This window comes from Sarcophilus harrisii, chromosome 3, assembly GCF_902635505.1.
Source record: "Sarcophilus harrisii chromosome 3, mSarHar1.11, whole genome shotgun sequence".
Lineage (NCBI taxonomy): Eukaryota > Metazoa > Chordata > Mammalia > Dasyuromorphia > Dasyuridae > Sarcophilus > Sarcophilus harrisii.
The window spans coordinates 301028884-301142454 of NC_045428.1; the positions used below are offsets into that span (position 1 = coordinate 301028884).

The window sequence follows — 113571 nt, forward strand, 5'->3', positions numbered from 1 at the left end:
CATACAATTAGTAAATGATGGAGCCAGGATTTGGACATAGGTCTTTTCACCCTCTTACAGTGGATCATATACTGGGTCTAATTTAGGAAGACTTGCATCCAAATACAGCCTCAGACACTAATTGTACTGAACAAGTCACAACCTCCATCTATCTCAGCTTCCTCAATTGTATAATAAAAATCATAATAGCACCTATTTCCAAGGTTGTTGTGAGAATAAAATGAGAACCTCTGTAAGTGTTTAGCCCAATGGCTGGCCCATAACAGATGCTTAATAATAGCTTCTTTCCCTTCCTTACTCCATTTCTCTCCACTATGTCATCCTCCCTCCTTGAAAGCATCAGTCATTTTATTTTTTTGTAATAATTACCATCTCTCAATTGTCTTTGAGAAGAAATAATAATTTAGCTATAAACTTCAGGGTTATCCTTATATGATTGCCAAAACATTTGTGAAAAGATCATGAATAAATTCAAAGTTCTGTGCCATGTGCTGTTTGTATCACCTTTCCATGACTTGACTACTGCCTACATAAAATAATACACTTAACATATAAAGAAAAAATTTCAAATAGTCACACATATTTTCAGAAAATGTTATTTTCTTTTAAAAATTTAATAGACCTTGTTATAGTTATTCAGTGATGATCATGATCCCATTTGGGATTTTTTTGGTAAACATCCTGCAGTGGTAGATGAGAAAACTGAGGCAGACAGGGTTAAGTGACTTGCCCAGGGTTATACAGCTAGTAAGTTTTTGAAGCTGTATTTTAACTCAGGAACATGAATCTTCCTAATTCCAGAGCAGGAACTCTACCAATGAGCTACTTAGCTGCCCTTTTAAGCCTGGTTCTCCCTATCCACCCAGGCTGGAAGTTCAGGGGGTGATTAGGAGTTTTGACCTCTTTCTGAATTGGGCCCATTTGCTCCTCCTTGGGCAATTTGGAGGCTTCTTGATCATATTGGTGCACAAATTAATATTGACAGCCAATCAGTGAAAAGTTCTACTTTTCTCTACTCTACTAAGTGAAAAGTTACTGAGCTCAAGAAATGTACTCAGCCCTCTAGTAGCAGAGATTTAGAAGCACCTGCCTCCTTGCCTGGCTGAAGAACACTTTGTAAAGCTCTACTAAGTGAAAAGTTACTGAGCTCAAGAAATGTACTCAGCCCTCTAGTAGCAGAGATTAAGAAGCACCTGCCACCTTGCCTGGCTGAAGAACACTTTGTAAATCACTTCCTTCAATATTAAATTATGAGGTAAGTTGGGCAAATATTGTTACCTTCTCTGTACAGATGAAGACATGGAGACTGAGAGAGCTTCAGTGACTTCTTCAAAGACAAATGGCAGACTCCAATTCACATTTCACATCCCCTTGTTTTAGAATAATAAGATTATTAACAGCCAAATGACCTGAGGTTTTGCGGTCCATAAGATGTCATGACAATATTTACCAAATTATTTTAGCATTTTAGAGTTTGAAATATATTAGCCAAATTCATAAATTCTAAGCTAGAAGGCATAGAAAACAAGCAAGATGAGAGTCAAGGAATTTTGGAGTAAACTAATCCATTTTTATATTTTGGAATTTTTAATGTTGCAAGTTGTATTTATAAATGAATTTAATTTATTTCATATAATTTAATATTTTTAAAGGAGAAATATTGCTAACTTTGAAATTTTCTCATTGAACTACTGCTCTCAATAAATGTCATGTGAGGGCTTGACAGAATATAGGTTAGGAAATACTGCATTAAGGGAATAGAATCAATCTTGATGGTAACTCAATTCCCCTGAACTATTCCCATCTCAAAAAGAAGATTGAAAAGTCATTTCTGATTTCTAAATCTAGCAATGTGTTTTTGGTGTTTGGTAGGCTATTAAATATTGCATTAAGTAACATAAAAATTCCCTAAAGGCAAATGGAAAAGTGTGGGATATTTACCCTCAATTAATGGAATTAGAAATCAGTCCATCAATAAACATTAATTAAGTGGGAGGAGGGAACCTTCCAGAGGTGTGTTTTTAGGCCTGAACTGTCATTATGACTGGCATCCAATTTTGTGCTGTACCTGCATTAACTTTAGACACTTCATTACTGATGCTCATTAGTTTCAGAAGCCAGTTATCACTGACCAGCAGGTAGCAGGCTGACAGCCAGCAATTTTTGGACTCAACAAGGTAAATGAAGCAAGATAGCCTAAGAGAATACATACACAATTCCTTAGTTATTATAGCTTAGGATCTGTACTGCACCATTCCCAAGATCAAACAGTCTGGGTTCTACATCATTTCTGAGAGCTGCATCCCATTGGTATGTCTATAGATTCATACACGGCCTCAAAGGGATCTTGGAGGGCATCAAATTCAATTTCCTCATTATACAGAGGAGGAAACTGTAATCTTGGAAGTGTAAGCCTCAGCACTTATTAGCATACTGCTTGAAGTATAGTAAATAAGTGCTTTTTAAATCAGTTGTCTAAGCTGTCAAGAAAATTAATGAGCAAACAGATCTGCAGGGATTTGGTAGATGTGGTAATGGAAAATTCACAAGTAAAAAATTTCACATAAAGCCATAATAATACCAGCTATGAAAAAGAGTGAGCAACTAAGTAGTGAAATGGATAGAGTGCTGGGCATGGAGTCAGGAAAACCTGAATTCAAATCTGGTCTCAGATTTACTCACTGTGACACTGGGATAAATCACCTAATCCTCTCTACCTCAGTTTCCTTGTCTGCTGAAAGAACTGGAGAAAACAATGGCAAAACACTCCAGTATCTTTGTCAAGAAAACCCCAAATGGGATCAGAATCAGACAGAACTGAAAAAACACAACAACAAAAATTTAAAAAAATTAGTCAATAGAACTGATTCTGGTGATTATTAACAGACAAGCTTGTTGTTCTGGGGAGATAGTGATTATGGAACTGTGTATGTGTCTTGGCCTAAAAAAAAATTAGTTTCTGTTCTTAAGATAATTCTGTATCCCGTCCTTTTCTTTTACCTTACATATGAATTTTGTGGGGCTTTACAAAATAGGAATCTCTCAGAGAGAATTAGTTTTGCCTCACTGACTTCCAAGAAAGGGGATATCTCAGAAGAACCTTCATTTGTCTGTATGTCTATATTGTTAAGGGAATGAGTCAAAAGGATGTTTTTTTTTAAAAATAATAACTAGCAGATATAATATTTTAAGGTATGCAAAGAGCTTTACATGTTAACTCACTGATCCTCACAATAATTTTCCGAGATAGATGTTGTTGTTCCTATTTTACAGATGAGGAAAAGAAATTAGCTGACTTCCTCAAGTCACATGGCTAGTAAAAGTCTGAGGCAGGATTTAAACACAGGTCTCCTCATGTGTCATCTGTTGCACAGCCTAGCTGCCACAAAGATGACCTGATCAGAGAGTAATTTCTAAATTATTTTAGAGATTGTCTACAAAGATAACAAAATCTAGTTTTTCCTCACTGATTCTCAACTTGTTCTGCAATTTTTATTTTCCCTTAGCTAGAACGTTATGAACAACTGGATAGAGTATTGGACTTGAAATCAGGAAAGCACATCTTTTTGATTTAAGACAGCAAGTCACTTAACTTTACCTCAGTTTCCTCATCTTTAAAATGAGATGGAGAAGGAAATAGTAAACCACTATCATATCTTTGTCAAGAAAACCCTAAATAAGGTTGTAAAGAGTTGGAAACAACGAAAAATGACTGAACAATAATAACAAAAGGAAAAGTATAAAGGGAAGAGGGAACAGTAGCTGAGAAATAGTGAAAATGCACTCTTTGCACAAACACACTGTGCTTCAGAATGACCCTTCTGTTTTGAAGAACACTGCCAGTAGAAAATAATAAGCTGGGACAGCTAGATGGCACAGTGGATAGACTACCAGTCCTAAAGTCAGGAGGAACTGAGTTCAAATCTGATTTCAGACACTTAATACTTCCTAATTGTGTGACACTGGGCAAATCACTTAACCCCATTTTTCTCAGCCAAGAAAGAAAGAAAACAAAAGCAAGAAACTGCAGCAAAGCAAGAAACTGCAGCAAAGAGCTGGGGATGGGCATTTGGTAACAATACAATTCTAGGGTGGTTTCTATAAGTCGCTGAGGAATAGACTGCTTAGACAGATAACCAGTCCTAGAGTTGGAAGGATAAGTTAATCTAACTTCTACCCTGTGAATAAATCCCTCTGTGAGATCCTCAACAAATGGATATGTAGATAAATAAAAATACCATTCAATTCATCTATAATCAAATGATTATAATAATTCAAAAACCTAGAATGGAGGAAATTCAATTTTAGTGATCAATATAGTCACAATAAATAGTAACTTTGATAATCTTTTCTCCAGAAACTAGCAGATACAACACTAGCTTTCAATGGCTACCATGGTGCTGTGTATTTTAATGGGGAGATGGGACACAATGTGGAAAATGTATAAAATATATGACTTGAGAAGAAGGAAATGTGTGAATGAATGTGGTGAGATAGAGAACAATTGATCATAAGATGTGAGAGCCAGGAAGGCAAAACTGAGAGGTCTAGAAAGTTTGTCTCTGCTGACATTCCATTGACTTTTCAGAACTTTCATCTGTAACATGAGCAGGAGAAGAAATGGCAAACCAGTACCTTTGCCAAGAAATCCCCAAATAGGATCATGAAGAGTTGGACACTACTAAAATGACTCAACAACAGCAACCATTTGTCAGGGATGTTACACAGGGATTTATTCAGAGAGTGGGAAATTAGACTGGATTTTTGCTATGTCGCTCTGTGCAAGTTCTCTGTTCACCTCTTCGGGCCTCCTTTAAAGTGGTGGGGTCAAACTCAAATAGAAACACTGGGCCACCAAATTGTATATGAGGCAATCTGTGGACCCCGTATTGACTTAAAACCACAAATTATCATTATCTATGTTTTATTGTATTTTTATTTATTTTGTTAAATATTTTCCAATAACATTTTAATCCTATTGTTTTGGGTTTCTTTCTTTTTTTTTTGGTGAGGCAATTGCCCAGGATCACACGAATTGGAGGCCTGATTTGAACTTGGATCCTCTTGACTCTATGGCTGCTGTTCTGTCTACTGTGTCATCTAGCTGCCCCTCCTGTCCTACTATTGTGGGGCCAGCTGCTTGGGACTAGATTCGAATTTCCTGCCCATCCCCCTACCTCTCAACATTCTGTTTGTGTTTTGTTGTTGTTTAACCATTCTAGGTTACCCAGTTTTAACTCCTACCTCATGCAGGCATCCCTTCTACAAAACACATAAAGGCAACTGCTTCTATATATTGTTTGAAGACACAAAGAAAGTCCTTCGTTTCAAAAATGTTTCCCTCACCATTACAATACCTACCTTTCTATTTTGGGACTAAGAAGTCTCAGTCTCTAAGAGTCTCTTGTTGAGGGACTCTTGCAAAGGCTCCTAGGAGGAGCTGCTCTTATGTATCAGCAGCCCACATTTAATACCTCAGCAGTTTGGGGATTAGGTGAGAAAATTTCCAGAGCAGTGAGTCATAGGACTTTAATCTGAGAAAGCAAAGTGAGGTGAGAAAGGAGAGGCAACAAGGTAGCAGAGGAAGATCTCTAGACTTCCTCATTTTTCCTGCTCTACTCCCCTGTCTTAAAATCAGTAGATCTCCAGCTCAGAATCATGTTTCAATTCTTTTACTACATTCATATATTTATTTCTTTTCAAGCAACATATATTCCCATTAAATTGTACAAAACCATACATAGAAAAGTTGTTGAAAGGTATTGTTGTGGAGGCAGTCGAGAGATGGAGAATCGACATTTTTGCCCAGTTTGCCCAACATACATCCTCCACAACAACCTAGAAAATCTTCCAAACCAAATTCCTATTGGGGAAACCAATAAAAATTGGCAATGCATCATTTTCCCCCCAAACTAGGACAGCTTAGGAAGGTAGAAGTCTGTGGACACTGAGGAGAAGACTGGCCAGGAGTAGCTATGGACCCAATGATGGGGAGCAGTGTAGTGCTTAGGGATCGAGGAGACTGGAACTTAACACCAGGACTGGAAGCAGTGCAGCAGAAAGAGATCCTAAAGGCCCCCTAAACCAGATCTGGGAATAGGAACAAGTACCAGCTGGCAATTCCGTTGTCCTTTACACAGTTCCAGTTCATCATTCCAGGATAGAGTAATGGTTATGAGTGAGAGAGATATTCTTGTATGCAGCAGATATGAAGAACAGAGTGGAAATTCAGTTCTAACCTTTGACCAAAACTAGGGCAGGAAACCAAAACTACAGGGGAGTCTTACAGTTCACTCACTCTGAGCCTGCAGAACTTCCCAGGAGGTTCACCGTGAGTAAAATTCAACAACATACAATCCAACAGGTCCACACAAATCCAGCGCTCAAGAACTCTAAGGGCCCATAACCTCTCCTTAGATCATACTAACTTGGAGGCCCCAGAAGCTTGTAGATCCTCAGGGTGAGCTATGAAAGTAGCAGCACATAAAAAGATAGAAACTCAGGCCAGAAATTCCACCCTCCACACACAACAGGCCCAGAGTCCTACACTGATAAAAAACTCAAAAGTCAAGAAATAAAAAATTCAAAACTGATTTAAAAAATAGGGTAGAATATAGAATGAAATAACAAAAGACCACAACCACAAAGAGCTACTTTGATGATAGGAAAACTCCAGACAATAATAGAAGACAATGACTTAAGAAACCTATACACAGAGCCTCAAAAAAAAAAAAAAAATGCAGAATTGACTCAAGCCCAACAAAAAGTTCTTAGAAGAACTAAAGAGGTTTTTAAAAAAAAGTGATAAAAATTTTTTGAAAATCAAAAAAGAGTCAGAAGGGGGTGGAGCAGTGGGAAAATAAACGAGACTTACAAAGAACATTATTTGTAAGAAAATGTGTGAAAGAGGTAGGTGGTGCAATGGATACAATGCTAGTCCAGGAGTGAGAAAAACTCATCTTCCTGTGTTCAAATCCGGTTTTAGATACTTACTAGTTGTGTGATCATGGCTGAGTCACTTAACTTTGTTTGCCTCAGTTTCCTCACCTGTAAAATGGGCTAGAGAAAGAAGGGACAAACCACACCAGTATCTTGTCAAGAAAACCTCATCATCAAGAGTCAGATACAACTAAAACTACTAAAGAGCAACAACAACAAATTATATAAAATATATGATATAAAATACTTGGGAGTCTACTTGCCAAAACACACTATATAAGTAAAATTTTAAAATACTTTTCACAAATAAGCATTTAAATAACTGGAGAAATGGTAATTGCTTAGGCATAGATAGAGCTATACTATCTATATTATATAGATAGTATAATAAAAATGATATTAATTAAATTTACTTATTTAGAACCATATCAATTAAACTACCAAATAATTACTTTTATAGAAGAGAAAATAATAACAGAATTCATCTGGAAGAACAAAAAATCAAAAATATCAAGGGAATTTTTTTGTGGGAGAGAATGGAAAGGAAGTTTGGTACTGGGTAAAGAAATAGAAAAGTTGATCAATAGAACAGATTAGATATATAATGTATAGAAACAAGTGAACACAGTAACCTAATGTTTAATAAACCTAAAGATTCCGGATACTGAGGCAAAAAACCACACTATGTGGCCAAAAAAAAAAAAAAAAACTGGTTGGAAAACTGCAAATTATGTAATAGGAACTAGACACAGACCAGTATCTCACTCTGCATATCAAGAGAAGCCCCAAAATGGGTACATAATTGAGATATAAAAGCTGATGTCATAAGAAAATTAGTAAAGCAGGTAAGAAATTGTCAGAACTGTGGATAGGGGGGCAGATGGAAAGGTTCAGGGGAGGTAACATGAATAATTTTTATTATATAAGATTTAAAAAATTTGTAAACAAAATTAATGCATTTAAAACTAGAAAAGAAGCAGGAAATGGGAGTAGAGACAAAGAAATCTTTGTAGTAGATTTTTCTGATAAAGATCTCACGCATTTCTAAAATATATGGAAATAGAGTAAAATTTACACAAATAAGAGTTAAAATTTGGAACTATGTCCAAAGGGCTATAAAACCATACATATGCTTTGATCCATCAGTGCCACTATTGGGTCTGTATCCCAAGAAAATCATAAAGGAAGGGAAAAGACCTACTTGGTCTTTTGTCGCAGCTCTTTTTGTGGTAGCAAAGAATTGGAAAATGAGTAATTCCCATCAATTGGAGAATGTCTGAATAAGTTGTGATATATGAAAGTAATAGGATATTATTGCTCTATAAAAAAAGATGAACAAGCTGATTTTAGAAAGGCCTGGAAAGATTTACATGAACTGATGCTGGGCAAAACAAGCAGAACCAGGAATACATTGTACACAGTAACAGCAAGATTGTGTAATGATCAGCTATGAAAGACTTGGTTCTTTTCAGTGATTCAATGATCCAAAGAAATCTCCATAACTTTGGATAGAAAACACCATTAGCAACCAGAGAGAGAGAGAACTTTGCTGAATGTAAATCTGCATGCTGTATTCATTTCTTTTTTTTTCTGTTTTTTTTTCTTGTGCTTTTTTTCTTTTAATTTGATTTTCTCTCCTAATATGATGCATAAAGAAATGTGGATTAAAAATGAATGTATTTGCATAATTAGAAAAAATAAAACAATAAAAAAAGAATAAGAACCAATACCCAATTGATAGTTGGAGGATATGAAAAAGCCATTTTCAGAAGAAGAAATCAAAGCTACTTATAGTCATATGAAAAAAATGTTCTAAATTACAAAAAATTCAAGAAATCTAAATTACAGCAACTCTGTGATACTACCTCAAACTCTTCAGATAGCTAAGATGACAAAAAAATGCTGTAGGGAATGTGGAAAAACAAATATACATACTTTGTTAGTGCAATTGTGAAATAATTTGACCATTTTAGAAGACAGGTGTATTCCTCAAATGGCTATTTAATTGTGTGTACTCCTTGATCTAGCAATACAATTACTAAGCCTATATCTTAAAAAGATCAAAGAAAGAGGAAAAGGAATCATTTGTACCAAAAATATTCATGGTAGGGTTTTTTATTTTTGTTGTTATGGTGGCAAAGAATTGAAAACAAAGTATGCAAGTTATAGTATATTAATGTGATGGATTCCTATTGTACTATAAGAAATGATAGAATGGTTTCAGAAAGTTCTGGGAAGACTTTAATGAACTGATATAATGTGAAGTGAGCAGAACCAGAAGAATAATCTTCATAGTAACAGCAATATTGTAAAGAAAATCAATTTGGAAAACCTTCCAAATAAAATACATCATTCACCTTCAGATAGAAATCTGATGGACTCAGAGTATAGACTGTAGCTTTTTTTCTTAGAATTTAATAGAGCATGTTTCTTTTTTAATAATAGCTTTTTATTTTTCCAAATAATGCAAAAATGATTTTTAGTATTCACCTCTGCAAAACCTTGTATTCCAAAGTTTTTTTTTGTCTCTTTTCTCACTTTTCCTAAATAGCAAGCTATCCAATATAGGTTAAACATATATAGTTTTTATAATATATTTCCACATTCATCATGCTGCACAAGAAAAACCAGATCAAAAGGAAAAATTAAATTAAAAAAATAAAACAAGCAAACAAATAACAATAACAACAACAAAAGGTGAAAAGATTATGCTTCGATCCACATTCAGTCTCCACAGTTTTCTCTCTGGATGCAAATGGCACTTTCCATGACAAGTCTGTTGAAAATGCCTTGAATCCCCTTGTTGTTGAAAAGAGTCAAGTCTTTCACATTTGATCATAACACAGTTTTATTGTTGCTGTGTACAATATTCTCTTGGTTTTACTTACTTTGCTTAGCATCAATTAATGTAATTCTCTCCAGGCTTTTCTGAAGTCACTCATCATTTCTTATAGAACAATAATATTCCATAACATTCATATGCCATAATTTATTCAGTCATTCCCCAACTGATAAGCATCTACTCAATTTCTAGTTTCTTGACATTATAAAAAGTGCTACTACAAATATTTTTGCAATGTGGATTTCTTTGGGTTACAGGTCCAGTAGAAACACTGCTGGATCAAAGGGGAATGCACTTTGGGCATAGTTCTAAATTGTTCCCCAAAATGATTGGATCATTTCACAATTCAACAACAATGTATTAGTGTTCCAGTTTTGCCACATTTCCTCCAACATTCATCATTATCTTTCCTGTTATTTTAGCCAGTCTGAGAGATGTGAAGTCATACCTTAGAGTTGTCTTAATTTGCATTTCTCTTGTCAATGGTGATTTTGAGTATTTTTTCCCCAAATGATTAGAAATAGTTTTGATTTCTTCATCTGAAAACCGTGTATTCATATCCTGAGATTGGAGAATGGCTTGTATTTTTATAAACGTGAGTCAATTTTCTATGTATTTTTAGAAATGAGGCCTTTTTCAGAAACACTGGCTATAAAAATTTGTTCCCAGTTTTCTGCTTCCCTTCTAATCTTGGTTGCATCTGGTTTTTTTGTACAAAACCTTTTTAATTTAACATAATGAAAATTATTCATTTTGCATTTCATAGCATATTTAAAAATATGTCCTTTTTATTTCTTTTTAAAAATGATTAATGCAGAAATTTGTTTTGTAAGACTACATGTTTGTAATGAGTTTTGTTTTTCTTGTTTTTACATTAAATGGGGGAGAATATTTGGAACTGAAAAAAAAGTCTCTGCTTTAAAAAAAAGATAATGTTGTTCAACTCTGAAAAATTTTAGAATTCTGATCAATCTGTGATCATTCATGAGCCCAAAGGGTAAGAAGATTACTACCTCCTGGAAGAGATGTATTGAACTCCAGAGGATGAGTGATGTCAGAGAGATGGACTGAATTTTATGTTTAACCACATATATTTGTTACAGGGTGTGGTTTTTTTTACCCCCAGTGGGGCAGAAGTTGAAGATGAGGGGAAGGAAAAACAAATGCTTTATAAATGAAAAAATATTAAAAGAAAATTATTGTAGTTTTTCTTGGTTTCTGGAGAATAAGAAGAGAAGCCCTGAAGTGGGAAAAAACTTTTGTATCAAACATTTTTGATAAACATTTATTATCCAGATTTATACAAATAAGATTAATTTTTCATTTAACAGAGCACTGTTAAGATTTGAAAAAGAGTGTGATATATGTTTTCTCATTTGATTCTACAATGTCATTGTGAGATAAGTGTAAATATTAGCTTGATCAAATAGCTGAGGAAACAGAGGTGCAGAAAGGTTAAAGATCTTCCTAGGGCCACACAGTAAATGTATGAATCAGAATATAGATCCCAGGTTTTCCAGATTCTAGGTCCAGAACAATACTGTTCCATTTCCCTCCTCACCTCCTCAATAAATTAGTGAAATAATTTTCAAAAAGAAGAAATGCAAACTTTCTTTTTTTTTTTTAATTTAATAGCCTTTTATTTACAGGATATATATATATATGGGTAACTTTACAGCATTAACAATTGCCAAACCTCTTGTTCCAATTTTTCACCTCTTACCCCCCCACCCCCTCCCCTAAATGGCAGGATGACCAGTAGATGTTAAATATATTAAAATATAACTTAGATACACAATAAGTATACATGACTAAAACATTATTTTGCTGTACAAAAAGAATCAGACTCTGAATTATTGTACAATTAGCTTGTGAAGGAAATCAAAAATGCAGGTGTGCATGGTGTGCACCCACATGGACAAAATGTTTGTGGCAGCCCGTTTTATAGGGGCAAGGAACTGGAAACTGAGTGGATGCCCGTCAGTTAAACAATGACTGAGTAAATTGTGGGATATGAATGCTATGGAATATTAGTGTTCTATAGGAAACAGCCCACAGAATGATTTTAGAGAAGCCTGGAGAGACTTACATGAACTGATGCTGAGTGAAGTGAGCAGAACATTGTACACAGCAACAAGATTCTGACGGACGTGGCTCTCTTCAATAATGAGAAGATGCAGGCCAGTTACAATCGTCTTGTGATGAAGAGTCATCTATACCCAGAGAGAGGACTGTGGGAACTGTGTGGCTCACAACATAGTATTTTCAACTTTTCTGTTGTTGTTTGCTTGCATTTTGTTTTCTTTCTCATTTTTTCCTTTGTGATCTGATTTTTTTTTTTTTTTTGTGCAGCATGACAATGGTGGAAATATGTATAGAAGAATTGTACATGTTTAACATATATTAGATTATTTGCCATCTAGGGGAGAGGATAGAGGGAAGGGGGGAATTTGGAACACAAGGTTTTTGCAAGGGTCAATGTTGAAAAATTATCCATACTTATATTTTTAAAATAAAAAGCTTTAATAAAAAATAAAGATCTCTAAAAAAAATGGGGGTAATAATTGCACCCACTTCCCAGATTGTTGTGAAAATAAAATGAGATGATACTTGTACAGTATCATTAGAATAAAATATACTTTTCTTTTTCTCCATAGAAAAGAGGTATATTTTATTCTTATGATACTGTACAAAAATTGGTCATTGCATTTATGAATTCTAATTTGATATCTTTTAATATGTTCCTTCATTTACATTTTTATGTTTATGATGGATGAATGGAAACAAGCATTTATTAGATGTCTACTGTGTGCCAAGCTTTGTGCTAACTATTTTATAAATATTTTCACAACAATCTGGGAGGTATAGAATGAGAATGATGTAAACATGACAGCCATAAATAATTCTGTGGCTTAAGTTTGCTTACCTTTTCTCCTTTCTTATATGGCTTTGAAGAGATAGTTACTGGGAAATAACTGCTGAAGAAGCATCAATAAAATATAAATATACAAGCAAAATAAAGAAGGATATCAGAATTTCTCTTCACCTGTTGCTCTCTTGCCCCCTTTAAAAAATGAAATTCATTCACTTACTATTCTCAATTTTGGCTTCTAAACTGTCCATAGTATTATTAAAATTATAAGACCTACTTGTAGGTAACCAACATTGTAAGGAGACCTACCAAAGAAGCATATAGCAAATGATAATAAATTTCCAGATCATTACTGAGACAGTTATTGAAGTTGCTATGTAATTTCCATGCCCAAGAGTCATTATAACAAATTAAGAAAGTTGTGATTGTTTTTGTTTTTACTACAATAACAACAAAATAAAACACCACACAGAGTTGTCAGTCTGAAGTCATAAGAGGGTAGCATTTTCTCAGGTTCTTTGGCAGCTTTTCTAAGTGATGAACTGCCAAGTCCAGACTGCCTCTTGTTAGGGGATAGAGACTATCCATTATTCCCTAAGGGTGTGGGAGCTATATATAGTATCTCTGAGTATCTACATGTTCATTCATGTCTTAACTTTGGTTATTACTAGAATTTAGTTCTCAACTCAATCTACCTTGTCAATAATTTTTATCATATTTCTCAATCTGAACTTCATTCTCGTCAAACAACCCTCCCTTACCTCAAAACAAAAAGTTTCAGAAATAACAACTAAATTAAGTGATTCCTCAGATAATTATCTAATCATGTCAACCACAAGTCTCTTCCATACTTTTTTTAGTACCTAAGAAGTCATGTAAAAGTGAATTTTGAGAAATGGAAGGAATTTACCAAGGGAAAGAACTCGTTTTCTCAGCTTTTGTCAGTGACTCACCGTGGTTGGCCCTACAGCTTGAGTAGATTTGGAAATGGAGTTGCAATCTTTTTTTTCCTCAATAGTATTTCATTTTTCCAATTAAAGAAGTTTTCAACATTCATTTTTGTAACATTTTGAGTTCCAAAATTTTCTCCCTTTCTTCCTTACCTCCTTCCTTCCCAAGACAGTAAGCAATGTGATATAGATTATCCATGAACAATCATTTAAAACATATTTCCATATTAGTTATTTTGTGAAAGAAAAATCAGAACAGAAGGGAAAACCACAAGAAGAAGCAAAAAAAAGTGAAGATAGTATGTTTTGAGTCCCCATGTACATTTAGTCTCCATAGTTCTCTCTCTGGATGGAGATGGCATTTTCTATCTGAAGTCTATTGAAATTGTCTTGGATCACTGTATTAATGAGAAGAGCTAAGTCTATCATATATATAATCTTGCTGTTACTATGTACAATGTTCTCGTGCTTCTGCTTACTTCACTCACCATCAGTTCATGTGAGTCTTTCCAGCCTTTTCTGAAATCAACCTGCTCATTCTTCTTTATAGAACAGTAATATTCCATTTCATTTTCAGTTTCTAGCGACTGCAAAAAGAGCTTCTGCAAACAGACCCAGTAGTGATATGCAGGGGCAAACTTGATATCCTTTCAGAAGTTAGAAAGATATAAAACTTAAAAATAATGTCTTTTAAAATTTTGGGGGGAGTTGATTAGTTTTTGATATATGTGCAGAATTAGAAATCTGAATAAAGATAATTTTTAAGTGGAAAAAAATGACAAGATTCTTATAATTACAGGAGACAATTAAAAATTTTCTGCCTAGAACCAAACCTTGCATTAGCATAAAAGTCCTATATGGTCTTTGATATTTTATTGGTCTTATCTAACTGTCTTTCTGGAGCCCTGACATTGTTTCACTCTCATCTCTGGTAGTGCCCTGTTTCTTATATACCTTGCTTTTGATGACCTGTTCTATCTATAGATTCTTCTACCAGCCTACTTTTTATATCTGGTGTCTTCTGTCTGTCTTTCCCCACCATATATCCCCACATTCACCCACTACCTGTTTACTATTTGCCTTGACTTCTGGATTTCTGGATTCCTTCCACATTGCAACTTTCCCCATTGCAGTTTAGATATATTATAGGTTGGCCTAAGAAATTAAATGGGAATTTTTGGAAGTTTTGCAGAGGCTATAGACAACATGCAAAGGCCAGCAGACAACAAAGAAAAAGTTTGAAAACTCAAAAATAGGTGTATAGTATTGCATAATATCAACATATTTTATCTTTTACTACTGTAAATACCCCCATAAGAGAAAAAATTCAGACTTCTTCTTTGTTACAAAAGGAGGGCCAAAAAATTTTACCTGGATTTTCCAGATTGAAGGGGAGGGTGTGTGTGGGTATGTTCCAAGTCACTAACCCCCTATGCAGAAGGGAAAACTGTTACCTAGTGATTCCCAGCTGCACTTGCCTTAGACCTCACTGGCCTGGGTCTGGTATTTTATATATATATATATATATATATATATATATATATATATATATATATATATATATATATATTTTGTTTTTTCATTATCTTCGCTTCCCCTAGTCCAATTGTGACACATCCCTTCTCAGATAGCCAACTTTCCATGACCTTGTTTATGTCTGAGTGATAGGTCTCCTATGACTAAGTAGTGGGTCACAAAACAAAGGAGAAGTAAGATGAACAATCTTTTTTTGAGTTTGACTCTAATCCTTTACCATAAGATATTCTGATCAACAAGTTAAGTAAATAGGATCTTGGCAAAACTAATGTTGGATGAATAAACATTTGCTTTATAGGTGATACTCTATGGTTTAGATGCTAAAATTGATAAATATCCTGAATAGATCTGTCTTGCAGGCAAATTTATTTATTATCTCATTATATTTACAAGTGACACTAAACTGTGCTTATATTCTGAAAATTCATATTATCTAAATAGGAAATGACTTTATAAGAACAAGATAAAATTCATTTGTGATAATTGAAGTGTGAGATGCTTACAAAAAGAGCAATAACAACAACAACAACATGTAACACAAAAACAGTTTGTGAAGAAGCTTTTTTCTTTTGGTGTAGAAGAAAAAAAGATCCAGTGTCCTAGTTGAGCATTTATTCGTTCATTATTTAATGGACTCGAGCTGAATGTACTTTTTTGCAAGATGTTGAGGGGACTATCAGAGAATTAATATTGTTTTACCTTTGTAGAGTTTATAGTTTTAAGGGGAGATCTGATTTGATATGATTCGATACAACAAGTATTTGTTAAATAAATATTCTGTGCACAGTTTTGGGTTAGATATTAAGAATACAAAGGAAAAAATGAATCAGTTCTTGCCTACAAGGAGTTTTCATTTTACTGGATGGAAATAACATGCGAATCAATGAGTAAAGACAAAGTATAAACAAATTAAATACAGAATCATTTATATAAATAATTGGGGAACCAGGAAAGGCCTTAGGGGGTAGTCAGGTGGCATAGTGCCCTGTGGGTCAGGACCCTATATGGATTATAGCTGAATATAGGGGTCACAAAATTATGATTTATTATCAGTAAAAGTTTGGTTTGCATACCTATTTCCTGGGGTCATGTAAAAATTTCTTGGCTGAAAAGGAGCACAAATGGAAAAGGTTTAAGAAGCCCTAGTGTATTGGATAGAGAGATAACCTGGTATTCAGGAAAACTGAAATTTAAATTTAACCTTTGACAGAAATTAGTTGCGTGATCCTAGTAAGTCACCTAGCAGGCTGGGTGCCTCAATTTCCCCATCTGTAAAATGGAGATAATAATAATAATACTTATATCTCATAGGATTATTTTGAGGACCAAATGTGATGTTTATACATAGAAGGCACATTATAATGGTTTCTTTCTTTTCTCCCATTGGAGGTAATACCTCTGAGCTGTACATTAAAGGGAGAAAGCATTCTAAGAGAAGGTGGTAAAGAGGGAGAGCATTCCAAGCATAGGGGAACAGAAGGGAGACTCATACACAAACATCCATGACGCAAGATAGAATGTAAGAATTCAGGAAAAATAGGGAGGTGGAAGAATAGAGTAATAAGATCTTTGAATTTGGAGTGATGGGACTTATAACTAACTGTTGCCCTGCCACTTTTTGACTTAGATTCAGTCTCTTCTTTGATAAATGATAGAATCTGAACTAGATGAACTTTGAAATGCTTCAAACTTCAGATTAGGAGTTTTCTAACCATTTTTTTATGTCATGGATTCCTTTGGCAAGTCTAGTGAAGCCTATAAACCCCCTTCTCAGAATAATATTTTTAAAAGCATAAAATAAAAATGTATATAATTATAAAGTAAACCAATTATATTGAAATAGTTATCAAAATATTTTTTAAAAATTCATTTACCTCTTGAATTCTAGTCACATGGATCCAGAACCCCCAAGTTAAGAATCTCTGGTCTGTATCCATGACCCTATAATTCTAGCACTTCTGGGTAATAGGAGCTCAGAGAAGCTTTCCTGAAAAATATGGCATTTGAACTGGACTTGGAAGAAAATGAAACTGGGTAGGCACAAAATGAGGATGAATCAAGAGAATCATGTATGCCATGAGAAAGTGATGTACAATAAACAAGAAAGGACCTTTATGAATTATTAATATTCAAATTAAAATAGTGAACCAGTTTTGAAAAAGTTTTTTTAAAAAGGAAAAATCGAAGAGGAAGCTGGGAGAGCAGCAAACATTGCTTTAGAAATAGTGAAAGCAATCAGAATTAGTTGGTCTGGAGTAGAGAAGGCAAAGGAATGAGCTGATTACTTTCTTCAGAGATAGGAAGGATTTTTATGAGGAAGATGTGCTGAGACTGTTTTTAGTTCTGTGGATGATTATATAAGAGGAAATGATCTTAAATTAGCTCAGAAGAGATTCCGGTTGTACTGCAAGAAAGTTTTCTTTGGATAAAACACTTAAACAAGCCTTCAACAGAGGCGGGGTAGCTTTGATCTCTGGAGAACTTTAAGAGCATATGGGTAAGGGTGTTCCACCCTCAATAGCTAAGGTTACCTTTCGGCTCTAGATTGGAGCAGAAGAGCTCTGGATATTTTTTACCTTGGGTCTTGTGTGATTCAGGGTTTATTCACAAGCAACTTACTTAACCTTTCTTAGTCTAGGTTTACTCAACTGTAAAATGGCAGTAATAATAGGACTTACCTCTCAGGGTTGTCATGAAAATCAAATGAAATAATTCACATAAAGTACTTTCTAAACTCTAAAGCACTATGCAAACATGTTATTTATATAATGAATATTAATATAATGTACTTTATATTTAATAACTTATTATTATTATGTTTAAACAGATTTTATTTCCCCCCCAAATTTTTATTTTTAATCCTTTTAGAGAAACAGTTTGAATTTTGAACAAAAAACATTAATCGCTTTGCTCTCTCAAATATGATGGTCAAAAGGATGAAATAATTAATTCTTTTCTTCCATCTGGCTTCATTCACTGCTAAAAAGACTCCAGCTTAGTTTAATTTAGTTTTTATTTAAATATGGATTTGCTTCAGAAAAGCTGACACAGTACAGAGCAGTGATAGGATTATTATGTTACATCTCATTAATTGTTACTTAATGAAAGTTTTATTTGAATGTATATAAAGAAATGAATGTCAGCTCTATTGATCCACAAACATGTATAAAACACTTATTATGTATGTCCAGTTTCAACAGATTTTAACAATGAGTTACCCCTACCTTTACAACCCAATTCATCATCAGAACTAAAATCTCATTTTCAAATTTTGTCTTTTGTATTTTCTGGCTAAAGGGCTGAGTAATCAAGAAACCCAAAAATCAGACAGTAGAAGAAAGATTTGAAGGATCTACAAATTAGATGATTAGGCTCCAAATAACTTAGAGGACATCATCATTATAATTATTATAAATAATATATAGGATCTACAACATGCTAGGTATTATGCTAAATGTTTTAAAATTAATATCTCATTTGGTTCTCCCAACAACGCCAGAAGGTAGGTGCTATTCCCATTTTACTCTTACTATTCCCATTTTATAGATGAGGAAACTCAGGAAGGCAGAAGTTAAGTGACTTATCTCAGTTACATAGATAATAAGTGTCTGAGGCAACATTCGAATTTAGGAGACTTCCTGACTCCAGGTTCAGAACTCTTGTTACTTCACACATTCCCAAAGTTCTCAATATTAAATTAAAACTACATTTATTTTTTTTTTTCTGTATGCTTGGGGGGTATTCTTGCTAGAGAAATAGGATTACAGATTCAGGACCAGAAGGAATTTTTATAGAGTGTCTGATCCAGTCCTCTGATTTTACAGATGAGGAACTGAGGTCAGACTAGCTTTTAGTGACTTGTTCAAACTCACACAGATAGGAAGTAACAGAGGGAAGTTTCAAATCTGATTCCATTATACTAAGCTGAATCTCTATGGTAGACTGCCATTCTGGAGCTTACCCGTTGAGATCCAGGGAATGTCGCCTACTAGCTGATTTACCTCCCATAACAAAGATATTTGTAAATGTTAAAATACAATATAGTATGTGGACTACTATGATTACCTGCCTACCCTACTCCAGTTTTCCAGTCTGTAAAATGAGGACACCTTCCCATTCCCTCTTCCCCATCTTTCCTTAGAACTGTTGCAAAATTTTTTATTTTTCTTCCCGGGTTATTTCTACCTTCTGAATCCAATTCTCCCTGTGCAACAAGAGAACTGTTCGGTTCTGCACACATATATTGTATCTAGGATATACTGTAACCTATTCAACATGTATAGGACTACTTGCCATCTGGGGGAGGGGGTGAGGGAGGGAGGGGAAAAATCGGAACAGAAGTGAGTGCAAGGGATAATGTAAAAAATCACCCTGGCATGGGTCCTGTCAATAAAAAGTTCTTTAAAAAATAAAAAAAAGAACTGTTGCAAAATGAAAGGTTGTTTGCTTCTTATGAAAAATCATTAAGAACTGCTTCTCCAGATTCAATTCCTTTCATAAAATAAAAGTGAAATTGCTCTAAGATTGAGTGTATTGAGAAGAGAATGGGAATTTCCCCGGGGCCTCTATCATTATCAGACAAGGTAACCAAACCCCTTCTCAGAAGAGATAGATAATGCCTCTATTTGAAGATGGAAAAGGTATATAATTCCATGGATCTTTTCCCTCTCCTACAGAACCTCCCCCTGACACCCATAGTTTTTAAAGTAGATGCACTTATTTTAGTAAAGAACCACATCATTAAAAACAGAACTTGAATGAGTAGAAGGTAAAAAGGATAGTTTCAATTTGAGTCTTTTTCTGGAGTTTAAACTAAAAATTCTCAAGAGACAGAGCAGTGGAGTAGCTTCCATAAGAACCTCAAAGAAGGGGTAATAATGTCTCCCTCGGCTGCGATTCTGAAAGTGCTGGACTTCCCAGGGGCTGTGGATTGTAGCCTTTCCGCCTTCCTTCCAAAGAGGTTTAGAAATGAATTATGAGACCTCACGTCTTGCTAGTTATATGAATAACACCATTCTTTCAGAGGCAGAAGGAAGAGAGGACTAGAGTGGCTAATTAGACCAACTAAATGTTGCCCCTTTAAACTCCTTTTCTGTGTTCCCTCCACTTTTTCTCTCCCAAGATTCTTTAAGGAGAGACCAGATGAGATATCCATCATTTCTTTCTGGGGATTGATCAGTGGAAGGTCGAGCAGGGAGACTCTTCCCTGCTCTTTGGCCAGAGGACAGGGTCTTGAGAGATAAGAGCCAGCAGTGGTAGTGGTCCCCAGTCTTCTACTTTCATTTCCCCAAAAGTCTTGAGATTGACCGCGGGGTGCGTGTGTGATGGCAGTGAGGTAGTGGGTGGTATAACAGTGAAGTCCCTGAGGGGTGAGGGGAATGCTGAGGGTAAAATCCTGGTGCTGAGCCAAGAAGGGCCATTCCTGTTGGTTCCCTTCCCTCCCCATGGGAATCCCAGAAGATGTGGAAGATTGAGGCTTGGTGGAGACAAACCACTTGGACATCTACCAGGTAAGTCTTTGAGATATTGTGGTATATCCTAATATAATGCTTAGGGGACCAGTGATGAAGAGACGAAAGAAGGAGACAAAACCTAGAGTGGATTTCCCCCAGACTCTCAGTGCATTAGAAATGAGGACAAGTTCCCCAACTATTTTTTCTTACTGCTACTTATAGAATTGGAAAGGGCCTTAGTGGTAATTTAATGCCCACCCACCCCATTTATGGCTAAGAAAACTAAGACCAGGATTATTGGTAAGTGACTTACCCTAGATCTGTGATTCTCAAAATGTGGTCCAGAGAAAACTGGGGGGTCTCTGAAACCCTTTTGGAGAGTCTACAAATTCAAACTTAGTTTTTATTTCTAATATAGCATATATCTTTAAATATAACTAACACAAATAAAAACTCTTTAGACAAATTCTCGATAATTGTTATAATATGATATTTTTACATAATACAATAGTATAAAGATATTGAGAATAAAAGAAATGCCTTCTAGAATACAGGTAATGAGAATCAGATGTGTCATTTGACTTCAGATCCTCAGGCTCTTTAATTCCAGCCCTTTATTATACCATGCTGCTTTCTAGCCATCTCTTTAACCATCTTCCCCCTCTAGGATTATCTCTGATTAGACAAAATTTAAGGAACCCTAGCTCAGGGCCCCAGCGTTCAATGAGTCTTGGTTTTCTTCTGACTTTGTATCTCAGGTGTAATAATGAAATTCTTACCTTATCTGTTGTGATCAAGCCACTGGTTTATATCTTACTTCTGATAATTGGAACTTGATTTGACCTGTTTGGGTTGAATTTCTTCCTTAGCTGTTAGACTGCTTTGCTTATCCTCAGTTCCTTGGCTTCTTAATCCCTGAATTCTTGTCCTTATGTCTGGGTTTAGCTACTTTTAACATCTGCATCTCTCCCACCTCCCACCCCATGTTTTTATATTTATTCTTGTAGGAGCACAGGGTCTCTATGATGACAGATTTTTTTCCCACCGCATTACATTTTTAAAAATGAAACCTCTTGCATCAGCTCCTTCAATGCAAAGATGACCAGACATTTCATTTTCCTAGATTATGCTGTTCTCTCACACTTTTAGCTGGCATTCTTAAAATCATGCTTTAAAAAAAAACTCTGATGTGTATGGCGATATACATATACACCTAATGTATAAGGTGATTCAGACCAATTCCAATAGACTTGTGATAGAATCATCTGTATCCAGAAAAAGGACTATGGGGACTGAATGTGGATCACAACATAGTATTTTCACCTTTTTTTGTTGCTGTTTGCTTGCTTTTTTTCTCTAATTTTTTCCCTTTTCGATCTGATTTTTCTTGAGCACATGATAAACTGGAATTATATATAGAAGAATTGCACATGTTTAACAAATATTGGATTACTTGATGTCTAGGGGAGAGGAGTGGAGGAGATGGAGGGAGAAAAATTTGGAACACAATGTTTTACAAGGGTAAATGCTGAAAACTATCTTTGAATATATTTCGAAAATAAAAAGCTATTATTTTTTCAAATCTATTTTTCTCTACTGTTTAAGTTTTTTTTTGTAATGCTATGACTTGGACAAGTAGAATGAAAAAGAAAAGGAAGACAATTAAGGCATGATCTATATATAGTGTCCAGGGACCAATGCAGATGGAATACTAAAATATAACTGGTTACAAAGGGGAGGCAGAAAAAGATGTGATAGAAACCATGCTTTCATAAAATGACCCTGACATACATCAGTGTGCACTATAGAGCAGAGCAAAGAGAGCCCAGAGTAAGATAAGTCAATTCTAAATCCAAATTCAGCATCATGACACTGGGACTAGAGAGATGAGAAGGAAAAGCAAATCTTTAAAACTATACTATATACTATTCTTTCACATGTTGGGGAGACAGAATGAAACAATGTATAGAAAGCGACCTACTCTCCCAGAAGGCCTGATTAACTTTGACTTCTCTGCAACCAGAATATTAGGCCCCTAATATATCAATACCCCAGGTAACTCTATGAAACTACAAATTACAAAAAAGGCATATTTTCAGAGATGATTTTTCACCAGAAGCTTTTACCAATAAAATTGATAAAATTGCAGATCCAGTAAATAAAATAAAACAAAACACTAACAAACCAAAAACTTTTAGACCAGCTGATCCTTCTAATTTTGAAATCATGACTTCAGACCCTTTTTCTCCTCCCTCTGTCCTTCCCCAAATCCAAATCTTCCAAATGTAAGCCATGTTTAAATCAAATGAATTTGGAATTAGCTGCATCTCTTTGCATTAATATACTAAATTCCTAAAAACCAGATTATTCTCTAAAAGTAGGTGAAAGGTAGCAATATTCTTGTTTATTCTATTAATTTGTGCACAAACCATTTCTTCACAGATATCACAAAGATCAACTTTGAAATTAACATAAATTTCAAGTTATAAAGACTTTTAAGTAATTAGATTTTACAAATAGTTTTGGGAATCACATCATAATAAAAGAGATTTAGTGTCTATAAAACTTAGATTCCAATCTTTTTTTTTATTTTATTTTTCAAAAATTTTCCACTTACTAGTATTTTATTTTTTCTCCAATTACATGTAAAGAGAGTTTTCACTCATTTTTGTAAGATCTTGAATTTGTATTCCAATCTTGACTCTGACACTGACCATTTCTGAGGCCATAGGTAAGAAACAAACCCTCTGAGCTTTGGAAAACTGTAAGACTACAAATTAGAAATGAGTTGCCATCAGCATTAATGGAAAGATAAAATCATTTATGTGTTACACCGATAAGTTAAATTTTAAGTTAGGTCCTTAATATATTTTAGTTTCTATACATTGTCTTCTTTTTTGGCTTGAGCTATGGTTTTAGTGGTACGGAGAATTCCCAATGTGTAAATGCCCTCCATAAATGCAACTCTTGTGTAACTCATAGTCCTAGAGTTGCCTGGATCATAGAGAAGTTAATTACTTTGACCAAGGCCCACAGCTAGTCTGTGTCAGAGGTATTACTTAAATCCTGTTGCTTCTCAAAGATTGTCCTTAGAGAATTTTTAATAACTACTATTTCTGAGACCATTGATAAGGGGAATTTTTCACACATCAGGTTTCAGTTAATCTATAGTTAATTTCCATGAAATTATTTTGGGAATACTTATTTGCTTTAGATTCCTTACTGGAGCACATATTACTAGGATGGAACAAGGTCTCTATCTTAGGATGTTAAACTCAGTTAACTACTGCAGCACTTCAATTCCTCCATCTAGATAAACTGGAGAGAATAAGTAATTAAAATTGAAAAGTAAGAGATATTTGATGCCTTGAGGTCTCTGCTAATTTTGTCTTAAAGACTGGGGAGTGGGGATGGGGAGAAGATGGTGGGGAAGTATTTTATGCTTTTTGCCCTGAGTTCATTTCATGAAGCTTTCTCCGGGACACCAAATTTTCCAATTACATCTCTGCATTTTGATCTTGCAATTTTGTCTACTTGAGAGACTGGATAAAAACTACCACACATCAGAATGCATTTTTTAGAAGGTGAAACATACTTATGAAGCTAGTGATAAGGCCTTCATTTTTAAAAGATGCTTTCTAAATAAGAAGTTTATGATTAGATATAAAACTACTAATTGAGTTAAAATGTATTTTTATAATTTTTTTATAATTTATAATTCACTTCAGTAAACATTTAATTTGGTAACCGTTATAGTTAGTATAAGTGTTTACTAGTAGAAAAATCTCACTTAGTTCTATTTTCCCTAACAGGTTTCTGCAAGTGGGAGTGAGTTAATTCATTGAAACTAAGACACCATTTGTGTTTCTATCAGGATTCTGAGAAACCAAAACCTGGCTATAATGTGCTATACTAGGTAAAAAGCAAAAACAAAAAACAAAAAACTTGATCTATATCTGCTGTGTGAGTTACATAAGGTCACACAGCAGATATCTATCAAGTTTTTATGTAACTCAACCTTCCAGGGTTCTAGGCAACTCTCACTTACAGAAAAGTTGCCAATTGTATCTAGAGAGACTTATCTAATGAGAGAATTCCCTATAATAAAATAACAGGGACAGGTCTTATCTCTAAAAACCAAAGTCTGGATTTCAAAGTTTTCTGAATAGCTTTGCCCATTTTGGGGGTTGGAGGGTGAAAGGAGGGGAATGCAACCTGTTATCGTTTCATAAAGATGAAATTCAAGTGGTTTTATTTCAAGACAGCAAAGATATTTAAAAAACATTTAATTTCAGCTCTCTAGTTCTGAAGACTCTTCTAGACTCTACTCCCAAGAGGGTTGGGTAGGGGTGTGTCTGAGGGAAGGTCTGGGGGGGCTTCCTTATATGTCCCATTTCTCCTTATGTCCACCAACTCCACCATCGTGCCTTTAGTTGTGTTATTCTCTCTTCTTGGAGTTTTTTCTTTATTTACCCCATGTCTCTTTTAAGAGTCAATATCATTTTCAGATGATGTGAAACTTAGGTTGGTTAATTTACTGGATGTCAGAGTCAGGATCCAAAGTGTGTAAGCTAGGAGGATGTGGTTGAATTATTTCAGTTGCATCTGAGTCTTGGTGACCCCCATTTGGGGTTTTCTTGGCAATGATACTTTAGTGCTTTGGTGTTTCCTTCTCCAGATCATTTTACAGATGAGGGAAGTGAGACAAGCAGGTGACTTGTCCGGGGTCACACAACTACTAAGTGTCTAATGTCAGGTTTGAATTTGGGGTTTCCTGACTCCAGGACCAGAGCTCTATCCACTGCATCACTACCTGCCCTATGCTAGAACCATAGGTGATTTCTAAAAAAGTGAAATGCATTAGGAATAAATTCAAAGTCCCATCCTTGGGTTAAAAAAAGACACACTTTCACAAGTACAAATGGCTGGAGACATAGCCCAGATAATAGTTCTGGGGAAAGGAATATGGAGTTTGAAACTGAATGTTTGAGGGGAGTCAGTAATGAATTATAGCAACCAAAAAAGCCATTATAATCCTAGGCCACATTAAGAGAAGCATGATGTCCAGTTCTTTGCACTTTGCCCTAGTTAAATAATGTCTAGAAAATAAAATTAGGTTTTGGGTCCCTCATTTTAGATATAACTATGAATAGAGGTAAGGAGACTCGAGACATCGAGATCAGCTGAAAAAAATGGGGATATTTTGTGTGGAGGTAGTCATCTTCAAGTATTTTCAGGATTTTTCTTCATTTAGAAGAGGAAATAGACCTTTTCTATTTGCTTGCAGAAGGCAAAATGAGGAGCAATGGGTAGACATTGCTGAGACAGATGTCAAGAAAAACTCTAACAGTTTGAGTGATCCAGAAGTGGAATGGACTGCCTTAGAAGGATCCCCTTCAAGTGGGGAAGTTTTGAAAGGGATTCCAATTCTGGAAAGGGCTGGACTTCACTAGATGACTTCTGAGATTCTTTAATTCTGCTATATATCATCATAGGAAGTGGGGAGGAGCAAAATATGTCACTGAGAGTTGTAATGTGTAAGTTGCAGAATTTCCCAATATATTGAAGTTCATTACAGATGTACCTCAAGCTAAGAAAATCAACTTTAAGAAAATCAAAATTGCCATTAAGCCTGATAATGACTTTTTAACATTTTAAAAGGAGTCTTCACAAAAGGACTTATCACTAACTTATTCATTTATTAAAAAAAAAAAAAACCTTTCTACTGTTTGTCTTTTCTTTGTTTTTAATATCTCAAAAAAAAATCTTTTTAGTGCTTCACGTTTACCAAGAGTGTTTCTATCTAAAAATAACTTTGAGGGACAAATAGTGAAACAAATAGTGAGAGTACTATTATGCCCATTTTATAGATGCAGAACCTAATTTCAAAGCAGGTAAAAGACAACAGTAATACAAGTACTGGAACTAAACATATTAACTTAATTCTTCTTTTTTTAATTTTTGTTTATTTTATTTGTAACTTGTGGAATAAAACAAGCCTTCACATAACATAGTATAATAAAAAAATTGCACCCAAAACTTCAAATCTATAATGTACAAATTACTATTCCTTTTAAATATATAATAAAGTTATGTAAATTTTTTCCCTTTTTTTTCCTCTCCCCCCCAAGATGGCTTCCATTGGACACAAATATATATATATATATATATATATATATATATATATGCACGCATGTGCACGTGTGTGCACACACACACAATTCTGTAAATAACCTCTATTTATCAGTTCTTTCTTTGGATGCATAGCATCATCCTTCCTAGGTTCTTTGTAGTTAATTTGAGTATTGATAATAGTCAAAATGGCTTATTTGTTCAAAGTAGTTCTTAAAAAAACAATATTGCTTTTTCTTATACAACATTCTCTTGGTTAGGCTCATTTTGTTTTTCACTAATTCTAGCCAGTCTATGCATGTTTTTTTAAGATCATCAAGTTTATCATTTCCAAAGTTGGTCTTCCCTTACAAAGTACCCATGAGCATGTTGCTATCCTTCTGTATGCTTCATGTTTTTTTTTTTCCTATCATTCTGGAGAAGTTATGCTTATCCAATTATTCTTTCACCAAAAGTATACAGGCATTGTTCTATGTATTGGAGATACAAAAAGAAGAAGAAGAAGAAGAAGAAGAAGAAAGAAGAAGAAGAAGAAGAAGAAGAAGGAAGAAGAAGAAGAAGAAGAAGAAGAAGAAGAAGAAGAAGAAGAAGAAGAAGAAGAAGAAGAAGAAGAAGAAGAAGAAGAAGAAGAAGAAGAAGAAGAAGAAGAAGAGAAGAAGAAGAAGAAGAGACAGTCCCTGCCCTCAAGGAGCTTTTTATATAAAACCTAGAGATGGGAAAGAAAGGAAGGAAGGAGAGTGAGCTCATATAGCCAAGTTATGTGATGGGGTTAAGACTCTTACTCCCAATGCCTTAAAAAAAGATGTAGCCAGGACATATAGTCAGGGCAGCCTAGGGTTGAATCCCAACTCTTACATATACTGGCTGCATAACTGAGGCAAGTGACTTAACCTTTCAATGTCCCCCAGGATACTCGATAAGACCATAAATTTCAGATCTTTGGCGAGGGAATTTCCACCTGAGACCTCAGTATACTAATGTAATTATAGGTCCAAACAACAAGAACAAAAGAAAAAAAAATCTAGCATGAAGGAACATCTGAACAAGTCATGTGTGCTTGCGAGTTAACCCTTTAATCACCCAATGCCTTGGAAGCTTTCTGATTTTATTGGTGTGTGTACTTGATCTACTAACTTAGCACAAAAGCCTTCCCATGTCTTAGAAGAAGGTTTAATGAAATGAAATTTTTCTTGTTGAGTCATTTCACTCACCTCTGACTCTTCATGAGCCCATTTGGGATTTTCTTGACAAAGACACTGAAATGGTTTGCCTTTTCCTTCTTCAGCTCATTTGATAGATGAGGACACTGAGGAAAATAAGGTTAAGTGACTTGTCCAGGGTCACACAATTAGTAAATAAATGAGGTCAGATTTTAACTCAAGTATTCTTGATATCAGGCTCAGAGCTTTATCCATTGCACCATCTACTTGCCCCCAATAAGATACTATTCACAAAACAACAAACAAAATACCCCAAATCCAAAATCATCATCTGGTGTCCAGTGTTTTGAAAATCAACTTGTCTAAGTTTAATTAGACTAGTTCGTGGATGATAAACATTTAAATCAATGGTGTCAGACTCAAACAGCAACATTATACATAAGGATTCCTATCATAGCATACTGACTTAGAAAACCACATATTATATATTTTAACATATTTAACATGTATTGTATTACCTACCATCTAGGGGAAGAGGTGGGGGGAAGGAAGAGAAAATTTTGAACACAAGGTTTTGCAAGGGTCAATGTTGAAAAATTACCCATGAATATGTCTTGTAAATATAAAACTTAATTAATAATTAAAAGAAAACCTCATGTTAACATTATTTGTGATCTATTGTATTTCTTTATTTTGTTAAATATTACTCAGTTAATTTTTGATCTGAATTGGACCTGGTGTTGCATTGTATTTGATGTAAGTTATTGGTAGGTCTATACTTGAAGACCTGGTATGATTTGTCAGAGTTTGTGGCTTAGCCTTTGAAAAACCAGGGTCATCTTAGAACCCTGAACTAATTTTATTTTCAATTTTTAAAAAAAGGTGAAATGTTGTTTAAATATATAGATACAAATAACTTCTCTGTGAGATAATCAGGTAGTCCAAAAGTCAGAGATATCTATGACAAAGAAATGTGGAATAGGAGGGTAGAGGACAATTCCTTTTTAACTTTTTTTTGTGTGTGTGTGCTCAACTTCATTTGCATCCTAAGCTAAGGGGATCTTGAGAGTGAAGTGAGTTTTATAGTAAACTCTACATAGCTCCTTTTTATTGGATTTTTTTTCTCAGAATCTTTGAAATAAGTTTTGTGGTTTATTTGGTGTTTTTTTTAGGGGTACAGCATTCCCATGAAGGATTAAAGAGTAATTACAAGGAATTTTCTATGTCATTTGTCTGGTACCATGGATCAATGACAGAAACACATAATTAAAAGAATAATCTTAGCCTGAAACATTCCAGTAATTTTGTTGGCTGCTTGGCTTTCAGTATATTTGTACTAAAGGAGATCAAGCTGCCTTTGTCAGGGAGAGGCTTTCTAGCCTCCGCACCTTAGAAATTGGGAGCATTGAGAATTAACAAATAGTGTAAAAGGGCTGAAACCCTCTAGGTGGTAGAAGATAGAAGCTTGCAGACCAGAGATGCTCAGTAGAGACAATGCAATGCCTAGTAGACATAAAAGTAAAAGTTGGGGACATGGACTCAACAGAGAAAGCAGAGATGTGATATCCAGGTGGTGGTAGTATGATGACATTGTCAGAGAACACTGACAGTATCAGAAGTGGATGATGCTTCAGCCATATAGGTGCCTCGGGCACTTATGTTCCTCCATGTGTGTTTGTTTTTGAGTCATAAACATTCTCTATGCACCTGCCTTTCCCCATATATGAGAGTATATCTCGTGTATGTGTGCGGTGATCTCTTCCTGTCACCACCTTATGTGCTATGTTATTTGAATAGTTAACTTTTGTTTTTAACTAATATACCACTGGTTGATTGATACAAGTAAACACATTGGTGAGAGCTCATTAGCTATGGTTTTGAATAGGTGCTAACTCATAGAGTGCCTTGATGCTGAGATAGTTTTTCTGAGTGCCCATGTATGAGGTGAAAAAGAGAGAAAAATAAATGGAGAGGAAAGGAAAGAAATGAGAGCAATAAAAGCCTTCTAAGTTGATAACAAAGGTCTCAGATAGTAATAGTAAAACCTAGCATTTCCTATTATATTATATATCATATACTTTATAGCTATTATATATTTATATGTTTCTCACCTTAATATTTAGAGTATAATAAATTTAATCTAACTCAGATATCATTTTAAATATGTCTGCCTATATTTGTCTGCTAATTATCACTATTATCAAAAGAGTCTATTTTTCAGTGTCATGACTGCCTCTAATCTCTGCCTTTCACTCTCTAGGCAACTAGCTAGTATTGCTCATAGAGAGCCAGACTTGGAGTTAGGAAGATAAGAATTTAAGCTTAGCATCAGATAGTGTACTAGTTATGTGATTTCTCAGTGTCTCAGTTTCCTCATCTGCTAAATGTAGATGATTATAATAATACCTACCTCCCAGGGTTGTTGTGAGAATCAAATGTGATATCTATATAAAGTATTTTGCTAATTTTTAAGCCCATATAAATGTTAGATACTACTATTAACTGTCTGAAACCTTTGCTATCAACTTAAAAGACTTTTACTGCTCTCATCTTTCCTCTCCTCTCCTTTTATTCTTCCCTTTTTTCTTGTTCCTGGTGTCTTATATCCTTTCTCTATCATTTCTTCCACATTTCTTGGTTCTGGCACTACCTTTTAGAGCAAACAGAAGCTAACAATAACATTTTTTCCAACCTGGTCAGCAAAATTACATCATTCCTCCCGTAATTTTATGCATCTTGGGCTTTTCTCCACTAGTACTTCTACTCTGTGGTGATGCAGTGGTTTATAGGGTTATTTCCAGGTTCTAGATGGTCAAGGATCTCAGCATCTTCTTTTGATTCATAGTTTCTGCTAACTTCTCTTGTTTTCCTGGTTTTCCATCCTCCACAAAGGAGATGTATGTTTTCTTTAGTCTGTTATTCCCTGAGATCTTCACAGTTCATTACTTTTTTCTTCTTCATATCAATCAGTAAGCATTTATTAAATACCTGATATGTCAAGCACTATGCTAAAAACTAGGGACACAAAAAGACATAAAATACAGTCCTTGCTCTCAAGGAGCTTACAATGAGATGAATGAGGGACTCTATTTACTATTCTTTTAATTTAACCATTGCCATTAATTGTAAACAGAAGATGTCATTAGTTGTAATATACTCTGCAGTGATTTGGATTTTCTATGATTATGGATTTTCTTAATACTTCTCCAGGAGGGCATTAGGCTGGGGTCCTCAAATCTAGGAAATTCCAAAGTTGCAGAATCTAAACAGAACATAACCCAACAGTGTACTTAGTGGGAGCCATGAGGATTAAGGCTTGGGATTAAAATGTCACAAGGTACTGAAAAATATTGGAGGGAATGTGGGAAAACTTGGATACTAATGCACTCTTGGTGGAGTTGTGAACTGATCCAACCATTCTGAAGAGCAATTTGGAACTATGGCCAAAGGGCTATCAAACTGCATACCCTTTGATGCAGAATGTCTCTACTGGCTCTTAATCACAAAGAAATCATAAAAGAGGGAAAAGGGCCCACATGTACAAAAATATTTGTAGTACAAAAATTTTGTGATGGCAGGGAATTGATCAGCAAGATTATGTGATGATCAGCTATGATGCATTTGGCTTTTCTAAACATTGAGGTTATCCAAGACAATTCTAAAAGGCTTGGAATGGAAAATTCCATCCTCAATTGTAGAAAAAACTATGGAGACAATGCAGATTGAAACATACTATTTTCACATTTTTTTGTTTTTTCTTTCTCATGGTTTTTCCCTTTTGTCCTAATTTTTCTTTCACAATATGACCAATATGGAAATGTGTTTTAAATGATTGTATATGTATAATCTATATTAGATTGCTTGCTGTCTTGGGAAAGGGCAGAAAAAAAAAGGATTAGAAAGTTTGGAACTCAAAATCTTACAAAAGTAAATGTTGAAAACTATCTTTACATGTAGTTGAAAAAATACTATTAAATGAAAAAAATGCCATTAATCAATCAACTAGCGTTTCTCAAGGGCCAACTATGTGCCAGGCCCTGTGACTCCACTCTAGCTTATTTTTGATCTGTTTTTACTTATGGTGTCACCTAGTAACATTCCACAAAGTTCTTCTTCTTCAAACCTTCATTAAAGGTTGAAGTACTTACTCTTGGGTTTTCAAAGCTATACCCATGAAGCATATTCCAAACTATCAGAAAGTTTTGATTATATGTGTTCTATGAAGCTGCCTAAATTGGTACAGAGAAGTCCATCACTACTAAGTTGGCCACCTCATGATGAATTCTTTGGCTGTGACAATCCACGAAAGAAAAAAAATAAAAAGTAGTCCTCAGTCCTGGGTTGCACAGTGGTAGAAAAGATGGCATAGGGAGTTAAGAATTACAGTTTTCAGACCATCTTAGCTAATGGTATTCTAAATGGGAAAGAATTGTCCAAGACTAATGAGTGGATCTACTACTAGAGAAAAGAAATTATATGTATTTCTCTGTTTTTCTTCAAAGCATAATTCAGTTGCCTTCTCCTATACCAGGCATTTCCTGAAATTTCCAGTTATCATCATTCTTTAGTTTTTTTTAAAAATTATTTTAAAATGAACAAGTCATTATTTTTCTTTCCTTCATTCCCCCACCTCCATTTAAAAAGAAAAGAAAAAAAGACTTTGTAAAAAAAAATCTGTGTGATCAAACAAAATATTAGCCATATTCAAAAATGTAAATATATGTTCTACATATTAAATCCATCGATCAGATGATAGGTAACATAGCTCATCCTCAGGTCTCTGCTGCCATGGTTAGTGTTGCTCAGAGTTCTTAAATCTTTCAAAGTTTATGTTTATACATTTTTGTTATTGTATAAATTGTTCTCCTGGTCCTACTAAATAAAGTTTAGTCTCATTCATTTCACAGAATTCTTTTCAGATTTTTTGAATCCATTTCTTTCATCGTTTCTTCTAGAATAATAACACTCCATTTCATGCATATATTATAATTTGTTCTGCCATTCCCTAGCTGATGGCACTTTCTTTAGTTTCTAGATCTCTGCCAACACAAAAAGACCTACTATCCATACTTTTAAGCAGCTAGACGATGCAATGATTTGAGCAATGGACTTGAGTTCAAATTTTGGCCTCACACACTAGCTATATGACTCTGGGCAAGATACTTAACCTCTGCCTGCCTCAGTTTTTCATCTATAAAATGGAAATAATAATAATAGCATCTACCTCTCAGAGTGGTTGTGAGGATCAAATGAGATAATAATTATAAAGCTCTTAGCACAATGCCAGATGCATAATAAGAACTATATGTTAGCTACCACTGCTATTGCTACTACACTGCTGCTGCTGTTGCTACTCCTACTACTACCACTATACTACTACTACTGCTGCTGCTGCTGCTGCTGCTACTGCTACAGCTATTCCTACTACTACTACATTACTATTACTACTATTGCTACTACTATTATTACTGCTGCTCTCCTGTTACTATTACTATTGTTGCTGCTGCTACTGCTACAGCTACTCCTACTGCCACTACATTATTGCTACTACTACTGCTGCTGCTGTTACTCCTACTACTACCACTACACTAATATTACTATTGCTACTACTATTACTAATGCTTCTGCTGTTACTACTATTGCTGCTGCTGTTACTGGTACTGCTATAGCTACTACTACTACTACTACTACTGCTGCTGCTGTTGCTACTGTTACTACTACTGCTACTGCTACTACTGCTGCTGCTGCTGCTGCTGCTGCTGCTGCTGCTACTGTTACTACTGCTGCTACTACTGCTGCTGCTACTATTACCACTGCTGCTGCTGCTGCTACTGCTATAGCTATTACTACTACTACTACTACTACATTACTATTAGTACTATTGCTACTGCTGCTATTACTACTGCTACCGCTTCTACTACAACTACTATGACTACTACTGCTATCACTATTATTATTACTAGTACTACTATTGCTGCTCCTCCTTCTACTATTACTATTGCTGCTAATGCTATTACTACTACTACAACTACTACTACAACTACAACTACCACTACCACTACTATTACTATCACTCTATTGCCACTAGTACTATTATTTTTCTTTCTCTGATCCCTTTAAATTACAGACCTACTAGAGGTATTGGTGGATCAAAGTATATGCAAAATTTAGTGACTTTGAGGCAGAGCTCCAAATTACTTTTCCAAATGGCTATCAAATTTCATAGCACCAACAATCTTTTTTCCCCACAATCCCTTCAACATTTTGTCATCTTTACTAATCAGATGGAATGTAAAGTGAAACTTTCACATTTAATGAGGGTGAAGTAGAACTCTAAAAGATGCTTTAATTTTTATTTCTCTATTTATTAGTGATTTGAAGCCTTTTTTTCCATGTAGCTTTTGATAGCTTGCATTTCTATCAGAACTGCTCAAATATTTTGACCACTGGTGAATTTGGAATATTCTTTACTTCTTGAAATGACTTTGCATTGCTTTGTATTTACTTTTTATTTATTTGCTTTGAATACATGTTATATACCCCTACCAGAATGTAAGCTTTTCGAGGACAAGGAATTTTTCCTTTTTGTTGTTGTATCTCCAGAACCTTGAATAGTGCTTTAAATGTTTGCTGAACTGAACCTTAAAATCCCCACTTTAAATGTACAAGGGACTGGATTTGGTAGTCCCAATGGACATTACATTATACATTACAAATGAAATTAGAAAGAGTAAGGGGTAACCAATGAACAATAACATTCAGCATAGAGGTGCATGTAATTTTATTGTTATTGTTTTTTATAGGGTGTTAAAAATGTCTAGTAGTTTGGTTTTTTTTCTTCTCAATAGTGTTTTATTTTTCCAAATACATATAAAGATAGTTTTCAACATTCATTTTTGTAAGACTTCATATTCAAATTTTTTTCTCCCTCCTTTCCTTACTTCTACCCTACTCATGACAGCAAACAATCTGATGATATAGGTTGAACATGTGCAATCATTTTAAACATATTTCCATATTTCTCACACTGTTCAAGATAAATCAGATCAAAAGATTTAAAAAGCCACAAGAAAGAAAAAGCAAACAAATAAAAATTTTAAAAGGTGACATTCAGTCTCCATAGATCTCTCTCTAGATATGGATGGCATTTTCCATCACAAGTCTATTGGAATTGTCCTGACTCACTACATTGCTGAGAAGAGCCAAGTATATCACAGTTGATCATCCCATAATCATCATTGTTACTGTGCACAATGTTCTCTTGGTTCTGTTCACTTCAATCACCATCAGTGCATGTAAGTCTTTCCAGGCTTTTCTGAAATCAGCCTGCTTGTCATTTCTTATAGAACAATAATTTTCCATTACATTCATGTACTACAACTTATTCAACCATTCCCCAACTGATGAACATCCACCCAATTTCCAGTTCCTTGTCACTATAAAAAGAGCCTGCTACAAACATTTTTGCATATGCAAATAATTTTCCTTCTTTTATGATTTCTTTGGAATATAGGCCCAACAGTGGAGATCCATGCAATATTAAGAGGAGTCAGAAGACTTGAATGTGAATTTCAGCTTTTATGCTTCCTCTCTGCATGATATGGGGTTTGACACCAACATGATGTGGGTTTTGGCACCAAAAGGATGTGGGTGATGTAGATACCAGAAAGTGGTAAGTATGAAAAACTGGCATTCCGTCATGTGAAAAATTCACAATGGCCATTCTCTTTGATAAAAGGTAGATTTATTTAGGGAAATAGGTTACAGATAAAATGAAGGAATACATAGACACCAGGGATGGTAAATATGAAATAGAGTGGGAGAGCAATGAAAGACTCACAATTACCCAGTAGAAAAGGAGCGCCCCATGAGGTTGGGATATGTCCTTAGTTGGCAGACTAAATCCTGAAAGAGTTAGTTAACTATAAGGAGGAGAAATGGGGTTGAAAGCCATAGTAGAGGTAGAAGAGATACCACGTGGCACGGGGGAAGGGGAAGGGATATGAGGCGGAGTGACATGGTGGACTGACAGAGGAAAGCAAGAGCCATGGGATGACCCACAAGTATATTTTATAAGGGAAATTTAACTTCAGGGACATGACTGGGATTTTTGACAGAGCATGGCAAGGTGAGACTTCTTGAGACGCCTACAGATGGTGGGTCTCAGGGGTTTAAAATAACTTGAATTTCTGACTAGACCTCCCCAGAAGGTGGGATCATGGAGCTAAACTGATTTCTATCAGACCCTTTTCCCCTATCTGCCTCAGGAATCAATTCTTTAGTTTCTCTTTGTCCAACACCCCATTCGGGAACTCATCATGTGTCAATCTGTAAAAAGCATTTCATCTCTGAGCCTCAATTTTTTCATCAATAAGGAAGAGTTTCTGAGCTTTCTGTACATCCCACTCAGCCCCTACCATAGTTCCTTGTACATAGCAGGTGCTCAAAGAGCTATGAAGTGAAGTCATAGCCTGAGACTCCTAGTATGTGCAAGAGATCTGGTTAGATTACTTCTAAGTTTCCTTCTGGGTAGCTAGATGGAACAATAGATAGGGGCTGGAATCAAGAAGACCTCATCTTTCTTAGTTCAAATCTGGCCTCAGGTACTTCTAGCTGTGTTATCCTAGGCAAGTCACTTAATCCTGTTTATTTCCATTTTCTCACCTGGAAAAGGAAATGGAAAATTACTCTAGTATCTATGCCAAGAAAACCTCAAATGGGGTCATGAGGTCAAAAATGACCGAACAAAAGTTTCTTTCCAATTTCAACATTCTCTTCTAATACTATTGTCTAACTGGGTGTGGGCAGAATAAATGGAAAAGCTACTGGATTATACTATGTGGGGATGGTGAGGGGAGATAATATATACTGACAAGTTCCATTTGTATGACACATATTGAAAAATGACTGAGGACCTATTTTCCTATAAATTTTGGAAAAGTTCCTGCAGAGTTCTGAGTACATATGGGAAAAATTCTTTGCTACCAAACAGTAGCTTTTCTATATCTGGGAAATTCAGAAATTTCATTTAGGTTAGGCAAAGGACTTGAACTGTAACTAAATCCTGAAAGTCACTAGAGGAGTAGGTGGGGGAAATCACTTTCAGTGGTTACTTTGTTGTTCCCTTACACTGAAAGTTGACATGGTGAACTTGCCCCAGATTTCCTTTCTTAATCACAATGATTTTGCTGAAATCAACATAAAAGCTACTTGGTAGAGTTTTGGTGGGTCTGAGCAGAGTGTGGCCCAAGAATGGGCTGAATGGTATCCAAGGGGAAAAAATGATGTGATATTTTAAATGTCATCAAGAAGGTAAACTGAGGTTACCATAATGTGGAATTTGGGAGCTAGAAAGTCATTGTCCCTGGCTAATTTCTTTTTTTAATCTCTACTTTTGATTTGTTTTATTTGTGGTATTGGAGTGTGAAGAAAATCAAAGATCTAAGTAGGAGTGCTGGTGCTGACACTTCCTAATTGATTGATAGTGGGCAATTCATGTTTGATAAGGTCTTCAAGATTAGATGTAGTTAGCAGAGGAATTGATAAAAATTAATCCCTGAAGCAGGCAGGGAGAAAAACTCAGAGATCTGTTTAGTGTCCTGGCCCCACCCTCTGGGATGGTCTAGTCTGAAATCCAAGTTACGTCAAACCGCTGAGACCCACCCTCTGGCTGAGGTCTGAAGCAGTGTTACCTTGCCACGCCTGGTCAGAAATCCAAATTTCCCTGAAGTTAAATTTTCCCTACAAAATCTACTTATGGGCCATCCCAGGGCTGCTGCCTTCTTTTGTTTTGGATCAGTTCACCAGGACACTCTGCCTTGTGGTGTCTTTCCCCCACCCATGCCATGTGGTATTTCTCCTAACTCCACCATGCTTCCCAACACCATTTCTCCTTTTTATAGGTAACTGACTCTTTTAGGGTGCCAAGTCCCTTTCAGAATTTCATCTTCCAGCTAAGGACATGCCTCAATCTCATGAAGTGCTCCCTTTCTCCTGGGTAATTATGAATTCTACTGAGGAACTTGTCTTTCATGTGCTCTCCCACTCTATTTCATATTTACCATTCCTAGTGTCTATTGTATCCCTTCATTTTGTCTGTAATCTATTCCCCTAAATAAATCTTTTGTCAAATTGTGAAGTCTTCATATGTGACAGAACCCCAACTTTTGATGCTTACCATCATCTGGTGTCTACATCACCCATGTCATTTGAGGTTCAAAACATATCAATGTCAGTTTAGGAACCTTATTTCTTCAGCTGTAAAATGGGTATAACAATACTTTCATTATGGGCTCCACACAACTATTGTAGGAAAGTGTTTTAAGGTTGAGAAATGTGAGTTTCAAATTGACAAGTATAACCAAAAATAAATTATCAGTGTTGGAGGAGTAGAGAAAGACTGGCACACTGCTGCATTGCTGATGGACCTGTGGATTTGTCTATTGTAGAAAGTAATTTGGAATCTCTTTCTGTGTCTCTCTGTCATGGTCTCTCCCTATCTGTGTCTTTCTGTCTCTGTTTCTTTCTCCCACTTCCTTTTCTCTCTTCCTTTCTCTCTCCATCTCTGTCTCTGTTTCTCTCTCTCTCTCTCTTCTTTTTCTATCTCTCTTCTTTTTCTTTCTTTACAAGTCTCTATCTGTATTTCTTTCTTTCTTTCTTTCTTTCTTTCTTTTTTTTATTTAATAGCCTTTTATTTACAGGATATATGCATGGGTAACTTTACATCATTAACAATTGCCAAACCTCTTGTTCCAATTTTTCACCTCTTACCCCCCACCCCCTCTCCTAGATGGCAGGATGACCAGTAGATGTTGAGTACATTAAAATATAAATTAGATACACAATAAGTATACATGACCAAACCGTTATTTTGCTGTACAAAAAGAATCAGACTCTGAAATATTGTACAATTAGCTTGTGAAGGAAATCAAAAATGCAGGTGGGCATAAATATAGGGATTGGGAATTCAATGTAATGGTTTTTAGTCATCTCCCAGAGTTCTTTCTCTGGGCATAGCTGGTTCATTTCATTACTGCTCCACTGGAAATGATTTGGTTGATCTCGTTGCTGAGGATGGCCAGGTCCATCAGAACTGGTCATCATATAGTATTGTTGTTGATGTATATAATGATCTCCTGGTCCTGCTCATTTCCCTCAGCATCAGTTCGTGTAAGTCTCTCCAGGCCTTTCTGAAATCATCCTGTTGGTCATTTCTTACAGAACAGTAAGATTCCATAACATTCATATACCACAATTTATTCAGCCATTCTCCAACTGATGGACATCCATTCAGTTTCCAGCTCTATCTGTATTTCAATCTACTTATCATATATAGATATGTACATATGTATATGTAAAATCTATATACCTATCTTCAGCTATCTCTATATATCTGACTACACTGACACCATGCACAATATTCCAGAGATTTTATTCCTATCAAGGAGGTCAAATAAAGAATGAAAAATATCTCATACAATCTGAAATATTCATAGCAGCACTTAAAAAAATAGTGAATAACTTGTATCTGCCACTGGGAAATGGCTAAACAAACTGTGGTTTATGAATGTAATGGAATATTACTGTCCTGGAAGAAATAATGAATATGAAGAATCCCAGAGATTGTTGAAAAAACATATAAACTGACATTGCATCAAATTAGCAGAAAGCCACAAAAAAACCCAATATATTCAATGACTGCAACAATGTAAAAGAACAATAAAACCCAAACAAAAGTAAATGCCTTGTAATGATCAAGCTTGGTTCCAGAGAAGATGAGATAACACAGATCATTTCCTTTGGAGTGGTAGGAAAATTAGGAGGGTAGAATGTTACATAATTTGTTAGATTTGCTTATTTGGCTGGGTATTTTCCTGAACTGTTTTTCTCCCCTCTTTCTTTTTAAATTTTGTTACAAGGGATGGCTACTGAGCAGTGAAGGATTGCATTTGGAAATTAAGGAGCTAATAAAAAGAAAATAAATCAATTAAAAAGAAATTTTAAAAAGAAAAAATACAAAATGAAAACAATACACAAATTTGTGACAAAGGATGGCTACTGAGTAAGTAAAGGGCCGTGTTTAAAAATGAAAATGATGTAAAAACAAGATATCAATAAAAATAAAATTTTTAAGGAATAGAGATGATTTTAGTAAATGAAAAGAAATATATCCCATTTGTTATGAGGGATGATTCCCAAGTAGGGAATGGGGAAAGAGGTATTGGAAAATCAATTACGAGGGGGAAAAAACCTTTTTTTTAGAAAAAGGAAGAAAAAGGAACTATGAATTGTATTAAACTTGGGTATATCAAAGGCTCCATATCATTCCTTTTGAAAGTCAAAAGGAAATATGAGTTGTATTAAACTTGGATATATCAAAGGCTCCATATCATTCCTTTTGAAAGTCAAACTCTTCTGACTTTGGGTGAGCTTTCCATGCCGTTATAAGTTTCTCAAGAACTTCTCCCTCTTATTTTGGATTGGCTTTAACTTTTGGCTGAAGTCCCCCTGGGCCTCAATTTTCTCATTTGTGAAATAAGGTGATTCCTCTTTTTAATTTTCTGGTCAGATAACATCATCCACAATAACAGCAAGATTGTGTAATGATCAACTGTAACACTCTTAGCTCTTTTAAGCAATATAGTGATCCAAGACAATTCCAGCAGACTTGGGATGGAAAATGCCATCCACATCCAGAGACAGAATTATGGAAACTGAATTCATATCAAAGAATTCTGTTTTCACCTTTTTTTTTTCTTTTGTGTGTTTTTTCTCTTTTGTTTTTTTCACAACATGACAAAATGACTGTATATATATATATATATATATATATATGTATATACACACCATATATATATATGCTATATCAGATTGCTTGCTGTCTTGGGGAGGAGATAGGGAGGGAAGGAGGAAGAAAAAAAATTTGGAATTCAAAATCTTACAAAAGTGAATCTTGAAAACTATCTTTACGTCTAACTGAAAGAAATAAAAAACTATTAAGAGAAGGGGAAAAAACGAATAAAAGTAGAATTAATTCACCAATAGCGCTCAACAATGCTTTCCCCCAAGAGAAAAAAAAATATAAGAAAAATCATAAATCCTCTTTAAAAAATGTTCTTGCAGAGGGGAAAAAAAAGCCAATGGAAATGAGCAAACAATAAACCCTTCAATAAAGCGGGGTAAAGGGGGGAAACAACCAATACCAAAACATAAACAAACAAAAAAAAATCATACTCTGCTCCTCTGACGACCTTTTATACATTTCTCGGCCCTTTCTGCAGAGGACCTAAGGGGCAGGATAGTCCGTGGTTTTTGATGAGAGGATTCAATCAGCCCGCCCTACTCCCTCCAGCCTGCCTCCTTAAAGGGCGCGGCTATCCCGGGTATGAATCTTTTCTCTTTGCCTTGTTCTAGTCTGGGCAGACCCAGAGCAGGCCGGAAGACAGCTCTGGGTAGAGTGTCGGTCGCCTCTGACCTGCAAGTGCTTTTGACCTTCATCACGATTGGATAGTCCCTCTAAACCTAGCCGGATCCAAGGCCGGAGTCAAGAGAACTTTCTCTTTCTGAACCCCACGCTCGGCTTGAGAAGTGAAGGTATGGGGGGGGGGGGAAGGGGAGTTTATCCCCCCGTAGACTCCTTGGCACAGAAACGGGGCACAAGCAAGAGTGGATTTCCCCAGGGATCCCTGCCTCCAGCAGCTAACGAGCTGGTGGGAGCTGGGTTCCCGATCATAGGCTGAACGGTTTCTGTTTCCTTACGTTTGGAGAAGGACCTTGAACACAGTTTGTTCCGAAACCGCAGCGATGGGCTAGGATTTCCTGACGGCCTTTGCCAAAGTCCTGGATGAGGCGAGTGCGCGCAGCCAGCTTCGAAGTTTTGTTTCTCACCCACAGGTCCAGAACTGTCAGGAAACCACCGTCTGGGCCTTATTTTAGAACATTTGATTTCGTATCTGTGAAAGTGAAGGGGTCCTCAACACAGCTGGTGTATTTCAAAATCATGCACTTCACATGAGAAATCTGTTTGTAGCCCACAAGTTAGAAAGGCAGTGAGAAATTGATGCATTGGTGGGTCAGGAAACGTTTGGATTCAAATCCCAATTCTGAGGCCAATTACTAGCTGTGTAATCTCGAGCAAGTTATTTAATATCTTTGAAACTCCATTTTTCTTATCTGTAAAATGGGAATAACGCTCCATTTTTTACTAAAAGAGGGAAAAGAGAGTCTGAGGCTCTGGGTTGAACTGCTGACTCACCATTTACAGCTTATATGACACTGAGGAAGTCATTTAAGCTTTCAGGACCTCAGTTTCCTCATCTGGATAAATAATAATGATAGTTAACATTTATATAGATCCTGAAATTTGCAAAACATATTACAAAAAATTATCTCCTTTGATCCTCATAGCACCTGGCGAAGTGAGGTTGTTCAGTCCTGTACGACTCTTCATGACCCCATGGCATAGCACATCAAGCCCTTCTATCCTCCACTGTATCCCGAAGTCTGTCCACGCTCTTGTTGGTTGCTTTCATGATACTATCTGTCCATCTCGTCCTCTGCTGTCCCCTTTTCCTTTCTCCTTCAATCCTTCCCATCTGTGAGGTAGGTGGAATCATTATCCCCACTTTGGGTAAATGTCTTGATCAGGGTCACACCCCTTTCGTAAGTTACTGAAGTCGGATTTGAACTGGGAACTTCCTGACTCTAGTGTTTTAGTCATTATACCGTCTTGAATGGATGAGATTTAGTTGATTCTTCAGGATCCTTCTAGTTTTAAATCTGTGATCATGTGACCTCAGTGGGTTGTTGTAAAGATCAAAGGAGGAATGTATATAAAGTGCTTCCTCATATTAAAGCAATTTGTAAATATTGGCACTACCATGTAGAGGCTAAAGCCCTGGAGATGGTGTCAGGAAGGCTTGGTTTTGTATCCCATCGCTGGCAAAATCATTTCTTTAAGTCTCATTTGATGTATTTGTAAGATGAGGATAATATCTATAGGACATTTCTCATAGGATTGTTATTAGGTTTAAAATGAGATCATTTTAATAATAAATAACAAATTAGCTCCTTGCAAACTTTGAAAGGATGTGTTCAGTCATTTCAGTTGTGTCCAACTCTTTGTGACCCCATATGGGGTTTTCTTGGCAGAGATGTCAGAATGGTTTATTTCCTTCTCTAATTCATTTTGAAGATAAGGCAGACAGGGTTACATGACTTACCCAGGATCACAAAGCTAGTAAGGATCTGATGCCATATTTGAACCCAGATCTTCCTGACTTCAGGCCTGTCATTCTATCCATTACCCATCTAACTGCCTTGAAAGGATATATAAATGTCAATTATTATTTTTGTTATCAGTATTATAAGTGTGACAAAGCCCATCTTAAATATGTGATGATGTTAATGGTTAAATGACCAATGATTGTGAAAGAAAAACCCATATCGGGAAAGGTGGGGTAATGGCTCTGAAAATTCCCAGAGGAAAGCACCAAGAATGTGGAAACCCACACAATCCCTGGAGGAATTCACCAAGATGAGCAAGAGTAAAGTAAAAAGACCACTAGTTCTATAGTCAAAAGATTAGAAGGGATCTGAGGGATCCTTGAATGCAATGAGAACAAAGACTGTGACTGGTTCATGGTCACAGGGAGGGTTAATAGCTAGAATCAGAATTTGAGCTTAGGTCCAAATCCAAATCCAATAACTCAACAAGTATTTCTTAAGTGCTATTGTGTTAGACATTGTGCAAAGTGCCAGAGATACAAAAAAAGAGCAAAAACATGTCCCTGACCTGAAGGAGTTTATTTTTTTAATGAATAAAAATCTATTTTCTTTCCCTTTCTACCCCCACCAGAAAAACAAAAAGCCCAGTAAAACAAATTCCTATCCCCCAAAATATGTCTCAACCTGCAGTTTGAGCCCATTATATCTATCAGGAGATGAAGAGCAAAGCAAAGAAGTAGATATGCATAGATCGCTGGACCTAGGAAATCCCAAATTCAAATTCAGTCTCAGAAATTTATTACATATGTATCCATGGAGAAGGCACCTAAGTTCTATTTGCCTCAGTTTTCTCCATTGTATAATGGGAATAATAATATCATCCATCTCCCAGTGTAGTGAGAACCAAATGAGATGATTATTGTAAAATAATTAGCACAGTGCAGGTAGTGATATGAGACTGAAACTCAGAAGAGAGACTAGGATAAGATTGTGTGGGTATGCACATACACATATATACACCCACATATGTGTATATATGTTTGCATATATGCATATATGTTTTATGTATGTATACATTTATTAAGCATCTCCTTTGTACCAAGCACTGTCCTAAGCATTGGGGATACAAAAAGAGGCAAAAGACAGACTCTTCCTTCAAGAAGTTTACAATCTTAATGGGATAGAAAACATGCAAGGAAATATACACAAAGCAAACTCTATGTAGGATAAATAAAAAATAGTTAACAGAGGGAAAGCACTGTAATTAAAAGAGATTGGGAAAGGCTGCTTATAAAGGATGGAATTTTAGTTGGGATTTAAAGGAAGCTATGGGGTCTGAAAGCAGAGCAAAGGAGGGAAGGGATGTGTGTGTGTGTGTATGTGTTTCTCTATTTGGAAATTATCTGCATTAGAAAAAAAAATCAAACCCACTGGAGTTGGTAAGATCACTGAGTTAGTTATTTAGAAAAAAGTGGGACCAGGACAGAGCCTTGGGGAACACTTCAGTTGTTTCAGTTGCGTCTAACTCTTCATGACTCCATTTGGGATTTTCTTGGCAAAAATACTGAAAAGGTTTGCCATTTCCTTATATATACACATACATATATATATATATATATATATATATATATATATATATATATATATATATACATATACATAAACATACAGACACCCACATATATATGCATGTATATATACACATTTACACAAACATATGTATATATATGAAACATATACATGTATATACATACATTATATATACAGGAGGTAGTTCTGAAAAGAGAAAGGTTGCCTTTTCATCAGACACTAGAGTGAAGGAAACTCTTGGGGAATGAAATGACTTTCAAAAAAAATTCGGGGGGGGGCGTGAATGGTCTTTAGCTAAGCTAGTGAGGGAAGTATGCGTATCAGAGGCTTGAAGTATGGAGAGGTTTTGGAACAATCACTGTAGTGATTTGATTGTAATTATTGTAGTTCCAGGAACTAAGGGTAAAGGTAGTCTTAGATAAACACACATTCTGTGCCTGTTGTATATAGAATTTTGTGCTGGAGACTAATGAAAACATAAAGTTGGAAGAAACAGGTCCTGTCTTCAAGGAACTTAAAGATGAAACAATACTGATAGCTATAGTACAAAATATCACATATAAAGTATAAGTGTATTAGGTGGATACAAAGCAAAATGCTTATGACTTCTGAGAAATACAGTAACACTAGGTATAGTGACCTAAAGACATTCCGAAGGTCTAAGTAAGCCAAACTGAAAGGAGAATATTATTTGACTTCATCAGGTCTCTTCAGAGTTAAACTTGACATTCACAGATTCTCTTTCTTTGTACATCTTACAGATTTTCTCAAAGGGGACCTATTTGGGATACACAATGTCCATAGCATTATTAGAGAGATACATGGCTGCCATGGTACTAAGTGCAGTAGGTGACTCCCTGGGATATTTCAACGGGAAATGGGAGTTCCTCTTTGATGGTGAGAAGATCCACCAACAGCTTGCTGAACTTGGAGGATTGGATGCCATCGATATTGAAGGCTGGAGAGTCAGTGATGACACAGTGATGCACTTGGCAACGGCAGAAGCCCTCATTGCTGCTAGGAAAGAAGAGGACTTGACCCGGGTGTATTCCCTCATAGCAAGACACTATAAAGAATGCATGAATGACATGACTGGCCGAGCTCCAGGTAATAATCATTTTAGGGACTGGCAAATCAAGTGTATGTTACAGGAGTTACCTGCCGGTGGCTGCTGAGGATCGAATTCTGACAGCAGAATAGATCCCTTCATGTTAGAGGATGATAATGATACAAGGAGACTGAGGGGCAGTTGTATTCTCTGACTTCTCTCCTCTCTCCTTTAGCCTCCAATTTATTTCATTCCCAATCCACAAGCAACATCCACTTCAGTAAAGGCTGATTTGCAATTCCTTCAAGTGTGTTATGATTCACAGCTGTGGGGACTTTCAGAGAACCGCCAGCCCCTTAATGGTATAGTCCCCTTTAACCCTTTACAGGCTTTCTAAGCTTTTCACTTAGGTATAGCCCTTTACAAGTATGGTTAGGTGAAAGAGAATTGTGTTTGAATTAGATTGGGATATGGAGTTTTCTTTTGATCTTTCAACCATTACCAGTCTATTTTGTAAAATAGTGATAAAATGTTAGACCCGTAGATTGGAGTCCGAGGATCTTGTTTCAAATCTTCCCCTGCTTCATGCTGCCTAGGTGACCTTAAGCCAATCATTTAACTGACCTGGATCTTACTTTTCTCATCTATACAATAATGGATTGGACTAAATGACTTCTAAGGTCTCTTCCAGTTTTAAGTCTATCATCTTGAGACCTTACAGGGAAATTAATACAATCCACTTTTCCTTGTAATATTCAAATCTAGTAGTCTGCCACTCTTGCCAAAGAGAGATATTTCCTATTTCTGGAATCCTATCTCCCTTCATTTTCCAGTGGTTTGTCAAGGTTACATAGATGATAACATTCCATATCTTGCACCAACTCTACTAGATATATCCTCTTTGATGTCTTAAGAATGAACTCAAATCTATCCTCAACACTTACAAGCTATGTGACAGTGGGCAAATCCCTTAACCACTATCTGCCACAGTTTCCTCAATTATAAAATGTGGATGATAGCAACACCTCCCTTCCAGAGTAGTAGTGAAAGTCAAATAAAAGTAACATTAAAAAAAAATTATAAAGTAACATTTGTAGCACAGTGCCTGGGTTATTATAGACCCTGAATAAATACTTATTCCCTTTCTCCCCCTCTTACCTTTATAAAAGAAACTGGGGGAATGTGTGTTATGTGCCCAGGTTAATTAAGCTTTACTATATACATGCATCCTTGGGGCTGGGGCCAAACTAATCAAGCTGAGTTTCACCAGTCCATGGCTGGCACTGATACATTGCCTTATAGGTGCTGCCAGTGAGAACAATGCCTTGAAGCTGAAGCCAGATGAACCCAATGGATGGAGGATTCCATTCAGCAAAAAGGAGGGGGGATGTGGTGCTGCCATGCGTGCCATGTGTATTGGACTAAGATTCCCACACCCTGAACAACAGGACACTCTGATCCAAGTGAGCATTGAAAGTGGCCGCATGACCCATCACCATCCCACCGGCTACCTTGGGGCTGTTGCCTCGGCTCTTTTTACCTCTTATGCAGTGAATGGCAAACCCCCTCAAGAATGGGGAAGGGGATTGATGGAGGTGCTACCAAAAGCCCAAAAGTACATTGTGCAGGCCGACTATTTTGTGAAAGAGAATCTTGAATCCTGGTGAGTCAATATGCATGCTAGTGTTAGTTTTGGTTTATAGTATACCTTGGTCATATGATAGGATAAATAATTGGTTTTTCTAACCCATGGCTTAGAGAGAAGCCCTCAATAGGTGTCTTCTCCCTTCTCTCCTCATTCGCTTAGGTTTTCAGGTTTATTTGCAGTTAACAGCTACTTGAAAAATTAGCTCTATTGGGAGATTTCTTGGTTTGAATTCCATCCCTAATGTTCATACTCAAAATCCATAGCCTATGATAATCAGGGTGGTCCAAGTGAACATGCAAATGATCAATCTAACTCCCCCTCATTATTTGCTTTCCAGCTTTCCTTTGCTAATGAGAGGTATCTACACACAGTAGTGATTTTTCATGTGTTAGTGCAAATGCAAAGATATACTATTTTCTGTCTTCCATTGATCCACAATGCTAATGCATTGCAATACTTGGTGACAATCCTTGAGAGATGGCTTTTTTTCCACTCGATAATTTTATAGTGTAGGAAGTCAGTTGGAAGGCAGCCACATAACTTCCTTTTTCTTCGGCATTGTAGAGATCACTCCATGCTGCCATTCTTAGATTAAGAAAGGCACAGGCAGATTTTTTCCTGAAGACTCCTGTAATTTTGGTTATGTGACTCATGTTCTCCTTTAAAAGGTGAAATTTTGCATAATGCTCCTTCCCTCCCAAATCCTTCCATAAAGGTCTGAGTTTGTCCCCATTGTGCTATTCATAGTCATCTACTTTGTATGAATTTCATTAAATCTCTATATGTTGCTCCCAGTTCTTCCCAGTATTCCTTAAGATCTTTGAGGTCAGGAAATGTTTCATTTTGTGTCTCTGTGTATACAAAGAATCATAACACAGTGCTTGGCACAAAATAAGCATTCAATAAATGCTTTCTGAAATGAATTCCTTTAGTTGAGGGAGAACTGGTTTTGAGTATAGATGGATAGATAGATAGATTGATAGATAGAGTCATTTCTTATAAATCTAGAATTGGAAGGCATTTATAAGGTCTTCTGGACCAGCTCCTTTATTTTACCTGTTTGGGAAACTGAAGTCCAGAAATAATAAGTGGCTTGTCAAGGTCAAACAAATAATAAGCATCAGAAATGGAATTTAAACACACATTCTTTCACTTCAGAGGCAATATTCTTTCTCTTATATTTTACATCTATCTATCTATCTATCTATCATCTATTTATCTAGTCTACTTATCTATCCATCTCTGCCTATCATTTGTCTGTCATTTATCTGTTTAACTACCTTTATCTATCATTTGTTATCTGTTTTTTCATCCCTGTCTGTGTATCTATGTATCTAGTATCTGTCTATCTATCAAACCATCTCTGTCTATCTAGCAATCCCTCCTTATCTGTCATGTCTATCTGTCTATCCATCTATGTCTGCTTCTATCTCTCTATCATCTATTTAATCGGTCATCTGTCTATCCATATCTATTTGTCTGTCTATCATATGCCTATCTAAACATCCCTGACTCTACCATCTCTATCATCTATCCATTTCTGTTTTATGTATCTATCTCTTATCTGGCTATAATCTATCTATCTAACCATTTCTATCTGTTTATTCATATCTATCTATTTAACTGACTAGTAGAAAAAGTACTATGTTTGGGGCCAGGATTTTTGGGTTGACACACAACTCTGATACTGTTTATGACCATAAACAATTCACTGATTCTCCTTAAGTCCCATTTTCCACATCTGTAAAATGGGGTGGTGAGTGCTATCTGCGCTAGTACCTATCTCACAGAATTGTTGCAAGGAAAGTGTTTTCCAAATCCTAATTAAGTCTCTTAGAAATGTCACTAATTTTAATTTTTATTCCTGTAAGCTGCTTGCTATCAGTTTACAAATTTCCTTAGTAAGGCATCTGCTTTGGCTTTCTATTGTGGATTGTTAACTTTGGGATTTACAGTTTACTACTCATTTTCCCTCCCCCTCTTTTTTTTGGCTACAGGGACTATTTCAAAGATCAATGGGAAAAGTACTTGAAACTTCGAGGGATTTCAAATGGTGGACCTCCTATTTTCCCAGAGTCCTTTGGTGTGAAAGAGAGAGATCAATTCTATAAGTCAGTGAGTTATTCTGATTGGGGAGGCAGTAGTGGACATGATGCCCCCATGATTGCCTATGATGCCATCCTTGCTGCGGGAGACTCTTGGAAGGAACTTGCCCACCGAGCTTTTTTCCATGGTGGGGACAATGACTCCACAGCTGCCATTGCTGGCTGCTGGTGGGGGGTCATGCATGGATTTAAAGGGGTTAGCCCCTCCAACTATAAAAAAATAGAATATAAAGATAGATTGGAGAAAGCAGCCAGGGCTTTGTATGCTCTCCAGTCAAAAGAAAGTTCAACAATTAACCTTTAGGGAAAACATGGCTCTTTCCTAATTGGTTATAACTCTTTATTAAGAGAGAATGGCCTTTCACATAATAAGCACTTAATAAATGTTTATTGACTGATTGACAATACTGCCTCCCTTTTTCCAAAATTGAGGTTTAACTAAATAGTCAAAGAATTTTAAAGCATTAAATTGCATTACCTTTGGAAGATTGTTTATGCCCATTTTTCTCCCGGGACCATATACAATCCTATACCAGGCTCCATACTGTCATCACTCTCTCTCATTCTTTTCTTAATTAATTTATTTATTTTTAATACACATTGCTTTATGAATCATGTTGAGAGAGAAAAATCAGAGCAAAAGGGAAAAACCATGGGAGATTAAAAAAACAGAAAAAATAAGTGAACATAGCATGTGTTCATTTAGACTCAATCTCCATAGTTCTCTTTCTGGATGCAGATAGTTTTCTGTCCAAAATCTATTGGGATTGCTTTGGACTGTCATTGCTCTCTTGAGCTCCAAAAGTAACATTGGAACTGAAAGTAATCTGATCTAGTGTTTCAAGAGAGAAAATGGAGGCAGTAAGATCTTACCCTTACCTTCTTTGTAAATCTCACTTTTTGTCAACTGCATATTTCAAATGAAAGAGAGAGAGAAATGGGGTGGGAGGGAAGAGGAGAGAGGGGAGGGAAAAGGAGGGAAAGGAGCAGAGCTAAAATAAAAGCACAGAATCCGCATTTTGAATTTCAAAGGTCCTCAGACATTTATTTACCTAGAGATATGTTAATATATCTCTTCACATAGAAGTATATTAAGCTTAAACAAGGGGCAAAACAGGTGAAACCATGATTTTGTTTAAATAGCCTGAGTGGTTGCTGAATAATACCAGTGGCAGGTACGGAATGATAGAATCTGTGCCCTTGTGCTGTAACTCAAAATTGACTGTTGCTTGGTTTCAGGCCACCATTAAAATATTCACAGTGGCAGAGAACATCAAAGTTTCTTTGTTTCACGTGGCTTTATTTATTTCCTGACAGCAGGGTACGTGTTCCAACTATCCAATTACGTCTACCAAGACACGAACCGGAACTGTCTTTTAAAAGAAAGGGCACCAGATCAGAGAGTCCACTCATCTTTGATTTAAGTCTGTACAATGTGGTCCATATGTACACTATTTTATCATTTGAGGGAATAAACTTTCAATGTGCGGGATGGAGGGGAAAACAAAAAATAAAGAAAAAATTAAATCTCAACTGATCTTGGGATGTCATGCTGATTAGACTAGTGACCCACAAATACAAGGAAGAGAGAGAATGTCAAGAGCATTTTTGCCTATGGAGGACATATGTCACTGCTGTTTTGCTTCTGTAACCACATTTGCATATGTGTGATAGGCGTTTGGAGATGCAAAATTATGGTGAAATAGATTCCCTTGCCCTCATGAAGTTTAAAACCCAATAGCATGTGAGCTGACAGAGGAATTTCATCAACCATGCTTGTTCAAGCTCATCATATACTGATTTATGTATTTTGAAGCAAAGCATGTGTAGAACTATGATTGGTGTCTGCAATTGCTGAGTGCATCCAAGAGAACTGGGAATGAAATGACATTTTCTGGGCATTCATTCATAACAAAATATTTTGGCCTGCAGCATTTTCATAGACCCCACCCACATGTATCTTTCTTGTTCCCATCAGCTCCACCAGACCATACCCACTTCCTATTACTCACCCTCTTTCTCACAAATGTAGACAATGTCTCACTAAAACATTTGCCAGCTACAAGATTTTGTGAAGAAGCTTTAATGTTCCATGGAACAGAAAGAGACTGGAAAGGATATCTATATTTGTGTTTCAAATTTCCTTCAGTGTATCTTGATTTCTTTGAAGTTCATGAGTATAAGGGTCATCATCACTGGGTACGAACCCCGATATGTTCCAGAGGTTTGTCTATAATCCCGATTTCAAATCTAACTTTGAAGAACTAGAATTGAATCTGTGTCCAGGTCTGTGATTTTGACTGGACTCAGTCCTAGGGAGTCTGGTCTTTAATGAGAGAAGTCTCCCTTTTCTCACATATTTTGGTTCATTAAACTGCCTACTTCCATACCACAAGAGTTAATTTTTATGTAAGACACTCACCTAGGGCTTTTCCAAAGAGAGAGTAAAAAAGTACATCAAATTCCAAATGAATAAGGTATAAGATTGGTAACTTATTGCTCCACACACTGAAAAGAACAGGATTGATTTTGTAACAATTATAGGTACGGTTACAATCTGCTGGGAGGATGATGGTTAAATCCCATTAGTACATAAGTAGTTTATACTATTGCTAATTACACATTTTATATTTCCTTCTGCCACTGCACTTTTCACACCATTCCTTGTCCATTTTTGGTAAATTAGTGAGGCTTGGACTGATTCTCTTGTTGATAATCATCTCTGATATAGAAGGTTTCCCTACCACCAGCCTATTCTTAGTACAACTGAAATCAACCTCTCCTCTAGTTGGATGCAGGATCCCTGGACCTCTCAGACTCAAAAGATCACTTCCAAGTCTTAACAAAATGTCTCCTTGTATACTTATTTTGTATTTAATTTATACTCTAATATATTTAACGTGTATTGGTCATCCTGCCATCTAAGGGAGGGGGTGAAGGGAAGGAGAGGAAAAACTGGAACAAAAGGTTTGGCAATTGTCAATGCTGTAAAATTACCCATGCATATAACTTGTAAATAAAAAGCTATTAAAATAAAGAAAATTTCTTCTGTGAGGATGGTGCTAAACCATTCCAGAAAGAAAACATAAAGCAGAAAAGACTAGGAGGAGTTCACACACTTTTCCCCTCCCATATCCCACACCCTTACACAAGAGAGACAAAACAAAGTACTTTCTCCTTGCTATACAAATGACTTATAGACAAAAGGCTGAACTTGAAGCTATCTGATTTTTTAATCAATATAGCTAGTCATTCAGTCAACTAAAATTTATTTTTTTCCATCTAAAATTTATTAAGTACTTATTTGTGCTAAATATTGCACTAAGTTCTAGAGATACCTAAAAAGGTGAAAGTTGGTCCCTGTCAATCAAATGAAGCCCTTGCCATTCCCTATCTCTGCTGTCATGAGGTACAGGGACAATCAAGGCATCACTCAATATTCAACACATAACAATAGAATACAAAGTCCTTTTAGAACTAGAAAGCCACGTGGGTAGAATAAGATGCTCAAGCATCTATGCAGTGACTGGGACTAGAAACGACAACTTGAGCATGTTCTATGGGTGTGGAGGATGGGGGAGAAAATGTCTCATTACTTAAATTTTTTTTATCCTCTAGTCATTGACATTCCTGAATTCTGATAGTTTGATGTATAATTGCTAAATGAATCAAGTCATGCTTGATTGCAACTAAAAGGTACACTAATCCCAAAAGAGCCATCAAGCCAGAGAACCAATGTAATCAATTGTGAAACAGGAGAGAACTAGCTTGTTCCATCACATATTTCTATAGCTAGTGTATGAGTGTGCATGTGGTATAGTGGAAGTGCTAATTGTCCCCAGTGTTTCTCAATTATCTCTGTCATTTATCTGCCTTTCATGTCATTTTGTTCTGGGTTCATTTCTCTAAGATTGCCTGACTTCTCAAGGGCCATCTCCAGTCATCCTGATCTATTCTTGCTACTGAACCCAGGTGGCTTCAGAAGAGAGAGTGATGCTTGTGATTCTGCACAGTTCTCCCTCACTTAAATCCATAGTTATGGTATCATCTTCCTGATGTCATAGTCTTCTTCAAGAATGAAGGATAAACAACAATAGCCTGCCTTCTCAATAGAGGATCTTGGCTCCTAGTGAAGAACAGATTTGTGGAGAACAATTCTATTTTTGGCTGTAGGGTAAAGAGTTCTCTCCAACTGGAGGGTGGCAGGCTGGACATAAATACTGGTGCCCAGAGTTCTACACCTGACTCAGAAATAGAAATGACAGGATTATTCCTATATAGAAAAGAAAATGCTAAAGAGTAGATAATTATAGAATAATTATAGTTGTTTGAAAGTCTAGTTTCCAAGGCTCATTGGGATATCTGAAATAGAATTGCTCATTAGCTGTTTGACATTTCACTTCCACTGAAGAAAGTCTAATCATCCTCAAGTGGGTTCTTTCCCTTCCAGTGAATTGACTCTTTTTAAATTTATTTTTTAAACTTAAGTACAAAATAAGAAAAAATCATTATGTGCACAGCAGAAAATACGAGTATTCAAAATATAAAACAAAGTTCCATTTCAAAAAAGCCTATATAATAAATACTACACATTGTATTCAAAGTTACCCATCTTTTCTTTGCTTCCTCATAGGTGCTTATTTTTTCTGCTGTGTACTTTTTACTTTATTTCCCTTTTTCTTCCTGTCCCCTCCAGAAGGCTACAATTAAGCACAAATATATTTATATACACACATTTATACATATACATACATATTCTAGGTTCTATGCTCTCCTTTTATAATAATAATAATAATAATTATTATTATTATCATTGCTGTCTAATAAAATGCAGGCCAGGGCAATCCCCAAACACCCTGTTTTGAAGCTAGTTCTTGCCTTTGTCTTAGGTAAATTTCAGTTGCCAGTATCTGGGAGAGCAGGGGGATTTCTTCTCTAAAGATATCATATGCAAAAATATATACACATACATATACATAGATATCAATAATCATATATATATAATATCCATTCATATGCATATATATAAGACCATACTATGCTTATTTCTTCTTCCACTGTTTCTCTGAAGATGGATAGTATATTCCTTCAAAACTCCAAGTCTTTAATTGACTCTATGAGTTACCCTTTTCTTCCTAGCTGCTTTGCTAAGCCCTCTGCTGCTGTTAGTGCTGCTGTAGCCATAACCTCAATAGCTGATATCTCACTATCAGGGTGCTCAGGTAGGAGGAAAGATGACAGTTGTCTTTGGTGATCATACAAGGCCCAAAGGAAAGAAGAGGCAAATGAGAGGTGTACTCATTTTAGATACAAATAAGCACAAATATATTTATATACACACATTTATACATAATACATACATATTCTAGGTTCTATACTCTCCTTTTATAATAATAATAATAATCATTGAAACAATTATTATTATTATCATCATTGCTGTTCTAATAAAATGCAGGCCAGGGCAATCCCCAGGAGGCAGTGCATTCTCAGGTCAGGACTGACAGAGTCTGGAGCTCAGTGAGTCATCCTGACATTTGAAGGGCAGCAGTAAAGATTGTCCTCAGAAGTGGGCATTGTCCTTTTCCTCCACATAATCATGGAGTTCTGCCATAGCTCCCAATTAAGAGTTACCATGATCAATAAGAAGCCATCAGAAGATATCTGTGCTTGTTTTAAAGTGGGGAAAAGGGACACTCTCCCTCCATCTCATCACATACCTCCACTGGAAATGTGTCTAGAAGCTTGGGAGTGTCCTTTGATGGAAATTACAGTTAAAATAGGCTGGGGAAAGGAGGTAGAACTTATTTAGACAAAACAACAAAGTAGTCAAAAGTTATTCTCACCTCTCCTTTCAGCATCCTTTTTCTATCCTGGGAACCTTTCTTCTCCTCTCCACCCAATTTCATTAGTGCCTTTATGCAGTCATCTCTGTAAAATCAGGATCTCCTGTTATGGGCCAGAACTCTGAACTTGAAACAAAGGATTCTTACAAGGTGCTAAATCAGTGGAATTGATAGAGTCAATATTTATCTAATTTAGCATGGTGCAGTATGATTGATTTAATCCTACAAGGAGATGTTATGGGCCAGAACTTGAAACAAGGTACTAAGTGGAATTGAGGAGATAATAGTTAAATCTAGTTTATCATTGATTTAATCCTATAACAAATAATGGTTTCCTAGTGATATAATGATTGGTTTGTACTCAGTGTGGAGCATATAAGCTAGAAGCCTCAGTCAGGGAGATTCAGAAATTCAGAGACACAATTAGACAGAAGGCTGAAGGCTGAAGGCTGAAGGCTGGAGCACAAACCCTCGGATTCAGACAGATTCATACCATCTCACACCACCTTGATGGCAGGTTCTCCTCCTTTGCTTCTCCACTGAAACCAAGACTATGGAAGGCTTCCATAAAACTAGCCAAGCCCCAAGTGAAGGGGACAAGATTTTGAAAGAGATGATAAAGGATTTGGACTTTAACACCTGGCTGCACTTGTGGTGATTACTGAACTGAAATGAAGGCTGCCTCCAGAGACCCCAAGAAAACCTCAACAGAGAACATTATATTTTAGAGAGAACATTACATTTTGTCACTCTTAACTCTATTGGAGGGAGTTTCAAGGACAGTGATACATTTTATAACTTGCAAATAAGAGCTTTTCCAAGGATCTCAAATCCTATGAAATAGACCTGGGTTGGGGGACCCGAAGAACAGGGAACCCGAGGACCTCAGGCAATAAGCAGCCTGTACTGTCTGTGATGTATCCTTCTTTTCATTGTCTATTGAAGATTCTAGATTCTGTTCCCTCCTTTTTTTTTTTAAATTATCATTGCTGTCTAATAAAATGCAGGTTAGGGCAATCCCCAGATAGCCTGTTCTGAGGCTGATTCCTGCCTTTGTTTTAGGTAAATTTTAGCTGCCAGTATCTGGGAGAGCAGGGGGATTTTTTCTCTAAAGTTATCAATTCGGAATGAACAGCTTTTCCCCTTTCCCTTCTTCTACAGAGCTCCTCCCCTTACCACATTCTACCCAAGCAGAGCTCAGACAAAATCAGCTATTTAAAAATCTATGGGATGGGGTTGAGGGAGGGGGAAAATCACTGGGATTAAACACAAGATCATAGAATAAAGCTGACAGATGCTTTAGAGATTATATAGTACCACTTGCTCATTTTCATGAAGGCCCATAGAGATGAAATGATCATAATCACATAGTAGGAAGAAAAGGACTGGACCCAGCTTTCTTAGATCTCAATATAACATCCTTTCTACTATACTAAACTGTCTTTTCAAAGGTTAGTTGCAAGCACAAGTCTTCAATCCCCCATACCTAGTTCCATTTAGCTCACTACCTGCAAAATATAAACTCATAAAATTGTAGATCGGACAAGACTTTAGAGGTCATCTACAATAAATTCCCACCCAAAGCTGGAAGCTTCTCTATAACATTACTGAAAAATTATCTGCTTGTAACAGTTCTAATAATTGGGTATTGTTTTTTAATCTTCCTTACATTCATATAAGATCCCCTTCACTGTAATTTCCCCCATGGTTCCTAATTTTCTCCTGTGGACATAGATTGATAAACAGATGACAGACAGATGATGGATGAGTAGAGCATTTATTAAGCACTTACATCAGGCACTATACTAAAAGCTGGGGATATAAATACAAGTAAATATGGTAGACTCTCTCCTCAAAGAGTTTACATTTTATGGGGGGGAACCCCCACGTTAAAGAAAGCTACAAAGTAGGAGAAGCTACAAGAACTAGGGCAAATGGGGAGAGAGGATATAGAAGAGAAGTAGAACTTGAGAGAGTGAGTTAAGGTGTGAATGAAGTGAAATTTAGTTAGGAACCTTCCCTGAATAGATATCTGAGAGAAGGAATCACCATTCAGGAGAGAATGAGACTTCAGGATAGAGATTTCTCCAGTGTGGGAAGGTTGCTGGTAAAAAATAGAAATCCAGACACTCTCAAAAAATCTTTGAAAAGGGTTATCCTATTTCCCCTTGAATCTTTTCTTCTCTGGACTAACCATTTGCATTTCCTTTCATAGGTTCTGAAATCTCTATCCCTCAATATTGGGTGTCCTGTTCTGGATAAGCTGTAGTTAGTCAACGATCCTCTTAGAATCTAGACCCCAGAACAAACACAGTAATCCACATGTAGCATTGGAGACATTGTAATATATTGGAGAGAATGCTGACCCTAGAAGTAGAGGTTCTGAGTTCAAAGGGATGAATCTAAGAAATGAGATGCCAAGTGGTAGGCAGTGTGGTGCAATGAAAAGAGCCATCCATGGATCTGAAGTCAGAGGAACTAGATTCAAGTCTGGCCATCTATTAACCATAATATTTACTATATATGACTTTGGGCAAACCACTTAACCCTTTTTGGCCTCAGTTTTCTCATCTGTAAAATAGGAGGATTGGACTAGATGACCTCTGAAGTCTCTTCTAGGTCTCATATTGCCTTTTTATCTTTAAACATCACATAGAGTACTTGATATCTTTGTATCCTTGATAGCTGTGTCCTCATCTCTAAAAGGTGGATAAAGATGCTTGCATTATTTGCTTCATCAAATTCTTGTGAGGAAGGAACATTGTAAACTGTAGAGTGCCATATAAATGTGAATGATTATGAAGAACATTATTATTCACATTGAACTTGTAGTTCCCTAAGAACAGTAAAACATTTTTCAAATCAACTGTTGTTAAGCTAGTTCTTGACTTCTCCTGTACTTATACAACTGAATTTTGAGCTGAACTGAAGTCTTTTGCATTTATGTTCCTAACTATATCTTTGTACCAACTGAAATTTAACTAGACTAAGCTTAAAATTGCTCTAGAATACAAACTGCAGCCCTAGCCCATTTGTTAGTAATAGGGTCACTAGGCAAGAGAATGTGGATGGCTCAAAAGCCCAGCAAACAAATCAAATGTATTGCCTATTGATGGTGAAAAGTTCTAGTTAAAAGTTTTAACCACAACCAGTCCTCTACCTTCTGCAGAGGGGTAACTCCCCTTCAGTGTCACTCCATTTGCTATCATCTTGATCTGACTGAGGTTCACTATAAGGGAAGAAATGAATATAGAAAGGCTAGAGTAACTCTAATGAATCCACCCACCTCAGGAGCCATGCTCTATGTGATAAGGTAATCACAATGTCAATACTCATTCAAGATGTGTGAGTTGTCCTTTGGTCAAAGAGATTTTGCCACCAATCAGAGACACCAATTTACAATTTTTCACAATAGCCTGATTTAATAAGTCTGCTGGTCATCTCCTTGCCTAGGGAGACAGTTGTTTCAGTGGGGAGTGCAGGAAACACCAGAATCCCTGTTCAGTACTGCTCCTCAGCAGCTGTAATTCCTTAGGCAAGTCCCAAGAGCATGTGTTTCCCTTGCTGAGTTTCAATTTCTTCCTTTATAAAATGAGGAGGTTGAACTAGATGGGGAGTTCTTATCCTCTTTTTTATGTCATGGACATCTCTGGCATTCTGGTCAAGTCTATAATCCACTCTAGAATAATGTTTTTAAATGCATAAAATAAAATATATGGGATTACAAAGGAAATCTATTATATTGAAATACAGCTCTCAAAATAATACATTTGAAGAAGAAAAAAACATCATTCCACAAATCTCAAGTTAAGGTTTGGACTTAACTGGGCTAGATGATTCTATAGGAGAGGGGATAAAAAGGTCATAAAAGCAAGATTTTACCTACTACAAAATTTTCCCAGCATTCCAAGTTGAAGACATCTTTGTTATAACTCTATTGTTATAGACACATTGTAATGGGAAGTGGGAGAGGTACAGGAAACTGTTTCCTGAAAATATTTGATTCAAAGAGGAAGGAAAATTTGTCTAAATATCCTCTGGTTTAAAAAAAAAAACAAATAAACAAATAATAAAACAACAGAAAGTACCCAGCACATTTGTTTCCAATAGGGAAACTTTGGCCATTGAGCAAACATGGACTGAGTCGATTGCCACATTTTTCTTTTGGGGGGTCATAAGGCCAGTTAATGATTAGGATAGTAAAAGCAGATATTCGTGCCTGTCGGGAGCTGGTTTGTTTGGCTTTTTCACTAAGAAGGAGTTCAATTCATCCCTATGCCAAAGGAGACCCACTTCACCATGACCAACAGTCTCAGAAGATGCCTCTGTTTCCTGGGGATACTGTTATTCTCTAATGGTTCAGGTAAGATTTTTTAAAAAAATCTTATTCTTCTTGCTATCTTTTGTTTACACATCAAATTCATTTCCAAACACATCCCATCCTCCCTGCTCCCTCCCCCAAACTATCTTTTTTATAAAGATTAAAAAGAAAAGAAGAAAAAAATAGTTTAGCAAAAGCAACACACCAGCCACATGTGATACATAGTCCCTCACCTTCCCAGAGAAGGGAAGCTAAGTAAGATTTCAACCGAAATGAGAGGAATCGAGTATCTCTTGTTGAGTTTTTATCAAGCAATGACTTTGGCTCTCAATATTATATTAATGTGGTATTAATTCTGGGATGTCCCTCAAGATTCTTTTCCCCCTAGTCAGCCTAATTTTTTTAAGCCTGAAAATCACATGAGTGACAGTAAAGATGGCACTTTCTCGTTCTAGAAACACCAACTTCCCCTATGGTGGCTGACTCATTTGTTAAAAGTCAACTTTACTCAGATTCACAGACCAGCATTGGAAGAGAACATGGGACTCATCTACACCAGACTCTTGGCTTGACATGAAACTTGATCTAATCTGCTCAGGATGATAGGATCAAAACTCTAGCACTAGAAAGACCAACCCTCTTATTTTATATGAGACCCAGAGAAGTGAAATGACTGGCTTAAGATCACATGTGCACAAAATGACATGGCCCAATTTTAACCCAGTTCCTCTGACTCCAGATCTAGAACTCTTTCCATTGTACTACATTGACTACCATTTGCTATCTTCTCTCTTAGAATCATCCCTTCCTTTTTAACCATTCTGTCACTACCCAGATCCAGCCCATTATCAGCTCTGTTCTCTCCAAGACTGTGGACTGTCTGTCTGTCTCTATCTGCCTTTCTCTCCCTCTCTCTATCCCTCTCCTATCTCCTTTCTCTGTCTCTTTCCTTTCTTTGTTTCTCTTCCTTTCTCTCTGTCTCTGTCTTTGTTTCTCTCTCACTTAACAAAGGATTTGAATTAGATAGTGCTCTCCCTCCCTCCTTCTCTCTCTCTTTCTCTGCATGTGTCTCTCCACACACATATATTGACACATTTTTCTCTCAAATACATATATGTACACACTCATGCACTCTTCTTTGTCTCTGAATCTCTCAATCTATTTGTGTGTATCTATCTTTGACTATCTCTCTGTTGTCTCTGTCTCACACACATACTCACACTTTCTTCTCTCTTACATACATACAACACACTAAACTTGAACTATAATTATGTATATAAATGTAACTATATATAGTTAGAAAACAATATATACACAATCACAACAAAACTCTCAAGAAGATAGCACCTATATTACTATTTCAATTTTATAATCAAGGTGACTGAAATGAGTGATTTATCTAAAATCAAAGAGATTAAAAGCAGCAAAGGGGAGACCTGGATTAAGATTTGGAATTATTGTAGTAACTTTCTATTTGGTTTCGGTGCATCGAGTCTCTCATAGTCTGCATCCTCTAATACAGCTACAAATGGGATTTTCCTAAACCCAAATTTGATCATATCACTCTCTTTACTCAATAAATTCCAATAGTTCCCTCTTACTTCTAGGACAAAATATAATCTTCTATTACAATCTCGGCTCCACTTATCTTTCCATTTTTATCATGCCTTACTCCCACTTTTTGTACTCTACAATTCTGCTAATTTGCCTTTCTTGCTGTTTCTCATACAGATCATCCTGTTTCTTACTTTTATATGTTTCCAGTGACTGTCAGTCATTCCTGGAATGCCCTCTCTCCTTGCCTCAAAACTCATTTCAAGTTCCACCTTCTTGTGAAGCCTTTCCTGATCCCCTCAGCTCCATTTAGTATTGTAAGTCTCTTTAGATTACTTAGTAATTATTTTATAGATACAATGTTGTATGAGTAATACACAGCCTGGATAGAATAAACTATTCTATTTTGTCTTTCTACTTCCATTGTCTAAAATTCTTGTCAATCATTAAATCATTAAATATTTCTCATTTTTAATAACAAAGAAACAAAAATTCACTTTATGTTACCTTTCCTTTAAGCTGTCACCTTGTGTCTGTTCAATCTTTGTCAAACTCCAGGAAAGAATTGGCTACACTTGTTACTTCTTCTTCACTAGCCCCTCACTTCTCATCTCTTCTCACTATTGAAACTACTTTATTAGTTACTAATGATCTTCTCACTGCTAAAACTAATGTTCTTTTCTTAGTTCTCACCCTTCTTGACCCCCATAGTTTTGCTCCTTGACCATGTTATTCTCCTGGATCTTCTCTCTTCCTTCAGCTTCATGAATGAAGATGTTTCCTCCTGATTTTCTTCCTAGCCATAAGGCCATCTCTGAGTCTTTTTTGCTGGTCATCATTCATCTCCCATCCGGCAAACAAAGTTTTCTTTTTTGGTGGTCATCATCCATCTCCTATCCTGCAAACAAAGTTTTCTTCCAAGAATGTTCTAAGACCACTTCTTTCTCTATACTGTCTCCCTTGATGATCTCATCTCACATGCATTTAATTATCATCTCTACTCAGATGAATTCAGATCTATATATTCAGCTCAAATAGTTCATCAGATCTTCAGTTCTGCTTCACCAGTTTTCATCAAATGTGTCTCTCTGATTGTTCTCATCAATCACTTTCCCAATAATACTTCATCCAATTGCCAAAATATCATCCCAGGGCATACATAACTTCTGAGCAGGTCACTTGCTGATAAAAATCCTTCTGGAGCTACCTATTTATTGACTAGAATAAAAGGCAGATTCCAACACTTAAGGCCCTAATCATCTGGCTGCAACTTACCTTTCCAGACTTTTTTCATCCTACTCCCCTACTAAAATTTCTCTAAATTGACATTCTTTTTAGTCTGTATATTCATATAAACTGTTTACTTCCTAGACATCCATGATTCTTCATACTTATCTTCTGCAGAAATTCAGTTCACATGTCACTTTCTCTGTGGAGTTTTCCCTGTTCTCTTCTTCTCTGAAGATGTCATTGTTTTCTCCCTCTTGAACTTTGTATTTGCTTCTCTCTGCATTCTGCAATGGCCCATTCTGGCCTTATCCATGACTACATACTTTTAAAGTCTGCATGGCTAAGACCTCCAATACTGGAGCAGATATAACTTAGGCTGACAAGGTATAGGAGAGTTGAATTCTCACTACCAGTTCCCCTGGCCTCCTTGAAAGCACATTTCAAATCCCACCTCCTAAAATTGGCCTTTCCCCATCTGCCATCTTTGTTTTCTCTCCAAGATTACCTCCCATGTACTCTGTATATTTCTTGCATAAATATTGTTGTTTGCATATCATTTCCCCACACTAGAATATAGACTCCCAGAGGGCAGGGACTGTGTTTTGTCTTTCTTTGTATCACTAGAGCCTAACACCTTGTCTGATACATAATAAGCACTTGATAAATGTTTGTTGACCAATTGATTGGCAGTTTCCATCATCAGCTTTCAATATGAGAAAATGAACATTGTCAAGGCCTTCTTTCTTATACTTCTGTTCTTGAGCATGAATTGGAAATGAGGTCTGTCCCCAGATTTGAAGAATCCTGTGTTTTATGTAGGATCCTAGTGCTTAAGACCTTCTACAATCATCCTGGTGCTGCATGGACAAGCCAATAAATATGACTAGGAAATAGAAACTACAAAGTCTTGAAAAATCCAGATTATTTTGTTGCCATGTATACTGTGCTAGTATGATCACTTTGGAAATGAGTCTTTAAAAAATGTTGGAGATGGGGTGCCAAGGGATATTGGCAATTTTGTCCATATAAGAATCTATTGGATCCATCAGGGATATGCTGGCAAATATTTAACAATTGACTCTACCAAAAAAAAAAGTATGCTCAACACAATTTTAATTATTTAATCTGTATAATTAACAATTTCTTCATTGTTTCTTTAAGTTTAAAAATCAACAATAAATCAAATCCTGACTTGTAGCATTTGTCAGTTTCCAAGGTATAAATGCTCACACTGGAAATTTAACAATCAGCTCAAAAGCTGGTTTAGCTAGTTCCAGTATACCTTTGTACTTAATGACTCTTGGTTTTTGTGCCCCTAAACAAATTGCTATAGGCTTGGAAATAGGAATTTATAAATATTTTCAATGACTTTTTAAAAAATTATTTACTGATATCTTTTGTCTTTATATCATAGTGATTTTTGGAGATCATAACCCTTTGTCCTGTGTCCAATGTATCAAATCTTTTCTTGAGACAGAGAAAAAACCTGAGCACCAATAAAAAATTGTGGCATCTGACAATGTAGACAGTATCCTGACCCAGTATAAGGAAAAGACACTTAATTTTCTGTTTGTCAGAATCTTTACTTTGTTTCTTTTAAAAATCAATTATTAATAATTCATTAAATATTTGGGTTAATATGACACTTCAAGAAGTTGGCATGCTGTACATGTACAAGTTTTTTCATTATATAGAAATTTATAACTACAGTGTGTGGTGTGTGTGTGTTTGTGTGTATGTGTGTGTTGTATAAAATCAGGTCCTGTGAAATATTATGCATGAAAATATGCATGGAGCTCTTAAAGAGAGGAGCAGAAGAACTCAGCCAAGAATTACTTCATGGCATTTTATAGCAAGAAATAAAAAAATCCTTTAATAAAATAAATATTATACACAGATTCTTTGGAGGGAAAAGCACATACAAGGCAGGCAGTGATATGTGTTTACATGTTGGGAAAAGGGATCTGGATCTATTTTATACCAGCTATTTAATGGCTGCACAAAACAAATATTACACCAACAATGAATAGGAGTTAAAAGCACAAGGAACCACCTTTTCTCATTTTTAACTTTAGAAGGAGACAAATGTATATTTCTCATTTCTCACTTTAGAATGAGACTAAAGTATCTTCATAGGTTTTACATTTCTGATTCATAGTTAACTATCACTAATCAGATAAGGGAATCTGGTCTACTCAAAAAACTTATCAAATGTGGTCTCTTATCTATCACCATGCTCTTTATATAATTGTCATTATTATTGAATCATTTCAATTGTATCTGACTCTTTGTGACCCCATTTGGGGTTTTCTTGGCAAAGATACTGGAGTGGTTAGTCATTTCCTTCTCCAGGTTATTTTACAGATGAAAAAATTGAGGTAAGCAGGGTTAAGTGACATTCCCAAGGTCACCCAGCTAGTAGAGTCTGAAGCTGGATTTGAACTCAGGAAGATAAATCTTCTCGATGGAGGCCTGGTACTCTACCCACTCACTATACTACCTAGTTGCTCTTTGCTTAACTATGTGTGTGTGTGTGTGTGTGTGTGTGTGTGTGCATGTGTGTTTTGTGCATGCTTTTTTCAATATGGAAGAAAAGGGAAGTGAGAGGGACAGAATTCAGAGCTGGAAAAAAAAATTAAAAGAGACATTCCCTAGCTGATGAGCATCTACTTTATTTGCAGTTTTTTGCTACTAGATGTTAAGAATATTTTCTGTAACATTAAAAGGGAAGTACAGATTTGGGAAAAAATCTTTACAGACAGTATTTCTGATAAAGGTCTAATTTCTAAACTATATAAAGAACTGCGTCAAATTTATAAGAATATAAGTCATTCCCCAATTGGTAAGTGGTCAGAGTTTATAAACAGACAAAATTAGAGTCTGTGTAGGACACATTTATAGTCGTATGAAAAAAAATCACTATTGATTAGAGAATACAAATTAAAACAATTCTGAGATACCACCTCACATTTCTCAGAGTAGCTAAGATGACAGAAAAAGATAATGATAAATGTTGGAGATGATGTGGGAAAACTGGGACACTAATGCATTGTTGGTGGAGTTGTGAAATGATCCAACCCTTCCAAAGAGCAATCTGGAACTATGCCCAAAGGGCTATAAAACTGTGCATACCCTTTGACCCAGTAGTGCCATTACTGGGTCTGTATCCCAAGGAAACATGAAGAGGAAAAAAGACCCACATGTGCAAAAAATGTTTGTAGCAATTCTTTTTGTGATAACAAAAAATTTTAAAAATGAATAGATGCCCATCAATTGGGAAATAACTAAATAAGCTGTGGAATATTAAGGTAATGGAATATTAACATTCCATAAAAAAAATGATGAACAAGCTGATTTTAGAAAGACCTGCAAAGATTTACATGAACTGATGCTGGGCAAAACAAGCAGACCATGAATATATCGTGCACAGTAACAGCAAGAATGTGAGATGATCAACTATGAAAGACTTGGTTCTTCTCAGTAGTTCAATGATCCAAAGCAATCCCAATAAACTATGGATAGAAAACACCATCAGGAACCAAAGGGAAAACTATGGAGACTGAATGTAAATCAACATATGCTATGTTCACTTTTTTTTATGTTTTTGTTTTTTTTTCTTCCTTGCTTTTTCCCTTTTGTTCTGATTTTTCTCTCCCAACATGATTCATAAAACAATATATGTTAAAGTAAATAAATTAATTAAAATTAAAAAGAATATTGTGTGTATTGGATCTTTGTTTCTACATGAGATCTTTCCTGATCTTTGTAGTTGTTAGTGCCTTAGCTTCCATAATTATATTGCATTCTTTTTGTATATTTTCTCTATACACATGTGCAGGAGTAGAAAGGACTTTGGATTTGGATTCAAAGGATGGGTTTGAATTTTGGTTGAATTCCTTATTATTTATGTTGGGTTTTGGGGGGTCTTTCCTTTCCAGATTTATTTAGCTTTTCTTCCTTCCTTCCTTCCTTCCTTCCTTCCTTCCTTCCTTCCTTCCTTCCTTCCTTCCTTCCTTCCTTCCTTCCTTTTTTTCTTTTTCTTTCAACTAGGTGAAAGAGGAGATTCTTTGCCTCAATTGCTATGTAGCCTTAACCACTGAATATGTGCAGTCTACAATTAAACTGAGAACTGTTGAAAACCTTAGCTTAAAAAGATGAAGGTTTCCCATTGTACCCAGGGCCCTCTCCAGTCATTTTGATCTATATCTTGTCTCTGGACCCAGATGCCTCTAGAGGGGAAAGTGAGAAAGGTGACCTTGAATAGCTCTCCTTCCATTAAATCCAATTCACTTGTATGTCATGGCATCACCTCCCTGTTGTCATGGTTATCTTCAAGAATGAAGGACAAACAACAACAATAAAAAAGTGGGAGGTTAAATTAGATGTCCTCAAAAATCTTCTCCAGCTCTAGATTTACAATTTTATATCGTCTCTTCTCTTGGATGTTAGCTCCTCTAGGACATGAATTATTTAATTTGCTCCTTTGTATCCTCTATTCTTTATCTTTTTTAAAAATTGTAGTAAGTTTATTTATTGTTAATACACATTGCTTTATGAATCATGTTGGGAGAGAAAAATCAGAGCAAAAGGGGAAAACCATAGGCAAGATTAAAAAAAGAAGAAGTGAACATAGCATGTGTTGGTCTACATTCAGTCTCCTTTGTTCTTTTTCTGAATCAAATGGTATTTTCTGTCCAAAATCTATTGGAATTGCTTTGGATCACTAAACTGCTGAGAACAAGTCTTTCATAGTTGATCATTGCACATTCTTGCTGTTATTGTGTACACCGTTTCACCTAGCATCAGTTCTTGTAAATTTTTTCAGGCCTTTCTTAGAATAGTTTATGATGAACAATTTTTTATAGAATAATATTCCATTACTTTCATGTACCACAACTTGTTCACCCATTCCCCAATTGATGGGCATCCACTTATTTTCCAATTTTTTCCTACCTTAAAAAGAGCTGCTATAAACATTTTTGCATATGTGGGTCCTTTTCTATCTTTTATAATTTCCTTGGGATACAGACCCAGTAACAGCCCTATTGGGTTGAAGGTCCCCTAATCTTATCATAGTGTGTGGCAAATATTTTTGCTGTTATTGTTCAGTCGTTTTTCAGTCACATCTAACTCTTTGTGACCCCATTTGGTTTTCTTGGTAAAGGTACTGGAATTTTTCATTTCTTTCTCCAGCTTATTTTACAGATGAGGAAAGTGAAGCAAATAGGGTCAAACAGCTAATGTCTATTGCCAGATTTGAACTCAGTCTTCTGACTCCAACCCTTTGCCCTATCTACTTGAATCACCTAGCTGGCACACAATAGGCACTTAATAAATGTTTATTGATTGGATTTTGATTGGCATATGCACCATATATTTTAGTGAAGCATTGTGGTGTAATGGAATGAGTATTGGGTTAGGAATCAGATTATCTCAGTTGAAACCCCTTTTCTGTCAAAGAATTGTGTTATCTTCCAACTCTAATTTCAGGATTATCTAATCCAGTGTCCTCATTTTCTAGATGAGGAAACAGTCTTTGGCAGACTTGTTTAAGGATACCCAGGTAGTTAGTAGAACTAGTTATTCAAACGTAGGTCTTTAGACTCTGAATTAAATTTTTTTTTTTTGTTTCTCTTTTTAACTATGAAGAATGCTATCTTGCCTTCATATCAGCAACCCATCAGCATGACCACACCCTGGCCCCAGCTATTAGACATTATGCCTTTGTTCAATATTTCCTCTCTAACTACAGCATTTGGACATGCAGTTCTCATTACAACTGATTTAAAAAAAAAATCCTTACCTTTTCTATTCCACATGGTTCCTAATTTCCCTCCTGTTGCATTCCTTCTCTCCTCTTTCCTATCCTAAAACCACCAACTCATGATTGGCTACTTTATTTTTAAAATTTTTATTGGTATCTTTTGTTTTTATTCCTTTATTTCTGAGTATACCTTTCTCTTGCTCTATTCTCTTGCAACAAATAATACAAAGGGAATAAAAAAAAATAACACCTCAGCAAAACCAGGCAGTTTTCAAAAGAAAAAAAAGTGAAGTATAAACAATCAATGGAGAAAAAAAAAAGTACAAGTCACTTAATCTCTGCATTTTAGCTTTTACATCTGTAAAATAAGAGGGTTGGACTAAATAGATATGCTTGTCAGTGAAACAGAATGAAATGACTGTGGATTATTTTGCTTAACTATAACACACAAGTTATAAAGGAAGGCTTTTCTGAGGGCAGAAGGGAAGGAGTGAGAGAGATGCTAAAAAATCAAAAAAAAGAAAAGAAAGAAAAATGCCCTCCAATTTTTTTTTAAATAAGATACAGGAAGAAAAAAAGTTCAGTGAGAGACACAGATAAGAAGAATAACTTTGGAATTAATATGTTGCATTTATTTTGTATATTTTTAAAAATATATACTTCATATTCCTTTTTGCATAGAGAAATGTTTCTTTGTTTATGTTTGTCAAACTCATAATATTTACAAATATAAAAAGAAAATGTAAACCTCAAATATATAATTCTTTATTCTTTTCTTTGTCTCCCAAAGCATTAATAAATAGCTTTTAAATTTCTTGCTCATAGGTCATGAGCTTCCCCTTGTACAACAGAAATGCACTGACTATCAGAATGCCAATTTTCTACGGGGCACCAACCTCAAAGTCCAATTCCTCCTCTTCACTCCTTTGGATCCTGGCTGTGGAAAGCTAGTAAGAGAAAGTAGTGACCTTCAGAATTCTGGATTTAACACTTCTCTGGAAACCAAGTTAATTATCCATGGATTCAGGTAAGAACAGAACTCTTTAAAGAATGAACATTTAGAGACAGCTAGGTAGTGCAGTAGATAAAGCACCAGCCCTGAGATCAGGAGGACCTGAGTTCAAATCTGGTCTCAGACACTTAGCTGTGTGACCCTGGGCAAGTCACTTAATCCCAAATTGCCTCAGGGAAAAAAATACACATTTAGACCCACATTGTTTCTTGATAATAAGAACTAATGTGCTCAATAGTACCATGGAAGTACAATGGGAAAAAGGTAGAGAAGAGAGAGTGGATTGGCTGATTACCTATTTAAATATTCAAGATTTTAACAGTGCTTTGCACACATACATATAGTATTACCATACTGAAAAGTTACATATAACATAACCTTTCTGGACTTCATTTTCCCCAACTATAAAGTGGGGATATTGTATAAGATAATCTCAAAAATCCCCTCCATACAATCATCTGCCAAAGTAATTTTCCAAAATAATTTTTTAGGTCTGACTATAATACTATCATCACCACCTCCTTCCACTGAAAACTCAATAAAATTCAGTGGTTTCCCATTAAATAATATAAAAATATATTTATAATATAAATATAAATTCTTTCATTTGAGTTTTAAAGCCTTTCTTAATCTACTCCCTTCCCACCATCCCAGTCTTTTTACACTTGACTTTATTTCCTTCATTCATGTTTACCTCTTAGCTTCCCTGACTTACTTTAAGGTTCAACTAAAAACCTATCTTCTGTAGATGGCCTTTTCTGACTCTGAGTTCCAATAAGTTCTCTGATTACTTATTCTGTGGATTTCATTCTCATTATCCTAGAGAGCTCAAGCAATATTTACAAACCAACATAAGAGTATGCTGGTAAATGTCTAACAACTGATCTTTTCAAGAGAAAATAAATGAAATCTATCTTTTAGAATTATTAATGGGGGAGAAGATTCTGTAGGTTGAAGTAAACTTCAAACTCTCCCAATTTCCCCCACAAAGAAAACAAATTTATCTCAGGGTGAACGTAGACTGGTAAAAAATCAAAAAGACTTAGGACGGAAGAGGGATCCTCCCAAAATAACCCAAGAAGAGCTGAAAAAAAGACTTTGGAGTGGGAATTAACCTATCTGAAGTGCAAACAGCTCCAGGTTAGCTCTGCAGAAACATCAGATGCTAACCTTCAGCTAGCTAGGTATGTCTGGAGCCTCAGCAGGAACCACAGAGACTTTCATCTCCAGGACTGTTTGTCCAGTTGGATCTGAGTCAGGGAAGAAGGAGTGAATCTGGGCTGATTGGGAGTACCAACCCTATCTGTACTGTTGACATGACCCTGGGTGAGAAGGAACCAGCACCTTGACATGACCCTGGGTGAGAAGGAACCAGCACCCAGTGAGTGCAGAGACAGAGTGGGCAGGGATGCTGCTGGCTTCGGGTAATTGCAGGAGAGTGGAACTCTTGGTTTGGGTTTCCTGGTCAGAAAGGAGAACTGAAGACAAGGTGTTTACATTAATACCTCTCATTTAAAAAAAAATGAATCAGCAAAGAAGAAAGAATCCTACCACTGAAACATATTATGGGAACAGGGAAGACAGGAATTCATCTTCACAGGACACTTTAGTAAAACAAAAACAAAAACAAAAACAAAAAACAAAAAAATTCTACCCCAAAGAGTAATGTGAAATGGCTCTCTAGCCAGAGGGAATTTATAGAAGAATTCAAAAAAGAATTTAAAAATCAAAAGAGAGACATTGAGGAAAAACTAAAAAAAAAATCCAAGGAAAACAAGAAGATTATGAAAAAAGATTTAGCCAATTAGAAAAACAAGTAGAGTTTCAAAGATGAAAATAATTCTTTGAAAATTAGAATTGGGCAAGGAGAAATCAGTGAATCTATGAGAGACCAAGAAATGACAAACCAGATTATAAAGAATGAGGAAATAGAACAGAATGTTCTATAAGAAAAAAAGAGAGATCTGGAGGACAGATCAAGAAGAGAAAACATAAGAATAATTGGGCTGCAGAAATTTGTGACCAAAAAGAGATCCTTGACACAGCAATGTAGGAAATAATCCAAGAAAATTGTGCTTTAGTGATAGAACATGAGAGAAAAGTAGAAATTTTAAAAAAATCTGCTGATCACTACTCAATGAGATCCTTTGTGGAAAACACACAGGGATGTTATTGCCAAATTTCAAAATGCCCAGATCAAAAAGAAAATTTTGTAAGACACAAGAAAAAAACTTCAAATATAATAGAGCTACAATTTAAATTGTACAAGACTTAGCAGCAGCCACAATAAAATATTGCAGGTCCTGGAATCATATCTACTAAAAATCAAAAGAAATAGGTCTGTGGCCAAAAATATCATATCCAGAAAATTTATCTGTAATTTTGCATGAGAAAAAAAAATGGACCTTCAACAAATTTGCAGATTTTCAAGACTTTCTATCTATCAAACCCAAACTTAACAGAAAATTTAACATATAAAAGCCAGCATATCAGGTTTATGAAACTCAACATGGACAAACTGTTTAAACACGGCCAGATTGTTTATGGTTTTTTTTTTTACATGGGAAATGTATAGCATATGTTTAATTTTCACGTCAACAATAGGACAGCTCAAAACACAGAATGGCAAAGTTAAGATAAAAATAGTAACTAGGTTATTCAAATGTGGTACAGAGGAAGAATAGACACAGTCATTGAGGGGGAGGAGCAGAGTTCTGAAAACCTACTCACATCTGGAATGGGTTCAATAGGCAATACTACATATATACCATGAAGGGGATATCATCCTCCAAAATCTATGAAGAAATAAGGGGGAAAGTGATGGATAGATGGGGAAGCAAAAGGTGAGGGAAGAAGAAAGGGAGGAATCCTTGGGTGGGGAGAAATTAACAATAGCAAGGCAAATTATGGAGCAGAATTTAATTAAATAGCCAATAGGGATAGAAATGATAGGAAAGAAAATGTTTCTCATGAATGCCTCTCATACAAATAGCTTTTTCTAGGATAAATATTAAAGAATGTTTTTCTCAAAAATTCCCACTTTTGTGTCCATGAAAGGATGGGGATAGTGTCTGAAGCAGTGGCATTACATACAGTGAAAGGAGCACTCAGATGATCTGGGGTGCAAACACCACAATAGGTCCTTCAGAAACATCAAAGTAGAATGGAAAACCCATTTTACAAAGAAAAGCATATCCCTTAGTTACACAGATGGTACCTGAAGTAAAGTTTTGTAGTACCTTCCTAGTTAAGTTGTCCCCAAGGATGATTATAATTATGACATTATAATGACCTATTAAGACTCAGGAAGTAATAGAGTTCAAGGAAGATCGTGTAGAAACATTATGAGTGAGTTGCCAGAATAATTTTGGAATGAATATCCTACAATTATTATGTGGGGTAAGAGATCCTTTCTGGCAAGAAAACAGGACAATCAGGTTAAAGTTATTCCTCTGGAGGGATAGCTAGTACAAATGGAATGACATCCAGGGTGGGGATGGTGATATTTGAGAATAGGGATTTTGAAAATATGCAAAAATGCATCAAGTTGAATATGTGGGCTGCCTTGAGGATGCTGAGGGCACACCCAGCAGTCCTGAATGCCCCCATTACCCACAGGGTTCCCTAGCCTGACTAAAGACTGAGGAGTTATCTCCCCATTGGCTGGGCCCACAGAGTGATACCAAGAGAATTGGAGAGAAAATAGTAAGAGCTAAGCTCTCATCCTTGGAATGTTGTTAAAGGTACACCTGGAAAAAGTAGAAAACAGCAAGCAAGCAAGAAAGCTAATCTTAGGTTATTTGTGTTATAAAGTGAGAAGTGAAGGCTGGGTCATTGTGGATCTGCAAAGAATTGGGCAGGCAAAGAGAAATTCCCATTAGCTTGCTTCTGTGATTAGAAGTTGGCCTGAAACCACTCAGAAGGAGAAAAGCTGTACCCCCTTTCTTTAGCAAAGAATTTGTTTCTGGGAACTATAAAAGTGTGAGTTGGGGAGCTGGGGAGTTAAAGGTAATATGCTCAGGGGCAAATAGGTAGCAGTAATCTGCTGATTCTGTAAGCCTATTTCCCTTGCATATTTAATAGGAGAATTTTTTTGCTGTCAAAAGTCCCCTTTCTTTCCATATAGCTCCATGAGTGTGCACAATATGAAAAGCATATTTGGAGCCTGTATAGATGTTCACTCTCTTTCTTTTCCCCACTTCCAAGAAAACTGGACCCATCTGTAAATCATTCACCATCTAGATTGTCAAGAGGAATATTCCTCAAGTCAGGTCAATTGGAGTAGATAGAATCTTCTATTGCCGCCCCAACTATTCTTAGTGTTTTCATGGGCTGTGCTGTTTGATACCTCCCTCCTACTCTGTGAAGGGAGAAAGGAGTTTACAATTCATGCTTGGAGATGAACTGATAGGTTTAACATTATGACAATAACTCCAAATAACTTAGTTAACAATTTTAGAATTTTCCTAAATAATAGCCAAATAGTTTTCGCTACAATTTCTATTCCCTTAAGTAAGTTTCCCTTTTGTTTTAGGGAGAAAACAAGACAATTCTTAAAATTGGGATAGAACAGATTTTTAAATTGACAGTAATTATTATCATTAGTTAACGAGATACCCTAGATTCTGATTAAATGTCCTAGATAAACTGAATTGCAATTTGGTTATTTTTCAATTCACTAAAATCATTTCTTTTGTGAGCCAGGAAAAGGGTTAAGGTGCCAGTTTTTATTGACCAGGAGCTAGAAGTCTGACTGTAGATAACTAGAGTTTTTAAAGTAGTCCCAAACTCTTCTGTTAACATTATCAGAGCAAATAGATCCCTTTAGTGGGCTTTAATTAGAGCTCCTTTAAAATTATTTTACACACACATAGAAATCATGTATCTGTTAGTCACATTTTAAAAAAATCCATAGTTATCAAATATAAAGTAATTATATCCAATAAAGCAGTTAACATTCATATAGCACATTTTATGCTAAACATTTGCAATCATGTGGTCTTCAAAATAACTATCATTTCTCTTGACAAATCAGAAAACTGAGCAGAGATAAAATAATTTGCCATAAATTACATAACTAATGTATATCCACAATTGAGACAGAGAAGGATGGTTTTACCAAATGCAGAGGCTGACTGGCTTTCTCACCTCACATTGCCATGCTAAGTGATGTCAAGGGTGCCTGAATTTTTCCCAGGCAGTTCCTGGACAGAATCTGCTGAAAGCTGAGGTGACTGGTGCCAGGATCTCCCTTCAATGGTAGTTTTAGGTGCCAGGGAACAGGAAATGCTGACCATTGGACCTTACCCCCACTCCCCCAAAACTGGATTGGGAAGGTGTTTGGGCAAAGTTGTGTGGAGTTCTACAGGTGAGGCAGAATTTGAGTTTTAATCTGATCTAAAATCAGAGGGGTTAGCAAACAGAGGGACTTGGGCTATGTTGATCTAGTTAGCCATCCCCACAATTGAGATACATTCAGGACCACATTGGGGAGTGGAGTAGAGAGGGCACCTTCTGGGGTACTTTTCCAAAGGAGCAGAAGAGGACTCCAAACAAAATAGGAATCAAGGAAGGGTTAGCAAAAAGTTGCTATTTACCTGGTTTGTTTTCCCCTTTTCTTCTAGAATGGGATAAATTCTTGGAATTATCTCCAATGTTTCAGGAATTTTTCTTGCAGTCTTAAAATGACTAATGGCCAAACTATGTAATCATTGCTTTCAAAGTTTTGAGAATCTGTTTTAGATGCTATTTTAATTTTAATTAACCAACTTTTTGTGTAGCCCCCAGCTTGGCCAGAGCTGAAGTCCACAGAGAAAATTAGTTTTTTAAGAAATTTCCCCAGCATTCTAACTACAGCATACATTTTTTTTCTTGCTGGATGCATTTTAAATCTTTCTAGATAACAAAATCTAGCTCACAGAATAAACATGACACAGACATTCTTCACAGAGCACAAACACAGACAAAATGACCAAAGAGAACTATCTCATCTTTGCCAAAAGACATCTTATAGAGCTTCTGCTTCTCTGGCATCCTCAGAAAAGGTGAAAAAGTGGTAAAGGTTCCCTAGGAACTTTGCTGAAAATTGCAAGAATTTCCCAGTCTGGGTGTCCCCAATCAAGGAAAACTTGCTGAGTGTGGAGTTCATGACTCAGACGAGCCTTTTTGGGGTATCCCGCTATAGGATTGTGGGGGGAAATAAGGGGCTTACCTTAACAAGGAGGGAATCAAGACAGGGGAGGCCAGACTCTCCCCATATGGGTCACCAATATTGAAGTTGGGAAAGGGGACCCCAAAAGTTTGAGATCATAGACTGATGAGATTAGTGGCAGTCAGAGAATTATTAAAATCCCCTTTTGGTCATCCCTCAGGTTCAAAGTGAAAGAATTCACTTATCCCAAAATATTAATGGCAAAAATGAAAGTTTATTGTTGAATAGAAACTAGTTTGCTAAGAGACTTGATGAGATCTAGATTTTGGGGTTCCCGGTCATCTATCTGTTGCTAGATGTATATGTCAGTATGAAATAAGGTCCTTAAAAGTTTCAAAATAATGTAAGAACAATTGAACAACTGTCTGCAATACTGATTAATGAACCTAAAACTGACACATCTTTAGTATGGTCTAGAGAAGAAGATTTTAGTGTATTCAAGTTTTCTTAGAGGGACATAACTTTTAGAATATTTAACATCAATGGAAAAGTCAATTTTATTTAAGTTTGTTACTAATGTGGGAATAACATGTTTGCTCTGTATATGTCCTGTGGCACAAACATGTTTTCTTATAAATAACTTATTTAATATGAAAAGCTGCGGCCAATTTATATTGATTGGCCTCTCCTAAACCATCCTACAGCAGATCCTGGCAAAAGAAATCAGTGGTTTTTAAATACTCTCAGGCTGGCTTCTAATCCCAGAGCCAAGTCAGTGAAAACTCAGAAGACAAATACTCATCTAGGAAAGAAAAAAAAAAACCCACTGCAGAGAGGACATACATATGCCTCATGTAGAAATTTGGGTTAATCTATCTCAATATCCTACTTTTAACAGGTAAATGAGACCTCTTAAGGAAGTATTTTGTGAATACTTCTGTTATTCTGATGGGATTTCCCCCTTTCTCAAAATTGCTTTTGGGATATAATATAGTCCTTATTAAAAGAGAAGATGCTTAACCAGCTATTTATAGCATCTTCAGAAAAGATATAAGCATACCTTCCAAAAATGAGTATTCTGCTCTTTGTGTGCTTTCTCTGTCTCTCTCTCTCTTCCTTTCCCTCTCTTTCTCTCCTTTCTCTCTCTCTCTCTCTCTCTCTCTCTCTCTCTCAGATTTGTTTTCCTCTAGGCTTTGAGCAATTTACCTTCAAATGACCAGCACTAGACAGCTATGTTGACCAGCTTCAGTGATCTGACTCAACCCACTGGATCTTCAATAACTTCAAACCCCTCTAAATGGGACTCTGTAGGATAAGCCAGCTCAATGCCCATTCTAAGCAGGAAGTGGTTTCAGAAGATGAGATCATTGCTCCATACCCCAAAGGACTTTGGACCCTATTGCTTTGGGAATGAACTGGAACTGGTTAGTGAATGTGGACCCCAAACTACCCAGTGTCTAAGTGATTTCTCTGTAAGAAGTTCATTAATCTTGTGAAGGGAGAAGTTATAAAAGTATTAATGCTATTTTCCTACTACAGTAGTGTCTGGCACTTAGGATGAGGATATTGGGTTAAGATTTGGGTTAATATTACTGAAAAGTGATATCCCACAAACAATTCAATTTCATATTTGTCAAATTATAGAGACTTGACTAGCTGTAGATAAGTAGTTACAATAGGTATTTGTGTCCTGATAGAGAAAGAAGATTTTATGGAATTGCATATGCGATTTGGAATAATGTGGTTTGCTACAAGGGATGGACATTTAGAAAATGCAGATTAAAGAATAAATTGGGAATAGAAGTAATAGGTATAGATCTCTTAAGAAGATTTGGAATCAAGTCAAGGACTTAAGGCAATTTCTGGATAGAATTGGTAAAATACTCTGTAAAGAGTCTGAACAATAAGATCACAGGTCCTGAAATCATATCTACCAACAATCAAAAGAACTAGACCTGGAGTCAAAAATATTATATCCAGCAAATTATTTATAATATTGAATGAGAAAAAATGGACATTCAATGAACTTGCAGATTTTCAGGACTTCCTATTAACCAAACTAGAACTTAATAGAAAATTTAACATATAAGAGGAAATATGAAAGATCCGTTTCTAGAAACTCAAGATGGACAAATTGTTTATGGTTTTATTTAATATAGGAAATGTATACCATATGTTTAAGTTTGACATCAACAATAAGGTAACTCAAACGAAAGTTTGGGATAGAGTTGTTAAAAATAGTAAATCATCTTATTCAACTGAGGTGCAGAGGAAGAATGGACACAGGCATTAGAAGGGGGAGTAGAACTTTTGTTCTGAAAACTTAGTCACATCAGGAATGGGTTAAATAGGCAACACTACACATATATCATGAAGGGTATAGCACCTTCCAAAATCCTCAAAGAAATAAGGAGGGAGGAATGGGTGGATGAGGAAGCAATGGGTGAGGGAAGAAGACAAGGGAGGTATCCATGGGTGGTAGGAGGAGGCTAAGTAATAGCAAGACAAGTTAAGGAGCTGAATTAAAGCTAAGTGTAAGCAGGGATAGGAAAGGTGTGGGGTTGGGGAGAGAAGGAGTGGGGTGTAAGGAGATCTGTGAAGTGGGATGTAAAAAATATTAGCCAAATTTGAGGGGCTAGAAAAGGATGTGGAAACCAAATTATTAAAAGGGAAAAAAAGAGAGGGAAATTGTGAGAAATGAATGGGAATTTATTGGTTTTCATAGTTATGAAAATTAAATTAAGGAAATGAAACTTAAACTAGAAAATTGAAACCCACAAGGGTATCAAAAAATAATCAAGGATGGAAGTTAGTTATCTTTCTCCAAAAGAATGCAAGCTCCTTGAAGGCAGGGTTTAGTTGTCTAATGAAGGATAGGAATTCAGGTCATGTAACTTCTGGAACATCCAATTTATGGAGAATGAGGGAGGGACTTGTTCTTCAGGATAGGAAATAAAATTCTGCTTTTGGACTTTTGAAGTTGTGTCTACTAATTTAGGCATCCTTTCTTGCAAGAATGTAAAATAAATCTTTCCTGAATTCATTAGTGAGGCAGTGGAGTTTTTGATAAGATATTTGTTTCTTACAATATACAAAATAAATACAAAGTTTTTGGAAGGGAAGGAAACAAGCTTTTATTAAAGGCCCACTATATGTCAGATACTATGTGATGCACTTTAAAATTTTCTCATTTGATCAAGGCACTTCCAACTGGGGAGATCAGGAAAAACTTCATGTAAAATGTAGCTCTTAAACTGAGTTTGGAAATGAGCTACAGAGCTCTTATAGGTGGAGTGGAGGATGGTGTGGGCAATGATTAGTACAAAAGTGGGAGAGAGTGTGCTTTGTGTGGACAGCAAGAAAACCAATTAGACAATAGAGTGTGTGAAGAAGGATAATGTATAAGAAGGCTGGAGACCAAAAAGGGCTTACTTGCTAGATGAGTGATTATTGTTTCAGTCTGATTTTTCATGACCCTATTTAGGGATTTTTTTTAGCAAAGATACTGGAAGGTCTTGCCTTTTTTTTTTCTCCAGCTCATCTTACAGATGAGGAAAGTGAGTAGGCAAACAGGGTTAAGTGACTTGCCCAGGGTCACACTGTTCTAAGTGTTTGAGACCAAATTTTTCTCATGTCCCCTGGCTCTACCCACTGCACTACCTAGCTAGTACCTAGCACCTATCTAGATGGTGAGGTGGATGGAGCATGGAACCTGAAATCAAATAAGGGATAACTAAGAGAAATTTGAATTTTTATCAGCAATAAACTACAAATTCATTTACCTGGCATTTATATTGAATTCCTCCTGAGAAAGGGCAGCTAGACAGCAGAGAGAATAGAGTGCTAGGCCTGGAATCAGGAAGATTCATCTTCATGAGTTCAAATCTAACCAAGTACTGCTATGCTTTATACTAACCTTCTATTTTTTTTTATCTGGGTTCTCTTCCTTGGTTTGGGACCTTGTAATGGGACTCAGTTTAGAAGGTATTTATTTTATTTCTTTCTGTCACCTCCTATAGGGTATTAGGAACAAAGCCATCTTGGATTAATAAATTTGTCCAAACTCTTCTGCATGTGGCAGATGTGAACGTGATTGCAGTGGACTGGGTTTATGGATCCACGGGTGTTTATTACTCAGCTGTGGACAATGTGATAAAACTTAGTCTGGAAATCTCTCAATTCATCAGAAATCTACTGGTAAGACCCAAAAGGATTTCTTGTGTATGGAGTGAGGTGGAAGTGTATAGGGCAGGGATTGGGAGTGTTAACATTTCAGATGATGAAGCCTTCCTAGTGTTTGAAGAGTTTTTATCTCCAAGGGTATAGACTAGATGAAGAAGTCTTTGGGATCTCTGTTGAGTTGAGACCTGTCTTGACGGGCAACTCATTCTAGATATCTCATTCCAGGTGCTTGGTGTATCACAGTCATCTATCCACATCATTGGGGTCAGCCTTGGAGCACATGTTGGGGGAATGGTGGGACATTTCTATAAAGGCCAGCTGGGAAGGATAACAGGTAACATTTTATCTTGGCTTTGGATCATTCATTTAGGGTTTAGAAACAGTCCCATTAGATTGTAACTTCCTTGAGAACAGGGATTTTTACCTTTCTTGATAACATTATTGTTTAGTACAGAACTTGACACATAGTAGGTGTTTAATAAATGCTTCTTGCCATCTTGACAAACAGTATTAATAGCCCTGAATATAGCTAAAGTAAGGAGAAGAGATTATAAAAGCATATTTTTAATTTTAAATAAGCACTTCCTTTTAAAACAATGTTATTGTGTTATATAGCAACACAAACCAGTAAGTCTTAGTAGTGGCCTGGCCTTGGAGTCTAGTGATATGGTGACTCAGGGCAAATTATTTGATCTCTTGGTGTTTCAGGCAACCTTCTGAGATTTTAAGTTGCAGAGATGTTGATCTATATTAGTAGAGAGACTTTTCATTGGGAGTTTCCTAAACTGAAAAAAAATTGTTTTGGTTAAAAAAAAAAAGAAAGAAAGAAAAGAAAAAGAAAGAAAGAAAAAGAAAAAAACAATCTAAGAACCTGCATTAGAATCAGGGCTCATGTGACCTGTGCAACCCCAAATCATTTAATTATTCAAATATTTATTAAGTGCCCACTATGCTCAAGGTAAGGTAGTTAGATAGCCTAGTGGATAGAGCTCTGTGCTTGAGGCGGAAAAACTCACCTTCCTAAGTCTAAATCTGGCCTTTAAATACCTAGATCAGTCACTTAACTCTGTTTACCTCAGTTTCCTTTTTTGTTAAATGAGCTGGAAAAGGAAATGGCAAACTATTGCAATATCTTTGCCAAGAAAACCTCAAATGGGATCAAGGAGAGTAATTGTCAACAACTGGCAACAACAAAATGTGAAAGGTATCAGCAGGAATACAAAAAATTTTTTTTAAATGATCTGGTTCTTGCCCTGAAAACACTTACAGTCTATAATCGAGTTCCTTAAATTCTCTGGCCTCAGTTTACTTTTTAGTAAAATAATGGAATCCTTTTCACTGTAAATTTTATAATATAATAGTAAATAACTGAATGTGTACTCAGAGGATCTGGTTTTGAGTCCTTGGCTCTGGTACTTACTAGCTAGCTTTGTTACATTCTCTATGAATTTCAGTTTCTTTATCTATAAAATGGAGAAATTAGTACTTGGTACTCTATATTCCAGGGCTGTTGCAAGAAAAATGCTTTGCAAGTCTTAAAAGGATTACATAAAATGTGACATTCTCATTCAGTGGTGGTTTGTCATTCTACTTATATAAAGAGGAGCCAACAATAGCCCCAAATTAATTTTCATAAAAAAGGGAAGGGAGAGTATCTCAAATAATTTTAGCTCTAAACTAGTTCTCTCTCAAACAGTCATTAGCTATTTTTCAGTGGGCTCTGAAGGCAATAGGCTTCTTTGGGGTGTGGTCCAATGGGACACTTTGCTAGGTGGGGGGAGAAGTAAAGGAAACATCTCCAGGATAATGAATGATCCCCTTTAAATCTTTTGCCCTAGATAGCACCCTTGTTTCCCCACCCTTGTTATAGCTATCCTCTCAGCTATCCTTGCTGGATCTTCATCAGAAAATTGCAATCTTCAAGAAAGCAAAATTCAATTTCTTGGACCCAACATGCATAGATCTGGAAGCTACAACAATAGTTTCCAGATGACCATTCACTTGTGGCAAGAGAAGATGTTCCTGAAATCAGTGCTTTCTTTCATAGGTCTGGATCCTGCAGGGCCAGAGTACACCAAGGCTAGCCTTGAAGAACGATTGGATCCTGGGGATGCTTTATTTGTGGAAGCCATTCACACAGATACAGACAGTAAGTTGTGGACTCTTTCCTTCTGGTCCCAGATATAGTGGTTTTTTTTGCCATTTCCTTTAACTCATTTTATAGATGAGGAAACACAGGTAAACATGACTTGCCTTAAGTCACACAACTAGTAAGTGTGTGAGGCAGATATAAACTTAGGGAGAGGAGTGTTGTTGACTGTATGTCCTGTGCTCTATCCACTGTGCCACCTCGCTACCCATTCTAATTTTTAAGTATCCCCAGAATTGCTGCAATAAGTATTTTGGTGCATATAAAAACTTTCTCCTTATCAATGCAGTAATGGAATATCCAGTTCAAAAGGATTTGTAGTCACTTTATTTGAATAATTCCAAATTCCTTTCCAAAATGGCTACACCAAAAAATGAATTGGTGCATTGATCATTCCATAATTCTTCCAACATTGACTATTACTATTTTTCTCATTTTTGCCAATTTTCAATTGTAAGATGAAGCCTTTGGGTTATTTTAAATTTGCATTCCTCTTACTGTTAGTGATTTGGAGCATTTCCAGTAACAGTGAATATTTTGTAATTATTCTTTGGAGAATTGTTTGTATCCTTTGACTGCTTATTTATTGGAGAGCATCTATTAGCCTTCTATACATTTATTAATTGTTTATATATCTTAGATACCAAACCCTTATCAGAGAAATTTAATTCAACATTTTTTCCCCTTTCTGCCATTTCCCTTTTTATCCTAGATGAATTAATGTTTATTTGTGCAGGAGCTTTTCAGTTTTAAATAATCAGTTATCTATTTTATCTTATAATTGCCTCTGTCTTTTGTTGATTAAATATATCCTTTCCACTCATAACAGTAAGAAGTATGTAATCTATTTCTCTTGGTGTAGTAGATAGAGCACCAAACCTGGAGTCAGAAAAGATTTGAATTCAAATCTGATCTCAGATACAGATACTCAAATATATGACTCTGAGCAAGTCACATACCCCTATTTGCCTCAGTTTTTCATCTGTAAAATAAAGGCACACTGAAGAAAGAAATGGCAAACCATTTCATATCTTCCCATAGAGTTGGATACAACTGAACAAGAACCAAGCTTTATAAAATAGTTTGAGATCTGGAAGTGCTATTATCCCTTCGCCCCTACTTTTTTTTTTTTTTTCATCTTGTCCCTTGATATTCTGGATCTTTTGTTTTTCCAAATGAATTTTGTTAATATTTTATAAAATTTTATAAAGTAGTCCCTGGGTATTTTGATTGATATAGCATTAAAATGCAAATTAACTCTGGTGATACTGTCGTTTTTATTATATTGGCATAACTCAGCTATAAACACTGAATATTTTCAGCTATTTTTCTCTTTATTTTTTTATTGAGCATTTTGCAATCAAATCTACACAATTCTTTTATGTGTTTTGGTAGATTGATCCTCAGATATTTTATTCTTTGCATTGTTATGTGAAATGAAATTTCCTTTTCTATTATTTCCTCTTTAGTTTTGTTATTATTATATAGAAATGATGCTAATTTTTGAGGGTCTATTTTGTAGCCTGAAACTTTACTAAAGCTATTGTCTCAATTAATATCTTTGCTGATTTCCTAGGATATTACAAATAAACCATATCAGCAAGTGGGGATAGTTTTGTATCAGTTTTACCTATTTATCTCTTTAATTTTTTTCTAATCTTATTGCAATTGCTAGCATTTCTAAAACTATATCAAACAATAATGGGAAGAGTGGACATCTTTGTTTCATTTCCATATTTGTTGGAAAAGGTTCTAAACCATCCCCTTTGCATATGATGCATACTTTTAGAGAAAGGCTTTTTGTGATATTTGAAAACAAGGTTCCTGTATACTTATACTTTGTAGGGTTTGGGGCATAAACAGATAAATTAAAAAAAACTTCTATGCAATTCTGAGAAATATATATATTCTTTTGCTGTCTCATTTAGAAGACAGTAGAAATCTTTTAATTCTAATTTCTTCAGGAATTTGTTCAGTTCCATATTTTCCATTTTATTTAACTTTCTATACAAAACAGAAAAGAATATTAAAGTAAGCTGTCATTGTATTACTGTCTATGTCTTGTAGCTAGATAATATTTTCTTATAAATGTAGATGCTAAGGTATTTGGGATATTTATTATTAATATTGGTTTATTGTCTATGGTTCTTTTCAGTAAAATGTCATTTTATTATTTATCCCTTTTTAGTTTATAAATGTTTGTTTTTGCTTTGTCAGATAACATGATTATAAATCCTGCTTTCTTGGATTCACTTGGTGTATAGTAAATTTTTTTCCATTCCTTCAGCTTTATTCTGTGTATGTCTTTTTTGTTTATGTAAGCAACAGATTGAGGTTTTTTTCCCCTTTATCCAATTTGTCACTCTTTTTCAATTTATTGGATTGTTTAATTCATTCACATTTAAAGTTATGAGGGGTTTATATTTTCTTCCATCTGTTTCTAATATTGGGGTTGTTTTTAGGTTATGATTTTTCCCTCTTCTGCTGCAAATAATATAATGTTCCTTTAGTTATTTTACCTTTAAGGTGACTGTTTCTACTGGCTCTTTTCCTTTCATCCTTGATCCCCTTTTCTCATTCATTTCCCCTGTCTCTTTGGCATTTTGCTTATTAGTTTTTTTCTCTCCTGCTTTTAATCTGAAAATTAGTTTTTTTCTTTTCTTCCTCTCAGCTAGATAAAATTCCCCCTTCCTCTCCTTTTCTTTTTTCTATCCCTTTCTATCCCTTTTAGTCTCTTCATTGTCTATCCTTTCTGTCTAGTGTAGACATTTATTCTAATTTATGATTTCTGATTTATTCTGATTTATGAGTCCTATAATTATTTGATCTCTCTATTTAATGATGAGTTTATCTGATCTCATCAGAGGTGTGATCATCTCTCCATATTTCTCTTATAGTTGAAATTTTCAAGGTATTCATTTCGGATACTCTTCTCTAGGCAGTTTCTGCCACTGTCTGGTAACATCAGTCTTGTATGTACTCCTTTTCCACTGACCCTCACTTCCAGAACAATGCCAGTTATTTGAGGTATCAATGAGGACACTTTCCTATGATAGAGCCCTTCCTGAAAACCTGGATTCACATCTGGTCTCAGTCACTTAACAGTCACTGCTGTGTGACCTTAGGTAAGTCATTTAACCCCAACTGCCTTGCCAAAAAAATAAAAATAAAAACTCATCTATATCCTTCACTGGTTTCCTTTCTTCCTCCATTTTCCTTAGTTCTTTTCTCTAGGTCCATGCTTGCCCACTCTGGGGATAATTGCCCCTAGGAATTCCAATTTCCCCTTTCCTAATGTATGACAAGTGGGCTTTTCAAGCACAAAATTCCAAATCCACATCTAATATAAGGTCCCCATATCCCTTACAAACCATCTTTCTTCATCTGTAGGAACAATCATCAGTGGAACTCCCACTGCCAAAACAAGATCTCCTTCCTTTCCCCCATATTTCGAAAAGTTTCTTCTTCTTACTCTTCCCATTATTCTGTAAGCTCTTTTTGAGACATTAAAAGTCACCTTCCTCTCATAGTTAGCCTTAGATTTTAAGGGGGCATATCACATATTCCTCTCTATTCCTCTGATGAGGAATTTTATGTCTCCTTCCATGTTGTCATATATTCCCACAAAAACAAACAAACAAAACATTGATACACTAGTAGATACAATGTTGCCCCGTTATGGTAATGCCTTTGTCCTACATCTTCACTGTTACCTCCTCAGGTCTTTGTCTCCTTGTGTACTCTAAAAGTACCCAGAATGAATATCTTGAAAATTTCAACTATAAGAGAAATATGGAGAGATTGATGAGATCAGATAATCTCATCATTATCTGAAGAGAGAGATCAGATAATTATAGGAGTCATGAATCAGAATAAGCGTCTACACTAGACAGAAATTTGTTACTGGTCTCTCTGCTTTCACTTTGTTGTTACTGAAGATCTTGTGCAGAATTTGTGGTTTCAAAAATGAATTGTTAAATTTAAGATTTAAATTTAAATTCAAATTATGTTTTTATTTTATTTTTTCTCATTTACATGTAAAAACAATTTTGACATTTTTAAAAATAAGTTTTGAGTTCCACATTTCCTACCAACCCTCTCCACTCCTTTAGAAGGCAAACATTTTGATATAGATCATATAGGTACACTCATGCAAAACATATTTCCATATAAGCCATGCTGCAAAAGAGAAAATTGATCAAAAATGGGGAGGGGGGGGGGGAATAAATGCTCCAATAAATTGGAGATTGCGATCTTGGTCTTTTCCCCCTGAAATAATCTGTGAATTTTTAAAATTGATATTTCTGTTTTTATATTCAGAAGTTCTAGGAAATCCTTCCCTATTTTTCCCTACATTGTGGTGTTAAGATTATTATTGTAGTGGTTCTGTCATATTCCTTTGAGGGCCTGGTGTTCCTTAGATTGGATCTGTATACCACATCCTTAATAACATTGTTTTCCTTGAATAGTAAGCATATTTTGTTTTAACATTTTTGTTTTTGCCTCCTCTTCTGGATTGTCCTTCATTTCTGTTTATTTTTATTCTCAATCTATTTTCATTTTCTTTCATTTCTTTGATAAGATTTGTCATCATGGATTAATTTTTCTATTTTTCATTATTTTTGATGTGTAAGACATAAATGCTGCCCTTATATTCTCATTTTGCTTTTGGAATACTCAGAAACAGTTTATTGTGATATCATATTGTTCTCACATTCCACAGTGTCCTCTGTCTCATCAAGTGTTGGATCATTTCCCCTTTTCTTTTGCAGTATTTATTTATTTATAGAAGCTTAAAAATATTTACTAGTTATAGAAGACATATTTCTTTATGTTGTAAATGTCTTATTTATTTCTGTGCTTATGTTCAAGTATTTTGAGTTTTCTTCTTCTTGAAATCCTTGGTCATTTTCCCCTTATTTTTTCCTGTCACTCACTTTCTGATTCCCTCCCCTTTAAGGGCAGCTGCATATCAAAACGTCTCAGACTCTTTCATACTGGACAATATGACTTGGTCTCTTTCCCAAATGACTTGGGTGATCAGAAATGTTCTTAGCTAGAAGTTGTCCTTTTTCTCAGTCTTACTATGCATAAAACCTACTTACACACAGTGTCTGGTCGTGCTGTCCCTTCATGCTTCCTTTTGGCAGTTCAGAGAGATGTTATATTGGTGGTGCCAGAGGGTTGTTCACCTCCACACTGGCAATTCAGAGTTTGCACCACAGGTGCTATGGGATTTTATTCCCCAGCATGAAGGGATGCCATCTGTGACACTGGCTTTCTGGCATTGCCTAAGCAAACTTCAGTAGCTTGGAGCAAAGATTGTGATAACAGTAGAAAGAGGGAAGAGGGACTGGAACGTGGGGTTCAGTTTCGGATGAGGGTTAAGCCTTCACCCATGTGTCAGGTCCTTGGGTTTGATAGTGCAGTGCTCATCACCATAGTTTGGAAGGTAGAGAAGATGTATTGAGTAAGTTCAGGATCAGTAAGTTTCTCTTAATGTTTTTCTTTGCCTTTTTTTGAATTAAATTTTGAATCTAGGACATGAAATCAGCTAAAGTTACTTTATTTTTGATGCACAGTTTCTCATTTGGAAAAGTTTGAGAGAACATGGGGGACAAGAGAAAATGCCTAGTCTTCCACATTGTTTCTCATGTGACCTCTCCATCACCTCCTTAAGTCTAGATAATTAGCAAAACAAAACATGAAGCCACAATTTATAGCTTGTGCCAATTTCTAGATGTAAATACTTCCTTTGAAAATTTAACAATCTTTTCTCAAGAGCTAGTTCCAGCATAACCTCAGGAAATATATATTTTTTTAATTACAAAAAGTTGAGGTTCTTCAAAATATGAAACTTTGCTATATGATCATAGACCTAGAGCTAGAAAGGACCTCAAAGGTTATCTTGTCCAAACTGCTCATTTTATAGATGAGGAAATAAAGGATGTCTTGTTCAAGATCACATAGGTCAGAGGCAGGATTGGAACCAGGTTTTCTGTTGCCAGAACTAATATCTCATATATAATCTGCCCAGTATACTTTCAAGTTTGGCAATAGACTCATTTAAAGTTTGTTTTCCCCAACTCTCAGGGGAAACACAAGCTCCTTTGGGCCCCAAAGATGCTAATAGATTAATGATTTCTTTCAGATTTGGGTATCCGGATTCCAGTAGGACATGTGGACTACTTTGTCAATGGTGGCCAAGACCAGCCAGGATGTCCCTCATTTATTCATGCAGGTATATTAGCATGTGACATCATAGATTAAGAATGAGAAGGAATGACAGAGGCTATCAAGTACAGCTCCTTCATTTTACAGATAAAGGAAAATGAGGCCCAAGTAGATTAAACAATTTGCCCCAAATCATACAGGTAATAAGAATCAGAGGTGGGATTTGAAGATGGGTTTCCTGATTCCGAAGCCAGAACTCGTTCAACAATCAGATTATTAAGAAAGGAAGTCCTTATATTTTCTCTTAACTCAAGAAATAACTGATAAACACTGTTTTCCACTGAAATAAGCTCCTCTGGGTCACAAGGGCTGTTGACTACAATTTCTTTTAAAATTGTCTAATATACTTAGGATGATTTTTTAAAGAATTTTTTTTCATTTAGATGTAAAAACAATTTTTGCTATTTTTAAAAATAAATTTTGAGTTCCAAATTCCCTACCAACCCTCCCCACTCTTTTAGAAGGCAAGCATTTTTATTTCAATTATACAAGCACAGTCATACAAAACATATTTCCATATTAGCCATGTTGCAAAAGAGAAAATTGATCAAAAAACGGGGAGGGGAAATAGAACAAGTAAAAAAAATATGCTTCAATATGCATTTAGACTCTTTCAATTTTTTCTTGGAAGCATTTGTTACTGTAAATCCTTTGGAATTGTCTTATATCACTATATTGCTGAGAATAGCTTAGCCATTCATAGTTGATTATTATGCAGTATTGCTGTTACTGTTTATAATGATCTCCTGTTTCTATTCATTTCACTTTGAATCAGTTCATGTAAGTCTTTTCAGGTTTTTCTGACATCTGCCTGCTCATCATTTCTTATACAATCATATATCACAACTTGTTCAGTCTTTCCCCAATTGATGGGCACCCCTTTAACTTCCAATTCTTTTCGAGGATTAAAAAAAAGCTACTATAAATATTTTTGTACATATAAGACTTATTCCTTTGATCTCATTAGAATACAGGCCTGCTGGTGGTATTGCTGGATCAAAGGATATAGATAGATTTTTTAGCCTTTTAGACATATGATAAGATGATATTTTGAACAAGGATGAGTATAGGGGATATTGAACAGGTGCCTGGTCCTAGGTGACAAAACTAAAACTAGGTATTTTTGAGTCTGGGCTACAATCTAGAGTACCCACGATAGTTCTAAAGAATCCCAAACACTGTTTAATCACCTAAAGCTAGAAACATCTTTCTCCTCTTGGGTCACATTTACAACATCCAAGTACGATGGCTTCTCAGTTGTATAATAGCTGGGTTGTGGGGTAGGGAAGTGAGAAATATCTATGTGAATGACTAAGATGAACATAAAAATGAACTCCGTGGGAGACTTGAGGACATTTTTTCAGGGTGACAAACAGAGTCATTTTAAGAAAGTGGTGTAGAATTTCCAACTAGATGAGCAAACAGCTGCTCTCTCCTTAGCACTTTTTCCAAGAAGTGAAAAAGTCTGGAAGGCACAGCTTGAGATAACTTTATCTGTCATCAATCTATTACTAATTGATATTAATATAATATATATATTTTATTCCCTACATATTAAGAATCCTTAGCCATGAGCAAAATTCAACTATTTTTTTAGGATGGCAGACTAGACCTCTAATCTCATTGATAAAGTGGTGAAAGGAAGCCTATCCTTATGTAGAATTCCTTTTACTGACTCAAATCAGCAAATCATTTGTAAGGAATAATATTACCGAATCTTCTAAGACATATAGGTCAAGTACTCATGCTTACCTATGTTTACATAACTGGTATATATCAGAAGCAAAGGAGGCAGCTAGATGGCTTAGTGGATAAAAGGCTGAGTCTGGAATCAGAAAGATCTGAGTTCAAATCCAGTCTCAGATACTTACTAATTTTGTGACCCCGGGCACGCTTCTGTTTCCCTTAATCTACTGGAGAACAAAATGGTGAATCATTCCAGAATCCTTAACAAAGGGCAGCTAGGTGGTGAAATGGACAGAGTGCTAAGCCTAAGGTCAGGAAAATTCATACCTTCCTGAGTTCAAATCTGGTCTCAAACATTTACAAGCTATATGACCTTGGCTATGTCACTCACTTAACCCTGTGTGCCTCAGTTTCCTCATCTGGAAAATGAGCTGGAAAAGAAAATGGCAAATCACTACCATATCTCTGCCAAGAAAAACCCAAATAGGGTCAGAATGAATCAGATAGAATTAAATAACAGCCCCAACTTTTCCTGTTCGCCTTTTAACCACCTTGGGTACCCTGCCAACCCCTGTGGTGCCTCTGCAAAAATGTCTCCCACTGAGTATATTTTTATGTTCACCTTAGTCAACCACATAAATATTTCTTGCTTCTCCAGCCCCCAACCCAACTGTCAGGCAACTGAAAAACCATCTTTTTGTTTTTTTTTTTTTAATTAAAGCTTTTTATTTTAAAAACATATGCAAAACATATTTCAAAACATACTGACCCTTGCAAAACTTTGTATTCCAAATTTTTTCCCTTCCTTCTCCCCACCCCCTCCTCTAGATGGCAAATAATCCAATATATGTTAAACATGTGCAATTCTTCTATACATATTTCTACAAATATCATGCTGCACAAGAAAAATCAGATCAAAAAGGGGAAAAAATGGTAAAGAAAGCAAAATGCAAGCAAACAACAAAAAGAGTGAGAATGCTATGTTGTGATCCACACTCAGTTCCCACAGTCTCTCTCTGGGTGTTGATGGTTCTCTTCATCACAAGACCTTTGGAACTGGCCTGAATCACCTCATTGTTGAAAAGAGCCAAAAGAACTGATGATCCTATAATCTTGTTGTGCTGTGTACAATGTTGAGAAACTATTTTACTTGCATATTGCCAAGTATGGTTTAGTCAGAAGCCAGGACCCTAGGGGAGAAAGGTTTTGCTGGCTCAGTAAGAAGACTATTATATAAGCCATTTACATGGTGTAGTGAGTTTGTATCATTGGATTTGAAGTCAAGGACTCAGAGTTTGCTTTTGGGCAAATCTCCCAGCCTCCTCAGGCTTGAGTTTCAGCATCTATAAAGTCAGAATTCTTAAAGATGATCTCCAAAAACTATTCCTAGTCTAGCATCTTACTATTATTAGAGGTGATACCAGTTAGGAGTTAAGAATGAATGTTTCATTTTCACTTTCTCTGGAGATTCTCCCAGAGTTTACCACGTTTATTTCCTTTGCAAAATGAGAGGCAGTTTGACCTACATGGTAAGAAGTTGGCCTCCAAATGGGTGTAATCTGTTCAATTGCATCTCTTAATCTCTCAGAGTCCCAGAAACCTCTAAAACCATAAATGGCTGAGGTACCTGTCCATGCTGGTAGAAGTTCCTCAGCCTGAGATCCTGATGTAAGTCCAGTCTCTGCCTCCTACCCAGACCGCCCTCCACAAAAAAATAATACAAGGAGCACAGGGTGAGAAACCAGTGGTTGACCTTCTCAAGTGGAAACATGCAGGTTAGAATATAGAAATTTCAACCATTTTAGGCAGCTAGGTGACCAAGCAAATAAAGAACCAGGTTTGGAGTCAAAAAAACCTAAATTCAGATCCTGCTTCAGGTACTGACTAGCTTTGTAGACCTGGGCAAACATTTTAACTTCTATTTGGCTCAGTTTCCTCAACAGTAAAATGGAAATAATAACAGCACCTACTTCACAGAAGGAGTTCAATGAAATAATAAAGTTCTTAGCACAATGTTTGGCACAAAGTAATTTAATAAATACTAATTAATTAATTAAAAATAACTTAATAAATGTTTATTTCCTCCCTTTCTCTCCTTGGTGAAGTCATCTGTTTCCTTGTTCTGAAGAGCCCGCCACTCTGTTGTGTGGGATCAGATCCAGTATAAGCCATATTGCTTAACATTCAAAGTAGTATTTCAGTGGGGAAAGTCCCAAATACTTATAATCTGTTAATTTAAAGATGAAGGATAGTTACTGGCAGTTGGTAGAGAGGGGGAATTTCCATCTGCCTTCATCTCTTACCTAATTTTTATATTTCTGCTCAGGTTACAACTATCTGATTTGTGACCACATGAGAGCCGTTCATCTCTACGTCAGTGCATTGGAGAATTCCTGTCCACTCATGGCTTTTCCTTGTACCAGCTTCAAGGATTTCCTTTCAGGAGATTGCCTGGATTGTGCTAACCCTTTTCAGCATTCCTGTCCCAGAATTGGTAAAGTCTTCACCTCTGCTGGGGAAAGTTCAAGCCCAATTCTAAGTTCAGATCAAAAGCAATCTTTTCCTGAAAGGAAAACAAGTAAAGAAATTCTAAACCAATTCTAATTTGTAGAGTTATATTCTTTGTTCACCTCCCTACCATCCTCTGATTCAGCCAGGGGCATCTCCAATCATTCTGATCCATGTCTTGCTATTGGACTCAGATGGCTTTCGAGGGGAAAGTGAGGCAGGTGACCTCACACAGCCTTTTCTCACTGAAAACCAATTCACTTGCTTGTCTTAGCATCACCTCTTTGATTCACTTATTTACTTGTTCATTCATTCTACAACTGTTGTATCAGAGATACAGAGATACAGAGAACAGAGATTGCATAATAGCAATCAAGAATAGCACTTCTCAGAAGACTGATGGATTTGAAATCAGACAATTTGGCTTCAAATTGCAACCCTGATACGTATTTACTTTGTGAGCTCAGACAAGTCATTTAACTTCTCTTAATTTGGGGAATTTCTTTAGCTGTAAAATAAAGTATCAAACTCCCTTAAAGCTAGAATTAGATTAAAATATTATATTATATTATTATATATTATTATATTATTAAAATATATATTATGACATCATAATATATAATATAATATAAAATCTGGTTTATGATATATTATATAATATATCATAATATGATATATAATATAGTTTATATAATAATATATAACATGACATATAATATATAACATGATAAAAACATTTTATGATATAAAATATATTTTATGACATGAGAATATATAACATGATTATATATTATGTGGTAATGATATATAACATGATATAATAATATATAGCATGATCTATAATATATTATGATAAAATAATGTATACTATGATCTATAATACATGTTGTATTAAATATATACCAACACAAATAAATATGTACATACATACATACATGCACACACATACATATAAGTAATTTGTCAACTTGCAATTTTCTAAGTCAATATTCAGCCTGCATGAATACATCTCTATTTGAGTTTGATACTGAAATAGATGACTTCTCAAGTATCTTCCAGCTGTAATTATTTTGATCTTTTGATTCTCACAATAGATAAATGATGATAGCAGCTCATTTCTATGGAACCTTAAGCTTTAGGAACCATATTCCTATATAGTGAAAGGAGATGATTCCCATTACCTTCCCCAGCCTAGCTAATGCAATCACAAGGTGTTGCAGTGATTAGAGCTCTGGGCACTGAATTCAGCCTCAGACGCTTATTAGCTGGGCAAGGAATAGATAATAGAGAAGAGATGTTAATATAGTAAAGACAATGTGAAGGGGTGTCTCTGCCCTGTTATTCCTTTGCATAAGGTGAAGAAATTTCCCAGATAGAATTATAGAAATACCTTGCCATTGGCTGGCTGAAGATTGCCTTTTAAAAAGCGAGGATTGCCAGTTCTCCAGTAGTTCAAGGAAGTAAACTGCTTTGTGAAATGAAACTCCTGATCTTCTCTCAGAAAGGAGGAAGAAATTTCTGTCTATTCTCCCCTATTGGTGAAGGTGTCTTCTACAGAACTACTTGCCCAGTAAGAAATAGCATATCTAGTATAGAGGAAGGAAAAAGTCAAGAGATAAGTGAAAGAAGCTCTTAAATGAATGTGAGCCCTGGTAGACAAGAAGAGAGCTACCTATGGATTCAAGAAAGGATTAGGGAGCAGCTAGGTGGCTCAGTGGATAGAGCACCCTGAAGTCAGGAGGATCCGAGTTCAAATCTGGCCTCAGACATGTAACACTTCCTAGCTGTGTAACCCTGGGCAAGTCACTTACCCCCAATTGCTTCAGCCAAAAAAAAAAATTAGGTCTTTAAGTCATAAGTTGAACTGAGACCAAGAGAAAGCTCAGGAAGCCCAGGAGGGACCAATACGAGGATACCAAGAGAAAAAAAAAAGTATGTCAAGATTCTTCAGGGTGAAGGGGACAAATTAGCTGCCTTGACTGCACATGTTCCCTCCATGTTATATCTCACCAACAGCATGATCTATATAAGCCCAATCTTCCCACTGATACTGTGTATATTTGTAGGAGAATGTGTTTAGGGATAATTTGGGGAAGTATCTCATAGTTGTTCTTACTAATCATCTTGTAAATGTCTTTTCTTTGAGTTAATTATATTTGCTGACTGACTGAAAGGTTAATATCTTGGTGGGAATTGGTTCACCATCATTTTTGAAGTGGGAATCCATAGATACCTTTGAATGCAGGGTAGTATCAGCCAGCATTTGGAGATAGAACTCAATTTGCAAGTGCCATTGGGAAAAGGCACTTACAACAACCCTGTGAGATAAGTACTACAGGAATTATAACCCCCATTTGGCAGATAAGGAAATTGAGGTTAAAAAAGGCTTGCCCATATTCATCTAGGAAAGAGCCCTGAGTTGTTGTGTGAGTAGAGAGAAGTTACATTCCAGAGGTTCTGTGGAAAAAGAAATTATGCAGTTTGGCAACTGATTGTGGAATTAGTGAGGTAACAGTGAGGTTATGAACCTGGGTAACTGAATAATGGTGGTTTCCTCAACAGTAAAAGAAAAATTTGTAATAGGGGTGGGTTTGAGAGAAAGGAACAAATGAATTGTATTTTAGACAATTTTGAGTTGTCTAAATGACATAGTTCAAAATGTCCTATAGGCAATTAGTAATGTTGAATTGGAACTCAAGAGAGAGATTAGGGTTGGATATTTAGGTCTGAGAATCATCTGTATAAACATGAAAATTGAACCCAGAGGAGTTGCTAAAAGTATATATATATATATATATATATATACTTGTCCAAGACAGAGCATTGGGGGGGGAGTACCTACAATTTGTGTATGTGACATGAATGAAGATACATCAAAGTAGACCAAAAAGGGTTAGACCATTCTCAATGTTCCAAACTTCAATATTTAAGAGAATATGCAGAAGGTGATCAACAATCTTAAAGGTTGCATATAGGTCTGAGAAATGAGAAGAGTCATTACATTTGACAATGAAAAGATCTTTGTTAACTTTGGAAGGAGCAGTTTTATATGAATGATGAAAGTCAGAAACCAGATTTTAGAGGGTTTTAAATAGAATGAAAGGAGAGGAAAGTAAAGCTTAGCCAAGAAGAATAGATATGAGAGGAGAGTAAGCAGGAATCATCAGATCAAGTGAGGGGGTTTTTAAGAAGTAAAGACCTCGGAGTGTTTGTAGACAACAGGAAAGAAGTCAGAAGACAGGAAAAGGTTAAAAAATGAGACAGACAGATAGATAGTCAGGAGGAAGACAGAGAGATAGTCAGGAGAGAACAAAGAGTGAACAGAGAGAGAGAAAGAAGAGATAGAGAATACACACAGAGAAAAGAGAGAAAGAGAGATAGAGATAGAGGAACTAGAGATTATCATGAAGATACATAAAATATTTGAGAGTAGTAATGCATAAAGATGCAATGATTAAAAATTATTAGATAATAAAATTTTAGAGTTCTTGAATATAGGAAGTAGAACAATTTGTGGTTAATGATGAGGTCAAGGGTGTGATTATACTGTGTGTAAGTAACTGAGGTTGAGTGGAGGAGGAGGTCATGGGATTGAGTTCACTGAGGAACTGGGAATTCAATGTATTTGAGGGAGCATCAATATATTTTTTGAAATCCCATAATATGAGAATAGGAGTTGGGGTAGAGAAGGGGACTGTCAGATAAGAGGCACTGAACCTACTAAGAAAGAAAAGAAACTGTTTTGGGAGTCAGTAAATAATGGCTGCCAGGATCTGGATTAGGTGACAAATTTAGATAGAGTGAACTTCAAGGGAAAAGTTTCTGAATGAAGATGGTAGAATATTCCAACTCCTTCAATGGGCCAGTGGTTATGGAGACATAACCAGGGCTGGAGAGAGTAGCTCGGAAAGCAGTGAAATGGAAGGATCCAGTCTTTGTAATGGTCAGAAAATGAAGGGAGCATGAGATGAGAGACACTGCTAAACAACAAATGTTGGTTCATTTGTGCCTTATAACAATTCTGTGAGGTAGGTGCTATTATCCCCATTTTATAGCTGAGGTCACTGATTTCACTGACAGACAGAATTTAAGCGATTTGCTCGAGATCATACAACTAATAGAAATTGAATCCAGATTTGAGTTCAGGTCTCCATGATTCCAGGCCTAAATCTAGGCCTGAATGTGCTGTTCAGGAAGAGATGAAATGGGACCATGTGGATTGAAATAGATGTAAATAACTCTGGTTGGGGAAGAAGACTTATTTTTCCAAAGATAAAGGTTAATACCTTTGGGATGGAGAAAATATATAGGGGATAGTAGAGAAGGGGAGGGATGAATCTAAGCAGAAAATCAATTGTTTGGAAGTCTGCTGATGAGAGTAGCTGCTTACAAGGTTCAAGGTTTGCTCATTCAGTCCTCAGCACAGCTCCTATTTCTGGAGACAGAAGGCAGTGTTGTTGTATCTTAGGCAAGATTGGCCTGAAAGAAAATATCACTTGAACCTGGCAGTGTTTTGTGAAAATACATAAATATTTGAAGGGTCTATAATTTTATTTTTTGTTTGTTTTTATTTTTTTAATTTTAATTTTTATTCATTTATTTGTTTTATTTTTATTTTATACTTTATTTTTATTATTTATTTATTTTAAAAATATAACAATTCTTTATTTTTCAGAGCACACACAAAGATAGTTTTCAACATTCACCCTTGCAAAATCTTGTGTTCCCATATTTTTCTCCCTCCTCACCCACCCCAACCCCTATTTCTCCTCCCCCAAACAGCAAACAATCCAACAGAGGCCAAACACATGCAATTCCTCCAAATATATCCCCACATCCATAATGCTGCACAAACAAAAAAAAAAAAAAATCAGATCAAAAAGAGAAAAAAATGAGAGGGAAAAAAAAAAAAACAAGCAAGCACATAACAAAAAAAGTGCAAATACTATGTTGTGGTACATACTCAGTTCTCAGTCATTTCTGTGAATGCAGATGGCTCTCTCCATAACAAGTCCATTGGGATTGGCCTGAATTACCTCATTGTTGACAAGAACCAAGTCCATCACAGTTGATCCTATGATTTTCTTAGTATGGAGAAACTCTTGTTGTAGAAACTCCTTCCACTGATACAAATCACACACTATTTATGGCTTAGTAAATAAAACCAAAGGATTTGCTTGAGTTAGCTAGGAATTTGCCTAGGGTTACCCTGATAGTAAAGGTCAGAGGCAGGATATGAACCCAGGACTTTTGGCCTCCAGCCTAGCTTTCTATCCACTTTATCAGTGGTATCAAACTCAGAATCAGCACTACTAACCAGTACATAAGGACTAAAGCACATTGAAGAGTCAGCATAGGATCATATGGAAGTGTCAGACATTCCAGAGTATGGTCTGAATCAGATTAAAATCTGATTTGGAAATATTTACCAAAATAAATAAAAATACAATAAATGTAGATGTCAATTTGTGGTTGTATAGATGGTACAGTAGATAAGACACCAGCCCTGGAATCAGAAGGATCTGAGTTCAAATGTGGCTTCAGACACTTTATACATATTAGCTATGTGAACCTGGGCAAGTCACTTAACCCCAGTTGCCTAGTTGAAAAAAACCCAGCAACAAACAAATATAACAAACCAGTACATTAGGATCTCTGTGGGCTACATGTTTATTTAGAAAAGCCACTATCTATATTTGTGTTTTTATTTATTTTATTAAATATTTCCTAATTAGATTTAAATAGGGTTTTTAATTTTAATTTTTAAAATTAGATTAATTTTAATCCAATCTGGTTTAGGCCACACTCTGGAATGGTTCTGTCCATATGTCTGACACTTCTATACTAAGCTATGCTGCCTCTATAATGTAAGCATATCCAAGCCAAAGAGCTCACAAGAAAAATATTCCTCTGCCATGATGTCACCCAAGGCTTCCAAATGTAACTGCCATGGCCAAGACTCCTGTCTTGGAAAGAAGCTTCTTTAGTAGCAGCTCAGCAACATTAAAAAAAAAAAAAAGTCTTATAATTTTAAATTAATTTTATTTTTTTTTACTATCTGGCTGAGAAACGGAGATCAGTATCTCCTGAGAGTAAATATGGCTGTTTGCTGGGTTTCTGCAATGAACAATCATGACAAAAGAGAAACCAGAACACTCGATTCTTGCTCAGACCTTCACAAGCTCAGCTGTTTCTGTTTCTTTTATTCTAGGTTTACTGGAACAAGGAGGGATCAATATGGAAAAGCTTCCCAAAGAAGTGAAAGTGTACCTACTGACCACTTCCAAGGCTCCATACTGTCGTGAGTGGCAACTTCCTCCCAAATAAAATCGAACAGTAACAACAAAATGGAAAAAGGACACCTACCTCATTTGAGCATTCTAATATTGAAAGCAGCTTCTGTTGTTTTTGGTCATGTCCAACTCTTAGTGATCCTATTTGGGGGATTTTCTTGGCAAAGATACTACAGTGATTTGCCATTTCCTTCTTTAGCTCATTTTACAGATGAGGAAACTAAGGCAATTGGGGCTAAGTGATTTGTCCAGGGTCATATCTAAGAAGTATCTGAGGTCAGATTTGAACTCATGAACATGGGTCTTCCTCATTCCAGGCTCTTTGCACTGTGGTGGTCCTCAATAGCCTGTTATGGAGGAAATTTGTGTCAATATGTTTGATTTCAAGTCCTGGCTCTAACCATTAGACAATCCCACATGAGGACCAACTTAGCAGTCACAGGATCTTCATTGAAATCTCACTTCTGCTACTTACTAATTTTAATTTTAATTTCATTTATTGGAGGGGGGAGTGGCAAGGCAATTGGAATTAGTTGACTTGCTCCGGATTACATATTTAGTGTCTGAGACTGTATTTGAACTCAGTTCCCCCTGACTCCAGGACCAGCTCTCTCTGCTGAGCACCTAGCTGCCTTCTGCTGCTTTTCCATGATTTTCTATGTCTAGGCAAGTCACTTCCCTTCTCTGAGTCTCAGTTTCCTCATATGTAAAAGAAGGTGGTTGGATTAGATGATCTTTAAATTTAAAGTCTCTTTCATTTCTAAATCTATAATCTCTATTATTCATTTACAGAATATAAATCTATATTTCAAGTCTAGCCCATGGCTACACAGGATCTCATGCTCTTCCTAAACATCTACTTCCTCCTGTACTGGGGGAAGAATAGAGTTATGAGATGTGACAGACTTTCCTCTTCATTCTATATTATGCATCAATGGGAAATTATGTAATGTGACTGAATAATCAGTAGGTAAACTCACACATGGGACAAAGCACAAATTTTATATATATATATATATATATATATATATATATATATATATATATATATATATATAATAAAATGTATATATACATTTTATTTTTCCAAATGCATACAAAGATAGTTTTCATCATTTACTTTTGCAAAACCTTATAGTCCAAAATTTTCTCCCTCTCTCCCCCATTTACTCCTCTCCCCAAGACAGCAAGCAATCCAATGTAGGTTAAACATATGCAATCAAAGCACAAATCTTTATAGGTTTGAAAAGTGAGTCTCATTAAGTGCTACTTAACTGACCACTGGAGGCTGTAAGCCTTCACTCTAATATATAACCCTGCTTATCACAAAATAAATACCTGTAAACCAAAAGAAATCAATCAATGTGCCAAGCACTGTGCTAAGCATTAAGGTGACAAAAAAAAAGACAAGACAGTCTCTGCCTGCAGAGATAACATGCAAATAAATACATGTAAAGCAAGTTATACACAGGATAAAGAGAAAATAATTAACTGAGGGAAGGTTTTAGAATTAACATTGGATGTGCATTCAGAGGATCTAGGTTCAAATTTTACCTGTGATGCTTATAACCTGTATATTTAATTTCCCAAGATCTAGGTCCCTTCAGATATAAAATGTTGGTCATTAAAGAACCTTCCAGGTCTATCTCTGGGTTCCTATGACTCCATTCCCAAGCATCCCCCATTGTAGCCTCCCTGGGTCTTGTATTTTTTGGCAACTGTCCACCTTCTCTACCCCTCATCCCAGCTCTGAAGACATCATCACGATTTTGGATAATACAAACAGATAGTTTCATGTTCCTAATCTCCCACCACCATTATTCACTTTCCTCAGTTCTCTGGTGTGTTTTGCTTTCTTAGTCTACTATAGTCTCATGGCGTTTCATTTACGGAAGGAGAGAAACAAGAAAACCGAGATTGAAGTCACTCTGCATAGCAGTAATCTCACAACTTCCATTAAGATCACCATGTAAGTAACCTATTGCTTTCCCTTCCCATCTAGGTTATTCCTTTTCCTTTTCCTGCTTGTCTATATGTGAGTCTCACACTATAAATTACTGGAGGTATAGAACTGTCTTTTTCTTTGTACCCCCAGTGCCTATTTTAATCCCTGGCATATAGTAGGTGTTTACACAATGTTTTTTCATTCATTCATCCTGGCATCTCAGGCTAGGAAAGGGACTATGGGACATTAGTGCAATTTCTTTATTAAGTAATTGAATAATTAGCAAGAATACAAGTTTTTCTGATACATGGTACCATTCCACTCTCAAAAACCTCTCTGCTTTTGATCACTTACTTAGAAATGGAAGGGAGCTCTGAGGTCATGCAGTCAAAGCTATTCATTTTATCGATGAGAAAACTGAGTCCCTGAGGGATCAAATGTTTTGATCAAGACCACGCAGGGAGAAAGCAGCAGAACTGGGACTGGTAGTCCCAAACATCAATGTGCCTGACTGTCACATTCAAACAGAGAAGTGAGCTTTACAAAGTCTTTCACTTATGACAACAATCAGGGGTGCAATGAAGAGATTTCATTGCTAGATTTAATTCAAGGACCTGAATTTGAATCTCATGTCCCATTACTTACTCTCTTTGAGACTTTAATCAAGTCATTAACTTGTTCAGACTTTACTTTTCTCCTTGGTGCAATGAATGAGTTGGATTATTTTTAAAACAAGCACTTATTGCGTATTGAGTAAGTACTTACAGTCTGCCAGGCACTGTGTTAGACACTGAAGGTATAAAGACAAAAGTGAAAATAGTTTTTGTCTTGAAAAGCTTCCAATCCAGATGCATATATATGCAAATTTATAAAATAATTTTTGGGGGAAGTTGATTAGTTGGAGGATATCAGGAAAGGTTTCATTTATTGTAGACTAAAGGTGCTAAACTTTTGGTAAAATTAATTGGGAAATATTTAACAAAATAAATAAAAATACAATAGAATATAACTTTTGTTAATATGTGGTTTTCTAAGTTAATATGTGGCTACAGGGATCATTGTGTGTGGTTCAATGACCCTGTTTATATTAGATTTTGACATTACTGTTGTAGAAAGTGACATTTGGGTTGAGGTTTAAAAGATGTTAGGGATTATAAATGATAAAGGTGAGCAGAATTTAAAGGAGAGAATTAGGGGTGATGTCAAGGGGTTATAAGATTTAGGGAAGGGAAGAAGAGGGAGCTCAGGGTGATTGGCTTCTATTTTCTTAAAAAAGAATGAGGCAAGGTCCTCAGTTATTAGGATGAGGGGAATATATGTCCTTATACCTTTCCTGGGCAGCTAAGTGGTGCCATGGGCCTGAAGTCAGGAAAACTCATTTTTGTGAATTTAAATAGCTGTGCGCCTCTGGACAAGTAACTTAGCCCTGTTTACTTCAGTTTCCTCATCTGTAAAATGAGCTCAAGAAGGAAATGGCAAACCACTCCAGTATCTTTGTGAAGAAAATCCCAAATGAGATCATAAAGAGCTGAACATGACTGAAATGACTGAACAATAACAAGGAATATGTTACACAAGTAATAAAGTTACTAGCTGACTCAATTTTATTTTTCTTCCATGTTATTAGCATTGAACAACTTCTTTAAATTGTAGATTTAGAGCTAGATTTTAGATGAAGAAGCTGAGACCAAGGGAGTTTAAGCTATTTGTTTAGGGTCCCAGAGCTAGTCAGGATTCGACATAATATGAACCCAGGTCCTTTAACTCCTGTCCAGCACTCTATACACTTACCTTATTATCTTTCTTCATTTCTAAGATCCAAAATTTTGCAGCCCATATTAACCTATTTTTGCAATGGATCTAATTTTTCTTTCTTTGATATTTTAAAGATATTTTAGCATAAAAATCATTTTAAAATAGTTAGAATCTAATTTTATCTCTATGCCTTTCTTCTGGATGTGTCCTCATGCCTGGAACACATTTCTTCCTCACCTCCTCACCATTAGGCAATGAGGACAGCAGGGACCATATATTGCCTTTCTTTGCATACCCAGTAATTAACACAGTGCCCAGCTCATAGTAAGCATTTAATAAATGCCTGTTGACTGTTGACTTTAACTTTAGAAAGAAACTTTAACTTTAACTAAGAAACTCCATTTCTTAAAATCTTTAACAACTTAAGCTCTTTTAAGAATACCTCAAGCACCACCTTCTAAATGAAGTTTATCCCCTTGGCTATTAATGACTTCCCCTCAAATCACCTTGAATCTATTTTGTATGCATTTAGGTAAGTACATGTTGGCCCCCTTGATATAATGTAAATAAACTTTTTGAGGACAGGAACTTTTTCACATCGGCCTTTTATCTCCAGGACCAAATACAATGCCTGGCAGATAATAGATTCTTTACAAATTCTTTTTTGATTAATTGGCAGATTTAGAACTGGAGAGATCCTGAAAGAACATCTGGTTTAGTTCTTTATTTTATTATTATTATTATTATTATCAATAGTCTTATATTTAAAAAAATTTTTTTTTCAATTATGAATACTCTCCCTCTCTTCTCCCTCTCTGCCACCCATTGAGAAGGCAAACACATTACAAATATGTATTGTCATGCAACATAAATTCCCCCTTAATCATGTCTAAAAAAAAAAAAAAAGAAAGAAGAAATAGACTTCAATTGTGTTCTGAGTCTATCAGCTTTCTATCTAGAGATGGACAGCATGTTTCATCATGAGTCTGGAACCATAATGGGTTATTATATTAATGGGTCAGAATTTTTAAGTCTTTCAAAATTTTTTTTCACAATATATTACTTTATAATCTTACTATTACTATGTAGATTGTTCTCCTGGTTCTGTCAACTTTATTTTATACCAATTCATACAAATCTTTCCAGGTTTTTCTGAAACTACTCTTTTCATCACTTCTTATACTACAATAGTATTTCATTATTATTCATAAGCTATAACTTGTTCAGCCATTCCCAACTAATGAATATCCCTTGAATTTCCTATTCTTTGCTACCACAAAAATTGTTGCTACAAATAATCTTGTACATATGGGTCCTTTTCCTCTTTCTTTGATTTCTTTGGATATAAACCTAACAGTGGTATTGCTGGGTCAAAGGGTATACACAGTTTAGTAGCTTTTTAAAATCTTTCCAAATTGCTTTCCTGAATGTCTAAACTAACTCACTCTTTTTTGCCAATTTAGCCAATCTGATGGGTATAAAATGATGCCTCAGAGAGTTGTTTTAACTTGCATTTATCTGATTATTAGTGATTTAGAACATTTTTCATGTGGTTTTGATTTTTCTCTCAAAACATCCTATTTGTATTCTTTGACTATTTGTCACCTGGAGAATGGCTTATTCTTATTAATTTGACTCACTTTCATATTGAGTCAGATTTCCTTTAAAATGATACCTCTATCAGAGAAACTTGCTCCAAAGATTTTTTCCAGTTCTTTGATTTTCTTTTAAATTTTTAGCTGCATAGGTTTTATTTGTGCAAAACCTTTTTAATGTTATCAAAATTATCCATTTTCTCTCTAATCAATCTATCTCTTCTTTAGTCAGGAATACTTCCCCTATCTAGAAATAGGTGAAAGCAGGTAATTTCTTCCCTTCTCCACTAATTTGCTAATGATATTATCCTTTATATCTAAATTATTTATCAGTTTGAGCTTTTGTGTTTGATGTGAGACTTGGCTTATATCTAGTTTTCAGAAAGTAGGAGTAGGAAAATCGAAATCCAGAGAGTTGATTAACTTAGCTAAAGTCATACAGCACTGGCAAATGAACATGAACATTCTGATTCCAAATTCATTGTTCTTTCTATCACACCATGTTATTTTTGATGACTCAGGGTTTTCCTCACAGAGAAGAAATCAGTTTAACTAACTCTTGTACCTGAGAATAAAGTTGCCCTAATCCTGATCAAGGTGAAAATGGAAAGAGAACTTAAGTCAAGCAAATCGTCCTCTCCCTTTCAACATTATATTTATTAATGCTTCTCTATTTCCTCTTAATCTAATACATCAGGAGTTGTCAAAGGCACTCAAATATGAATGCCTGTCTCTATTCCTCTCTCCCTTTACTAACATCAGGACTCACAGTGAGTTGAAAAAAAAAAGAGCATTATCCGATTCCAAAAGACTTATGATGGAAAATTCCATTCATATCTAGAGATATTGTGGAGTCTAAATGCAGACTGAAGCATAGTATTTTCACTTTTTAAATTTGTTTTTTGTTTTTTCTTTCTTATGGTTTTTCCCTCTTGTTCTATTTCTTCTTCCACAACAAGACTAATATGTTTAACATGATTGCTTACTGTCTTGTGAAGTGGGAAGGGAAGGGAGAGAGGAAGAAAAATTTAGAACTCAAAATCTTACAAAAATGAATATTAAAAGCTATTTTTTCATGTAATTGAAAAATACTATTGATATAAATAAAAGAAAATAAAAGAAAGAAAAAGAAATAAGAGAAAAAGAGTGTCATCAGAAGTTTGGCAAGGAAGGAGCCAATCTTTACTCGGTAATGTAACCCTACTCTGTTCCCTCTAGTCAAGACTCATAATTCCCAGCCTTTCCCTGTATCCTATTTGAGGCTTTCTATTTCTTACTGAACTATTTCTACCTATCCATCTCAGTTTTCTTCTGATCCTTTATTCTTTTCCTTTTTCTTGAGTTTAATAAAAAGATATTGTGGATTGAGTAGCCTTGAAGTCAAGAAATCCTTCCTCTGAAGGTCATACATTGGCTGTGTGACTCTGGGCAAGCCAATTAACTTCTTCTTGGTGACCAAGCAACTCTAAAAGATCCTAACTGCAGAAAAGGTGTTGACCTGCATTGGGAGAGGGAATTTCTTCACCTAGGAGTTCCCTATAGCGAAATCAAAGATCAAATTTTTTTATCTTTTTTATCTGGAGTTTCATATCTCTTTTTTTTTAATCTCCTTGTCCCTGAACAACAAGGTTCTAATCTGGTAGCTCATAGTCTTTCTTTCTGTCACGCTATTCTGCCAAGGGTAGGTAATATTCTTGTAAATTTGGACTTCAAGGCAAGAAAGATGGGGAAAATGAAACCCCAGCTTTGTAAGAACAGAATATAAAAAGAGGGTATTTAGATCTATATTCAAAACTTTCCCCTTAGTTTGAAAGATCATGTGTACATATCCTTATTCTTCAATATCTAAGGGTGGGGGACAAAATCCTTGGAGAATGCTATTTGACATATTTAATAGATGTAAATGCTGCCATTTAAGGTCTGAAAAAGGCAAGTCTTAAGGTTCTTTGTCACAATTCTCATGATCAAAAAACAAACAAACAAACAACAACTTCTCAAACTAAACCAAAACCCAGACACTCAACAACAACAAAATCAACTCATTCCAAACTCCTAAGAAAGAATAATCTTCTTACTAAATTTCTTGAACTAAGAATTTTAAAATAAACTTTTCCATTTCTAGGTAATTGAACCTGGAAGTGAAGCTTTCTTCCTATCTCATTTTTGCTTATTAAGAATCCAACTCGGTATTTTTCCCCAAGTGATGAAAATGTCAAGAATTAGGAGAACCCCTTTTTGCTAAAATTTTCTTTCTCCTTTTCCTTCTCACTTTCTCCCCTTCTTTTTTCTCCTACTCTCTTTCATTCTCTCCCAAACCCCCTCTCTGCTTTTGTTTCCTTCCTCTCTCCTTTCTCTCAACATAAATTTTTATTGAGTACTTATTGTATGCAAAGAACTTTGCTATCTCAATGACAAGTCTGAAGAAGAATAAAGTATTGTGTCTGCCTTCTAGGATTTCATAGTCTAGTACCATAGAAAGCATTATAGCATTTCAGAATTGTAAAGGAACCTCAAAGGCTATTTAATCTAAATATCTGGAACTTGATGAGCTCCAGTGCTTTCAATGCCTTCCCCTATCTACCCCACTTTGTCTCTTTGCTTTGAGGTAGTGAAATAGCATTCGTATTTGAGTGCCTTTGACGACTCCTGATGTATTAGATTAAGAGGGAATAGAGAAGAATTAATAAATATAATGTTGAAAGGGAGAGGATGATTTGCTTGACTTAAGATCTCTTTCCATTTTCACCTTGATCAGGATTAGGGCAACTTTATTCTCAGGTACAAGAGTTAGTTAAACTGATTTCTTCTCTGTAAGGAAAACCCTGAGTCACCAAAAATAACATGGTGTGATGGAAAGAACAATGAATTTGGAATCAGAATGTTCATGTTCATTTCCCAATGCTGTATGATTTTAGCTAAGTTAATCAACTCTCTGGATTTCAATTTTCCTACTCCTACTTTCTGAAAACTAGATATAAGCCAAGTCTCACATCAAATACAAAAGCTCAAACTGATAAATAATTTAGATATAAAGGATAATATTATAAGCAAATTAGTGGAGAAGGGAAGTTTGTAGAATCTGGACCTGAAGTCAGGAGAATGGGTTCTAGCTTCTTCAACACTGGACCCTTTAACAAGTTGCTGAGCTTCCTAATATATGTAGATATATCTAGATGTCTACAGATATATCTATATATGTATATGTATCTATATTTATGTATGCCTATATCTATCTATCTATCTATTTCTTTGCATGGCCCACTGACTGTGTTGTGGTTAAGTTCAAATGATTTAAGATCGCAAAGTAAAGCACATTGTATTTTTAAGATCTATATTACTTTGAATTATTAATATTTATTCATTCAGATGGGTATCAGAATCCGATGAAAACTTTTTTAGAGACAGAAACAAATCTATATGTAAGCAGTATATAATTGATGCGTGTAATAAACTTAAAAAGCAAATTTGAGACTAGCCCTTCCCTGCTGCATGAATTCTCCTATTGAACACCCCAGATGAGAGGTCCTCCAGTGACCTGCTGAGCAGAGAAGGGAGAAGGAAATCATTTAGAAATACATGTAATATAAAAAGAAAAGGATTCAATAAATAAAGAGAAATCATCCATCCTTGTTGGAGAGTTATCTAGCTGAAGAGCTAAGATATCCATGTTAAATGAGGGGTTATTAAAAATACCAGGTAATGGTTCCATTTTAGGAATGTGTTCCATTTTAGGTTGATATACATATTAAATAAGGACTTATTTAAAAGTATCAGGTAATATCTGATGTCTTCCATTTTAGATTTCCTATAAGGATTCATTATGGGATAGAGGTAGTCAGGCTCTCAAAAGAAATATCTGAGAAATCCACACTCCAGCAGGTCCCACCAGATTGGAGAGGTTTGGGGTATCTGACTGTCAATTCTAAGTCATTAAACATTTGTTGTTGTTTAATCAATTCTGATTCTTTGCTATCCCTTTCAGGCATTTCTTGACAGACACACTGGAGTGGTTTGTCATTTCCTTCTTCAGTTCATTTTATAGATGAGGAAAATGAGGAATGTTTAAGTGATTTGCCCAAGATCATACAGTAGGTGTCTGAGGGGGGATTTGAACTCACAAAGATGAATCTTCCTGATTCCAGGGCCTGACTCTATCCACTTCAATACCTATCTACCCTCATTAAATATTTACTTAGTTCCTACTCTGTGCCAGGCAATGTTAAGCACTAGGGATACAAAGAAAAGGAAAACAACAGTCCCTGACTTAAAGGAGCCCACAGTTGGGAAATGTGAATATCATAAAAAGATGTTGTAGATTGAGGGCTAATATTCATAATCTGTGTTATGCAAACAACTATGTACAAACAATATACAAGATCAATCTTGTATATATACATGTACAATATGCAAGATGCTAAAGTGATTTGAGTGGAGGATGGACTAGAATGGGAAAGACTTGTGGCCAGCAGACCCACCAGCAGGTCATTGCTTTAGTAGAGGTATAAAGTGATAAGGGTCAATGTTTCTATTAGCTGTTAAATTTAAAGAAGTTCAGTACTAGAAAGTTGACTACAGGTGTTTATTTATTTTGGGGGGCAGAGAATTTAATGAAGACAATCTCCTAAAAGAATGGTGTGTTAATTTCTTTAATTATGTAGTCCTAAAAATGTAACACTATTAAGAATGTGCAATATATGCATATTTATGTTTTGAAAATTATATATGTACTATTGTACTAATAATTAGACATATACAATTTACATAAAAAGAAACATGTTCAAAGTTTGAGATAAAGATGTAATAATATTTGACCCTAAAGTCAATAGGGCCACTATAATTTACCTGAGGAGGGGGAAAGATAGTGATGTGGTCAGATCTGTACTTTAGTAAAATTACTTTAACATCTGTATGGAGGACGGATTTGAGAAGAAAGTTACTTGAGATAAGACTAATGAGAGTTCCAACTTGGGTGGAGAAAAAGAGACAAATGTGAGACATGTCGTGGAGATATAATTCAAACTGGGGGATGAAAGAGATTGAGGAGAAAAGATGATACTAAGATTGTGAGCCTGGGTGACTTAGAAGGCGGATGGTGACCTCAACAGAAATAGGGAAGTTTGGAAGAAGAGTGGTTTGGAGGTAGGCGGAATAATAAAGTGACCTCATTAACTCATCCCTTCTTGCTCAATACTTGTGCCTCATTCTGTCTCAACCAAAATGAAAAGGGAGAGAAGGGACTCTTATTAGTGCGATCCTGTGGTTCACTAACTCTCTGAGGGGTACCTTAGACACTCATAAAGTGAGATGGAGGGAGGGGGTGGCTATGAGGGTGTGGGTTTCTTAAGAACCCTTCTGTGATGCATGCCTGGGTGGTGATTAGCTTATTATTTTCAGTTATGATCAAAAATGTCAGTGTAATACAGTGGAAAGACTTTTTGTACTTTAAGGACGTGACGTCCAATCCACTTCTGTCCTTTATCATACCTGAATCTGCATGTCAATGCCTAAACTTCTTTGACCCTCAGTTTTCTCATCTATAAAATGTGGGGAATGGACCAGTAGCTTCAGGTCTTTTCCATCTCTAAATCTATGATCCAATTTCCTCTTTCCTGCTCTTGTTCTCCCCCCACCTTACCCCATTTCCCAAGGAAGAGGTTGGGAGCTTGAACAATAGAGAGAGGGGGTAGAAGGTGGGTACTGGACATAGGTGTAGTTGTGTTGTAGATAAAACCAAGTAATAGTTATTGTGAGGAGGGTGGGAAATGACCTGTCTTTCCGCTCTGATTGGTTGGTCAAGTCATAGCCATGTCCCCTACTTTGGAGACCATTTTCCTAAAGATTAGAAGAGTTTCAGTCCTCATGGAGAGGTCATTTCTAATAATGAAATAAAAGGTCCTTGGAATATAATATGGAAGTATGTAAGTGCCCAACAAGTAACCTGGATAATAAATTCTCTAGGACTTAACTCTTGTGTCTCCTTACAGACCGAAAAACCAGTTGATTGGCAAAGGACTGATGGCCCATTCAATCCCACATTGCCATATAAATCAAGTGATTCTGAAGGTTCTTTCCTCCAACCAGATTTGGAGAAAAGAAGAGAGTTCCATCATTGGGAAATTCTGTGTCATCCCTTTGCCTGCTAACCACAGGTAAACAGACCCTTTCAGTGACCATTGCCAAGCACAGTCATTTATCCATTCTACCTGACTATAGCACTCCTAATATCAAAATCTCTCCAAAACAAACCAGGGCCAACAAATGGACTTGCCCTGGCCAAAACCTATTTTAATTTTGGCTAGCTGGGTCTGCCCTGGCATGCCATCCTGAACTTTTAAGATTTCTGAATCATGGAACCAACACAGTCTCGTGAAATTTGATATGACAAGATACCATTCAGTCACCACTTTCCCATATGGAAATATATTTGTATGAGTAAGTGGTGATTAGGACTTCCCTGCCCTGCTTGTTACTAGGTTCTCGTAGTTTGCCACTCAAAGCTGGAAGTATTCCTCTGAGTCAGACCTGTAGTCGTTCCTCTTTATATTCTATTTACATTTCTCTAATATTTGTTTGTTTCATACTGGGTTGGAAATAATTGTTAAGCTGACATTTCAGTAGCATGGAGGCTGCTTCTGAATTAATGATTGCCAATTAGGAAGGAAGAAAGAGAAAAAAGAAAAAAGTAGCTAATTTGAGGTGGGAAGCTACTGACTGCCCATCAAACAAATACTTTAGTCCTATTGAAAATAGAACATCCTGTAAGATTCATGGAATAGCACTGAATCTCTGATGAGTAGGCTAGAGACATGTTTGTTTCTGTCCAAGAGGGAGAGGACTTCTGAGGGTCTAGTGACTCATTGATGCTAGGAGGCTTATCACCTTCAGGCATATTGACTTTCATTGTTATCCTTCCCTTCCAAAAATGAGACAGATCAAAGATAGACCAACAACATGGGCATTGTGGCAGAAGATCTTATGGGATTTTTTTGCATTGAGAACATGTAAAGCTTGGAAGAGTGGATGTAATGGCAAACTAGAGTCAGAGAAAACCTCAATTCAAACCTGGCCTTAGAATAGCTTTCTTGGGGAAGTTCAGCTCTTGCCTCAGTTTTCTTACCTGTAAAATGGGAATTAAAAATAGCAACATCCTCCCTGGATTGTTTTGAAGCTTGAATGAGATGATATACAATCATGAAGTACTATCCAGGTAATTATGAGCTATTATGATTATTATTATTGACTTGGGAACAAGAACCTCATGGTGAAGGACTCATTCCTAAATGAAGCACTACTCCTGATCTCAGATGGCCAGAAACCATTGCTAAAAAAAAAAGTATTTTATTTTTACTTTGTATAAAGCTTTTTATTTTCAAAACATATGCATAGTTTTCACTCTTGCAAAACCTTATGTTGAATTTTTTTTTCTCCTTCCTTCTCCTCTATCCCTGTCCTAGATGGCAGGTAATATTCTTTAGAGTGCCATTCCAATGCTTTGGTTAAACCGTGTCTAAAACTAAAAACACAAAAGGAAATGGAAATTTTGAAAAGTAAAATGATTTTTTCAAGGTCATACAGATAATAAGTGTCAGAGATGGAATTAAGTCTTCAAATTCAGAATTTAATCTCCATTACCTCTCATGTAGTTTCCCTAGTGATTGTTTTTCAATGATCTGAATAATAAAAATAGCAATAATAACAAAAACACAGTCAAAATGGTACTTTAAAGTATGCAAATTACTTTACATACTTTATTTTATCTGAGCTTCAAAATTTTACATGTGAGGTACAGATTGAGAACTGGAAGGGACCTCAGAGACTTATTAAGTGCAGATGTTCTATTTTCCAGATGAGAATGCTGAGGTTTAGAGATATTAGGTGATTTATATGTGGTCACACCTGGGAAACATCAAAAGCAAGATTTGAATTCTAGTCTCTTTCACTCCAAGTTCAGCACTCTGTCCATGTTGCCATGCTATTGTAAGGATTTAATAGTTTATGTGTTAAAGTACTGATCTTGTAAACTCACCCACCCTCTTTTGTTTTCCCCCTGAGGCAACTGGGATTAAGAGACTTGCCCAGGATCACACAGCTGGGATGTGTTAAGTGTATGAGGACAAATTTGAACTCAGGTCCTCCTGACTTCAAAGCTGGTACTCTATCCACTGCGCCACGTAGCTACCCCATAACCCCCCTTTAACTCTTGAGATTATGAGTTTTAATCTCAAAGTTGCATTAAAACAGGCACAGCACAATCTTACATACCTCTAATTTTGCTTGGCTCACTATTACCCATTTTACCCAGTTGATCACCTATGGTAGGACACAATTAGCACTCCTAACTTCTTGCTGTTCTTCCCTTGTAGTACGAAGATGTGGTGCCGTTCCGAACCAATGACCTTGAAAACAAATGTAAATGTTTTTGTAAACCTGGAAATACCATGTGCATAGCATAATCCCTGAAATTTGGAGGGGAACAAGTGGTTTGATTCAGATTGTTTTTATCAGACTGAGGATAATATCTCTTTGTCATCTACTAAGTAGCACAAAACTAGTCAGCAGTATTTTTATTAATGCATTTTATCTAGACATATGTGCCAATTAGTTACCAATCAACAATGCCCCTCCTGCCCTGGATCTTTTTTATTAAAAAGCAGTCATTAAACAAAGCCATCTAAGAGGTGTTGTGCTTAACAGTACACACAATTTTTCACACTTTCCTCCTTTTTAATTGAAAGGAAACATCATTTAGGACCAACACTGACCACTGAAATTGACTTGAATTTCTTTGCCTTTTAGGTTATCTTTATTTGAATTATTAAAGTCATTATGTATTATGTTCCATTGGTTTTGCTTTCCTCTGTATCTGTTTCTCTAATTTTTTTTTTTATATTCATCATTACTTACAGTCTGACAGTAATTCTCATTTCCAGCCATTTCTAAGTCATTGAACACAATTTGTTCCCGGCTTTTAACTATTTTAAATAATGCTGCTCTGAATATTTTGATAAGTTGGGGATTGTTCTTTTCTGTTACTATTGTTGTGTGGGATATAAATTTTAGTAATGAAATTACAGCTTTTGACCCAAAGTCAAAGCTTAATACATGCTTGTTGATGGATTGGATCAAAGGGTATGAACAATTTAAAAACGTGTATAATTCTTAAAAAAAAGTTTTCAAAATAGTTGTACCAATTCACTGTTCAATCAGCATTGAATTAGTATGTCTTCTAGTGTTATCTTTTTCTTATTAATATTTTAGGCAGATATGACCCCATGTCTTCGGGCTTCTACCTAGAATTATACCTGTTATTCAGCAGAAACATTTCTAAGGGAAAGTCCACAAATTCCACAGAATAGTCAGATTGTTTTGTTTTAATGAAATTGTGTTACCCTGAGTATACAGAGAAAAAAGAAAGGACAAATATAAAAATTTCAAAGAAATATGGGAAGGTATATGAAGTGATGTGTAATGACAAAAGCAGAACTAAAAGCATATAAATTGAAAAGGGAAAATTCATGTTAAAGATAGAGGATGACTTTGTTGCTCCCATATAAAAGTCCATATGCACATTATGTGCCAGGCACTATACTAAGCCCTGGGGATATGAATGCAAGCAAAAAGAACGATAGTTCCTACCCTCAAGGATCTTACATTCTGATGAGGGAAGACAACACATAAAAGGGAATTGAAATCTGTTAATAACAGAAGAGTATAGTTACATGTACAATCATTTGCAATCACTTTTTTTATTTCATTCATTTTTGCATTTTATTTCTTTTGTTATTGTTTATGTATATAAATATACTTGTCAATGAAAATTAAAATGTATTAATAAAGAAAAATTAAAGA

The 113571-nt window shown here is 35.9% G+C and overlaps 2 protein-coding genes across 4 annotated transcripts; both read left to right on the top strand.

Moving 5' to 3' along the window:
* Window positions 1–41230: 41230 nt before the first annotated feature.
* ADPRH (ADP-ribosylarginine hydrolase) lies at window positions 41231–52002 on the top strand. 3 transcript variants are annotated; one of them, XM_023501060.2, is made up of 6 exons: window positions 41249–41477; window positions 42291–42485; window positions 45461–45806; window positions 47050–47410; window positions 49393–49510; window positions 50818–52002. In XM_023501060.2, exons 2-6 carry the CDS (start codon window positions 42414–42416, stop codon window positions 50878–50880), a joined length of 960 nt encoding a protein of 319 aa, XP_023356828.1. In that variant the 5' UTR covers window positions 41249–41477; window positions 42291–42413; the 3' UTR covers window positions 50881–52002. The 3 variants fall into 3 exon arrangements, with proteins under 3 accessions (XP_003766517.1, XP_023356828.1, XP_023356826.1); XM_023501058.2 differs by lacking the exon at window positions 50818–52002 and having other exon boundaries at window positions 49393–50128; XM_003766469.4 differs by lacking the exons at window positions 42291–42485; window positions 50818–52002 and having other exon boundaries at window positions 41231–41477; window positions 49393–50128.
* Window positions 52003–59328: 7326 nt separating this feature from the next.
* PLA1A (phospholipase A1 member A) lies at window positions 59329–113123 on the top strand. The gene is made up of 11 exons (XM_003766589.3): window positions 59329–59706; window positions 69038–69239; window positions 79395–79572; window positions 79783–79891; window positions 81605–81706; window positions 87858–87947; window positions 91953–92120; window positions 98346–98435; window positions 100288–100396; window positions 109707–109871; window positions 112086–113123. The coding sequence occupies exons 1-11, from the start codon at window positions 59619–59621 to the stop codon at window positions 112168–112170; spliced, it is 1386 nt and encodes a 461-aa protein (XP_003766637.2). The 5' UTR covers window positions 59329–59618; the 3' UTR covers window positions 112171–113123.
* Window positions 113124–113571: the final 448 nt, after the last annotated feature.

Coding starts and splice junctions, on each gene's coding strand:
- ADPRH (XM_023501058.2), top strand. CDS start 42,414: ATGATACTATCTGTCCATCTCGTCCTCTGCTGTCCCCTTTTCCTTTCT. Junction 45,807..47,049: donor CATGACTGGCCGAGCTCCAG/GTAATAATCATT, acceptor ATTGCCTTATAG/GTGCTGCCAGTGAGAACAAT. Junction 47,411..49,392: donor AAAGAGAATCTTGAATCCTG/GTGAGTCAATAT, acceptor TTTTGGCTACAG/GGACTATTTCAAAGATCAAT.
- PLA1A (XM_003766589.3), top strand. CDS start 59,619: ATGCCAAAGGAGACCCACTTCACCATGACCAACAGTCTCAGAAGATGC. Junction 79,892..81,604: donor CCAGCTGGGAAGGATAACAG/GTAACATTTTAT, acceptor TTTCTTTCATAG/GTCTGGATCCTGCAGGGCCA. Junction 100,397..109,706: donor ACTTCCATTAAGATCACCAT/GTAAGTAACCTA, acceptor GTCTCCTTACAG/ACCGAAAAACCAGTTGATTG.